This window comes from Pecten maximus, chromosome 16, assembly GCF_902652985.1.
Source record: "Pecten maximus chromosome 16, xPecMax1.1, whole genome shotgun sequence".
Lineage (NCBI taxonomy): Eukaryota > Metazoa > Mollusca > Bivalvia > Pectinida > Pectinidae > Pecten > Pecten maximus.
In genome coordinates this window covers 7,928,183-8,072,361 of record NC_047030.1, presented here as the reverse complement: position 1 = coordinate 8,072,361, position 144,179 = coordinate 7,928,183, and the positions used below count along the sequence as shown (strand labels likewise).

The 144,179-nt window shown below is 35.1% G+C and overlaps 6 protein-coding genes and 4 non-coding genes across 11 annotated transcripts; 6 read left to right on the top strand and 4 right to left on the bottom strand.

The window, feature by feature from the left end:
* Window positions 1–8,523: 8,523 nt before the first annotated feature.
* On the bottom strand, window positions 8,524–13,394 carry LOC117314718 (pre-mRNA-splicing factor SPF27-like). Its single transcript, XM_033868809.1, has 8 exons — window positions 13,282–13,394; window positions 12,597–12,689; window positions 12,260–12,330; window positions 11,994–12,095; window positions 11,758–11,868; window positions 11,440–11,520; window positions 10,997–11,096; window positions 8,524–9,379 (listed from the first exon to the last, which is right to left on the bottom strand). Exons 1-8 carry the CDS (start codon window positions 13,354–13,356, stop codon window positions 9,368–9,370), a joined length of 645 nt encoding a protein of 214 aa, XP_033724700.1. The 5' UTR covers window positions 13,357–13,394; the 3' UTR covers window positions 8,524–9,367.
* A 9,733-nt stretch (window positions 13,395–23,127) lies between these two features.
* Window positions 23,128–37,197, bottom strand: LOC117314717 (tumor protein p63-regulated gene 1-like protein). Of its 2 annotated transcripts, XM_033868807.1 has the most exons (5): window positions 36,869–37,197; window positions 35,267–35,296; window positions 31,376–31,467; window positions 30,189–30,365; window positions 23,128–29,334 (listed from the first exon to the last, which is right to left on the bottom strand). In XM_033868807.1, exons 1-5 carry the CDS (start codon window positions 37,160–37,162, stop codon window positions 28,989–28,991), a joined length of 939 nt encoding a protein of 312 aa, XP_033724698.1. In that variant the 5' UTR covers window positions 37,163–37,197; the 3' UTR covers window positions 23,128–28,988. The 2 variants fall into 2 exon arrangements, with proteins under 2 accessions (XP_033724698.1, XP_033724699.1); XM_033868808.1 differs by lacking the exon at window positions 35,267–35,296.
* A 2,774-nt stretch (window positions 37,198–39,971) lies between these two features.
* Window positions 39,972–48,812, top strand: LOC117314805 (protein phosphatase 1 regulatory subunit 7-like). The gene is given in 11 exon segments (XM_033868909.1): window positions 39,972–40,078; window positions 40,429–40,662; window positions 40,950–40,994; window positions 40,996–41,016; window positions 41,866–41,996; window positions 42,314–42,476; window positions 43,059–43,175; window positions 43,534–43,638; window positions 44,235–44,321; window positions 45,761–45,835; window positions 45,837–48,812. Coding segments are annotated over 10 exon segments (1,065 nt in total). The 5' UTR covers window positions 39,972–40,078; window positions 40,429–40,464; the 3' UTR covers window positions 45,960–48,812.
* Window positions 48,813–57,228: 8,416 nt separating this feature from the next.
* On the bottom strand, window positions 57,229–82,013 carry LOC117345190 (GMP synthase [glutamine-hydrolyzing]-like). The gene is made up of 16 exons (XM_033908195.1): window positions 81,923–82,013; window positions 79,846–79,943; window positions 77,994–78,085; window positions 77,445–77,559; window positions 76,894–76,991; window positions 76,500–76,603; window positions 75,923–76,116; window positions 74,325–74,490; window positions 72,145–72,296; window positions 71,507–71,567; window positions 69,742–69,960; window positions 69,176–69,291; window positions 68,845–68,970; window positions 67,951–68,066; window positions 60,496–60,799; window positions 57,229–58,726 (listed from the first exon to the last, which is right to left on the bottom strand). The coding sequence occupies exons 2-16, from the start codon at window positions 79,933–79,935 to the stop codon at window positions 58,625–58,627; spliced, it is 2,055 nt and encodes a 684-aa protein (XP_033764086.1). The 5' UTR covers window positions 79,936–79,943; window positions 81,923–82,013; the 3' UTR covers window positions 57,229–58,624.
* A 210-nt stretch (window positions 82,014–82,223) lies between these two features.
* Window positions 82,224–92,952, top strand: LOC117345092. Its single transcript, XM_033908040.1, has 6 exons — window positions 82,224–82,323; window positions 83,680–83,785; window positions 85,856–86,081; window positions 86,943–87,095; window positions 88,163–88,367; window positions 90,333–92,952. Exons 2-6 carry the CDS (start codon window positions 83,681–83,683, stop codon window positions 90,370–90,372), a joined length of 729 nt encoding a protein of 242 aa, XP_033763931.1. The 5' UTR covers window positions 82,224–82,323; window position 83,680; the 3' UTR covers window positions 90,373–92,952.
* A 3,690-nt stretch (window positions 92,953–96,642) lies between these two features.
* On the top strand, window positions 96,643–96,723 carry Trnal-uag. The gene has a single exon. It is a non-coding gene; the product is annotated as a tRNA-Leu (tRNA).
* A 1,320-nt stretch (window positions 96,724–98,043) lies between these two features.
* Window positions 98,044–98,124, top strand: Trnal-uag. Its single transcript has one exon. It is a non-coding gene; the product is annotated as a tRNA-Leu (tRNA).
* A 2,084-nt stretch (window positions 98,125–100,208) lies between these two features.
* On the top strand, window positions 100,209–100,289 carry Trnal-uag. The gene has a single exon. It is a non-coding gene; the product is annotated as a tRNA-Leu (tRNA).
* Window positions 100,290–104,224: 3,935 nt separating this feature from the next.
* Window positions 104,225–104,305, top strand: Trnal-uag. Its single transcript has one exon. It is a non-coding gene; the product is annotated as a tRNA-Leu (tRNA).
* Window positions 104,306–108,528: 4,223 nt separating this feature from the next.
* On the bottom strand, window positions 108,529–115,683 carry LOC117345394. The gene is made up of 6 exons (XM_033908467.1): window positions 115,287–115,683; window positions 114,762–114,905; window positions 113,759–113,921; window positions 113,114–113,317; window positions 112,396–112,499; window positions 108,529–112,104 (listed from the first exon to the last, which is right to left on the bottom strand). The coding sequence occupies exons 1-6, from the start codon at window positions 115,672–115,674 to the stop codon at window positions 112,052–112,054; spliced, it is 1,056 nt and encodes a 351-aa protein (XP_033764358.1). The 5' UTR covers window positions 115,675–115,683; the 3' UTR covers window positions 108,529–112,051.
* Between the last annotated feature and the right edge of the window lie 28,496 nt (window positions 115,684–144,179).

The window sequence follows — 144,179 nt, the reverse complement described above, 5'->3', positions numbered from 1 at the left end:
GAACACATGGTCCTATTCTCCTTGTACTTTTTCACCATGTAAATCTACATTTTGTTCATATTACCCTCCTTTTATCGATCTTGAGTTGGAATTAAGCTTTTGTTATTGTGTTGGTATTCTTTGTTGTTTTAATACGTTTTTCCATTATCAAAGATTGTACAATGCCTTCACAAATGAATATAAAACATTTAAATGTAAATTAAGCAATAGAATCGGTAAATGTAAAATAAGGAAAAATGAACATGGCCCGACATTGAATTTTACTGATGTTTCGTGATTCCGTGATTCTGAGATGCTAGGGACCAGATGTGTGAAAATGCAGAAGGGACTTTACGGGACTTAAAATCAGCCTAAGCAAATGAATATACGTGTAAAGGAAGTGGATATACTAAACTCACAAATAAATCTATTTACTATATTGCCTTTATCAGAATATCAGATCGCAATATTAGTCCAACGACAGCCATTCACTGTTTGTTCAGTAGTTGATTTTATGTCTTGTTTTTGTGGCATGTTTTCAGATAAAAGGATGGAAAAAACAAAGACGAATACCGACATTCTCATGAAACCGCAATCCTATCTCAAAATCGACAAACTAGGACAAACTATGTACAATAATGATAGATGTACACAGAAAGCCTTGAAAAAGTACGGAGGGAACAAGACCATGTGAAAGTGCGTATCAATCAACTGGAGGAATCTCATTGCCTTTTTGACAGATTTTTTGTCATTTGATAATAGGGCTTATTTTGCTTCAGCATTACTTTATCACAACTCTTTATAAATCATTTGATTTTTGATGATTTACAGTACATAAACAGTTCAACTTCGATGTGTAAATATAATGTACAACTTATGTTGCTGTCAAGTCTTATCGACAGAGTAGCAGTCATTTGATACAATGTAACATTGATGTTGCTGTCAAGTCTTATCGACAGAATAGCAGTCATTTGTTTATGTATTAATAGCACGAAATGCTTTCGCAGAGGAACTACACAATAAACACATAAATTGTGTACAAACAATCAGCATACGCTACAAAATTATAGCATCTTCCAATTGTTATATCATTTAATATCTAAACAAAATATTTCACCAGCTTCCGTGGCACATGTAAAATCACACCCCTGTCTGATGACAGCTGTCTAAAGAACATGTTTAATCATGCACTTTATGGGTGTTCCTAAAACTGCCATAGCTCAATAAGTTAATTTGTTGGTCGATATAACCGGAAGCTATCCATTTCGATTTAAAAATATAGATAAGGTAATAGATGAACAGTGTTATGACACCTCTCTCCTACTTCCTACAATGTGCTGTTGGCCTGTGACGTCATATGTACCCGTTATTCAAACGTACCTGTACTACGTACGAGGAAGCTAGCCCCGGGCTGTCTCTCCCAAATGTATGCATCATACATTCATAGTCACATACGTACAAAATGTATACATATATACGTCAACGGCGCCACTGCGAATAAAAATGTGAATGAACTCTATATTTATCCCTACTTGATATTTCCAGAGAACAATACCAATCTGTGATAATGGTCTTTGTTTGTACTTGATTTAGTAAATGACTCGTCTCACATATGGCCAAGTACGTTGCATATTAAAATGTACATTATATACAACAATATACAGAGAGATGAATTACCGTGTATATCGAATAATAAATCATATACCAGGTATAAATCATTGTTGGTCCTTCTAGAAGTCGTCAGTGATTCTTGGGTCAAAATTGTGGGAAATCAAAACGGAAAGCAGGAAAAAATAATATTAAAATTAGCAAATTATCAATATGTAACATATTCATGTGTAACGGAGGTATAAAATGCCATCATTCATTTAGTGTGAAAATATCTGATTATTGGACGATATATAAGAGTTCAAATGCGTCCCTAGTTTGTCTTTTTTCTTGATAGGTCATTTGAACCTCCCCATCCCCATTGTTTTATGTTTATTTTGACCATTTTCGAGGTTGGTTGTCTCATATGATTACTCTATGCCTTTATCATCACTAACGAGTCCTATAAGGACGAAACAGCGGTGTGCTGTTCCTAATATCACTGACGAGCCCTATAAGGACGGAACAACTGTGTGATGTCCCTAACATCACTAACGAGTCATATAAGGACGAAACAACGGTGTGATGTCCCTAACATCACTGACGAGTCGTAGAGGGAAAAAACAGCCGTGTGATGTCTCTAACATCACTAACGAGTCCTAGAAGGACAAAACAGGTGTATGGTTTAAATGTAGTTTTATTAATTTTGCCTCCATTGTATCTCATTCTCAGTTTATTTTGAAATGTGCAAATATCTTAGGTGTCTTTTGTAAAATTCTTTTTGTAACGTGAAACGTTGCAAAAATCCAAACTAATTTAGACATGGCATGTACTTCAACAGCAAGCATCCATATTAAAACAATCGGAGTGAACATTATTGCAATATCCACCTTGCAATGTCCCCGAATACATAAGTTGTGGACCATCAAGGATACAGTTGATATATACGTTATAAAACACCTAAACAAGTTGACGAGTCTATTTTGAATAATGACACGTTACGCCACCCTTTCAATTCCTATGATTTTGAAATAAAAGAAGAAAAAGTACGATTCATTTTACACTAGAGTTGTTTGAATCTAATGACACATACATTTTATGCATTTGTTCAATGACAACAAAGAATACCGACATAATAACAAAACCCTAATTCCAAATCAAATTAGATATAGCGAGGCCACAATATTAACAAATTCATAGATTAGAATGGGGATCATTGAAAAAGTACAAGGACAGTAAGACTAGGTGTTTTGGAGAGTAGGCGTCTTGTGTGTCATCGGCGAAATTATCATCTATAATCATCTATAAAATACCATCCCGAGTCATACTTATTAATGTTAATGACTTTGATATGAGCACCGAACTGTAACACCATTTGTAATCTCGTCTATGAATGAAGCCCACCACATAAGTACCTTAGTATTGTGGTTGTTAAATGAATAAACAAGTGTGGGTATGGAATATATATCGCCAGAACAGAATAAGAATAAAAAATCGAGCATTTCTTTTTATTTTGGAGCTGATGTAGTGTTAAAGCATTACAAAGACACAATGTATTAGCACCCTTCTAAACAAAGGAAGAGTTAGATACAGTAGAGTTAAAACTGCACCATACAGCCCTTATCATATGTATTATAAGTCTCCTTCCATTAGAAGACACACACGGCAAATCTTTTTATTTCCTATATAGTTGATAAGTACTCAATCTAATTAAAATCTAGATGGTCATTCTCACTACGTTACATGAACATCTAACAACATACCATTAGGGGTCACGTCAGGGTGACCTTTTGGATTAGCCAATCAAATGACTACTTCTAGAATCTTGGAAGTGAATTTTATATGTCCGAATTAGCATGACTAGAGTGCATAGCTTGTATAATCTGTCAATTTGTCTCAAGTCATTTCGTCACAAAAAGCATTTAGCTATATACTGTGCCGAAATGGTTTACTTCAGATGCATGCTGTGACGAAATGTTTTACTTCGATTACATCGAAAAATTGCCAATTCGCCCTGAAAGTGAAATACACACATCTCAGAGGTCATCAGAACGTGACCCCTAATGGGATGTTGTTAGATGTTCATGTAACGTAGTGAGAATGACCATCTAGATTTTAATTAGATTGATAAGTACTCAATTGTATTATGTGGATGTCGTTATATGAAGTAGTTCAGCAATTGTATATAATGATCTTAATGGTTTAATTTGTGCAATATCAATTTGTGTATTTTGAGTAATCTCGGGGAGTCACACCATTGGGCCCTACGGACTGGACAATGGATGTTTATTCTTGAGAGGAAAAAATCAACTACGGCTTGCCGATTTGGTGTAGTAGATTGTGGGTCCGGGGCCCTGACAAGACAAAATCGACATATCCTGGCTCAGGTTTCATCAAGGTCCCCAAACGCAAGGGAAAAAATCCTTAAAAAAATTCATAGCAGAATATGGTTGAATTTAAAATTAAAACTTATTTAATAAACTTTCCTTAAAATCTGTAATACTTTCTTATGGAAAATTTAAGTTAAGGAATTTCTGCACGTTAAAGAATATTGAAGAAACTGGGGTCTGATATGCACGGTTATGTATAAGGAACGATACAAACAAATATCTAACCTATATACATCCTCTTTTTTGAACGAGGATACCGTAATTCTCAATCGAGTTGAGTTTGATAGAATATCTCAGTACTGAGCTAATGTAACACATTTTCACTCATTCTTTTGAAAATCTTTGGTGTAATCCTATCAAACTTGAACCACACTGCAATGACACGCAATACTACCACATGTAACATCTAATTAATAGTGTCGGCATTTTACACAGGTCTATAAACATAAAGCGTTGACTCCATATTGGAATGAAATATATTGCTGTCAATCAAACGTACCTTCCTCCGAGGCAATCCGAACACATTAATCATGACGGCGAGTTACCAAAGCATACCTATCGAAGGGTATCCGAATGGAATGGGGTATGTTACACAAGTTTCGGCTAGAATGAAAGTGTTTACTGGAATACGCGACTTGGTCAGACAATTACGCTACATTATACGATGTATTTCCCCTAGCCACATTTTTTGAAGGATCAATGGAGAAATAATTAATTCATGGCCCTGTTTGTTGTATTTCCTTTAAACTTTGTCGAAATACAAGACGTTAGCATATATTTATAATGTCTCTAATGTCTTAGTTGTTAATTTCATGGGGCGAATATTTCGCGTAACTAAGTCTTTTACATTTCAGTGGTAATGCAAACATTGGCTTGGTATTTATTTATTTTAGCGTTATATCTAATGAGCGCAAATATAGCAAAATTCAGACCCACTAGCATTACCACCTTACACAGTAGCTCGTTGTTAAAAAAAGTAAGGCCCAATATCAAAGAAATTTTATTTTATATTTAAATTTGATATATGTTGCACTCTGTCAATCTTTTCAACGAGATTCGACATTAAACACTTCCAAATGTACTATTTCTAGAAATCCCCCAAACGTTCTAGAAAACAAAAAAGGAAAATGCTCTTCATTTTGTCAAACAATTGAGTTCTTCCTTCTCTCATAAGTCTAAAATTAATGTCTTGAACAAAAAAAAAGAAATGTAATTGCATCTACATTTTAAGTTCCAAAGGATGTGACAGTGTGCTGGAAAGTGAAGTGTTACGTTTAACTTAAAACAGCTTCCATTAAAGTGATATAAGATTATTGGCAATAACAAGTGTAGCATGCATTATAAATATCGCAAATGTTCCTGCGAATTGTTGCATACACTGTATGCATACAGAAAATCTTAATTTAAATCAGTTTTATTGCTAACAATACACAAAAGGATTGGACGCAAGTTATCACGACTTATCAATGTCCTCTCCGTAATACAATTATACATATAACTTACCAATGTCCTCTCCGTAATACAATTATACATATAACTTATCAATGTCCTATCCGTAATACAATTATACATATAACGCATCAATGTCCTCTCCGTATACAATTATACATATAACTTACCAATGTCCTCTCCGTAATACAATTATACATATAAAAAAATTATCAATGCCCTCTCCGTAATACAATTATACATATAACTTATCAATGTCCTCTCCGTAATACAATTATACATATAAAAAAACTTAACAATGGCCTAATGATAAACAGCATATAATTATATCCATTTAATATCCAATTAAATACGTGTAGACTGTAACTAATTCTCAAGTCACTGTGGTAAAGAGGTTTGAACACAGTGGATCAGTTGCTGATGGAAGGCATACAAACAAGGGAAGGCCTAAATGTGCTCGTTCTAAGGAAAAAATTGAAAGTATGAAACAGTAATTGAGGAAACTCCCCAAAGTCTGTGCGACAAGTTTTTATGGCATATACAGTGATAGCACCAGTATCTCGAGTGTCTACAGGATACTTACACTTGATTTGCACTTGACTTCATATCGCATTTCAACTATGCAGCACCTGAAAGACACTGATATTCATTCTTGGATGTCATTTGCGATGTGGATTATAGAGCAGTCGCAGACATTTCCGGAAACCGTTTGGTTTTCAGATGAGGCTCATTTCTACCTACATAATGAGGTGAACAAACAGAATTTTAGATTCTGGGGGTCTGAAAAACCACAGCTCTATACCGGTACAGAAATCCCTATATAGTGATTAAGTAACCATTTGGGCGGCTCTTAATTCAACTTGAATTATTGGCCCATTTTTCTATGAGAACACATATGGCAACGCCATGAGAGTTAATTCTGATCGCTACCTAAAGCTTCTTAAAAGAAAAGTCTTACCAACCATGAGAAAAAAATCTCATAACATTAGATCAGTGTGTTTTCAACAAGATGGCGTAACACCACATGCAGCAGGAACTGTTCTGGAGTGGTTGGGTCAATTTTTGGAAGGACGATTATATCGCTGAAGACCCATACAGAGTGGCCACCACATTCAGCTGACCTCAACCCTTTAGACTTCTTTTTGTGGGGGTATCTTAAGGATAAAGTGTATACTCCACTTCCTGAGAACACTGTAGACCTGAAGCAGGCTATCCGAGGAGAAATCCGTGCAATTTCTACTGAAACATGTTCATAAAGTAATAAAGAATTTTAGACGTAGAATTGATCTTGTCGCTGACCAAAATGGACGTCATTTGGGGCACTTGGTATGAAAAGGTACCTTTTATTAACCAACAGTTAAATGTTTAATACCCTGTTCAGTATGGTCAGATAGATTGGAGAATACAATTTAAAAAATGTGCTTTCATGTGGTATATATATTATTTTCCTATGATTAAAATGAAATGAATCATCGGGATTTGGAAAGTATCAGATATTTTGAAACACCTTGTCTGGTGATAAAGAGACGTAAATATATATCTTTTTTTAATTTTAATTGAAACATGCATGTCTGTTATAACAGTTATACTATGGAAGACGCGTACTATATATGTAAAACAGCTTGTAAACATATTGTCAACAGTCTCAATCATTTAGGTTCATTCTCATTGATATATATAACGTAACTCTGGTGGAAGTTGATTTTGATTTTGAAGGCACCCATTGATGTTTTATTAAGTTGGATTGTTATCATACATTTATTTTGATATTTAATGTATCTTTTAAATCAATTAGAAGCATCTGATTGTTAAAAAAATATCTAAACTCTCATTATTCACCAAATTTGATAAAAAAAAATCCTGTCCACATGCACAAGTCTTTGGCCATGTCTAACAATGAGGTGGATATGATATACGCCTTTGTTATAATATACTACATATCAAGTTCAAAATTCGTCATTGCCCTTTTCGACAATGAACTTTCGAACTTAAATATCGTTTAGGGATAATAAGGGACACATACAGTATGTTGCTTCAGCAATACAAAATATGAATGTAAATTTTCTTCAAGTTTTGACCTCATTTTATGTGTGGTGTACACGATAGTGACCACATTGGGACGGCAAATTGAACGGAGTCACCTGTAACAATGACGCTCTGCTCGCAAGGTTGTTGGCACCACGTAAGGAACCCATGATTGGACTAAAGAGGTGGTGCTTTTAAGAGCGAAGGTGGACCTACAACTAGGTGGAACAATATATGCCCATCTGATCCCAAAGTGTCATAGGTTGTTGTATCGTCATACAGTACATATGGAAATTAACCAGAAGAACGGTTCCATAAAAATCCTTAAGAAATCTTAACTGGATGACATGGTAGCAACTGCTACAAAATTCCATGAAGTTCGGTTTAACAGTTAAATAATCTCAGAAGATTGAATATTAAATGCGACTCAAGAAAACACATCTACATATCATGATTATTAAATATTTACCGAACCAAATTTCAATGCCGCCCGTCAAACACTGAGAGAGTAGATCTCCAGACAAGATAGCAATACCGAGATAAAGGAAGGGCGATAACTCTTTCAAAACTTCATGTTGAATCAAACAAGGAAAACACGACATATCAAGATTATAAAGACGGTCAGGTTTCAGGCAGATCTCCAGACAAGATAACAATACAGACATAAACACCAGTAACTCGTGGAACTGAACCCTACAACTTCAAAAAGACAGCATGAAGACTACGCAAGACAGTCAGTCAACACCATATAATAATATTCCCTAATCGACAGATTTTATATTGAGTATAAGAATTAGATATATTGAAAAATTTAGGTTGGCCATCCAACATGTGTAAAATACTAGCAGAGGATTAAGGAATGTGATGTCGAGTTGTAACTGGTTTTTATCTGAGCATGTCAACTTTGCAATTTAGTAGATATATATAATGGAATAAAATGTCAAACACAGATTTGTGTTTGACTTTTTATTTTATTCAAGGAGACCTTTGAATTTTCTTTTTGACAGATAACAGCAGATCAAACACCATACAATACGTTCACAAACATTCCACGTCAGATTACTTCAAAATAGTAACAAACATTTTTTAAAAATAACATTTCAATTTTATTTCATAATCAAAATATTGCATTATATACAAATGTAAGGGAGATGAACAACTTTAAATGAATAGATCGAAAAGGGATGCTAAAATGACATTAATTTTCCATTGTTGTGGTGAATTGAAATGAAAAATGTTCTATTTCGTGTCATACGAAATTCAAATACAATTCAATTTCTGAACTGATACAACAGAAAGTTCAAACTATTTACTAATAGGTCTCAGAAGACACCTTTTCAGTACAGTTCTGTGAAGCGATGTGACTGACACAGAAATTCAGTTTTTTCTTACATGTAATCTGTCTGTATGAATAATTAATTTCTATTTTTCAGAGTTTAAATGACATGTCCTATAACAAATTGCCTGTGACTTTCAACAATACAACAAGCCTTATCTAAAGAAAACCTACCAAACTTATTTTTGTAATAAAACATATGGCAAAATTTGTAAAACGATGTTTTCTCTTTTTCTGCCAGAAAATGGCTCTTTTTTATTAATAAGATGTATAAATCGGTATGTACTCTTTCGTTTTTTGAAACCCTTTGCCAGAAAAAAAGGCAAAATATATCAAATACAACGGTTGTTACATTACGGTTTAAAACGAAAATGCACCGACTCAAGGTCACATATCACTACGTTTAAAACGAAAATGCACCGACTCAAGGTCACATGTCATTAATGTAAATACGTTTCACACTATCTCAATGAGACCGGCCTGCGGTAACTGAAGGGGAGATCATTCTTTTTGTCTTTGTTGACAGTAGACAAGAGGGTCCCATAGATAAATCCATCGGTTGTTCCTACATCAAATCCAGCTGTAACTATATATGCATCATTCATCTCTTTGACTGAAAAAAAAGAAGAAAATATATTCTAAATTGTGATTACTAAACTATTAAAAAAATTCTGGTAAAATATTTTGAACAGATAAAAAAACAAGAGCTGTTGGAGAACAGAATAGCTCGTCTCTCAAATGTTTGTCAATAAATAATTAAAATATATTAATTGGAATGTATTCGCAAATTGCATTACCTGGTAATAATATTTATATTGTTTACTTGATCAGATTATGTTTTGTGAATTCATGCAATTTTCAAAACAATACCAATTTATATATATATAAATTATTTATTGACAAACATTTGGGAGACAAGCTATGCTGTTGAAGATTAAATGAATATATTAAATACAAATGTAATTGCTTTTGGACATATTTCTTCAATTTTTGACAAAATATTATCCTAGTGAGTGTTGTCTCCCTTGAAAAATGTGGACCGGTATAAATTGTCTAATGTGAGCATTTTCACATTGTTTTATTTTCAGTTTCACCCCAAGAAGGGATAGTGTGACTCCATAGGGACTCTTTAACCAAATATCAGCACCCTAGTACAATAATAAAGTGATGTGTTAATAGCTTTCAACATTTGCAAAAAAATTTAAATAATGTGTTTTTTCCCCAAAACAATTTTTCAGTTGAACTCCGGCAAGGGATAGTTTAACCCTCACAGGGAACCTAATACCATATTTTACTATGCCTTTCAACACTCACAACATCAACTTAACACAAAGTCCAAAGATTTGAAAACAAAAACAAAAAAACAAAGATTTAAAAAGAAAAAATCCAATTTTTAAAAAGTTTTACTCCAGGAAGGGATTGTCTTACTCAATAGGGACTCTATTGGCAAATATCAGCACCCTAGTACAATTATAAAGTGATGTATTAAAACCTCTTAACACTTGCACCAAAAACTTAACGCAGAAATATTCTAAGTCCAAAATTTGAAAATTCTGTTTTTTTCCCAAAAAATCTTTTAATTTAACTCTAGCAGGGGATAGTTTAACCCCAGAGGGACTCTATTGCCAATTATCAGCACCCTAGTACAATTATAAAGTGATGTATTAATACCTTTCAACACTTGCACCAAAAACTTCCAAAAGTCAAAATTTTTTCAAAAATCTGCTTTTTTTCCAAAAAATCTTTTAGTTTAACTCTGGCAGGGGATAGTTTGACCCCCACAGGGACCATATTACCATAAATTACTATGCCTTTCAACACTTGCACCAAAAATTTAACAATTGAAAAACCAACGCCGATGCCGGAGTGACGACATAAGCTCTCACTCTTCTTTGAAGAGACGAGCTAAAAATTCTTTACTTCATGCTATTTGAACACAATATTCTGAAAAAAAATCACGGGACTGATATCACAATAGTGAATTTCTTTACCTGCTTACATTGTTCTTTTCTGTAATATACTCCTTAATAGATTTCACATCTATATGTTAAAAAGGGTTAAAATGGTGATAAAATAGTGCATATTTTTTACGATTTTTGTCATGTTTAAATTTGAATGTACATGTATATTATATGCATGAGAAAACACTATTTCTTTTTCACATATGAACCACCAACTTTTCAGTGGAAGTAAATAACAAGGCAAAGGCAGAAAAAATCTAATATGTTACCTTTTTGCTTCTGTTTCGCTTCTCCATGTCTGAAATTTCCTTCTCAAGTTCCACACAGGCTCGTTCAATTTCATAGTTCTTACTGACTAACCCTACCCAGCTGTGAACAAAACATTTTAGAAATCATCATCACTTCATTCCTTGCAATACTGTTGCCATGCAATCATTTCATTAAATTGACACATCATTTCTTTAGAGTTTGGTTTAGTATTGTTTGTATTAACATCCTGCCATTTAAGGCCAGATCAATTTACTGGTATCAAAGAAATTGTCAATGTCAATAATATCATTTTTCTGCAAAATAATTACATGTAATTAAAACTTCAGTATCTGAATGTTAATTAAAGAAAGGTGAGAAAATGAGTCGTTCGACAAAGGTTACATTATACTTGGTTTGGTTTGCACAGATGACAAAATAGATTATAATTAGGATATATATGTACCTTGCTTCCAAGTCTTTCAGTTCTTTTCCAGCATTGGACTGTTCAGTTTTCCTCTGCCAATTAATCTCCTGTATCTTTTTTCTGTAAAAATATTTTATTCAATAAATTTTGAAATTCTGTATTTAAACTGAACTGAAATAAGCATCAAAGCTAGAACACGTTATCAAGAAACATCATCTCCACAAAAAGAAATCCATGTAAACAAGCATGGGCGATACATTATAGGTATAACAAATGGAAATTATGAATCAAAATAAGCAAAACATCTCTTATAAACACATAAGTATTATATATCACATACAACCTTAGGATAATTACCTGAGTTCCTGTAGATGTTTCTGAGCCGAGTCTAACATCTGAACTAGGACACTGTTGTAGCTCTTCCATGTATGGGAACCAAATTCAGATATAAGCTCCAAATTCATAATCCTTATGAAAAATAAAAGTTTTTTATTGATTATTCTTGTCTGAATATACAATATGAAATCATTTGTATATAGGCCTGATATAACTAATATTGGGTTCAGAGCATCATGGAAATGTTCAAAACACACCTGAGACTCTGATGTTCCAACTGGGCTTGAGAATTCTCCACACATTCTGTCCAGGCTGACACATCTGTCATCTTTCCAGCTGAAGGCTGTGGTAGTTCATACCTTTGAGAAAACAAATATAAAACTGCATCAAAAATCTATCTTAATCTGTTGGTGATCACAATTCTAAAGAAATTGCTTGCATGATTCCCATACACCATGAACCATTGAAAAAATAATCTAAATTTTTGAAATTTTATAAAAATATCAACCAATTTAATCCTTACCTCTTCATACTTAACATATCCATAGGAAGTCTTGACTGGAGCCTTTCAAACTCATTTTTCATTATTTCAGTCTGAAAAATACAATTTTTTGTACACTTATAATGCATACTTTATTGTGCAAATGGTGGTGAAATATATACCGAATTAATTTTGTATAACTTTAATTCAAATGTATTGTATTGATTCCTGCTCCTGCCCCCCACCCCCATTTTTTATCTACTGTATTTTCAACACTACATTGATTATGTCATTCAACAGAAGAGGAGGTTCCTTAAAATCTTGTCAGATGATGCGAGATGACCACAAAACTTGTCAAAAGTCTTTAGATTATATATACCTCAAAATTAGACATATTTGTAGTCGGCAAATACTCTAAGTAGTTCTTTGTTGGTCTGTATCGTCTAGTTTCTTCTTCCACTAAAGCCATGGCCTGAAAAAGAGAGATTATTTGAAGTGGAAGTCTAAGTCTATAACTGTTATGCTTCTCATTTAGTGGAACTTAGGAAAGCACAGAAGTTTTCACAGATTTCATATACACATTTTTCTGTGTATGACCTCAACTGTAGAAATCTAATCATGCAAAAAAAAGGAGTATGATTTTGAGACCTCAAGTGTATTTTCCAGTTCAAAGGAATGTCTGATTTCGACAAGATTAATAGACAATATCATTTCAATTTCTTCTTTCAAAACAGAAATTTAGAAATTTATAAGAATGTATCATAATGCAATAAATCCATATAAAAATATCCCTTGTATTTTGATTATTATACATATTTTTATAACTTATAGACTTTCATCATAGAACTGATGGAACTTTGTAAAAACATGTCTACGAGACCCTTTGGACGACGTCGAAACTAAAAGAATTAGTAAATCAATGCAGAACATTTTTTTTCAATTGAAACCTAATCGGCTAACGGTGAACAATCAGGGTTTTGATGTTTCATCAAAGAAAATTCAATAGTGATTGTCCAAAAAATTAAAAGAATATTCCAAAATTATTTTTTTCCCTGTTTGCTTACAGCTTCTCGGACACCTGACTCGTCATAGCCTTGATCGTAATATGGTAGAGCATCAACAACAACCTCGCCGGCCATGTTTCTTTGTTTTGCGGAAGTGAATTGTAACGTCTAAACCTCGAAACATTATCGATATTGCAATATCCGGAAACCTTTTCTGTTATAACTCGCATTGTCAAATTTAAGCATTGAATATATACTTTATTATATATACATGTATATTAATTATTTTGAAATTTTCAATAATTTGAATTTAATTACTGTAACAAAAGCAATGGTACTTACGCTTTCCTCAAAAAGAGCTGGAACATTGAATATGTTGCAAAACAATCTTTTAAAATAAAATACCATCTTTCTATGGCAAACCACTATGGAGAGAAGAAGCATTTATTAATATTGATAAGTCATTTATAAATATTGATAAATAATTATTGATAATAAGAAATTAATTATCTTTATAAACACACGCCTCTTTTTCCACAACGTCTTGCCATATCTTTCCGCATACATTTTCTCAGTGAGTCAGCCCCTTTTCAAGTATAGATAATGGCTTTTACACTTTCATCAATTTGATTTGAACGTATTTTATTGTTTAGACACAATTGGATTAGGCACAAGTTTTTAACAACTTTTAAAATCCCTCTCCACGAATATATATTACAAAGATCGTGATAGCGACACAGTATACTTATAATGATTATAAAGAAAGGAAAGCAAAAACGAATGACAAGAAGACAGATCTAGAGATCTAAGAGTAAGATGAATGTTGATACATTAGGATATACTACAAATTATGGTTCATAAACGATCTACACAGTAGATATGTTTAACTAAACTTATTCAAAACTAATTAGAAACCAATGCATGGCACATTCTAGCTACACATCCAATACACGTCACTTACCCATTGTCCACAATATAACAATACCTTAAACCCTTCATCGGGTCACTTCTGAACTTTAATTTTTTTTCATTCATATGCCATGCATTAGAGGTTTATCATAAACTGTAAATGATGTACGTAATATATGAACCAATCACAATATTAATATCAACAAATTGTAGACTTAAGAGTGACATAGGTAGGATAGGAAATATATCATTAACCAGACTATATCCTATGAACCTGTTAATTCTTGCGATATGTTTTTTTTTTAGTAACGGACAGATCTTTATGAATATAAAAACACTCAATTTTTGGTCTCCTTTCTTGGGAAAAGATCATTCACCCTGAACGTTTTTACTCCTATACAACCACTGGGCACGTTCCTGGACACGTACCATTTTCTTAATACCTTTCATGCCAGTGATATGCCATAACAAAATGATGTTATACCAAAATAATGTCACAAAAAAAAAGTGAATAATTGAAGGCAATGAATGAAACACGACACTTCGTCCCTCTCTTAATAAAAAAGCCGATGCTTTTACAAACTTCTATATGCTTTTCTTAAATACCAGAAATTCAAAATGGACATCAAGACGTTTACCTACAATTTCTAGTTTGTAAATGGCTTCAGATATTTAGAGAATTCATAGTTTGAACTGATGTTTCCTAATACCCACCGACTGATTGTTTTCTGGTTCACGTGATTATCCTTAAACTAATTTTTCAATCAATTCCTAAATGTGATTATATGTGAATTGCTAACGATGTTATCTCCATAATTATACAACTTTGACGACCTGACATATATGTCAAGACTCACTGACAGAGACGGTAGAAAGTAACCCCATAATCGAGACTTGTTTGACACCTTTCAACTCTTCCAAATTGTCGGCGCATTTGGACCTGTTTTACCTACTGCTTCCATCCTGTCATCTAACTACATTGTATATACCAGTTCCACAGCACCAGTGCCGAGACCACTGACCTCCAAATTACTGACCAGAAGGTCATAAGGTAAGCAGTCAAACGACTGTTAGACAAATCCCATTAGGTATGTAAGGCCATGTGACAGTCTGAAATAAGTCTACTTACTAGGCCTACCAGGCGTGTAGCTAGGCGTACTTACCAGGCCTACCAGGCGTGTAGCTAGGCGTACTTACTAGGCCTACCAGGCGTGTAGCTAGGCGTACGCAAGGACGCCCGGCTTTCACATAATTTTGTCAAGATAACATTTTTTTTCATTGGATAATTTTCAAACAAATATTGTTTTAATAATATGATATGAAAATGTTGTAATTCCTGTGAATGGTTTCCCATCAAACCTTTACATTAACCTGCAATTAATGTAGGCCTATTCATCGGGGTCTAGATTGTTTGACACTGTATCCGAACGTCTCCAGGTGTCTAGAGATTCTACATGTATATGTCTGTTACGTCTTCAGCATCATGCGTCGGCTAAAGACATACGAGGACTGATTGATATGTTGTGAGCCTCATATTGAAGGAGGCACTCAATGATGTTCTTTTTAAGTCCTACTATTCTCTGACTATATAGGGCCGTGTACGCAAGGACTGGTCTCATTTGGTTAGTTTAAAACAAGACAAGCGGCTTTTGCAAAAGCTCGTGTCTTTTGTAACTTTTAAAAAATAACTTACTCGCGTGAACAATCACTCGATCGTTGTGTAATCTCTCTATATATATAAGATGTGGGCATAGTTGAAATAAATATGACAGTCTATGTATAAAAATAAATAATCTTTTGCAACAAATGCATCATAAATACATTTGTAGCCCCAACTGAGTCAAAGTAACAAAATATGTCGACATTTCTGATTACAATAAAACATGTAGCCAGATGGTGCTAGTTATCCATGACTCACTAACTGAGCATTAAAGGTGCATGGTAAAGATGCTTTATTTATATGTTCTGGAAAAGTGGAGTCCTCATGAAATCACCCCATTCAATTAACAGGACGTTTTAACAATACAAATTAAATCAATCCACAAACAGACAAGGGCTCATAATTTTGTATACATCCCTTAGTTGGCGAAGATGATCCACACGAAGAAATCTGTAAAATGTCTTTGGTAATGTATTAATTGATCCAAAAGGAAGCTTTTGATTTGAAAATGAAATATTCATTGAAATTTGATTTTTCTGACAGAGCAATTGTATATGAATTTGCAAATTACTGTAAATTGTCAAGAAAAGGACATTTTGCCTTTTGTTTCGACTTTCACTCCTACTTGCGTTGGTTTGGTCCATTAATGCTTGTGAGTAACTATACCGTATAGATGCATTCACATTACATAGATGTGCATTAAAAGTATGATATTATAATGTCTTTCGTTTCATTGTCCATTTGATTTAATTTCAATGTTTAGGTCCTAAGTCTTTTTCCTAGTAAACAGCTGGCACCTGTACAATCTATCTAGATTCGTGTTTGTGTCTCGTTGAGGTACAACTTACAAAATATCGATTTTTTTTTTTTTTTTTAATATATAAGTTCTTATTGTTTAAACATGCAGATGCTACTCAAATAACATGTTATCTTAAAGTATATCTACATAAACATTCTGCTGATCCTTTTTCACAATATTAAATATACTATACATCTCCGAGGTTCCGATCAAAACGTGTTAACATGCTGTCCAATATTTCTTATTCTAATCGCAAATGTCATCTTAACATACTCCCCATTGGTATTGTTGTTTGTGGAGCTGAAATGATTCGAATGTGCCGATTGCTGTTTTTTGTGATAATTTTTAATGGGAAACAAGATGCATGGATAGACGTAAAGAACTCCGCTTATCAAGGTGAGATCCTTCTGATATGATACAAGAAGCAGCAACTACAAAACTCACAAAGAAGCAGCAACTACAAAACTCACAACGAAGCATCAACTACAAAACTCACAAAGAAGCATCAACTACAAAACTCACAAAGAAGCAGCAACTACAAAACTCACAAAGAAGCATCTACAAAACTCACAAAGAAGCAGCACCTACAAAACTCACAAAGAAGCATCAACTACAAAACTCACAAAGAAGCATCTACAAAACTCACAAAGAAGCAGCAACTACAAAACTCACAAAGAAGCAGCAACTACAAAACTCACAAAGAAGCATTTACAAAACTCACAAAGAAGCAGCACCTACAAAACTCACAAAGAAGAAGCAACTACGAAACTCACAAAGAAGAAGCAACTACAAAACTAATAAAGAAGCAGCAACTACAAAACTCACAACGAAGCAACAACTACAAAACTCACAAAGCAGCAACTACAAAACTCACAAAGAAGCAGCAACTACAAAACTCACAAAGCAGCAACTACAAAACTCACAAAGAAGCAACTACAAAACTCACAACGAAGCAGTAACTACAAAACTCACAAAGAAGCAACTACAAAACTCACAAAGAAGCAACTACAAAACTCACAAAGAAGCAACTACAAAACTCACAACGAAGCAGCAACTACAAAACTCACAACGAAGCAGCAACTACAAAACTCACAAAGAAGCAACTACAAAACTCACAACGAAGCAGCAACTACAAAACTCACAACGAAGCAGCAACTACAAAACTCACAAAGAAGCAACTACAAAACTCACAACGAAGCAACTACAAAACTCACAAAGAAGCAGCAACTACAAAACTCACAACGAAGCAGCAACTACAAAACTCACAAAGAAGCAACTACAAAACTCACAAAGAAGAAGCAACTAAAAAACTCACATGAAGCATCTACAAAACTCACAAAGAAGCAACTACAAAACTCACAAAGAAGAAGCAACTACAAAACTCACAACGAAGCAACTACAAAACTCACAACGAAGCAGCAACTACAAAACTCACAACGAAGCAGCAACTACAAAACTCACAAAGAAGCAACTACAAAACTCACAAAGAAGAAGCAACTAAAAAACTCACATGAAGCATCTACAAAACTCACAAAGAAGCAACTACAAAACTCACAAAGAAGAAGCAACTACAAAACTCACAACGAAGCAGCAACTACAAAACTCACAACGAAGCAGCAACTACAAAACTCACAAAGAAGCAACTACAAAACTCACAAAGAAGCAGCAACTACAAAACTCACAACGAAGCAGCAACTACAAAACTCACAACGAAGCAGCAACTACAAAACTCACAAAGAAGCAACAACTACAAAACTCACAAAGAAGCAACTACAAAACTCACAACGAAGCAGCAACTACAAAACTCACAATGAAGCAGCAACTACAAAACTCACAAAGAAGCAACTACAAAACTCACAAAGCAGAAACATCTACAAAACTCACAAAGAAGCAACTACAAAACTCACAAAGAAGCAACTACAAAACTCACAAAGACAAAGCAACTACAAAACTCACAAAGAAGCAACTATACAAAACTCACAAAGAAGCAACAACTACAAAACTCACAAAGAAGCAACAACTACAAAACTCACAAAGAAGCATCATCTACAAAACTCACAAAGAAGCAACATCTGTATTAACAAATACGTAATCCCATATCGAAATCAATTCAACGAGGAGGAATCATGAAATGTAGATTTACATGGAAACCATTGACAAAGTACAAGACCAGGTGTAAGATAAACGTCTTCAGCTTCACCAACTATACTCGTCATGAACATCAGATTAATCAAGGTAAGGTGACGTGGGGATGGTGTGTGAAGTATGTTTTGATACATTGTAGACAACAATTTAAGAAATGGAAACCAAGGTATACTAAGAATGTTTTTGTTTATTGTTTGAAAAATACCGATTTACATAAGTTAATAAAAAATCTACATCGAAATTGTAAATATAACTTTTGTGGATGTTTTAAGGACAGACATAAGGAACCAATCCCTTTGTATTGTGAAATTGTGTTTTCTTCTTCGATATTGAAAATTCAGTGTATTTCAAATGAAAGAGTTTCACTTTTCTTTACCTAGAAAATAAAGGAACGTGATATATGGCAACATGACGTGTATAATACCTAATTAACGAACATTTGTCATTATTCTTAATTGAAAAATAAACATTTAAGTACATGCAAACATGTCTACATTTTTGCATTGTTATACTACAGTGTGAACATTTCGTCTGTCCTCTGTTGCTTTTTGCGGGGCCTTGTGCCTTTAAATGTGGTACAGCTGAACCAATGAAGTTAAAAAATGATCCTTTTTGATTTTTGACTTTTTATTCCTTCACACACATTGTTATTTCCAAAAGCCATTTTGAATGGTTTTGTGTGACATCTACATTGTATTTTAATTTAAGAGCTCACGATAATGCGATTATTCCAAGTGACATAAATCTGTTATTGCGTGTGAATGTATGAAAGCAAACCGTCATCTACCAATAGGATGCACGTGCATATATAGTATAACAATAAGTTGTGATACAGCCTAATCAACCATGTGATGTTCACATCTGGCTTCAATGATAAAAGAGTTTTAACTTTGAAATTTGCCTCAATACGCGTATTTGCAATTTTATTTTTATCCGTTTGAGAAAATATATGTTTTTTTCATTCACATCTGCATGTTATAATTTTTTTTCGTTAAATGTAACTTAGGTATAATGTTCGTTAGGCAAACAGCGCGCATTGCACGAGACTATTCGTAAGGATTGGTACCGATGGTAAAACGGAGGCCGATCACCAGACGTTTTATGGATTCGAATCGCTTTAAAGGTGATATTCACGTAGCAAAGATACATTCATGAAGGTAAAGTATTTGTTTGGAAGTATGAACTGTTGTGTGAAAGCGTCATAGAGTCATATAAGGTATCGCATCTAAGGACATATGTCGGGCAGTTTGTACAGGAAATTTACGTCCCACCAACATCCCACGGTAAACAGTTTCACGTTGGGGACATAATTAGCTGAAACGGATTTCGATCAAGCTTCTTCTCCAATGATTAATCCCTTGGTGAGGCAACGCACAACGCACCAGTCTGTACTGTTCACAACACAACGCACCAGTCTGAACTGTTCACAACGCACCAGTTTGTACTGTTCACAACACAACGCACCAGTCTGAACTGTTCACAACACACCAGTCTGTACTGTTCACAACACAACGCACCAGTCTGAACTGTTCACAACACAACGCACCAGTCTGAACTGTTCACAACACAACGCACCAGTCTGAACTGTTCACAACACAACGCACCAGTCTGTACTGTTCACAACGCAACGCACCAGTCTGAACTGTTCACAACGCACCAGTCTGAACTGTTCACAACACAACGCACCAGTCTGAACTGTTCACAACACACCAGTCTGAACTGTTCACAACGCACCAGTCTGTACTGTTCACAACACAACGCACCTGTCTAAACTGTTCACAACGCACCAGTCTGAACTGTTCACAACACAACGCACCAGTCTGAACTGTTCACAACGCACCAGTCTGAACTGTTCACAACACAACGCACCAGTCTGAACTGTTCACAACACAACGCACCAGTCTGAACTGTTCACAACACAACGCACCAGTCTGAACTGTTCCACAACACAACCGCACCAGTCTGAACTGTTCACAACACAACGCCACCAGTCTGAACTGTTTCACAACACAACGCCCACCAGTCTGTACTGTTCACAACGACAACGCACCAGTCTGAAACTGTCACAACCGCACCAGTCTGAACTGTTCACAAGACACAACGCACCAGTCTGAACTTGTTCACAACACAACGCACCAGTCTGAAATGTTCACAACAGAACGACACCCAGTCTGTACTGTTCACAACACAACCGCACCAGTCTGTACTTTCAAACGCACCAGTCTGAACTGTTCACAACACAAACGCACAGTCTGAACTGTTCACAACACACCAGTCTGAACTGTTCACAACACAACGCACCAGTCTGAACTGTTCACAACACAACGCACAGTCTGAACTGTTCACAACACACGCACCAGTCTGACTGTTCACAACCACAACGCACCAGTCTGTACTGTTTCACAACGCACCAGTCTGAACTGTTCACAACACAACGCACCAGTCTGTACTGTTCACAACACAACGCACCAGTCTGTACCTGTTCACCAACGCACCAGTCTGAACTGTTCACAACACAACGCACCAGTCTGAACTGTTTCACAACACAACGCACCAGTCTGTACTGTTCACAACACAACGCACCAGTCTGTAACTGTTCACAACACAACGCACCAGTCTGAAACTGTTCACAACGCACCAGTCTGAACTGTTCACAACACAACGCACCAGTCTGAACTGTTCACAACACAAGCACCAGTCTGAACTGTTCACAAACGCACCAGTCTGACTGTTCACAAGCACCAGTCTGAACTGTTCACAAACCACGCACCAGTCTGAACTGTTCACAACACCAACGCACCAGTCTGAACTGTTACAACACAACGCACCAGTCTGAACTGTTCCACAACACAACGCACCAGTCTGAACTGTTCACACACAACGCACCAGTCTGAACTGTTCACAACACAACGCACCAGTCTGAACTGTTCACAACACAACGCACCAGTCTGTACTGTTCACAACACAACGCACCAGTCTGAACTGTTCACAACGCACCAGTCTGAACTGTTCACAACACAACGCACCAGTCTGAACTGTTCACAACACAACGCACCAGTCTGAACTGTTCACAACACAACGCACCAGTCTGAACTGTTCACAACACAACGCACCAGTCTGACTGTTCACAACACAACGCACCAGTCTGTACTGTTCACAACACAACGCAACCAGTCTGAAACTGTTCACAACACCACGCACCAGTCTGAACTGTTCACAACACAACGCACCAGTCTGAACTGTTCACAACGCACCAGTCTGAACTGTTCACAACACAACGCACCAGTCTGAACTGTTCACAACACAACGCACCAGTCTGAACTGTTCACAACACAACGCACCAGTCTGAACTGTTCACAACACACGCACCAGTCTGAACTGTTCACAACACAACGCACCAGTCTGAACTGTTCACAACACAACGCACCAGTCTGTACTGTCCACAACACAACGCACCAGTCTGTACTGTTCACAACGTAGCGCACCAGTCTGAACTGTTCACAACGCACCAGTCTGAACTGTTCACAACACAACGCACCAGTCTGAACTGTTCACAACACAACGCACCAGTCTGAACTGTTCACAACACAACGCACCAGTCTGAACTGTTCACAACACAACGCACCAGTCTGAACTGTTCACAACGCAACGCACCAGTCTGAACTGTTCACAACGCAACGCACCAGTCTGAACTGTTCACAACACAACGCACCAGTCTGAACTGTTCACAACGTAGCGCACCAGTCTGAACTGTTCACAACGCAACGCACCAGTCTGAACTGTTCACAACACACCAGTCTGAACTGTTCACAACACAACAAAACAGTCTGAACTGTTCACAACACAACGCACCAGTCTGTACTGTCCACAACACAACGCACCAGTCTGTACTGTTCACAACGTAGCGCACCAGTCTGAACTGTTCACAACGCACCAGTCTGAACTGTTCACAACACAACGCACCAGTCTGAACTGTTCACAACACAACGCACCAGTCTGAACTGTTCACAACGAAGTGCACCAGTCTGAACTGTTCACAACGCACCAGTCTGAACTGTTCGCAACGCACCAGTCTGAACTGTTCACAACGCACCAGTCTGAACTGTTCACAACGCACCAGTCTGAACTGTTCACAACACAACGCACCAGTCTGAACTGTTCACAACACACCAGTCTGAACTGTTCACAATGCTAGAGCCTGAACTGTCACAGCCTACGAGCCTGACATACAGTTCTAGCTTTAGCAATAGTGCAATTCAAATTTTCTATTCAGACATTCATAAATTAGCAATCTGATTAAAATCAGCTGTTACATGGCTATGTTTACTAAGTGTACAACTCCTGAACGTTATTTTTGTCATCTTTTTTCCCCAAATAATCAGCAAATTCTCAATATTTGTTATTTATTTTATTTGACAATACGAAAATCATCGAGTACAAAATAACACTGACGGTAGTCCTAGTGCTGCAAATCGCAAAATGAAATTTAAATAAAGTTATACAATTAATATGCTGGAAGCATGCAGTTATTGGCAACAATAAAGTTAAACAAGAAGGAATTTCGATAGTCATTGCAAAAAATCTAAATAGCTGTTTATGATTAGTTTTTAATTCTAGCTAATTCCAAGTTTGTGAAACATCTGGTAAAATCTTATGTTCATACACTCGTGCCCAAAATGTTAAGAATTCTAGCAGAAATGCTTAACAGTTGACATAAACATTTAGATATATTTCTTGAACAATTAAAGAAAATTAAACAGCTAACTATATATTTATCAGAAAAACAAATAATAACCATTTTGGCAGGATCATACCAACAATTTATAAAATTATAATTTCTTTTTATTGAAGATGGTTGCTATAGTGATTAATGTTTACTCATAAGTTTTAATTACAATGAATATACATACTTGTATTTTCATTTACTTAAAAGCTGGTATGTTTACTTATAAAAATTTACAGCAGAGTTCCAGCACATCTTATGAAACTTCTAGACCTAATGCCAGATATGTATACTGTAAAAACCCATGTAATTTGCGCATTTTTTTGTGTTTAAACAGAATTTGATATTGGGTTAAAAAAAATATATCTGCAGATTGTTTAAAGAAAAAGACCTCAATACAATGTCTGCTGATTGGTAAAGACAGGGCTTCTTCTGGATACACATCATGTACATTTTATTGAATAACTTCATTAAGATCAACTTGATAAAGTAGCTCACAACCCAATTTGAGCAAAGGTAATGTATACTGACTGATATGTTATCACCCCTCCTATACAGCCAGGAACGCTTGTTAACTCCAGTTATTTACCCTCTAAAAACGTTTAGGATAATTTTACATTTAGCAGTGTTGAGGCTGAAACACTACTTCGTCATGACTTTTGCCAAAATTAAAGTGTATAACAAAAATATTTCTTTCAAATACCGCATTTTACCTGGTATAATCCCATGCTCAGAAATAAGCCCACCCTCTCTATTTTTGCATTTTTACAGCATAGGCACATATCGGGGGAACTCAATGTTAACCCCTCGTTGAGTTTATCATTAACAGTAACATTATCACCAACTAAGTACATGTATGTCCTAATCGACCAATGATTAACTCTCGTTTTGGAAAGCAGTAGGTATTTCTAAGTGTAATAATGATTAAATATGACTACAACTTTCAACTCTGATGAGTAGTACCTAAAATTGCCATGAGCCTCTCTTTTCTGAAGCAAAACGTTATAAAATCATTAACATCAGCATCATTGGCTACATATGACTGCAACTTTCAAATCTGATGAGAAATACCTCAAATTGCCAGGAGTCTGTCTTTTCTCTAGCGAAACATTATAAAATTACTTATAGACTCTATCCTGAAATCAGTGCAAAACCTGTAAAGCAATTAAGAGCAGCATATCTGACTCTGTATAAAAGTATAGAAATAAAAACATCAACAAATTAAATAAGGATGAGCATACAATACACAAGGTACCTGACATGGTGTATGATAATTTGAAGTATATATTGGTACAAATGTATATGTGTATATGAATAAAAGAAATCATTTACAGATTAGTAAATAGATACTTACAGGGTCCATGCCTATTATTGTGACGAATATATTACCGTGACATAAAACTCCAAAGAAAATTGCGAGCATTTTCATGACGTCTTTTTCAGAGATTGATGTTCTACAACATGGTTAGTATTCAATCACATAAAAAGAAAAGCTTCTGGTCAATATCCCGCAACATTTTACGTCACAGTAATATGTTCGTCACGATAATAGCCATTGACCCCGTATGTATGTCGGATTAAGTATTTTCTATAAGTACAGCCCATATAATCTTAAATACTGTAATCTACTCTCCTTCTTTCATAATATCTATATATCATCACAAATACAAAACAAAGTTCTTATTTTGCAGAAAAGACGGTTATATAAGTATATTATTTTTTGTTGTAGCTTAGGTTCCTGCCAGATATATGTATATAGTATTCTTATTAGTGTTGTCACGCTTAAATACATCAAGACTTGAGACTATACATCCCTGACCAGAAAAATATCACAATATTGATAAGAATACAAATATACGGATACATCGACATTCATCAAATTGTTTAAGAATACAAATACAAATGTATATAGATATATTGACATAGTTGTAGGGATTAAGAGATCTTTCAATACTTAAAGGGTTATAATATGGATTTATAGCTTAAATACTAACACAGTAAAAAGATTTTAGTACGGTTATCATTTTCACCCACACTTTACACATATTTCCCCGTCTTGGGGAACAAACACCTCACATGTATCTTTATTATCAAATCTCAGGATGATGTCACATTCATGTAACATCATCAATTTTGTTAATTTCCATGGAATTTGACCCAGTGTTCTATTGGAAATGACCTGAAGTCAGTGCCAGCTGATTAGGTAGACATGTCAATAATTCGAAGACTACTACATGATGTAAACAACAGCGAGTTTAGGGTGAGTGATTATTCCCATGCGCCATTGATGAGAGCATAATGTAATAAGTTGACTATTACAACTTGTGGTATCTAATGACAGACAGGAAAATGTAGGAGAAAAATAATTATCTCCACCTCCGTCATTTCAAAAGATGTCCAAAGTGCAGGATTATATCTTTTAAGTTCCAATTTGTTCATTAGTCAAACTTTATGCAATTATTAGTAATAGTTTACCTCGATTGATAATATGTATTTTTCTGCAATATGGATATACGTACGAATGCGCTACAACATGATTCCACAAGATTTCTTATCATCACAAGAAATTCCATTCTTGCTAATGTTTAGATCAACACAATGAATTATTGAAATATCTATTTCTGCTTAAATCAAGTTTCAGTTAAAAAGAAAAAAAAAATTCTTGTTTTGAAATATCATGATTAATAACAAATATAACAGTAACAGAAATGAAATGCATAGATTGGAATATCGATACATATTATGCAAAATAAAATAAATGATTGACAAAGAAAAGAAACCAAATTAAGATTGTCAAATAAAAGTCCACATAATAAACGACGAAATACCATCACCCAAAAGTGTATAGCATCTGATTAATGGATTCACCTTTCAGCATTTCACTTGATTTCACTCGTTTAAAAAATTGGCAAAGAGGATAGCACACTGGCCGTTTAAAAAGACAGCGTGGGGTCCAGATGGGACAAGTAAAGTGATGTGGTCACCTGCTCCTATCTGTGTTTTTTCTCTGTGTACCTGTCAGGTACTTGTCTTATTAACATTTAATGTGAAGTATAAATGGTAATATGACAGTGTATATGATAGTGCCATCTGGTGGATACCTTTACTTGGGGTCCCAAAAGGGGTAAATAAATTTAGATGGTTAAAAAGATTGCATTAACGAACAAATGTGAACCAAGGATTTTGTCAGATTTTGACTTTGGGAGTCCCATGGTCCCATCCTGTTACGGTCACTGTAGTTGCTATCTAATATATCAAAGGGAAGATTACAGAAGCAACTCTAGTTATTAGGGTTTTGTAGATGACATCAAACTGACATTTGTGATATCACTTCTGATAAGTATGTGCAAATACAGCTCTACATCAAACAAATATAAACATACAAGTCAGATTAAACAACAAAACATTCTGTACATCGATTAACATCATATAACAAATGGGGACATTTAACATCACAAAACCGCCGTTAATATGGATGGGATTTCAATATCTATAATCTGAATAAATCTCTTTAAACTCTAAAATATCAATAAATAGAAAAACATCACATGTATGGTATTTGACCTAATAAGAACTCTGTGGACTTACCAAAACACAAATGGGTTGCATTTAATTAAACCATGTACTGGGAAAATTTTCTCTGTAAAATCTGGGTGGAAAAAAATTACTTTTTCTTCAATTACATTGCATGTACTTCATGTAGCAAAAACAATCAAGAGTCTTTGGTTAAAAGTTTCAATTATCACACCCATGCTCTTATTCTGAAAAAAGGAGGGGGTGCATTATCGATGCCGGAGTGCTTGTTAGGTCGAATACGCTTATATATATATATCCTAAACAGTATAGGACTTCAAGGACAAGGCATCGTTTCAATTAAATCTAGATAGGGAAAACCAGACTACGTAAAACCACAAACAAAAGTTTGGTACTTTTCGTTTATAAAGTTTTATGCTGAGGCAATGAGTTCATCAAATTTCATACTAAATGATTAAAATTTAAAACAAATTAGGCACGTCCAGGGATTTAAAATTATCTCCCGTACATATGATATACACAAAAATACTTATAGGAATTAAAATATTTTTTTTTTAAGAAAACTTTGAAAATTGCACTTTAATTATGTCTCATGCATCTGGAATATGATTTTTATTGAAATAGATCTCTAGCTCTTATAGTCAAAGAAGATGCTAGTAGTTTGAAAGATGGTAAAATATACTGTACATATATATACAAAGAAACGAAATACAGGGCTTCAATCGTTTAAAAGAAAAAAAAAAAATATTCATAATACTTTAAACAGATACAGTTCTTATTCAATGAAGTTCAACAGTAACTTACAAGACTTTCACAAGCTATGGTACCACTACTTAGGTTCTTCAGGAAAAAGTCTGTCAATAAACGAGGAAAATTTGTGTTCTGTGATATCACTGATAAACGATCATCATGCATGTGAGCTGAAGTTTTTTTTTAGATCATATAATTATCTGGTAATTTTGATTCACCTGGTAATAATCTGTGACAAGTCTTGTCCAGGTAAGTTTTACTTCAAAAGAGGATTATGGATAAAGCTTCTGTACTTCTTGTCAAATTTGTCTGACAAAGGTGGCAAGGTAAAATACAAGTACAGTCCGGCATCATCATGTTAAATCAAGATTTTTACATGAATAATAGAATTTTCATTTGGTACACCTATAGTTTATTAAAGAAATTGGGTCATTTTTTAATTAAAAGTAAATGATAACAAATATTTGTCATGATTATATACCCAGTGCATTATGACAGGTATTATTCTGCCATTACTTTATTTTCAGTGCATTACACAAAATGTTATTCTGACTTACCAGGTAATTCTATTCTCAGTGCCTTACGACAGATATCACTGTCATAATTCTCTATTTTCAGTGAGTTACATGTGTTACATGTATTTTGGTGTTTTCAGTGGGTTATAACGATTTTTGTCCTCATTCAGTTGAATATTGTGTGCTTCTGACATAAAGTTCAATGGCACAATATTGACTAAAACCATACATGCATCAAGTGTGCATCACCTACGAACATCAATGGAATGCTTATTATAATGTACAGTATGTCATAGGTGATATACATTGTACTTGCGAACTCTTTGGGAGTGAACAGTGGCATTCTAAATCAGCATAGAAATTTATACTTGTCAAAATTCCACATTTTCTATGATATCTTAAACCATTTTCACCAAAAATCGAAGAAAATTAGCATTTTAATGATTCGTTCATCTCCTTATAAGTGGATGTTGCACCAGGTTATACACGGTATATTTTCAAGTTTCTTTTCCTTCTTGAATGCCATATCTTAGCATTTGTTTGTGCTGGCTTCACAGTGAAATAAATATAAAACATTAACGACAATTTTTGAACATGTCTACGAAAAAATAATCCTGAAACACACCAAATTAATTTCAAAGATCTAGATAAAAGCACTCTTTCTTAACAGTGCAAGAAACACAGGTTTTTATAAAGGTTGCCTGACTCTGATAGGAAAATTGCATTAATCTTTCAAAAGCAGATTCCATTCCTGTCCATATAGAACCCAAGTCCACTTTGATTGAAGATCATGGATGATACGCTTGCATAGCTGGTTATCATTATAGGACCTTCCAGGATGGTGACCTTTTCTGCGGGTCTCTTAGCTTTGTAGGCATCACTGATGCCCTTGATGAGAGACTCGTAGAACTCATCCACGTTGTAGGTGACTGTCTCCGTCTCTTTGGGGTTGTACAGAAGGGGGTGATGGCAGAAAGTGGCAAAGGGGATGCAGGTACTCCATGGATTCCAACGCTGGGCGAAGGACGGTTCCTCTCCCTTGTTCCAACGGATTTGTATTCCTCCATGTTTCCTTTCACTGGAATAATGAATGGTTAAACATATATATATATATATTAGGGAGCATTTAACATATTCCCATTTTATCAGATGGGAGACACCGGCATCGCCAATAGACTTTGTAAAGAGAAACTGTTGGTCAAACTATTTAAACCAATACTAAACAGTCACTAGGTAGTGACACCTTCAATTATACCGTTACCTCCCCTGCGGTAATAGTCTATGACGTCACAAATAGATGACGTCATAATGTAACTAAGCAAGAATAAACAAATCGCCTGAAGATGGCCAGCAAGGCCTGAAAACGTTAGCGAAAATACCGTGTTGATTTCATTATTTCTACTATATATTATATATATATTCTGTTTTTAATCCATGGTATCTCATGATAAATAATTACTCACATTCATTTATGAACCCTGTGCCTTATTTTCATATAAATTTGGTTTTTAATCCAAATTTTGGCTAACACATAAAGTTCTCATTAAGGAGTACTAGCCTTGAAATGAAGTGTATCTGAATATTAAAATGAAGAGAAAATAATTCAATTCTTCAAACAAATTTTAAATAGAGAATTACCTGTGTAAGTCATTTTAACATGTTAAAAATAAATTATACACTATAAACATTGGACATAATGTTGTTTAAAAGGGGTTATAAGTCTGATTATTAATTCCATCCATTTCCTCAATGATTTCACAGATCGTGGTAACCGGTCTTGCTGGTGTTTATATCTGAACATAGAGTTGTAGTGAAAAGAGAACATTTTGAAGGAATCTCTAAGATGAAAATCAGTATCTCCAATTATACATAATAATACAATTTTAATTGAAATTCAATGCAACAGCCATATCAGACTCATTCTCAACTCACGGCATAATACTCTTCTCCGGATACTTAAAATCACCGATGCAGACAGTGTCAACGACCCAGAGTAGGATGCGCTTGAATTCTTCAACTTTGTTGAGTATGAAGTGGTATTTGTAGGTCATCACAGAGTTCTCAAACAGCAACACGATCTTCTCCCTCTCGTTATCCCAGTGGTCGATTCTGATGTAAGATAATTCAAATACAAAGCGACTCTTAAGGTAGCATGTGTGGATAAAAAGCTCTGTAATTAATTTAGACTATATATACGATAGCGATGCAGTTTGATAAGTTATGCATTGCAGAGTGCCGACAGTGCTATCTTTTTGATTGCACAGCCATTTTGCTGATGAAATGTTGCCTACCACTAGCTACAATTATGACATCATAACAGGCACACGACGAATGTCATTTACAGTCCTTTAAATCACACTTCTTTCTACCCAGTTAATTATATAATTCAAATACCGTATTTGACCTAATAAGGGCACAGGCCGTGGGTAACTGACAGTGGGGGCGCTCCTGTTAAGAAAAGTTATTCTGAAGTTTTATGAAACAGACTATATACTTTATAGCAGAATACCCAAGGCTGTGGAAACGGTAAAATATTCAGTCATAGAAATATTCCAGATGAAGATATCTATTCATTATGACACTCGGTCAAAGATTTATTTCCTTGAAAAAAGGTAGGGGTGCCCTTATTAGGGCAGGCGCCCTTAATCTTATTAGGTCAAATACGGTATGTGATGTAAATGTCTTATTAACTGTATAACTTAAAATGCTATATAAAGATGTTAAATGAATGAGAAATGATGTATACCCATTACCCATGTACTGATATACAAATATATAATTATGATGCATAATTATGTTTTACCAGATACTTAATTCATTTATAGAAAAAATGCTATATATGTGTGTGAGCATACACTAGTCAATATGACAAAAAATTGTTGTAATTAAAGCTTATTTTGTAACTATACTTTAAGTGACCCAGGGGAAGAGAAGGAAGTTTTGGGACACAAAACAGAATCTGTAAAGTGAACACGCTGTAAACTCATTTTAATGACAGACATGACAGAATGAACAGCTGGAAAAAAAATCTTACAGTTTAAAACTTTCCCACTGTTCTTTTCCTAATACTGACGTAGACAAACTTGATTTAAAATCAATAATAAGTAAACAAAACCTACTCTGTCAGCAGCCATGCTCCTACTCGCTTTCCATCAAGTTCTGGTTTAGCTTTCTGCTCACAGATGGACACTGCTTTGTCAAAGTTGGTTTCCTGAAAGTAGACAATAACAATAGAAGTTAACAATAATTCAACAACATCAGAATATTTGTTAATGTCTTTTTTTCAGTATGTTCAACATTCTTATTTCTTATTCAATCAATTGATAAATTACTACTGCACAAATTTCCTCCACTTCCATTTTTTATGTACATATATAATGCAAGTCTATTCTGAAATCAATACTTTCAGAAGAAAAACACTGACATGTCTTTGAATTTAAAGTACCCGGCCAGGTATTTAAACATGAAATAGAGTCACATGATTTTGTTCTAATAATAAGTATCACTTGCTAGAGAACAGGTTTTTCAATAAATGGTTAACATCAATAAACAAACATATATGCCTACATCAGAGAAATTCCCCTTAATATAACCATAGTATGATTTCCAGACTTGGCCGATCTCCATCATGAATCTATTTATATTATTGGAGAAAGCATCTGTAATTCAGAGATAATTTCTCTTTATACAATTAGTATAATAAAACAAAATGCTCCCTGAAAGAGAAATAATTATTAGCCAATGTAATTAAAGTTAGTTCTAAGTTAGAAAGCTTTTGTTAAGATGAGATAAAAGTCAAATAGCAAATTGTAATAAAAAATAATTTGTCAAAAAAAATGAAATTTTCCCTTCAGAGATGCCACTAATTTCCTAAAAATATAAATAATTTTTAGAATAGAGAAAACCCAAATCTAGAATTCAACAATACCAGGTTACAGATGTACCACTGTCATCAATAGTTTCTCAGGTAGGTGCTTTAAATTTGGTAGAAAAATGGTGATATTTTTTGCATGTCATTAAGATTATATTATGTACAATCATAATGACATACACATAGAAAAAAAGTTCAGCAGTAATTAACACCATCGTGAAAAAAAATGGAGATTCAAAATTTCACAATCTTATTGATCAAAAGGTGGAGAAGATGTGAAGTTTTAATCGCGTGACAAATGTCAGTGCCATTTGAAAATTGTATCTACAGCATACATTTCAAATAAACAAATAACAAATAAATATTACTTCTGTTGAGAAACAAACAGATAAACAAATAACAAATAAATATTACTTCTGTTGAGAAACCAAAATGTTATAAAACTGGTAGAGTTATGTCCCTTGAATGTGATAGCTGCACAATTGTAAGCCCTTGAAGATTTGGACATTATTATGATTTGTTTTGTGTCACTCTATTACAAAATACACATCGTCTCAAGCCACATGGTTACCGTATCTATCCTCAAATGAACACCCTCAAAAAGTGTACAAAGTATAGCATCAAAGTTTGGGGAGAGCTTATATTTAAATTATTTGTGAACCATTTTCAGCTTATATATTACTATTTTAAAACTGATGATTCTGCAACAATGATGAAGCAGATTCTTTGTGGACAAGGGCTTATCTAATGATAAACATGGTTACATTTGACTCTGGGTGGAATGCAAGTATTGATGATAATATGACATATAACGACTATCCATGACTTTCACAATCTTCCTGTTCTAGCTGTAATGTGTATTGTTTATAACAGGGTACATACAGATGTCAGAAAACAAACTTAGGACTTTTCACGACTGAATGATGCATCCTAGCGGCAGCAAAGTGTCTGTGATGATTATTAAAAACTTAATTATTGAAAAGTGGTAACAACAGCAAGGAAAGGGAAGGGCCATCCTTGACTTTGTTTACATTTGATAATATTTTAGTATTTATCATGTAACAAAGTTAAGGATAGCTGGAATATATGGATGAGAACCTGATGAGGATATCCTGGGAGGGAAACACAAGAGCCTGAGATGGTGAACTGAAAGACGAGCAGGCAGGAAAACATCATCACACACAATGTCACATAGTGTATTATAAATATTGTACACAATATGTTTATATCAAACCAGGAAATGTCTATCAAAGTCCCTCAATTAATTATAATGCTCCTTGTTATGTTCTCTGACAAGGGTGGATTGAAAAGAACCACTTGTTGTAAAACCAAATAAGTATTTTGACATGTCTTGTTTATATATTTTACATTTATTACATTTTTCCAGTGAAAATGTAAAGAAATAACAAGAGTAAAAGCACTATTTTCTACTTCAGTGAAAATAATAGTACAACTTTGAGGCAAAAGTAAATGACTTAATATCAGTTTTGTTAGTTTTTCCTCAAATTCTTGAAAAATATTGTCTTTGCTGCAGGAGACCACTTGGGCCTGTATTGTTCACCTGTACAACAGCTTATGAAGAGGAGAGTGTTGGAAGACTTAACTCAGATGACTTTTACTTTAAAGACAAATTCAAATAACCAAATGGCCTGTGACCTTGAATGAAGGTCAAGGTAATTCATTTAACAACATTAGCCGAACATCCATTAACCAGTATGCAACTAGTCCCTGTGCATCTTGCTATTGAGAAAAGGTCATTTATATTTTTCAGCAAATTTGATCTATTCACTTTGCATTAAGGTCAAGGTCATTCATTTGAACAACTTTTAAGATCCCAAAATGCTACTAGCCCAAATATGAACTCTGTAAAAAAATAATGCCAGTTGAAGATTTTAACACATCTGACCTGTGACCTTGAAAAATCCCAACATGGTAACAGGTCGTTTTGATTGTTGAGGAAAAGATAAAAATCAGTCGAAGCTGGACAGAACAATGGACAGATGATATGCCTACATAACTCACTTGCCTAAAGGCCATGTAAGCTACCAGTTTAATGTCAGTGTCCAGTGGGCACTTGAGAACGATGCCATATATTAGCCACACTTGTGAAGTACACCTGGTATTTACTGAAGAGACTATTACTAATCAATATATGTATTAAAGTTAACAACAATGGTAAAGACCACACACAATCTGTATTAAAAGTTAAATTTCCTATTTATGACCTTGTTTTCTTGTATACATCCTGAAAAGATTCTATTTATACATGATGCTCAGTTTTTCAAATGAGATTTATGTGTACATACATGTACAGTAGATACTTGAACATGATGAATCCTAATGTATACAAAATCCAGGTTTGTACACTATACATGTACATGTTATTTGCATGCACAACTCTTACATTTTAGAAAACTACATGCAGATTTGATCGCTTCATAATGACCCAAGTGAATTACACACACAGGGCTTTTTTTCACTGGTGTGGGAAGGGGCCTTTTTGTCTCATTTTGGGCAGAAAATTAATAAATTGGGAAAGATTTTTTTAGGAGTAAAGGGCAAATTTTTGGAATTTGGCTTAAATATGAAGTAATTTCAATTGGGAATGGGGCCCATTAATGGCCCCAAAAAGCCCTCTGAAAAAGCCCTGCCACCAGACAAATATACAATTTATTTATTTTAAATAAGACAACCCAGAGACTGCCATATATATCACCTCATACATTCTTAATTTCTTACTCCATCAGGGAGTTCGACTATTTACACATGTGCAGGTTAACAAAATGTCAGTAACAAGCCAAACAGTTTCTATAGTCTCTGCCTTTGTTATAACCAATCAAACAGTAATTTTTTGTTTGTTTTTGTTTTCAGAGGATGAAGATAAGTTCAGTAATTAAATTTCTGTTCAAAATACAAAAAAAAATTTAAAAAAATAAATATATAAATAAATAAAGCTACCGAGTTTGTATTTTTTCAAATTTTATGTACATCAAGTATTTTTTCTCAAATCTACATAATTTATTTTGTATCAATTCAGTTTCTTGAAAACTGATTTATCTAATGGAAAAATGTAATGACCCCACAGTGTTGTAAATCAAATATGCAGCTAGAAATCATAATAAGTATGTTATATACTAACCGCTTGTTGTGTATTGTTTGAATTTTCCCTCTGCAATAAAACAAGAAGCATTATAGTTTTTTCTCTATTATTCTATAAGTTTCTCAAATGTATTTGGAAGCAACAATTAATGGTGGCCAAGGACCTCAAAACTACTAGGGTGGTCAAAGTTTGATCAGTATAATAATAATATTTAAAAAAAAAATGATAATAATATGCATTAATTATAGATCTAGATGCTGCATGCATGTTATAGCAATTTATAAGCAGGCAAGCAGATTGTTTCAAAGGCGATTAAAAAAAAAAGAAATTTAAAAGCAAAACTCTTTAAACAGTATGTCATTAAAAAAAATATCAAAATATTATTTATTATCTACAATGTACATTTTAACACAATAATCTTCAATCGAATACTGCCGGTTATTCTATTGTAAAAGTTCAAGGAGTAGTAGTGTGCAGCCAGCCGGGATCCAACCCGTGACCCTCGGCTTAGTGGTCCGCCGCTCTACCAACTGAGCTAAAGGGAAATTCCCCCTAGCCGGAAGCTAGAAGGCGACCATACAACTATGTACAGTATTTACAATTAAAACCTGGCCTGCTACACTACTCCCTCCTTCAAACGTGTTCGCCCCCGAACACACCAACCCAGGTTCTATCTCCAAGGAAGCCTCTTGCTTTCACTAGGAGTGGTCTGCGGCACCAATGTAAAAGTTCAAGGAGTAGTAGTGTGCAGTCAGCCGGGATCGAACCCGCGACCCTCGGCTTACTGGTCCGCCACTCTACCGACTGAGCTAAAGGGAAATTCCCCCTAGCCGGAAGCTAGAAGGCGACCATACAACTATGTACAGTATTTTAATTTACAATTAAAACCCGGCCTGCTACACTATTATAGCATTAAAATAGCACGTATTGATTTAGCTGTAAACAGAATTTTTTATCTTATACAGGGACTATGTCTAATCATATACCCTGGTCTTATACATGGATGAAAGTGTCAGAATCTTAAAATACTGAAATACCTGTTTCTGCAAAAATATTACATTAATTAGCCTAATATATTTGGGAGAACATATTTCCAAAATACTGAATTCAGTATTTATACTAAAAACTTTCATCCATGCTTATATCAGGAAAATAGTCTTTCATTTATGATTCTTTTTAATATTATTTTTCATTACTTTTAAACATGCTAATATACCAGGTAATTAATGATAGCTATATATAGGCCTAGTACTAGGCTAACTAGATCTGTAACATACTGTACTCATGGTGTACCCATGTATGGTTAATTATTTTAAATATTTAGATCTACAAATTGTGATGTTTGACTGGTATGTAGGCATATTCTTTCCGTAGAAAACAACATCCTTGCTTACAGCATGATTTAATATGCATGATGTTAGCCAATGGTGGTAAAAATTAGCCTACTGCAGGCCTAAATGCGTCAGGACATGATCAGATCCAATGCATGCAAACCATAGATATTCGGGTGCGTTCGTGTTAGTACACTCACATGACATGTTATCGACCCTCGCCATGGCTATAACATAAATAAACATAAGATTCGAACGTTGGGTAGAGGATTGACTACACTAACGATATTTTATATTAATAAACATTCACCTTGTAGCTGAAGTAGCTCTGGGAGAGCTTTTCACTCTTTACCAACCCCGGTCTCACAGACGTTCGGCTGGTTGTTGATTTGACACTCTGACGTCCGTAAACACTACCAGGTCGCTGTTGGCGATTGAATCCCTGGCCGGGTACTCCAGCAAATTTCACATCTGGTTCACCCCCCTCTACCCCGGGACCTCCACCCCCGATCTGCAACGTCGCACCCACAAACTGTCCCTCGACATGAGCCCGATCGTCCTCCAAATGCGAATCCTGGGGAACTCTGGATTGAGTGTCAGCCATTTTGGAAGTTCGATCGATACGTAATAATGAGGTAGAGTTGTCTCCCATTGACCCGTATTATTGAATGAACGGTCATATGATCATGTCGTGTTGCTTTAAATAGCATCGGACCATTTCTTTGGGTGTCAGAATTGATTCCAAGGAAATGTCTACCTCGCGGTTAGATATGGTCTACTAAGATATATTTATATCTAATTCCGTGAGCATATCTACAAAGTGACAAAGTGCTGATAGATGCACCTACTTGGCAGATAAAGTTTTTTCATGATTTAAATACAGTAATATATAATGGTATAATTGATCGCGTTGAAGAGCAGCTGAATTGATCCTAAACTGGAAATATACTTACTTACTTGAAAGAGTTTTGTCAAAATTAACATTTAACTACAGATCTGCGTTCTGGAACATGCATTAAAACGTCAAAGCTTAATTAAAGGGAAAATAAACAAAACCCATTGATTTATTATCTATTGGCATACATGTATAGGAGTTTTTTTCTTTAATTCGTATACTATGAAAGGCCGTTCATGTCAAAAACGAGATAAATCTAACGCGTTAAACATTTAACATGTGTCTGCTGTCCGAACGAATGAATGCAGAAACATGCAAAATTACTCTTGATGAAATCTATGTCCGAACAAGGATTATATGACTGTTTGTGCCTACTAGTAATCAAATTAACGCAGAAATGTACAGAAAAAATGACGAATCGTACAAAAATACCGTCCGTCTTTGCGGTTATTAGAGTTACTTCGGACGAATTAAGAATTTTAGGACAATACTTAAAGAACTTTGGTTTATCTTACGAGTAAAACTGTCGTATGTAAAGATTACTACTTGGGAAAATACATATTTTCCATTAAGTTCCATTTTGACGACCTAAACTTTATTCAAACGAAAGACTCTGTCCCTTTATTTGTCTATAACGTCTGGAGTTAGGGTTGTCTAAGGAACTTCGGACTATCAGGCATCCGTGTGTGATGCCAATCTTATCCGCCTGAAAACACCAGTTTTACACTACATTATTAACCGTCTAAAGGTCCGTTGGCCTTTTTATTTATTTATTTGTTTTGAAAATCGATGTGCACGCAACTGCGTAATTTTTACGTCAGCGGTAGATGAGCTGTACGCCACTAATTAATGCGTATACGTTTATATATTACCAGTATAAACAGTAAACTTGTAATACTAGTACGCTACACACATGAATACATATAGAACACGTGATATACAAATATTATACATTTACACCTTGTCCAGTCGTTTTAAAACTAGTGTTAAAGATATATATACTTTGATAGAGTTAACTTGAAATGACAAAACAATGTAGTAAGTTTACACGTGATAACAACAGAAACATGTATCAGGATCTCCCTAATACATGTTTCTGATAACACTTCTCTTCCCTTCTGACATTTCCAAAAACAATAACAACATGTGCTTTTCATAAATCAAGGTAGAGATGCATATATATATATATAACATAGTAACAGATTTCCGAGTGTTGCCGGAAATTTCCCCGAGATGTTGCGATTGAGTAACACAAATGACGAAGGAAGACAACTTTTCGACTCGTGCCCTGACCGGGCCTCGAACTCACGATCAACGGCACCCAATCGCCTAGCCAGAAATACCCGCAGCTTATACCGCCAAGCTGCGTCACATCGGCGTTCTTAATATGTTTACGGAGTCCGAGAACAAAAATTGAGGGCAAACGCGAGTAAAGCAGTAATAACACCAAGCACTGACCGTACGGCAGGGACGTACATGTATACAAAAAGTAGAGTAAAATTCGGAAAAAAATGACCCCCTCCGGTTTCAAGGCTAATTAAGGTGGTAAGTACTTGCAGAGACATATATACGTCTCTGGTACTTGATGACAAAAAAAATCAATCCCTACGTTTCTCGATGAATTTTTTTTTACATTTTTGTTGAGTATAGAGAAATATGCTTATGATTGTTGAAAGATGGAATATTTTTCTTATCTGTGGTCTGAAGCTAGAATGAAATAACACAATAGAATCATGATAACATGGATGAACTGTATTTCCCGCTGTTTCAAGGCGGGAAAATTAAAGAATCCACCGGGACCCCATAAACTATGACGTCTGCATAAATTGTGTAGCCGAGTTCACGGGCCAAGACGAGAACACGGGTTATTTTTACTCTCCCATGGCCAATACCTAGTAAATATCGTCCCCGGTTAGGATCCAAGAGGCATAAAGGTTCGGGTAATTGTTTTGTGATTGATTTCGTATGTATTTGACAACATTCTGTCCAGTAGATGCTCTCATAGGAGAAAACACTGTTCTATTTTCGCCTCTGTAAATAGAGTCGTGTCCCTTTGTTGGTAAACACAATCGAACCTGTCGGATGCTGGACCGATATAGTTTAACCCAAACCCGCCCTCCTCCGTCGACGGGTAGTAAAGATAATTTGTTACAGCAATGGACATCCGTGTTACCATCTCACACATCAAATTCCAGAATATACGCTTTACTATTTACATACAACTTATATAATACAGTGTCAATTACAACCGTCAAAGCTCGACTATGATCGATCGAGAACAAATATTTATCTGTCTCTTATGCAAATATAAGATCATCTTGCCCAGAGACCTATATACTAGTATATAGGTCTCTGTCTTGCCCGACTGCAATTTAGTTACTGGACTCAATCGTGTCATAAAACACGTGTTCTACAGCAGAAAATCACGTGCAGCAAATGTATATATCACGACGTTTGCACCTGTCTAGACAGTGAGTCACTAGCATGTGACTATAATGTCTAAATATAAGTATTTGTCATGCTTTCAAAGTGCTACATTACAGAACAAATCCAACTTTCAACGTATCCAGACGTGCAACTTGAATTGACAACAGAAAATAACTTAAGATTAGATCCAGATTCCCTGTATGTAAAAGTCGAACAATCTAAATTTGTCTTTAATTTCTGAAACACTACCCATATATACCCACAAAAGAAAAAGGCAATATAAGAATCGCCATGTAAAAATAATTGAGAAAGTAAAAGTCTAGCATATGAATTTACATTAATTTTATTAAAGACAAGTGATAATTCAAACCATTGGAGAAATACGAATATAAATTATAATATCAATAAAATAATGTTTACATATTTTATACAATATAATTACAAGTTTCAATGTTGATGTCTTTGAAGTAACTGGTTAAGAATTCCATGAGTATGAAAAGAATATATTGTTTGAGTATTATCTTAACAATTTTATGTTTAATTAACAGTGCTGGTCCAGAATTTGACCTATAGAAGAATATACCATGTCGGACGGAGGAAAAGAAACGGTACCAGGGGAGAAAGGAGTCGGATCCGATGGAGAAGACCAGGATGCAGTAGCCGCTAATCAAGCGAGACTTACTATGGAGAAGTTCCAAAATGTAGAAGGGGTAGAGGTAGTAAAGATGCCTGCACCAGATGAGGATGTTCGTGAGATTGTCATAGTGGATGCAAGTGCTCTGGTAAATAATAAAATTAAGCAAATATATTTTGATAATTTACAATTGGTAATGGATTTATTTGAATAATTATATTATCTCTGAAAACAAGATAAATTATATTGTCTCGGGTAACAGTTTTAAATCATTTAAATTGTGTAAATTATGTACAGAATCTAGCTGTTTTGTAGTACAGTATTATGATAAACCAAGTCTATAAATCCATCAGTGAATATATACTTGCCAATTAATTAGTAGTAAAAAAATTTATTATTGGATATCAAAATTGATATTAAACAATTTTTTTTCAGGATATAGATCTGAATCAGGGGAAAATTGCAAAGATTGAAAATTTAGGAAGCACTGACACAAGTTGAGGTAAACAGTCAATTTTATTGAAAGAACTCAGTCATTGTTATGAAATTATATTTGTATGTAAATGTATCTATTCCAGTAAAAAAAAGTTATAGGAATATATTCTTTTATCACAATGTTATTGATAATAATTTTATGTAAATCACTTTATTGTGGAGATATATCTATCAAATAAACCAGTTGTAGTAATAATGATAATCAATGGAATTTTTGTGTTGGCCGAACCTTTGTATTTTATTGTTATTCCAGTTAAGTAATGGTGTGAGATTTCGAAGAATTTTCCTTTTGATACTCTGCATTATACATTGTGCCTAAGAATAGATTTTGATAATTATTTTCAGACATTGGGCGTAAGATAAATATATATGTTCAGACATTATAGCTACCGCAACACATACATTGATCTTGATAATTATTTTTTGATTTTTTTAGATTGTGTGATGAAGTGATTTATTTTGGTAACTGTTTTCAGACATTGTGCCTATTAGATTAACCCCTACCCCACCTTTTGTTTTTAATATTTTCAAATATTCTAACTAAAACAGACATTTTATCTGATTTTGATAACTATTGTCAGATATTTTGCCTAAGACATACCTTCAGATAAGTATTGTCAGATATTTTGCCTAAGACATACCTTCAGATAAGTATTGTCAGATATTTTGCCTAAGACATACCTTCAGATAAGTACTGTCAGATATTTTGCCTAAGACATACCTTAAGATAGTTATTGTCGGACATTTGCCTCCGGCATACCTTAGCTTACTTTTAGACATGGTGTCCAACACATACATTCAGATAATTATTGTCAGACATTTTGTTTAAGACATACCTTTTGATAATTATTTTTAGACTTTGTGCCTCAGACAAAATTTGATTAAGAAGATTGAGGGTGTATCTACTCTACATCATCTCAAAGAACTTGACTTGTATGATAATCAGCTGGAAGTGATCGAGAATTTGGAGGAGCTGCAGAATCTGGAGTAAGTATAGGATAATCTTAAAATCAATACATGTACTTGGTATAGCTCATATTATCTATAAGCTTTCATGTCATAAGAATTATGAAAAAAGTCTTTTAGAGGGCTCAATTGAAGAAAAAAAAAATGAAAAAACAAAGGGCAGTAACTCTAGCCCAATGATGCTCCAAGTCTCAAGTGAAACACTTCGATATGACAACTAGTGAAGTGATAACATTTTCCAAAATCAAAAATCTTATAAATATCTGTGTAAGACAAAGATGGATAAGAATTAATTTAGTGAGAAGTATTAACAATATTTTCAAAATTTCTTTTTACAGACAGCTGGACTTGTCATTTAACCGTCTAAAGACTATAGAGGGTCTGGACAATCTGATAGCCCTCCAGAAGCTCTACTTTGTACATAACAAAATAGAAAGGATCCAAAACATCGAACATCTTGTACAGCTTCGTATGCTGGAGCTTGGTGCTAACAGGATCAGGGTAAATTTTTGTACAACTTTTGTCTAATTAGCTACTTCTGTTAAAACACTGTGATTGAGTTAGTGTCAACATAAATCAAAGGTCACTTAATGTAAAAAGAAGTTTTTTTTCTCCTGATTTTTGTCCTGATACAGGTTAGTAATGTATTGAGGCTAATCTACTTCCGAATAATCTAGTTCTGAATCATCACTATCATTGTTCATATCAAAGGGTTCTTTAAAAAAGTGCTATGATAGCTTAGTTTGTTAGAGCACCGGCCATGTTACCTCAGGGTGAAGATCCGAGGTGAGTGGTTGACGATTCCTACCTGAATCGCTTTGTGTTTTTCATGAAGATGAAAATTAGGCCAGTCTGTGTTGTAATGGTTGTGTCCTTGGGCAAGACACTTTATCCCTATTTGCTCTGGAAGGCATGCAACAGGCCTCTCGTATGTTGTTTATTGAGGTAGTCAAATTGACCCTGGTTGTTCACTTGGCGATAAACCCAACAAACAAATCTTTTAACAAAAGATTTTATTTCTTATACTATACAGACAATAGAAAATCCATAGTTTGTTAGTTTTAAAATTTCATGTTGGAACAGGTAATTGAAAACCTTGCGCCGCTGACACAGCTGTCAAGTTTGTTTTTAGGGAAAAATAAACTGACAAAAATTGAAGGCTTGGATTCTTTGGTCAACCTGACCTGCCTCAGTCTACAGGTAAGTCTGACCACCTCATAGAATATGATAGGACTATATTAGCTGGGTATGACTAGAGAGAAGACCAATCTGACATAGAACCAATCAAGATCATTCAATGATGGGAACCAGGTCTCTCTGGGATACCTTATTTTTCATTATTGTGGAGAATAGAATAAAATCGCTAACGCAACCCCTATTATTCAAGGTAGCATTTAAGGTAATGTAAACTTATGTATTTAATGAATTTCTGTACTTCCTTTCAATCAGTTACACAGACTCTTCCAGTTTTCCATCTATTGGACAGAAAAACAAATTGTCATTATTACATGTCAAATTCTTTGTTTGTGGGAATATAAGTGTAATTATACTTCGACAGTCTAACAGATTTGTGAAGATTGAAGGATTGGATGCCTTGGTGAACCTGGAGGAACTCTATCTCAGTGACAATGGCATAGAAAGGATAGAAGGCCTTGATCATAATGTAAGTAGGACAACTTCTTTGTAATTCAATGTATGATCAAATCTAGTGTTTGGAATTCACATCCTCAAAGTCCTCCAACAATCGATGATCAATTATTGATCAATTATGCCCAGAAAAAGGAAATTTCTGCAAATCCCATTCATAGAAATTCATTTAAGGTCACAGGTAAATATGCTAAAAACATTTAACCACTTCTTGATAACCAAGAGACCCAGAGACCTGATATTGGGTTTGTAGCATGCTGGGATGAAGGGCTACCAAGTATGTTTAAATAGATGACCTTGACCTAAATTCAAGGTCACAGGGGTTGAATATTCTCAATATCTAAGTGGTCCAAAAACCTGATTATGACCCTTTTGCATGCTGGGATGAAGGAGTACAAAGTTTGTTCAAATGAATGACCTTGGACTTCACTCAAGGTCACAGGGGTTAAATATGCTAAGATCAAAGTCTTAACATCTCAGGTGACTGTTAAGGCCCATTGGCTTTTTTTTTGTTTGACTTTTAGGATTTTGATTTGATTCTCGGGAACCCAGAGCTGAGAGTCACTGCTCCATAAATGTTTAACCAATTTAACAAAAATATTTTATTTTCAGCTACGGTTGAATACATTGGACTTGGCATCAAACAGAATAAAGAGGATTGGAAATGTTTCACACCTTAAAGAGCTACAGGAATTCTGGGTAAATCATATAAAGAGTCTACTAATATTTCATATCTTTTTAATTAGTAAATATTTTAACTTTTAATGTGGTAAAATTTACATTAATGTAATTGATTTAATTATTCAATTATTCAATAAGCAGGTAGATTTGATGGGATGTTTCAACATTGAAATATTCATGTACTTTAGTATGTTACAGCCAGGTAGACATATTAAGATGACAGTGTAATGATGTAATAGTCTTTATTAGTCCCCTACCGGTGAAACCGGGGGGACTATATGTTTTGCCTGCATCCGTCCCTGCGTCCGTCCGGTTAAAGTTTTGGTTCAAGTTTTATAATGGCACACCATTCACTTAATAATGGTATTAGGATGCTGATTCTTTGCATAGAGGTTCTTTGGGTGTGTGGCATTACTTTTGTATGAGTAAAACTGAAAAAATTATTTTCATTTTTTGAAATTTTTGGCATATTATGAACTTAACTTTTTCCTATGTATTCTTCAGGTTAAAGTTTTGATTAAAGTTTTATAATGGCACACCATTCACTTAATAATGGTATAAGGATGCTGATTCTTTGCATAGAGGTTCTTTTGGTGTGTGGCATTACTTTTGTACAGTTAAAAATGGAAAAAATATTTTCTTTTCTTTTTTTGAAATTTTTGCCATATTATGGACTTAACTGTTATTGCTGTATTCTTGATACACTTAATAATGGTATATTAGGATGCTGATTCTTTGCATAGAGGTTCGTTAGGGTGTGTGGCATTAGTTTTGTACAGTTAAAACTGAAAAAATTATTTTCATTCTTTGAAAATTTAGGCATATTATGAACTTAATTTTTTTCTCTGTATTGAATGCTTCACTGATATGAGATTCTTTTGGAATACAATCAGTGTACTACTATGCTGTGCTATGCAGAATCATGTTTATATTTCAATCTAAGACCGTTATTACACATGTCAATTTAAATTAAAATAATTCACTTTAGATTCTTTTACTCTGTATACAGTAGACTTAATACCTAAGGGCAGGAAACATTGTTTATTTAACCCAATAAAGTTGAATTTACACATTGTTTGGAGTGAACTTATTTTCTTAAAATGATCATGTTTCAGTTTTGACTTTTTTAAAATTTGCCTAAAGGTTTAACTTGGGGGCACCGGTAGGGGACATGTATTGGTTTAGCAATACTCACAGAATGCTAAACTCTCTGTGCTCCCTGGTCAAACTCTTACACTTGTGTCTAGATGTCTCTGTCCATGGAACATATCCATGTTAGATTCTATTAATGACAGAATCAGCTGTAAAATGTCTCATTCTACAAATCATGGTCAATCTAGGTCTTAACGTTTATTTATTTATTGAATAAGATTTGTTATGTACATGTAGATATTGTAAGACATCAAATGTTGACAGTGCGTTGAATGATTTTCTCACTATGGATCACAAATTTTCAGTTCAATGACAACAAGATGGAGGACTGGAAAGACCTTGAGGAACTAGCACCAATCAAAATCCTCGAGACAGTCTATCCTTGAGCGCAATCCTCTGTGGATGGACCCAGAGAATGCTGGACATGCTGATCCCAATTACCGACGCAAGGTGAAACTGGCATTACCACAAGTCAGACAAATAGACGCCACTCTGTGCAAGTGACACTAATGGTGTGTGACCTTCATGGACCTATGGAAACCTACCACAGTTTCATCAACTTTCCTTAACAAGAAAATCCTTTAACCAAAATGTTTCCATAGAAAAGTATTACAGAGTTTTAGGAACTTAACGGCTGTTCAAATATTATTCAGTGGGAGACCCCACCACCCATCAAATATCAAAAAAATATTTAGTATAAGGAATACTAGAAAAATATAGCTTTATCCCACAACCTATCAAATCTTAATACCTACCCCTCCCACACACATAAGTCTGGAACAGCCCCCAAAAAATTGTTATTTAAACAAATAATGCTTTCTAATGCATGAACATTAAACAAATAAGTTAATGAATTTCCAATGTTAAGGGGCTCTGATAAAACTGGGGCTGCGTGTGATGGGACAGCATGCTCCAACAATATAAAAACTACATATAGTGTTCAGTTAGTATTAGAATCTAATGAGATGATGTATTTGGAGCAGGCAGACTAGTTGTACTGGTAGGTCTCACTGAATTGAGTAAAGAAATATAGAATTGATAATTTTTGATGCTCACATTCAAATGTGATATTGATTCCTTGCCATGAAATGGGAAGCATGTTAGTATAGTATGATCCACATCTGTTTTGTCTGTCCGTCCACAATTTGAGGTCCAAGAGGAGTTAGGTGTGTCATGCCTCTTGATTTTTTCAGCAACATATCCTTATTCCATAATTTCATTTTTTCCTTGCCACTCATGTAAGGAATAAATTTAACCACATATCTGTATTCCAATTTAAAAATTCCATTTCCAAAGTTCAAGGTCACTACCGGGTATTTAATTGAGAGCTGAGCAATATACAAGTTGTATACTTAAATATTTTAATACAGTCCCAGGTAACCGTCAAGATAATGCCTATATAACCACCAGCTTAAGTGTATATATTTAAAGTTACATTATTAAGTAAATGTTCCATTCATGAGAATATTTGTGGAATTATTTGTTATATTGAATTAAGAGAGAGTATACTAGAATTGTCTGTCAGTAAACAAAATAGTTTTGGATGGAAGTTTAAAGGCTTGTAAATCCTTTAATATTAGTACAAGGGTGTTCATATTTTGTCTTGAGCTCTTACAAATTTCATTCAACATTGCCGAAATGGATTTGTTCAAGTTTTCATATTATCATGTGAAATTTTTAGGGTTACCTGCTTGGTAAATTTTTAGTGCAAATTTGGACAGTTTTACACTTAAATTTTTATTTATTTATTTGCAATGTGTTGCCCTGAAATATTTGTTGGAATGAAAAGCTGAGAATTTTGTTTCTAATAACTGAAAATTTTCTTTTGATTTTTAATTTTGTTATTTTTTAACATACAAACCAGTTGAGGTAGAGGAGTCAGGATAAGAAGAGAACGGGGCATTATCCATTCCTACAACAATTCTAGTTTAGAAACATTGAGACCTGTTCTTGTTTCATGTTGTTGTTATTGTATCAACATTCAATTTTATGTAATATCTGAATGACAAAATATAAATATGTACTATGAATTATGCCTTTAGAAAATTAATTTCTATTCTATATACATGTACAAGAACATTTTTTGAGGTTGATACTGTGGTGCTTGGTTCAACACTCCCTACACGTGGGGGTTCGTGTTTCTCGTAAAGCTGAGAAACACCATTTTTGCTGTCGTGGTTGTGTCCTTGGACAAGACACTTCATTCTAATTGCTCTGGATGCATGTGATAGGCTTCCTGCATGTTAAGTGATGTAGCCACCATCTACTACAAGGAGACCATGCCTCAAATGGCCCTGGCTATTCGCAGGGTAATAAACCCAACAATCGGTTGATGTCAGGTTTTATGGACTCTGAAAAGATATTCCATGCATGTCCTTGATCAACACTTTAGGTTTGGTAAATCCCGGTATCAACAAAAGCTGATGACTGTAATGATTTATTTTCTTGTATGTAATAAATAATAACAATGAAACCACGTCATTCAGATTTTTTTCCGGAAAAAAAAAATTCTGTAGTATATTTATATAATACTAATGCTTGAATCTGCCATATATTAAACATGTTCAGGAAAAGTGCTTTATATATAAAGATATCCTGGTTTGTATGAACCCCAGTTATACAGCAAGTTTTACTGTTGTCCATGGAATTCTGTTGACATAATGCTATTAACTGTTCATAGAAACATTTCCATTTTGTATTTATTTTGTTCAAAGAATATGTTGCTTAGAACCTGTACTGTAACCTATATATATAAATGTCAGTACCGTTATACAACATCATTCCAATGTTAATTCATCTGCCATCTTATAGCTTATTCAGCTTTTATTAAATATTACTTTTTTGCCACACCACTGTAGCTACGCTGTATGAACATGACAATTGTATACCATATTTATCCACTAATAAGCCTTTAGGCCAAGGCACAAGCTTCAACTTAAATATCAAAGAGAACTTATTACAGAAAGGAAATGGTATTTGTTAGCCATTGGTGGGCCTATTACCAGGCACTTGCTTATTGCTGGATAAATATGGTCCTCAAATTATGTTGTCCATTGATCTCATATTAAATACATGTAAACATATTGTATTTGAAATTGAGTTTTGTTGTACATTGTGTGTATAATAATGGAATCCAATATCGCCTGTAGATGTTAGGTGTGGCCGATACTCTTCTGGCTGTAAAATATATTACTATGTAATAAATAATTAATAGCAACATTTGTGTTCAATTAAGATATGCATGTATTGTACATTAAACAAATGTATGTCAAGTAAACAATTTTGATACAAGTTCATGGACTCGCCTCAAGGAATCATGGCTGCTTGCCAAAAAATAAATTCTGCTGTCATAATTTACACACCAGTATATCAGTTTGAATTTAGCTACCAGTAATCAGTTCTAGTTAGCTACCCAGGTCAGATGGGGCACGTTAGGTTCAGTACCTTGCCAGAACAGCCACATTAGGGCTATTTCAGAAAATCATCTTCCCAACAGGAAGACTCCACTAGGTTTGTCAATACAGGAACCAGCAAAATAAGTGTTTAATTAAAATAACCATGTATATACATAATAGTAAGACATTTCCTCTAACACCCGTCATGTACATATAATATTTCTTTATTTCTACATTTCCTCTAACACCCGTCATGTACATATAATATTTCTTTATTTCTACATTTCCTCTAACACCCGTCATGTACATATAATATTTCTTTATTTCTAGAGTATTACAGTATATATTTATTTTATAATATTCCCGGAATGCATCCTTTGTTTTAATAGTAAGTTTAAGCTTTTGGGCAAGTCTCTTCAAAAGCCTACTGTTCATTCAAAACAATTTATGGATCTAACTTGAAGGACGGTATGAATTCTGGCAAGCTACTTCTACTGAAGATATTAGACACTTGTGACCTTAAATGGATAGTAAATCTTTACACAAGAAACGTCATGTACTAAAATTGATTTTCATCTCGTGGATCAAAAGGGGTCAAAGTCGTGCATTTGAACATGTGGTTCCAGCTCTTAAAAGTATTTTACCCTTGGCCTCTTGATTATACTGGACTTTATTTAACAGGTGAACTTAATGCTGTATAAAAATTGCACCATTACTTAAGCCACTGGGTTAGAGATGTGAATAGAATGACAACAGAGGAGCATTTGAAATTTTCATGATTTTATTGTTTTGACCACAGTAGATGATACAATGTTCATATATGTATAACCGAGTGATCCTCTCCTCAATCCCATAAATTTTGTCGTAAATTCAGTCACAAATTTACCATTGATAGCAATTTCTATTTTCAAGTGAGATAACGTAACTACTAGCTGAACTTTTAGTGATTTATAATAATATAAATATTATAAACATTTGTGTGCAATGCTTGTATCTGTATTCTAATAAGTAATCTTTATATACCTGGCACCAGAAACAGGAAAATAACTTCGGGCTATTTCATTAAATATCTACCTGACCCCAGGACTCCACAAAAATCACTTCTATCCATGGTTGGATTGCCTTCCTATTCTATGTTATTTATTAAGTAAATTCTATGGGTGGTACCCCTAAACCAAACCTGGAGTCCTGGGGTGGGGTAGACATTTTACTGGAAAAACCCTTATGGGGAACATGCCATACTTTCATGAATATTTGTTATAACCCAGTTTAGTTAAAATTAATTCAGTATGATCACTCGAGACCTGGTGCACTGACCTATTTAACTCAATAAGGGAATCCTGGGTGGAATAGGGGTATCATTTGCTTTCCACTCAAGCATCTGGTTAGATTCTCAGATCGGTTGTTTGCCCTGAACGACTAATCATACTGTCAATGGGCCGTTAAACAATATGGTAAAATAGATCAAAAGTGACAAGGTATGGGGGGTCACCTGTCCGACCAGGTACTCCAGACTGGTTTCCTCCTACATTAAAACCCTTTATGTGCTTCCCACCAGGCCATCACGAGTGACCAATGCAAGATTATTGCTCGTTTCACCAATGATGTAAAATGAGTTCACATTTATAAGAAAGCCTAGGTAGATTTTCTGAATAACTGCAAAATTTAAGTTTTTGTTTGGTTAAATGAAATTATATTTGTCTTTTATTATTTTGAAACTATTTAGGTGCTGATGATAATAACCATCCACTTGCATCTTTTCAATCTGTGTACCATAACTGACTTATAATAACTTAAATTCATACCCGACAATTGGCAATTTTTAGCATCTAAACAATGATAGAAAATTGTATTTTTTAAATTGTTTATTTGACCAATGATATGAGATTACCTTTATTGGGAGAGTGAATTTACATGTGAGCTCATTGGTATATAGGTTGTGTGTAATGGTAAAGTGGAGTCAATATGGTACCCTGTTAAAATATTGCAAGATTATGTTAAAACAGCTTTAAAGATTATTATAGATTAAGTTATAATGCTGTAAATTCACAATATATAGAACCAATAAAGGAAGAATTTTAAGACATTTCCCCAGGAAATTCTTCCTGAACTAAGACTAGATTTAATGACTTCAGAACTAGGCGAGACTCGAAAACTGCAGAACTAGACGAGACTCGAGAACTGCAGAACTAGACGAGACTCGAAAACTGCAGAACTAGACGAGACTTCAGAACTGCAGAACTAGACGAGACTCGAAAACTGCAGAACTAGACGAGACTCGAAAACTGCAGAACTAGGCGAGACTCGAAAACTGCAGAACTAGACGAGACTTCAGAACTGCAGAACTAGACGAGACTCGAGATCGGAAGGATTCACCCTGCTATTTAACCAGTGGTCAGTCTTTATTTATATTTATGTTAATTTTATTTTAATATACTTCATAAAGTGTGTCACACCTGGTCATGGCACACATCCCTTCAATACTGGCATGTTAAGTAATTTGCATATTTGTATGGACAAACAAACAAACTGGAGATATTACAGTAAAAGACTAATTAACACAGGAGATTCATTGGCAACTTGGTAAGTACAAATTCTACAATGTAGAATTAACACTTTCTCAATAACATACAACTAAGTACCCTCATTTGCGAACAGCACACAACTTTTACATGTAAAACTACAAAAGCACTGAAAAGCAATCACTTGACTGGTCTTTGATACACAAAATGTTTCAACAGTTTAATATTTACAGTTAAATAGCATAATTCTGACCATGTAGTGATAATTGAACTTTCAAATTATGATTTGAAAGTTAATGTACTTGAAAAAGCAACATTTTATACTTGCAAGTAAAAGCTTCTGTGTACAGAAATTTTATAAAATGGCACCATGTAGCTAATAGTGTATCTCCACTAATTCCCATACAGTGTACAGATGTGTTCTATTAATCTGACCAATCGTATCTCCTAGGTTTATTTGACCTTTCCTCCTGACCTTGGCCTTGTAATCAGGTATCACAATGTGAGATACAATACATACGCAAACTGTGATTAAACATTTCGGTACAAGGTTTATTAAATCTTTGTTAAAAGCCTTGACAAGTATTAATTGGCCATGCAGACTTTCATACAAACCTATATAAAGGATCGGGGGATTAATGAATTATAAGCATATACCTATCATACCATAAAAAGGTTTTTTTATTTGTTCTTGTCTTCATTTCACACCCCAAGGTAATTTTGGACATAACAACAAAATTGAAATCGACACTAGTCTAAGTGTAAATAGCCAAACAGTAAATTTATTCTTTGCATAATATGCTTTTTGAATATTTTTGGACATAAAAATCAACACTACCGTAAATAGCCAAACAGAGTAATGTTATAGTCTTTGCTTGTGCCTTTTGACTTGCCTTCATATTACATCCACACTTCCAAGGTATTTTTGGACATAACAGCAAGAATTGATGTCTTAACACAAGTGTAAATAGCCAAACAAGAGCAATGTGGTAGTCTTTGCTTGCGACTTTGAACTGTCGAAAAAAAAAAAAAAAAAAAAAATTGAACAAAATACAATGGACAATGTTTCTGGGGTAGCTTATATGCGTTGAGTGAAATTTAAATGGAGCTAAAAGCTACCAAACAACATTCTGTAATGTTTTCCAAGAGTTCCACAGCAGCAATAATTAGGTATAACTCTTAACATAAAATAGAAAGTATTGACAGTTGATGAAATAAAGTTATTCCTATCACTGCAGTAGTTCAATAACAACACTTCAGGCCATACAGCCATCTAAAACATTAGCACTTTCTGCAAGCACAGATATAATTGCACCTACTATACTTGTGTCTTTTATATACAATCAAAAACATTAGCACATTTTGCGAGCACAGATAGAATTGCACCAATTACTTGTGTCTTTTATACACAATAAGAGACAATATTGAACTTTTAGCAAAGTTGTATGCTCCAAAACACTTCTATGTACATTGTTAACTATCATTTGGAATAATGATGTACATGTACATACAGTACATATACATTGTATTATAAATCCTTTTAAAGCATTTAAGTTAAAAATTCGTGATAGTGTGCAGAGAAAACATTTATTACATACCATGACTGGTATATATATTGTTTGGTATATATATATTTGATTAAAATAATTTGCCATTGGTATTGGTAAATCAATGAAAAAAAACTTTCAACAGTAAATTAATACAGTGTGTGTACAGTTTAAATTTCCCATTGAAGGCAGTCGATAAATAAGCAGGATGAGATAGACTCCAGCATACATTGTGTAGACTTGATTTTAAATGTGCGTCCTCTAGAAACTTTCCACATATGAGAAGTGTGCAGATATGTTTGTATGGAGTTTTATTTTACTACATATTAGATTATTTTAATTACAACACTCATCTTGTCAACACTAGCATTGCATCATTTTAGATTTTAACTTAAAACCAAATGTGACTGAGAACAGCAATGTCTCTTAGGTCAGTTAGGGCGGGGGTGACTGAGAATGGCAATATCTCTTAGGTCAGTTAGGGCGGGGGTGACTGAGAACGGCAATATCTCTTAGTCAGTTAGGGTGGGGGTGACTGAGAATGGCAATATCTCTTAGGTCAGTTAGGGCGGGGGTGACTGAGAACGGCAATATCTCTTAGTTAGGGAGGGGGTGACTGAGAATGGCAATATCTCTTAGGTCAATTAGGGCGGGGGTGACTGAGAACGGCAATATCTCTTAGGTCAGTTAGGGCGGGGTGACTGAGAATGGCAATATCTCTTAGTTCAGTTAGGGCGGGGGTGACTGAGAACAGCAATATCTCTTAGGTCACTTAGGGCGGGGTGACTGAGAATGGTAATATCTCTTGGGTCAGTTAGGGAGGGGGTGACTGGGAATGGCAATATCTCTTAGGTCAGTTAGGGCGGGGGTGACTGAGAACAGCAATATCTCTTAGTTCAGTTAGGGCGGGGATGACTGAGAACGGCAATATCTCTTAGTTCAGTTAGGGCGGGGGTGACTGAGAATGGCAATATCTCTTAGTTCAGTTAGGGCGGGGGTGACTGAGAACGGCAATATCTCTTGGGCCAGTTAGGGAAGGGGTTAATATGAACAGGTCAATCACAAGCCAGAAGTAGGGTTATTAACATAACTACAAAAATAACAGACCTAAGTTATTAACTCTACCATGTATTGAAAACATTACACTACATGCAAGGTTAAATCAGATTGAAGGAATACTTATTGTATGTCACAGTACCCATTATATTAATGCTTTTATTACTCTAAAGTATCTACCAAAAAAAAACAGTAAATAATCTTTAAACACTGTAAATTAAAGTTCCAAAATATAAATAAAAAAAAAAAAAAAACAACATTCACACTGCAATGTTCAAGACCCAAATATGAGTAAAATTCATTCAGATGTTCGGGCCAGTCGATTAAAAGAAATCAGATGACGAATTGCACAAGCTCACCACTCCGTTTGGACCAGGTTAGATACTAATTATCTACCACTCCGTTTGGACCAGGTAAGATACTAATAATCTACCACTCCGTTTGGACCAGGTAAGATACTAATAATCTACCACTCCGTTTGGACCAGGTTAGATACTAATAATCTACCACTCCGTTTGGACCAGGTTAGATACTAATAATCTACCACTCCGTTTGGACCAGGTTAGATACTAATTATCTACCACTCCGTTTGGACCAGGTAAGATACTAATAATCTACCACTCCGTTTGGACCAGGTTAGATACTAATAATCTACCACTCCGTTTGGACCAGGTTAGATACTAATAATCTACCACTCCGTTTGGACCAGGTAAGATACTAATAATCTACCACTCCGTTTGGACCAGGTTAGATACTAATTATCTACCACTCCGTTTGGACCAGGTTAGATACTAATAATCTACCACTCCGTTTGGACCAGGTTAGATACTAATAATCTACCACTCCGTTTGGACCAGGTTAGATACTAATAATCTACCACTCCGTTTGGACCAGGTTAGATACTAATTATCTACCACTCCGTTGGACCAGGTAGATACTAATAATCTACCACTCCGTTTGGACCAGGTTAGATACTAATTATCTACCACTCCGTTTGGACCAGGTTAAGATACTAATATCTACCACTCCGTTTGGACCAGGTTAGATACTAATTATCTACCACTCCGTTTGGACCAGGTTAGATACTAATTATCTACCACTCCGTTTGGACCAGGTAAGATACTAATAATCTACCACTCCGTTTGGACCAGGTTAGATACTAATAATCTACCCACTCCGTTTGGACCAGGTTAGATACTAATAATCTACCACTCCGTTTGGACCAGGTAAGATACTAATAATCTACCACTCCGTTTGGACCAGGTTAGATACTAATAATCTACCACTCCGTTTGGACCAGGTAAGATACTAATAATCTACCACTCCGTTTGGACCAGGTAAGATACTAATTATCTACCACTCCGTTTGGACCAGGTTAGATACTAATTATCTACCACTCCGTTTGGACCAGGTAAGATACTAATAATCTACCACTCCGTTTGGACCAGGTAAGATACTAATTATCTACCACTCCGTTTGGACCAGGTTAGATACTAATAATCTACCACTCCGTTTGGACCAGGTTAGATACTAATAATCTACCACTCCGTTTGGACCAGGTTAGATACTAATAATCTACCACTCCGTTTGGACCAGGTTAGATATTAATACGCTACCACTCCGTTTGGACCAGGTTAGATACTAATAATCTACAACACCAATGATACATATGGGTATCTGTTACTTATACAGAAATAACATTGGTGATGATGGGAAACTTTAACATACATATTACTGAACAGCTAGGCAATGGTATGTAAAATATCACAAAAGTCAGCTTCAATATAATAAGGTGAAATGGAGGAAAACATTTCTTTACACCATTGTATATACACCCTAGGAAGAGCTTGTCCTGTCAAATTGTCTAGTTTATCCAGCAGAGATATTCAATCATCTAAACTAGACTCAGCAAACCGATCATTTATACAACAAACGGCTATTATGACATATATACGTAATGAATGCAAGAATATGATTATTTACATCCAATATCATAAACACCTTTATAAGTATCAGACATCACATCCCTTAGGTAAGTCACATAAATTAATACACACATCACATAATCATACAACCATATACTTACATTTATACACATTACATTCTATACAAATAAATCAAATATCCACGCACAAATTGTGTTCATACGCGCATAAATCACATATCACAACACACAAATTGCATTCATACACACATAAATCACACATACAAACTTTCATCCTTGTACTCAATACATGCAGTCATACACACAACACATATTCACATGCAACACAAACATCCAAACACAAACCAGAACACTACGTCATAGCAGTAAAAATCCACAAATCACAGACAGCATGTCAAACCCCTAGGAATATATTTAATAAAAGAAGTAGGTTTTCTGTTGGCAAATTGTGTTATTATATGGCTATTTAAACTGAACAAATTGTTTGGACACAAAATTTGAAACTGACATACTTAGCTTACACCCTTGTACCTCGTAAGGGTTTGAATATCATAAACTCTTGTCATGTAAATGGTCTGTTCTGCTACATGACCATCAAAATGTATGGCACGTGTAGTTTTGTGATACGACACAACATCACGGCAGTAGAAAATGCACTCTCCAAGTCAAAGCAAGTCTTTTTTAATAATGGGAAAAAAAAAAAAATCTCATGAATACAAATTATGTGCTACTATGTCAAGTCTTAACTTGAGTTGATGTATTAAATAAAAAAAAATGATTACTGGCTAAATAATTTAATTAATTCCTGAAAGATACTCTATCAATAACATGATTTACAATGGAAATGCATACTGAATTAAGTGCATACAAAACAATTTGTTGGCTTCATGTACCCCACACTTAAAACTTGTGTTATCTAATTGTATGTAAAACTACAGCTGTGAACAAACCCACATACAGCAACTGTGATATCCACATTTTAAAACACTCAAAATATTAAAACTGAAAAAAATGAACACTTTTGACAGGAGAACTATCAACACAGGTCATCAATGAAAATATTACTGAATATATTGAAGTTTTGTCAGTTTACAAAAAACGTTTTGACCACATTTCAAATGAATCAAATATAACCATTATTGCAAGTTAATCTCAAATCTTTCATACATAAATAAGCCATCATACAAAATAATGTCAATCATGAAAATTCAGAAATAGTGAGCCTTGGTATATATACCAATGGTACACTCAAGAGAGGTTCAGGTAAAGTTTATAGTAAACCTTTATAAACTCAAGGTACACTCTAGAGATGTTCAGAGTGAAGTTTAATATTGAGCCTTTATATACCAAAGGTATACTCAAGAGATGTTCAGGTAAAGTTAAATATTGAGCCTTTATATACCCACAGTACATTCTAGAGACTTTCAGAGTGAAGTTTAATAGTGAGCCTTATACACCAAGGTACACTCTAGAGAGGTTCAGAGTGAAGCATAATAGTGAGCCTTATACATACCCAAGGTACACTCAAGAGAGGTTCAGGGTGAAGTTTATTAGTGAGCCTTTACATACCCAAGGTACACTCAAGAGAGGTTCAGAGTGAAGTTTATTAGTGAGCCTTTATATACCCAAGGTACACTCTAGAGAGGTTCAGGGTGAAGTTTATTAGTGAGCCTTTACATACCCAAGGTACACTCAAGAGAGGTTCAGGGTGAAGTTGATTAGTGAGCCTTTATATACCCAAGGTACACTCTAGAGAGGTTCAGAGTGAAGTTTATTAGTGAGCCTTTACATACCCACGGTACACTCAAGAGAGGTTCAGGGTGAAGTTTATTAGTGAGCCTTTACATACCCACGGTACACTCTAGAGAGGTTCAGGGTGAAGTTTATTAGTGAGCCTTTATATACCCAAGGTACACTATAGAGAGGTTCAGGTAAAGTTAAATAGTGAGCCTTTATATACCCAAGGTAAATTCTAGAGAGGTTCAGGTAAAGTTAAATAGTGAGCCTTTATATACCCAAGGTAAATTCTAGAGAGGTTCAGATTGAAGCGTAATAGTGAGCCTTTATACACCCATGGTACACTCTGAAGAGGTTCAGGGTGAAGTTTATTAGTGAGCCTTCATACAAGTCAAGTGAAGCTGATTTCAAGTTATTCTTCATGAAATTTACTATCCATATCAAGAAAATCATATAAAAAGTATCAAAATTTGTACAAAAATCATTAACACACATTCAACAGAACACATGGACACAATAAGCAGTAGCCACACCCTAACATTAACATATAAATTAACAAATCACAGTTGACGTAACTGGCCAGTCACTGGCCAGAAACCATTTTATACTATAATAAAGGTTGTCACATAATGCAATGGTTCATGTTTCACTAAAAACTTTGAAGCCAAAAGGATGTTTCTTTCGCAGAAAATATGAAACAGGTAATAATTTTTCCTGATGAATTTACATGAAACAGATTTTTTTTCAATGGATCTACTTTTAATTTTATTTTTCGACAGAAATAGCGAAAACTAGAAGTTCTTGAAAACATTAACCTTATCTGTATCCAATAAGTGCCTGACACCTGTCATCCATTGATGGAATCCATGTTTAACAACCCATCACAAAACTGTGTCCAGTGGATGTCAACACATGCCATGTCCTTGGATGAAGAGTACACATTACTGCAGTGCTAACGAGGCTATACTCATTCCCACTCGGTAGTTCCAGGGGGTTTAGACGTCATGTCGTACATCACACGAGAAATTCCAGGGACTGTTAAAACACTCTCCACAATCTTATCTATCACCTGGAAAATAGCAAATTCTAACATTACAATACAGTCAAACTTGTAATAGCGGACACCCTTATATAGCGGACACCTGTCCATAACGGACACTTCCAGGAATCCCCAATGAAAATCACTATATAAATATCATGTATATAGCGGACACCTTCCTAATGCGGACAGCGGACACTTATTTTTGTCCGTAAAGTGGTTTAAAATTCCGTATAACGGACACGTGAAACCATAGCTGTGTTGATATTTGTGTGTAAAACGTTTCTAAATAACAAGCAGAACCTTAATTACTCAATTCCCCTGGCAGCAATGCTACCTTGGGAAGCCACTTCATCAGTCAATTGTCCTGTTACCTGTAAGTTGCTGTAACAATGGGCAGTAATTACAAGAGAGTGACCGATCGCCATCGGCAGAGGTGTTTGTTTACTCAACCTCACCGGTGACAGCTAAGCTTAGCCATTCAACCATAGCCTAGACAACAAGAATGGTCGGGTGGTAATTAAATCATTATCAAGACCAACAAAAGAGGGACAAAGCAATAGTTATGTTTGTCATAATTGTTTTACTTACAAAATCAACCGTACGCAAATCTGACAGCACATGGTTGTCAGCCGCCATTTTCTCACACTCGGAACTCCTCGGAATATGACTACGTAACATATGAAGAACAGCTGAAGAGTTCCGAGTGTCTTTGTATACACTATACTAATTGACTGAACCAGAAAACGGTATTTATTAAATTAAATCCCTACATCGATTTCAGAAAATAGGTCTCAAATAAATGCTGAGGGATTATAATTATCAGAGGAAAATGCACTTTCATTTATAAAGAGTTAATTTTGTAATAGAAAAGATATTTCAAGCATATTTATTTTCCAAAATATTGAGGATTAATGAAAATTGTTTTACTATGATAAGAATTATCTTTACTTTTTTTACAATGTTGAGTATTTGTCTGAATAGATATTCAATATAGTATGATATTGGGAAGATCTTTTTAGAAACTATAGGCTTAATAAATTATTAAAAATATCAGCTCTAATTTTTGTGTCAGATGAATGATTGAAAATCAATTAAGCATTTATCTTTAATTATTTGTCTTTTATTCATTTGTTTAAGTGTTTAAATATAATAAATCAGGAGACATATAGTGTACTATGAACAGACTTTGGTTTGTTTCTTCCTTTATAAGGGACATAACTCGTTGAACCTCTATATAAAAGACACCTCTCTATAAAGGACACTTTTGCCTTGTCCCTTAGGTGTCCTTTATAGACAGGTTCGACTGTATAGTGAATCAATAATCAAAATTATCATACATTTAGTTCAATGAGCATGCCCACACTTTGTAACACAGGGTATTATTTTGTAACAATATACAGCCATCCAGTGCCAAAGTAACATGCATTTGTATCAAATTAAAATGCATAAATATGGAAATATTACAAGAAGTTTCAATCAGTCAAAATACTCTTTAAGAGTCCATAATTACTGTACATCATAGAAACAAATTCTTCTATAAAGATTTTGTTTAAAACCAAGTCGGAAGATCTCCAGACAAGATTAAATACAGCAACCAACATATGATGATGACTTCGTTAAATCAATATGCTGCTAAAGAACACATAACTACATATAATTATAGGATGACAAAGCCTGAAACATTGGTTAACTAAGAGAGATTTGAAAAAAATACAAGTTTATGTTTGATGGACGCACCTTTATGAAATAATTTTTACATCATATACAACAAATAAATACCGGCCGTTAACTATTACCTCCTCTGGTATATTTTTCCCAGGGACTGCAGCTACACCAGTCATGAAGTCGTTTGTGATGAATGTCCTTATAACAATTGACCTTTGACACGAGGGCTGGTGAAGCACAGGGTCACGATCGAAGTGTAAGGGAGTGATGACCACAGGCATCTGACTAAGTTTGCTGAAGGAATCCGTGTCCTGTAGGACTTTGGAGGCCATGTAGTCCGCCTGTCGTAGTGTACTGAGTACTCCTGCTGTCAGGAACGTCGGCGTCACATCCTCTAAACTGTACTTCACAGCACCACCAAACACATACACTACCCTAAAAATGAAACAAAAACATTGGAGTAACAGTACCTTAAGCTATATGCGAGTTAATTTTTGGTCACTGAACAATGAAAATTTGGCACAGTTTTTGAACTGGCCGAAAGTTGACTGTTCTGATGATTTGGCAAATGGTGTTACGGTCCTATATCGCATTGCTACTGGCGACACAAAATTGTTGCACCTGGAGCCTTTTGTTTATGTGGACAAACCGGTTTGTCAGTTTCTAAATGCAATATTTCAAACATATATCTGGACGGACCTGCAAATGTTAATTCAAACCTTGAAACAAAATAAAATCACCAGGTCTTTCTTTATTTCATAAACAAACAACACTGGTCCAACAGTTTTGACCACAACAATGAAAACTGCCCTGGTATCATTATTTATCACATAATTATTCAATAATTTATTATTATTTAAACCACTGTTTATATCAGATGGTAAGTTAATGAGGAAAGTAACATAGCATTTCACCATGCTGTCAGGACCGATGAATAACGATACTTGTCTTTCTTCATATAAGTAAACGAGAGTTATTACAAGTTACCTCCCCTTGCATGAAACCATGCAGCCAGTTTAAATAATGCAGAAATAGTTAAGAATACTCAATGATAAAGCAGGTCATTGTCTGTTTTTTTTAATGATTTATCTATCTCGAACAGGCGTCTTCAACCATATAATCAAAGTACTGAAAGTACTGTAGGAGGCGTTAGTCAGATGTAAAAGGAGATACATTTGTATTTGAAATAAAGCAAGAATACAAATTAAACTGATAACAACATGACTAAACCAAACCAACCGGACATAATGGTTTTCACAGTCCTGATGAATGTAATGGTTTAGACTGTTCCGATGTACATAATGGTTTTAACCATCTTAAAGTTTCAAACCTACTTCTAAAAGTAGTTAAACATTTCTTATCTCAATCAAACCTTTACTTAAGAAGTCAAACATTTTCATTTTTTTCAAATCAACTTCTACTTAGGTACATGTCATTAACATTCATACTTTAAACCATCTTTTATACTTAAGTAGTTCAAAATTTGCATTTATGTGTTTAAAACAAACATATTTTATAGGCCTGGGTATTAGAAAGGTCGAAACAATATGATACGCATTTTGATAAGTTATAACAATACACGATATGTATTGAAAATACAGGGAGTGTCTGCTACTTTTTTGTTGAAAGTGTGCAATGTCTTTCAATATCTTGTAAACAAAATTGTTTATTCCTTTCTATTTTGATCTTAGAATAATATCAAAATTAGATTGACGGCTTTTAAAAGTTATTACACTTTTTTTTCAACAATTCTCATTTTTAAGAACAATTATTTCAAAATTAGATATCAATTCCATCTATTTTAATAGATCCAATGTCAATATTAACAAGGGCCCAATGGGCCCAAATCGCTCACCTGCAATGCAGTGATCTTTTCATATATGGATCCTGCAGTTATTTGAAAGCATGCTGCAGGACCAATATAATGTCTCTCTGCACTTTGGCTTTTCACTAAAAGTCATTTAAAGATTTAAGCATACTTGATCGACGTGACCTTGAATGTGAGTCAGGGTCATTCATTTGAACAAAACTTGGTAGCCCTTCACCCCAGCATGCTACAGATCCAATATTAACTCCATGGGACTCTTGGTTATTGAGAAGAAGTCGTTTAAAGATTTTAGCCTTTTTGACTCCTGTGACCTTGAATGAAGGTCAAGATCATTCATTTGAACAAACTTGGTAGCCCTTTACCCCAGCATTTTACAGACCCAATATCAACTCCCTGTGACTCTTGGTTATTGAGAGGAAGTCGTTAAAAAGATTTTAGCCTTTTTGACTCCTGTGACCTTGAATGAAGGTCAAGGTCATTCATTTGAACAAACTTGAGAGCCCTTTACCCCAGCATGCTACAGGCCAAATATTAGGTCTCTGAGACTGTTGGTTATTGAGAAGAAGTCGTTTAAACAATTCAGCCTTTTTGACTCCTGTGACCTTGAATGAAGGTCAAGGTCATTCATTTGAACAAACTTGAGAGCCCTTTACCCCAGCATGCTACAGACCCAATATCAACTCCCTGGGACTCTTGGTTATTGAGAAGTCGTTTAAAGATTTTAGTCTTTTTGGCTCCTGTGACCTTGAATGAAGGTCAAGGTCATTCATTTTAACAAACTTGAGAGCCCTTCACCCCAGCATGCTACAGACCCAATATCAACTCCCTGGGGCTCTTGGTTATTGAGAAGAAGTCGTTTAAAGATTTTAGCCTTTTCGGCTCCTGTGACCTTGAATGAAGGTCAAGGTCATTCATTTGAACAAACTTGAGAGCCCTTTACCCCAGCATGCTACAGACCCAATATCAACTCCCTGGGACTCTTGGTTATTGAGAAGAAGTCGTTTAAAAAATTTAGCCTTTTTGACCCCTGTGACCTTGAATGAAGGTCAACATCATTCATTTGAACAAACTTGGTAGCCCTTCACCCCAGCATGCTACAGGCCCAATATTAGGTCTCTGGACCTTTTGGTTATTGAGAAGAAGTTGTTTGAATGGAAAAGTTGACGCTGGACGGCCGGACGGACGGACGACGCGCCACGGCATAAGCTCACTTGCCCTTCGGGCAGGTGAGCTAACAATAAACTGTGATTTGTAATTTGTTGCTTTTTAATTTACCACCAAGATGTAGATAATAGCCTAGTAGCTATAGGTACTGTATATAAATATACAGCGTTTTACATGCAAAATTTTGAAGAAAACTTTCATGATATAATTTGATATCAATTCAATATGATTGTATAAGTCCCTTGGGGTGGGGAAAGAACCCTGGGCCTATTTTTACATCAGGATTGTGTTCATCTCTTGGTGTCCAGCCAATTTGGAGTTGGGATCTGAATGGTTTCACAGATAAAACAAGAGGCCCAGAGGGCCTGTATCGCTCACCTGGTTTTATGAGATATGAAACAAGAATGATGCTTAAGTTTATTTGTCGCTGGTATTTCTATGTCAATATATCATAAGCATTTTATATGGGTACATGTACATTGGTTTATTGTTATTCTAAAAATGTCAATTTAGCGAAATTAACCTCTTTTGGTCCAATCCTTCAGCCCCCGGAGGTTAACCCCAACATTCGTACAATTTTGAATACCCACCCCATAACCATGCTACCATACAAATGTAGGTTTTATACCAAATTGTGCAATTAATCCATGAAATGAAATTGACTTTGGGTACAATCCCATAGGGATTGCTACCACACCAATGTGAGTTATATCCATGACTTAGTTTCAGAGAAACCAATTGACCCCTTTTGACCCTGCCTCCCTGGGAGTCAACCCCACCATTTTTACAATTTTGAATCCCTACCCAAAATGATGCTACCAGTCAAGTATGAGCTATATCGATTGCTTAGTTTCAGAGAAGAAGTTGTTTATGTCAATTAAGCCAAACTGACCCCTTTTGACCCAACAATTGAATTGCAATTTATGGATAATTTTTAATTTTGGCAAGAAAACATTCTTTAAAGGGCATGTCTGCATCATTTTTAATAATTTGCCCTTGAAACTTTGCACACACCTTCATAAGAGCCGGTTCTTTAAAATGTGAATGAAGGTCAAGGTCAGAGATAAACTCAATATTTGTAGCCAGTCACACATGTTACATGTATCTTTTTGCCAAATATCCAGCCTTCATGTGTATGTGCATGCAGTTTTGGGTCATTTTTTTAATTTTGGTAGGAATTTCTTTTTAAAAGTGCCATATCTGCGTCATTTTGATTATTTGACCTTGATACATTGCACACACCTTTAAAAGGGCTGATTCTTTAAAATGTGACCCAAATTAATAATTTTGAAAGAACTTATAATTTTTTTTCATCATTTGACCCCCGTGACCTTGAATGAAGGTCAAGGTCAAATATCAATATAACATTTGTAGCCAGCCATACGTTATCAATGCGCCAAACATCAAGCCTTCATGTGTATATAGATAAAAGAGCAGAAACCTTTATCCTGCAATTTTGGATTATTTTTTGATTTTGGCTGGAGAAAATAGCTTTATGATTCTTTTCCAAGTGCCATATCTTTCTGCCATATTTTTTATCTGATGATAATAAAATATGCACATTCTGTTTCAGTGGACTATGTTCTTTCATATGAAATGAAAAAAATAATCAATTTGAGATTTTTATTTTTGACATTCGAACCCATAACAAGTCGTTGGCCTTGACATTCTCTGACAATATGTCATTGAGAAAAGTGTGCCCTAACCACGTGCTAACCAATTTCCAATGAAAATGAAACAAATTATGCTAAAATATGTGTGATGAGTTTCCTATATAAACTATAGTAAAATGTCCTCTATCCAGGGAGAATGCGACACATAGGGGGCCATGAAATTAACAGTTTTGATAAAACAGCTTAAGAACCTTTTGTACACCATTCTGCGATATCTTGGTCTTAAGAAGACCGACGCATGACGACAGATCAAATTATAATGGTGTATATTATGAGCTGAATGTCAAAGGATTGTAAACTCTGTACAAATTGTATTATATTATCAGGCAGTCAGCCTAAATGTATGTTTCATATCTACCATATTAGAAGTTTGATGTTTTGTACGACATATATATATACTTAATTTTTACACATACATTAAAGGAGTTAGCTACTTTCATCAATTATTTTTAGTAAGATGTTTATTTTAGAGTTCACTAGGCCGGATGAAATATGATCATGAGCAATCAGTATGGTCAATATGAGATTTGATAAAATGCCTCTCGTAGGTCAACTCAACTTCTTTTTGTAGGAGTCAATATTATATGTACGAGAATTAAACTCTCGCGATGTCTGTTGCACATAAGAACAAAGAAATACATTATCACTTAAGCCGAAAAAATTCACACTTAAGTAGCAATAACACATAATAGTCAAAAACCCTAATATATGTGATCAGTGATTATAAGAAACAGTACTTATAAGCATTTTTGGCAATTTATCCTGAAACAGCCTTCCATATTTGACATCCCACAGATTGTTGCTTGTATATATATATAGTTTTAAAGGTCAACATTGGAAAATACCTAAATGGTTATACATGAATTCATAATAAATAGAATTATTGACAAAAAAAGTTTCATTTATTTTCACACTTTCTGGAGACCGATAAGGAGATTGATGATTATTTTAAGGGATTTGTTCGTGACATGAAAATCAAACATTTTTAATTAAATTTTAAAAGCAAATATAGATTTATTTTGAAAGTTATGAGGAATATTGATATTTGAGAAAGTCTTATATTATATGGATTTGATATCGATTGCCAATAGATATACATGTATTGATCATTTTACATGAAAACAACAAAAAGTTGTACTAATAGGTTAAAATGCAATTGGTATACATTTTGTTAATCTACAATTACTTTGTATTGTTTAAATATTCTATGTAATACAAACATTTCACAGCTTGGTGCATACAAATGTATATATATATATTACATGAAAACATTTGAAAAGGTTGAATCGTGAGCTGAATAATATATAAATAAGACAAGCTGGTTCAATAATAATTTAGTATTTTCATATATATTCCGAGTGCGAGTAGCTACTGCAGTAAATCTTATCACAAAATTCCAGATTCTGTATATTGTCCCTGTCGGGGAAGGTATAGCACAAATGAACACCACGACAGATATGTGCCAGTTTTCTTAGTTTTAAAAAATAAACGATCGAATTCCATCACCACGTGCACGTAGATCTATTGATTCATGGATTTGAAACACAGGGACTTCGATCAGTTATCGCAGTAATCCGAAGGGTTCTGGTGTTGATATCGCCTTAAAAGCTGATTAAAGTCTGCATATAGTATATAGCAAGATCGTCAGAAAATTCGGACTATAATCGCAGTAGATATTGTGATTTTGTGGTCTGGCCAGGCTTGAACAACTTATCGTAAACAGTTTCGTCCTAAATAAACAAACACTTATTTCAGTGGGTCAACAAACAGATTTAAACTTTGTAAGCAACTTGCCTTTAATTCATGTTGATAGATATTAATTTCTAGCGACAAACATCACACTTTGATGCTTCGTGTGAAGCCCGTGTCCACGTGCCTCCATTTTCGCTCACGTAAACAGACAGAACACGTGATCGCAACATATCGGACCAAATCTCATAAAATAAATAAAGAAAAAACTACCAAGTTGTAAACAAAAGAAATGTTGTTAGCCAAAACCTGGTGGGTGATATGAAAATCGGGAATTTGTTTGCGCTTGGTTGTTATGTCATCTTTATTTCTTGTAGTTAAACAAGTGTCCTTTGTAAGGTAACGCCAGAATCTCGCAGTTATCTCCCTTCAAACAGTATTTTCAATATAGATTTGCAAAAATCGATGCAGGTGTAGATATTTACAAGACATTATTCTTAGTGTTTATTCAAAATAGTTCCTGAAATGTTCACAACATTATCAGCATATAGTTAATACATTTCTGTGCACATCTACTTTGAATGACGGACTACAATGACGTACGTGCCTCATACTTGGAACTAATTATAAGCGAATCATTACCCCTAGTTACAGAAATTACCACCAGAGGTCTCAAATTCCAAGCTTCCGCCGAAGAGAAATTTATACTGAATATACCTTTTTTCATGTAATAGCACTTTATTTGTAGTCTTGATAAATTTATATATAGTTCAACTGCATCATATATGAACCGAAAGAAACTACAAAATGAACTGTGAAAGGAAATATAACGAAAACGAAAGTGAGAGATTGTGACGTCACAACTCGTAGGTGATTGTAATATGGCAGGCGTAAACGCCTCCATAAAAACATCAATCTTATTATGAATTTTTCAAACCAATACTCTGTGGGAGGAGATTGATTGAGTTTTTTTTGTTTTGTTTTTGTGAAAAATTATTCTGTCCCATCCTGAACACATCAGGATTTATCCCAGAAATAATCAATACTTGATTCTCCTATGAGTTCCGAATGATTTGGTCCTCACCGAGATGGCAATGACTAATATAGGTGGAACAGCACCAAATAAGCATGTTGCTTGTCCTCTGAAAGGCCAAAAGGCCGTAATAAAGCTAGTGTTTGCTCCTAAAAATGCCACTTCAATCATATCTATATATGAGAAAGGTCACATTTACCTGTTAATATTATGGCAGATCCTTGGGATGACCTTTGCCAGGATCATCAAATTTTTCCAGTTAGGTTTGCCTGGACCAGACAGTGCTGCTACGTAACTGTAACTCCTACAGTCTCCCTGAAAGTAATCATCACAATGTCAGATTTGATTGTCAAAAATATCAGTTATCACAAGTCTCTTTGTGTCTTTCTTAGTAAGATTTGATGGTCACACATTTGTAGCCTCAATATTCCCTCAATATCTCTAAGATAAGTCTGATGTCACCTCAAAACTCCCTCAATCTCAAATAGTTACATTTAGTATTCAAACACATCAGTTAGATCAAGATGCAGATGTGATATTGGTCAGTAATGGCTCATGTTCAGGTGACCTTTCAACCAACCAACCAAAATGCGACTAGCAAAATTTCTCCTCATCAACTTCAATGGTCACCAACAGATCTTTAAAACGTAATGTATAGCAATGTTCTGTATTTTAAACTGATTCACTCAAGTCTTCCTAAATTTCCCTTAGTCAAGCTTGGCAGTGTGGCACTCAGGATTTAACCTGGACCCCAACAGATTTGATTGGCAGCAGTGTGGCAGTCTGGACCTTACCTGGACACAGACAGATTTGATTGACAGCAGTGTGGCAGTCTGGACCTTACCTGGACACAGACAGATTTGATGGGCAGCAGTGTGGCAGTCTGGACCTTACCTGGACACAGACAGATTTGATGGGCAGCAGTGTGGCAGTCTGGACCTTACCTGGACACAGACAGATTTGATGGACAGCAGTATGGCACTCTGGACCTTACCTGGACACCAACATTTTGATTGGCAGCAGTGTGGCAGTCTGGACCTTACCTGGACACAGACAGATTTGATTGACAGCAGTGTGGCACTCTGGACCTTACCTGGACACCAACAGTTTTGATGGGCAGCAGTGTGGCACTAAGGTTATCAGATTTACTAATGGACAATAAATTCTCCTGATCCTCATCGGACATCCCATTCTGTAGCGCCATCAACAGCTTGTGGGGCTGTAAATCATTTACAGGATAGCAAAAAATAAGTAAATCATATTGGGTGTAAATAAAGAAATTATACTAAATGATGAATGTCACTTTTTTTAAACAAGTCAATTTTTCAACTAGGCAATTTCATTTGAGAAACTTTTAATCATAAGATGAACAGGACTATTCTGCAAATCAAAGTCCTCCATCGTACATGAAAAAAATGTCTTACTGTTTTCATGGCATCAACATAGTTTACAATGAATCTCAACTTGACACTCGTCTCGGCAAAGTCTTTACACATGTAAGGTTCCTCTGCACATATCACACGAATCGCAAGGCCCGGTCCTGTAACAAACATTCACGTCTTGACACTGGTTCTAGAAAAATGTTTTCTAGATTTTGTAAACTCATTGGTACCAATCCACATCATCAGTTGTGTTTTTGAGTGGAAAGGCAGTCATTATATACCACCTCGCCAGTAAGAAATGGCCACCTTTCAACCCAAAACACAACCGAGTGATGATGTAGATTGGTAACCCTGTAACTCTAATATTTATATCAAAATTTCAGTAACTTTTAGGATGCTGCACACATATAATTCCATATAAAAGTTTAAACTATGTTTAAAATTCAAAGGATACTCAAAAGTGTATTTTTTTTTCTGAATAAAATAACAAAAATTGGTCATTATTCTGGGTTCAGAAATTTCTTCTCCAGTTTCATGAATATTTTACAAATACGAAAGAAATTGTGGCTAGAATTGGCTGTTATATAAACAACATCCGACGTACTCACCAGGAAAAGGGTGTCTGTTGACTAGTTCTGTGGGTAGACCAAGGTCACGCCCTATCTGACGCACCTCGTCCTTATGGAAGTCTTTGAGGGGTTCTACAACACGCCCCTGTCTCCGTAACTCTCGGACTAGCTCTGTGTCGTTGTGATGGGTTTTTATGGCATCTGCTTTTCCACTGGCTAACTCGGACGCACTCTCTATAAGGTCTGGTCTTAGTGTTCCTTTAACAGGACAAAATCAAATATCTATTTCAAAAGGAAACTAGAGTACTAGAGTTAATAGGTCCTCCTATACGGGTGACCTCTAACCCTTTATCCTTGACCTATGACAACACCAGAATGAGATCTGGTGTAGAACTTGATGATTAATACTTTGGTGTAAATATATATGGAATCTGTGGAGGGGATCTAAAGATAGGCCACGGCTTTGGATCGGGATGGGATGGACATGGGCAATACTTTATGCTCCACAGATGTTAGGGGCAAAAAAAAGGAATAAATGTGGAAGGTAAAACTTCACAAAATGTTCAACTATGATAACTGCACAAGTACACTGATTCACAATTTATTTTTTCCAATGGGTTCCACTTCAGCTTCTACTTTTTATTCATCATCATAAAGCCATCCTTTGGAGGTAGGGCAATCTCCTTAAAACAGACTATTTTATTGGGTAGAAAAGAAATTTGTGAATACATCTGAATGTCATCACCATTTATGGAAATATAGTCCCACCTATAAGGCCTATAACCTAAAAGATAATGTCAGACAGGCACAGATCAGAATGGAAGCTGGTGATAGGAATTTTGGCAGACAAAAGTATGGGTCCAGTCATGACTGTTCAAAGTTTAATGGCAGCAAACAAAACTGCTAATTTTCGACAAACCTGTAAAATGAAGTTTTTGTTTATCGTTTTATATATGACAGTTGACTCTTTAAGTGTGCATTTACAGATAGATCTATATGTTATATTATCCATTTGTGTGGTCTGGACAGTTCAAACCAGGTTAAGTTTTCACGACTGTGTGGTCTGGACAGTTCAAACCAGGTTTAGTTTTCACGGCTATGTGTGGTCTGGACAGTTCAAACCAGGTTAAGTTTTCACGACTGTGTGGTCTGGACAGTTCAAACCTGATTAAGTTTGTACGGCTATGTGTGGTCTGGACAGTTCAAACCTGGTTAAGTTTTCACGACTGTGTGGTCTGGACAGTTCAAACCTGATTAAGTTTGTACGGCTATGTGTGGTCTGGACAGTTCAAACCAGGTTTAGTTTTCACGGCTATGTGTGGTCTGGACAGTTCAAACCAGGTTAAGTTTTCACGACTGTGTGGTCTGGACAGTTCAAACCAGGTTTAGTTTTCACGGCTATGTGTGGTCTGGACAGTTCAAACCAGGTTAAGTTTTCACGACTGTGTGGTCTGGACAGTTCAAACCTGATTAAGTTTGTACGGCTATGTGTGGTCTGGACAGTTCAAACCTGGTTAAGTTTTCATGGCTATGTGTGGTCTGGACAGTTCAAACCTGGTTAAGTTTTCATGGCTATGTGTGGTCTGGACAGTTCAAACCTGGTTTAGTTTTCACGGCTATGTGTGGTCTGGACAGTTCAAACCAGGTTAAGTTTTCACGGCTATGTGTGGTCTGGACAGTTCAAACCAGGTTAAGTTTTCATGGCTATGTGTGGTCTGGACAGCTCAAACCAGGTTGAGTTTTCATGGCTATGTGTGGTCTGAACAGCTCAAACGAAAGCAGACATAACAATTACAATACTTACCTTGACCTAGATAAACATCCTCTGGTTTGAGATTGAGTTCCTCTATCACATCGTTGGCTACCTAAAAAGTGGGACATCATTAATTAATCATATAACTATTAATAAACATACATCATCAAATATTTTATCACTAATGACCACACCCTAACACTAAACATTAACAGACTGTGTGTATATCCAATTGACTTCTTCACAGGATCTTCCATAACCTCATTTACCTCTCATTTAGATACACATATGTATGTGAATCATATATGCTCCTGAATCTGCCTTGATGGAAATGGAATTAAATACAAAATTTTGTCAAAGACCAAAAAAGGAACAATTTGAAGAAAAAATAAAATAAAAAAAAAATGCTGACCAGAATGAACTTTCCTGTAAAACATGAAGATATTTAGAAACTGATGACCCAAAAGAGAGGGAAAAAAAAGGTTTGGCCTCAAAAGAATATCTCAATAGGCTATCATAATTGATGACTGCATAAATAACTCTAAAAAATTAGATAACATTTTATATATCTAACCATTTCATGGCAAGGCAAGATTCTGTAAACTTTTCTACATATGCAGCCTTGCAGGATTTTTTAAAGTTAAAATGCTTCAGTTAGTTATTATTATTAAGAAGTTAATGACTTTTACCCGCATGAATGTGTCACCAATGATTTTACGCTTATCCTCAGGGTGAATGGTGGTGTTCAGAGTGTCCGTCTTTCTCTTTCTAGAGTTAGGGTCAGATTTGTCTATATGTATAGATGTGGATCCATTGTAGAAAGTGTGTGCTGCACGTATCACTGTCAATAAAAAAAGTAAAATATAGGTCAATGTCAATTATTTTCTTATCATGAATGTTATTATTTTAAAGCTGTGTTTGACTTGTTTGTGTTGAACAGCCAATTTAAAGAAATGACGACATTACATCTGTTGAATCTTGTTATCATGATACAATACGTACATATGAATGGCCAACATCACGATACAAACTAAGTAGATAGAAGTGTGATTTAAAGGACCGTAATTGCCATATCGTACATGCCCGTTACGATCATAACTCTAGTCATAGAAATGGTGACAGTTCACCATCAAAAAAACTTCTATCACATTTCCATAGGTAATGAATAATAACTCATTTAACTCTTAGCTGTTAGTCCAACAATGGTGAGGAAGTTGAAAAGACCTAGGGCCTTTTTTATTGGTGAGCCTCTGTTTACCTTTGACTGTTGTAATGACACTTAGTCCCATCCTAGAGAGGGACTGTTGTAATGACAAGCCTCTGTTTACCTTTGACTGTTGTAATGACAAGCCTCTGTTTACCTTTGACTGTTGTAATGACAAGCCTCTGTTTACCTTTGACTGTTGTAATGACAAGTCTCTGTTTACCTTTGACTGTTGTAATGACAAGTCTCTGTTTACCTTTGACTGTTGTAATGACAAGCCTCTGTTTACCTTTGACTGTTGTAATGACAAGTCTCTGTTTACCTTTGACTGTTGTAATGACAAGTCTCTGTTTACCTTTGACTGTTGTAATGACAAGTCTCTGTTTACCTTTGACTGTTGTAATGACAAGCCTCTGTTTACCTTTGACTGTTGTAATGACAAGCCTCTGTTTACCTTTGACTGTTGTAATGACAAGTCTCTGTTTACCTTTGACTGTTGTAATACAAGCCTCTGTTTACCTTTGACTGTTGTAATGACAAGCCTCTGTTTACCTTTGACTGTTGTAATGACAAGCCTCTGTTTACCTTTGACTGTTGAATGACAAGCCTCTGTTTACCTTTGACACTTAGTCCCATCCTAGTGAGGGACTGTTGTAATGACAAGCCTCTGTTTACCTTTGACATTTAGTCCCATCCTAGAGAGGGACTATTGTAATGACAAGCCTCTGTTTACCTTTGACATTTAGTCCCATCCTAGTGAGGGACTGTTGTAATGACAAGCCTCTGTTTACCTTTGACACTTAGTCCCATCCTAGAGAGGGACTGTTGTAATGACAAGCCTCTGTTTACCTTTGACACTTAGTCCCATCCTAGAGAGGGACTGTTGTAATGACAAGCCCCTGTTTACCTTTGACACTTAGTCCCATCCTGGTGAGGGACTGTTGTAATGACAAGTCTCTGTTTACCTTTGACTGTTGTAATGACAAGTCTCTGTTTACCTTTGACTGTTGTAATACAAGCCTCTGTTTACCTTTGACACTTAGTCCCATCCAGTGAGGGACTGTTGTAATGACAAGCCTCTGTTTACCTTTGACATTTAGTCCCATCCTAGAGAGGGACTATTGTAATGACAAGCCTCTGTTTACCTTTGACATTTAGTCCCATCCTAGTGAGGGACTGTTGTAATGACAAGCCTCTGTTTACCTTTGACATTTAGTCCCATCCTAGAGAGGGACTATTGTAATGACAAGCCTCTGTTTACCTTTGACATTTAGTCCCATCCTAGTGAGGGACTATTGTAATGACAAGCCTTTGTTTACCTTTGACACTAAATCCCATCCTATTGAGGGACTATTGTAATGACAAGCCTCTGTTTACCTTTGACACTTAGTCCCATCCTGGTGAGGGACTATTGTAATGACAAGCCTCTGTTTACCTTTGACATTTAGTCCCATCCTAGTGAGGGACTATTGTAATGACAAGCCTCTGTTTACCTTTGACACTAAATACCATCCTAGAGAGGGACTGTTGTAATGACAAGCCTGTTTACCTTTGACACTTAGTCCCATCCTAGTGAGGGACTATTGTAATGACAAGCCTCTGTTTACCTTTGACACTAAATCCCATCCTAGAGAGGGACTATTGTAATGACAAGCCTCTGTTTACCTTTGACACTTAATCCCATCCTAGTGAGGGACTGTTCTACTGAGGAACTCTCATTTTTCCTCATGAAGCCATTGTCTATGTGAACAGCGATGACCTGCTCCTCCTTTAAAGCTTTGTGTAGTAGAGCTGCACAAACCGTGGAATCCACACCACCACTCAGTAACATCTACAAACACAAAACACCAGTTATCTACCTCCAAAACTGAAAATATACACTATATCAGATATCAATTTACAAACACAAAACACCAGTTATCTACCTCAAAAACTGAAAATATACACTATATCAGGTATCAATTTACAAACACAAAACACCAGTTATGTACCTCAAAAACTGAAAATACTCACTATAATATATCAATCTACACACACAAACACCAGTTATCTACCTCAAAAACTGAAAATATATATACACTATATAGCAGATATCAATCAGAGGATGGTTGAATCAATACTGTGGATATACTACTACATTTTAACTAGGTCATTCATGAATGATTCTGTGACAGGTTACCCGTCAGAAAACATGGATTTTCTCAGGGTACTTCAGTTTCCTTACACTGAATTTTTATATAATTACTGCTATTTTTTCTAACTTTCGTATTTTGTGAAAAATTATCCCTATTTCAAGTATTTGTTTTATAAATACATTCATTTGAAATATTTATTTTATACTTGAGAAATTTCTCATATAATTGTACTGTAACCAATCAAATTACTTAATATAACATTACATGCTTTGCAAATCTGCTCCTCTTCAACTATTTCTAGAAACTGTAAACTTTACTGTCAGTGCATTAAGTTCAATTCTACCATGTTTGCTATGTAACGCTAGTTTTTATTGGTTTAAAACCATGTATTATTTTCCAATAACCCACGCTCGTGCCAATAATACACGGTCGTGAGTCATGGCTGTTACAATTTTAAATATCTAATATTCACCCGTTTCATAAAAGGTTACTATAGCCGAGTGGGCTAATGGGTTAGTCTTTCAATATATTTTTATCACGACGCTGAGTTCGAATCCTACGGAGGCCCCCCCCCCCCCTTTTTTTCCTTTTTTTTCTTCCTTTTTTTTTTATATCCTTTTTTTTTTAATTTTCAAAATCAATGCCATATGATAGATGTTCTTGATTATAGTACTGTATTGCCTGTATATTTCATCAACAAATAATGCAATACTCAAGAAATAAATTACAAGGTTTTCCCGGGGTTTCTTTGCCGTTTTTCTATTAGAAAGAGGTAGATCTCAGAACTAAACAGTACATGGTAGAATAGAAATAATCAACTTTGATTCGTGTATTGTTGCAGGATATACAACTCGGACTCGGATATTTTGCAATTTTAATTAATAACTCAGGCCTGCGGCCTTCGTTATTAATTTAATTGCAAAATATCCCGAGTCCTAGTTGTATATCCTGCAACAATACACGAATCGTCGTTAATTATTTCTTAAATATACAAAATAACGATCCAATTAGCAAGTCGAGACATGTGCTCTTAACACTGCCTTGATAACACCATTGCGGTGACAATACCCTATCCTTACCAGGACTTTGTGATCTTTGACCATTGCGGTGACAATACCCTATCCTTACCAGGACTTTGTGATCTTTGACAGTCTCTCTGATGTAGGCTATACAGGCATTCTCTCGACTGGCCATGGTGTAACTCGCCTCACATTTAACCACAGAGAAGAGAAAGTTCTGGAACATGGCCACACCATGTTCTGTAAGGTCAACTTCGGGATGGAACTGGACACCATACAACTTCTGTTTTTCATTGGATATCCCTGCAAAATGAAAAAAAAATAAAAATATTATATTTTCGCTTGAAACTGGAAATTTGAATTGAAATAAAATCAGTATTTTTCATTTAGGTGGTACTTCAAGTTTCTAATAAACAAGAATTTATGTGAAAATAAATACCGAAGGCACAGATAGGTAAACAATATTTTAGGAATCTGCTATCATTTCCCGTTGAGATAAAAAGATCATACATGTATTCCAAAATGAATTATGTGAAATAACAATTATAGCAACACAACTTCCAACAATAGAGTATATATGTTTGGCTTTGGTTTTGAATTGTTCTGCACTCTATCAACAGCTATGGCCATTTAAGGAAGGGAATATATAGGTACCCACACATTGTACGAGTCAAATTATACTCTACCTGCTATTAGACTGCCAGACTTTGCGATGACCTTGAACCCATCAGCGACCTTGTCTATGCTATCTCCATGTGTTAGAAGTACTGTCTGCTCCTTATTCAGTCCTCTGTGACCAAGAGAAAATCACATATATATAATGACATTTTCTAGTGACAAAAAGAAAATGAAGCTTTTAATTTTTACATAATTTTTCACTTAATGTCACAGAATTTCCTGTCCATTAATCAGAAACACAGCAAACTCACTACCATTATGTCCATATTACTACTGTCTCCCAAAAAATTACAAACTTCTCCGTATGCTGTGGTGCTACAATAGGTCTCAAGGAGTGAACACAAATAATCTTTAAAGGAACCATTTGCTTCAATTTTATTCCACCTGAAGCATCCAACTCACTTAAACAATGGAGACTTGTTTTCCACTGTGATATTAAATTGACCATCCTCACGAGCCTCCTTTTGAATGACGCTGCCACTGAATTCCTTGTTCAGCATCTGCGACAGCGAAAAATAATCAACATTGTAGGTATTATGTGGATAATCTGTTTTACGTTCACAAGTGTGATGAAGGTTATATACAAAGCTGCTGTAAACAGCATATAATACCAAACTACAGGAATAATTTGCATTATCAAAATATTCAACAGGTCAGGCTGTCCTGAATGGAAGCCCAGGAGCAGAGAAAATGATAAATGATATTTATTAAAAATAATGCAAGCGTACCAAGAGGAAGAATGATATATCATATGCCTATCCCATGCCAAGTTTAAATTAAATTGACCATTCTTGCATTAAAATGCATAAAGTATGAAAATTAAACGAGAATGAATTGCAGGTAAGTGAAGTAGAATTACATCCAGATAAAGTCTTGTCATGAAGAGATCAGTTAAAATCACAACTGAAATCAATTAGTCAGATAAAAAAATGCTGGAATAGGCAGTATTATACCTGCATGCCATAGCATATTCCCAGAACAGGTAATCCACATCGGAAAATGTCGGGGTCATAGCGTGGAGCATCCTCAGCATATACAGAATTGGGGCCTCCCGATATAATGATAGCCCTGAAGCATCAACAAACAGCATACAATTCTAGGTGACAAAGTGACATAGTCAGTATTCCATATCCAGTGTTACTTGTTTGTCAATGAATTTAAACTGTTTCTTCACTAAATTATTCTACAGGATTTTTTGTGAATTACATATTTTTTTTTTTTAAATTTGATTTTATCTTTAGTGATCCAACAAAGAAAATAGAAAAGTTGATATCCTAACTACTCATCAAAGTATATCCTCATGTTCTTGTTACTAAGTATAAAACCTTTCAAAACAGAAGAACTATGATAACCAATATCTGGTATTTGCAAACATGTGTTTAATTGTGATCATTACACAAGTTACCATAGATTTCCATACAAGAAAATGACAATAGTCTCTATATCAATTTATATATACACTAGTCTAGCTTTCATTTTAATTGTTATGCAATTTTATCCACCTGTATTTACGCTCTTTAATAGTAAATGCAGGAGTATCTAGTGGCAGGATATCTGTCTCCACGTTCAGTTCACGGACACGTCTGTCGATGACCTGTATATAGAAAAGTTTACACATCACAAGTTTATCACAGCAAAACATGAAACAAAGAGATTTTTACATAGATTGATAGCATTCATGTTTTTTATGTTACCATCAGCGCCCAGAGGTGCCATACAATGAATTCATAAAATGTTCAATTTAAAATATCTTGAAAACGATCGCTTTCTGTATAATTTGAGCCCCCGCCCCCCAACTTTAATCTTTCTTCAGGTACAAAAAAAACTGTGCAAATTACATGGGTTTTTATGGTACATACATACAAGGCCATCCATAGCTTTATTAAGTTACTATACACTTTGCAGAAAATGTTTTGAAATTCACTCAATTCACTAAATATCATTTAAATATTGTGTATTGTATCTTTCGTCGGTTAATTTCTTGTGTTAATAGGGTTATTGATTATATACAAATACTCAAAATGTAACATTTTTGCCATGCATGTCTTTTTGAAATGTTGTTTAACTGATGAGAACATACTTTCACAGAACAACATAATTTTTTGAAGGGATAACTCAGAGTGCAATGTTATGGAAATTTTTTTTTGAAAATAGATGGTCCATCCATTGAATACTCTTAAACTTCATTAGGAGGGGTCATTTTCATGAAAATTTGCAATTGTCACTGAGGGAGATTCCATTAAAATATCTACCTGACCCCAGGTCTCCAAAATAAATCACTTCTATCCATGGTTGGATTTCCTTCCTTCTACCTCTATTTAATTTATTAAATAATTCTATAGGTGGTATCCCCTAACAAAACCTGAAGTCCTGGGGTAGGATAGATGTTTTCCTGGAACAGCTCTGACTAATGGATGTCTGCAAGGTATTGCAAAGTTATAGTTTTTTTGATTTGCTTAAGCTTATTATAATTCAAGTCAAAAGAGTATTTGAGTTTTTTAATGGATGGCAGTGTATATAACAAATAAAATTAATCATTACTGCAGTAAGATAAATCATAGTTATTTAAAATATATTTATTGTAGTAACTTAACTCATTTTTCTTTAAATATTTCCAGTCCCAGTGATCATTTCAAAAGATTTATTCAAATTATTCTCACATGTATCAGCTGTCTAATTTAAGTATGATAGATCGATTGTTTATGCTGGTATCCTGCATGGCTTGATACACAACACCTGAATATATACATACTGAATATATTTTGAATAGTTCATATAAAACATATGGTGTGTACACACAATCTGTCATGACTGACTGATTTTTGTTTGTTTGTGAAATCCTAAAAAATTTGATACGACTGACTGATTTTTGCTTGTTTGTGAAATCCTAAAAAAATTGATAAGTTTTTTTTCAATATTAAGGGAAATAGACAAAATTTACAGAATTGCACCAATATAACAAACAGATATTTTTAAGGCGACAAAAACTAGTCTTCAGCTTCACCCTTGACTTTAAACAAGAGAGATTTAAAACGAGATATGTATGTAGACAGAGAATGTTCACTCTTGACATTTGATGGTGATAAAAAAATGTTATTAATAGACAACACAGCTTTTGCAGGTTATTCATATGCATCTAATTTGTGAACTTAGCATGCCAAGTCGAGATTTGGTATCCTACATGGTGAAAATAAGTGTAAATTTTAAGAGTGGTGATGTTTTTTGGCTTGTTCTCCACATTAATACACACCTGCCTGTATACATTTATATATCTGATGTTTCTCGGTCCCTTTCTGGGTCAGATCATCTGATGACCTAAAAACCACTGAACTGTATCCATAACCATATCCTTACCTTTCCGTACTGGGCTCCAGCATCAAGGATGACCACTTTATCCCCGTCCCCAGTCCCGTTTGCCTGCCCCACCGCTGACGACCCATTCATTGCAGATTCTGAAATATGCTGCATGCATTACCCCATATACTGCATAAATAAATACTGCCTGATAATATGTGATAGGTATCATCTAGCAGCAGATGTTACACATGAAAGTTATGACTAATGTATATATATCCAGTCAGCATAATTATGACAACATATAATTATTAGAAAGAAGACGTGAAAAATATCTATGTCTGTCTGGGGTTCAAACTTGTGACTTCCAGGTTCTTGCTTTCATATCTTAAAACATTTCCAGTTAAGAGCGAGACAGCCAGAAAAAAATGCATTGGAGATATAAACTGGATGTTCCAGTCCAAAACTGGAGGCTTGACAAATTAAGTGTTGTAGAAAGAACAGGGTTGAGGTGTCTGATTGTGCACATGACCACATGTACAGTTTTCAATAAAGTCACAATCACTCAGCTGATATATATATATAGGAGTGTAACAATATTCTGAGCCATGATAAATAACATATTGCAATATACCAGTCACATTATGATACATGATATATCTTTATAAATTATTTCAGTGCTGTTTCTGGGTATTTTGTGAAAAATCCAATTGCCAAAATTGGGAAAATTTTACATGTAAATAATGTTAAATATTTGCATTAAAAAATTATTTCATGAGTGACATGCTTTTAATTACCAGTTATAATGCAGTGTCCAATCCATCTTTACACACCTATTTTGACCCTTACAGTCCTTTCTTTGATCTATTGTGTACCTTCATCTCTTTACACAGACCTGTCCATCGGCAATACTTGTGACAGTCAACTTATCAATGTTGTGTTTGTGTTTCGATCGAAATGACATGTTAGTCGTCCATCATTCAATGTGACACATCTCTATATGAGAAAGCCTACACACCATATAATATCTTTCACAACCACCCATTTATTGTGAATCATGTTCACCAGACAGATTTTCAAATTACTTACACAGGGCTTTTTTCTCACTGGTTTGGGAAGGGGCCTTTTGGTCTCATTTTTGGAATAAAATTGGTGAATTAGGAAAGACTTTTTCAGGAGTTAACTCCAAAATTGGGGATATTGGCTTAAATATGAAATGATTTTATTTGGAAATGGGGCCTATTAACGGCCACAAGAAGCCATTAGAAAGATCCCAGTTACATATGTTGATATGCCTAAAATGGTTCTGTTGTAACTCCCATTGAGACTGACTTGACCCAGATATGAACCAGCTTATTAATTTGTATGGCGGGTGTTATAGATGATGCTACGGCTTACTTTAACAGAGCACATGGTCTTATTCTGCCTGTACGTGCACATGTGCGGGAGTTTGAAAATGGTTTTGTTGTCATGTCTGCATTCTTTGTTGTTTATAGACAATGTATTCACATGCATAGTGTTTTTATTCTTAATATAACCACACGTGCAATCTTTCTCATATATCACATCATTTGTAATGAACATCTGTATTATAACGATATTGCAACAAGTTAGTATAGATATAGGGTCAATATTCAATAATTTAGTGTATTACTAAAGTGTACAGCATTTATTCACATGCATGGTGGTTTTTATTTGTTATTACCACAGGAGTTCGTTACAAGAGTTATGATATATGAGATGGGTCACACTGTGTAATAACGATATTGCAACAAGAAGATACATGGTCAATATTCAATAATTTAGTATATATATATTGAGCATCCTTGTTGAAGTCGGCCAATGCCACGATAAGGTAGATCCATTCGATACCACGTTTGCAAAAATGAGAAGTAGTATATGTAACAGATTATTTATAAAACCTAAGCAAGCCCATGACACATTTGCCGATCGTCCGAGTCTAATGTTTTTACGAAACATGAAAGTGGTTGTTTACATTATCGATGTGTTTTTTTGCTGACTTGAGGATCAAAAAGCTGATTTCGTCTTGCGGGGAGACAAGCATATGTTTAATTTACAATTTAATTTTGCACATTCTAATCTTGCAAAGCGCTCGATCAGACATGGTATTACTCACATCAGATTTCAAAGCTGAATCAGATGTTGTGATATCTTCAGGTGTCCTTTCCGCAGTACAAAATGATTTTCGCGGAAGATTCACATGGACGCCTTCTACGCATGTGCGACATTCACTTCACACATTATTTTAAACTAAGAATCTGATTGGACAAAATGATTTACCACAACTGAATTGTTAAATTATTTTTGCTTTTTTTGACACGACATATGATCATTTCTGAAATAGTTTTCTATTCAAATTTAACTAGTGTAAATAGCTTTATTTAATATAACTTTTTAACATGCCGTTGTCAGGTAGACGAAAATGGTTGTAGCAACAACACTTGTAGCTTCCGGTTTAATATAACCGTCTAAAGCACTGATATAGATCTGTTAAACGTTAAGAGTAAACATTGCCAGGTAAGTGATGTCCTTGCATATGTATTCTTGCTGTGACATATAAAAAAAGATCACGTCACGGTCTTGATGTCTTAATTGAGTTACCTTACTAATGGAAACGGGCACCTGCCAAAATTATTGCTAATTGACACGTAACGTTACATGATACATGTAGGTACCATCCAAATGTATCAATAAAAGATGCATATCAAATTTGGTTTACTATTAATTAATCAATTACCACAACTGCTGTAATTTTATCTAATTGATATATATGTCTCGAAAATATATAAATACAATTTTTATTAGAACACTTTTGAAACAATTAAAAACAAATTAAGATACTAATTATAGATATAAAATAATAATTAATGAGAATAAAGCTTATAATTAAGATTATATATGTGTTTCTGATTAATGCTAAATTGTAAAAGTTGCAAGTTCAGGTCACCTCATTTGCATAAATTGCTGGGAAGTTCCCCTTTAGGCTGATGGTAATTAAAGATATCCATGTACTTTTATATAAGAAAAGAATTAAAGCTATAGAGGATATAGCTTTTAAAAGTCAGATTTTGATCATTGCATTTTGGTAATAGAACACATGTGTATTTGCCATAGCAAAAGAAATCAAAAACATCTGATTGACCCATCACCTGGCTTTAATTTTTTATATTCTAATTAATGGTTAACATAAATTTAAGTTACATGCAAACTTGAAAAATATGACATCCTGACTGATCGTAAAATGAAACAATATTATTACCTGCCTTTGAAACCTAATTAAAAACAACTAATAATGGCAATGCAGTAATTTCAAATTCCAATGGCTTTAATACATGATATTTGTTGTCACTGAATCGTTAGATTTTAGCTGTGGTCATGGTATTGCTCCTTCTATTATACAAGATGCTGCTGCATGGTTCACTGATTTGTTATTGGAGTCAGTATGTGTGTGTACAGGATTCATAAGAAAAAAGAACACTATACATCACCACAGACTACTAGTTAGTTTACATTGATGTCGTCTGAGCAAATAATCAGCTAATTATGCCAACTGTGGTGTCTGTGAAAACTACCTATATCTCACTGTGTAAACTTCTCAAAATGTATATTGCCCTTTTTTTCACAAAACTGAAACCAGTAATAAATAGGTCTTTGTTTGTAAAAGATAAAAATGATACATTTAGTAATCAACTTTCACTTAAATCATAACAATTTCATAGTAATTATATATATCAAATAATACTATGTTTATTCAATGTTAGAAAATAACATCTGGAATTTTTTTTTGTACATGTATTATGTTTCCAACTAGAGCCAATGTCTGAATATTTAGAGATACATGTATGTTCATGTTTAAGTTGTCTTATATTTCAGGATGGCTACCCAGGACCTCGGTATGGACATGATTACTAAACGGCCTCGGACACCTAGGGATCCTTACACAACACTCACTGATATCCAGATAAAGAATTTGAAAAAGGTAAGGTATTGTATTTCCTATACACAATGATCTTCCTGTAAAAGCTACTTATGATTATCCTAGATTTTTACTTTCTTTCTCCTCCTGACTTTACCTGACATTGGGTAATTCCGTTTCTTTGTCATTGTCTCATCATTTCTATGTTTCCTATGTTTTCAAGCTCGTCGGCTGAAAGGCCGTAAGGCGGTAATAGCGGACATAAAACCCTTTAAATAAATAAATTTCAGCTCATTGCAAATGTTCCCCACATCATTGATACTATTTCTATTGCTCTCCAACTTCCCTCTCCCTAATCCTCACCTCATTACCACTGCCCCACCCCCCCCCCACCCCCCCACCCCCCACCCTGCGTCCATGCTCTCCCACCTAAATTTCCCTGCTCCCCACCTCATTACAACTGCCCTCCCTCTACTGAACTCAATGTCACTGTTCTCCCATCTCATTGTCTCTGCTACCCCCCTTGCTGTCCCCCCTACTCCCTCACTGTCCTTGCTTCCCAACCTCATTACCCCTGCTCCCCACCTCACTTCTCTTGCCCCCCCCCCCCCCCATTCACTGTCCCTGCTCCCTCCATATTATTGCCCCTGTTCCTCACCTCACTACCTCTACTCCCCACCTCTCTGATCCTGCTCCTCAGCTAACTGTCTCTGCTTCTCCACCTCATCACCCCTGCCCCCCCCCCCCCAACATCACTGTCCCCGCTCCCCCACCTCACTGTCCCCTTCCCACCTCATCCTTATTGTCCCTGCCCCCTACCTCACTGTCCCTGCTTCCCACTTCATAACCCCTGCTCCTCCCACCTCATTGTCCCTGCTCCCCACCTCATAACCCCCACTCCCCCACCTCATTGTCCCCTTCCCACCTCATCCTTATTGTCCCTGCCCCCTACCTCACTGTCCCTGCTCCCCACTTCATAACCCCTGCTCCTCCCACCTCACTGTCCCTGCTCCCCACCTCATAACCCCCGCTTCCTCACCTCACTGTCCCCTTCCAACCTTATCCTTACTGTCCCTGCTCCCCACCTCATTACCCCTGCTGCCAGCTCCCCCACCTCACTGTTTCTGCTCCTCACCTCACTGTACCTCCTTCCAACCTTATTGTCCCTCTCCTCCATCTCTGTCCCTCTTCCCACCTCATTGCCCTTGCTCCCCAACCTCATTGCCCTTCCTCCGCCACCTTACTACCTCTGCTCCCCACCTCTCTGTCCATGCTCCTCAGTTCGCTGTCCCTGCTTCCCCTCCTCATTACCCCTACTTCCCCATATCACTGTCCCCGCTCCCACACCTCACTGTGAGGTCTTCTGACATCTTTATCCTTTCTTCCCACTCCTGATTGCCCCTGCTTTCTCACCTCATTACCCCTGCTTCCCCTCCTTATTATCCATCTCATTACCCCTGCTCCCCCACCTCATTGTCCCTAGTCCTCATTTCATTGCCTCTGCTGCCCCTTATCAATACTCTAGCTCCCAGCCTCATTACTCCCTCTCCCCATTATTTCTTCTCCTCCTCAGAACCTTCTTCTTCTTCTTTGAGGACTCTTGGCGAAACTTTTAGCTCACAAAAAATTACATCTCCTATGTTAAACTTACTGTACCTGTGTTTTCGATCCCCCATTTATTTTTTGGTTTTGGATACTCACTATTGTCTTTGCTCCATCTGTTTAAGATACTACATTGGCAAAAATTTAGACACTGCTTGCTACGAAAATGTATAAAATGGCATTCACGGAATAGAAATTTATCTGATCAACACAACTATACTTCCTAATAATGATCACTTACACAACCAAAAGTTACAAAAAAAAATATTGAGGCATGCAAAATGGGTCTCTCTTTGGGATACAATTTATTATTATCCATGCACTTTAGATTCAAATGAAAAAAAAAATGAAAAAAAAACCTCAAACATTTGGAAGGTAGTAAAAAAGTGAAAAGTTCGTATTTAGCTTAAGATAATCTATTAAATTACCTTTACTACACTTTTAATAAATAATCTTTTCTTGTTTCCAACCAATATAATTACTATTTGTCAGAGATGTAGCCCCTGTGACATGCTGATTCTTGTGTTCCAGGACCCCCAGGCATACTTTATGAACAGCCAGGGTAATAACAAACCCTACCCAATGACAGGCTGGTACCGTGATCGGTACGCCAAGGACATGAACCAACACCTGGTACGGGGGATATCTAAGTCCCAGCCGTACTGTTATATAGACTATCAATGGAACAGGAGTCCCCCGGAACTCCACAACACAGTCCGACACGGAGCTGCTGAACGATGGGGGCCAGACAAAGTTGGTAAGTAGAAAATAGATAACACAATTTTTGGTTAATAAACTCTTTCCGGGAAATAAGCCCCTTTCTTCAATTTTGCAGAATCATCAATTCAAAAATGGTATATTAGCTAAAAGTGGTTCACAAATAAACCCTCCCCAAACTTTAATACAAACTTTTACACTTGGGGAGGGGGCTTATGAGAGTATAAATGCTTTACTAAAGTTTACACTTGGGGATGGGACTTATGAGAGGAAAAATAGGGTACTAAACTTTTACACTCTGTGAGGGAGCTTATAAGAGGATAAATAAGGTACTAAACATTTACACTAGAAGAGGGGCTTATTTGAGGATTAATATGGTACTAAACTTGTAGACTAGAGGAGGGGACTTATGAGAGGATAAATATGGTACGTACTAAACTTTTACACTAGGAGAGGGGCTTATTTGAGGATAAATAAGGTACTAAACTTTTACACTAAGGGAGGAGACGATTTCTGTCAACAAATTCCTTTTTTTCTCTGCATATGTTTTTTCCTATTTGGAGGAAAGGTCAGGAAGACCAGGGGTTCTTCCTCTTATTCAAAATAATTTGACAAACAAAAGTTGATTTGATCAGAATTTAATGCAATGCTGCTGTGTTAATAGAATGAAAGTAATTTTTCCTGTAAAATATTTACAGTCAATAGCAGCAGAAAAAGCATGACAATGTTGAAATTGTTTTGAAATTTTATCAGATTCTTTCTTATGTAAAATCTGTATATTTTATTTAGAAAAATACACTAGTATAAAGACAGTGTGTCTATTTTATTAAATGATATAATAGATTCACATTCATTATTATATTTTTATGCCTATTAATCAAAATCTGTATTTTTTTTTTAGGCATGAGAACTGTACAGCATTTTAATGGCCGAGAGGATAACAACAGATTTGTCAATACAGAATTATACCGGAGACAGCCAACAAACGAACCAGGCTTTGTGAGCACTACCTACGGGCGACCTGGTGATGGCTACTATCTCATGAGAAACCCTAGTAAGTAATAACTAGGGTACAATCGAGACTCCTCAGGTGTGTTTCACTCTTTACCTCTGGTAGATGTAGGACTGATATTGGAGTACCTGCCTAAGTACCATTTCTCTTCACTAGGTTGCGCTCATTAAATAATATTTTTGAAGTGAAGCCAAGACTCTTCCTGGAGGGCTGAAAAACAATGACAGGCAATCTGTTCTGATATATGTATGAATAATGTAAGGAATTCGAATATTTCATTTACTCGAAAAACTTAATCTGAAAGGCACAGAAGAAACAAAAACTTCTATCCTATATCTAAAAGGAAAACAATTATACATATGATTGAAACAATGCCTTTTTAGACTCCTTGTTTTACTGAAGTTCAGGAGAATGCAATGCTACCTCACGTCCAAGGTGATGTGGTGTGAGTTACATTTATGGAGTTTTGAGTGATCTGTGATGTGAGCCACATTTACAAAGTTCCCAGTGATATGGAGTACTTTCTACTAGCTAGCTAGGGTCCTCTAGATCTACACAGGATATCTTCCTCAATGTGGACATTGATGTTGGGGGACCTTATTTATCAAAACTATACCGTAGTTTTCAAAAGTGTTTTTATAATAAATGAAGAGCATACTTTGGCCGATAGTACTGCCTACATGACTATTGCTCGGTTTCATCAAATTTGGTGGGTTATATTTTTCCCTATTTTAAAACTAGAATAAAATCATCAAAAACATGGATACCTTGAAAATGAAATCCATCAGATTATTATGGTTCAATTTAAAATTTTTAAAACTCATCTTTGTATAACTCTAAAGTTAAAAGCATCTATAATTAAGTACCTTTTATGATACCCTTTATGCTTTATGTTCCCAACATAACAAATGCATGATTTGTAAAAATTCTCCAAATGGAAACTTGTCTCAAGAGATCTATTCTGTTTTTAGTTAACAGAATAAATTAAAACCATCAAATTATATTCAAACAATTAAAGAGAATTTAAATTGAAATTGAAAAAAAAAAAAATAAAGATAAAAAAATGGCAATGACATTTATAATAAAGTTGATGAACATTTTAACTTCAGATACAAAAACATGGTTTGGATCTACTGTGCCTCTGAATCGTACTGGGATCTTGGAGTCAATACAACCAAAGACAAAGTCTGAATATCAGTCACTCAGGAATTCAGAACAGGAAGGCATTGCCCAGAGGAAAGGAAGATATCCAGTGTATTCAGAGTATACCGACAGATTCGCTTTACAGACTAAACTAGAACCTATGATGAACACGTAAGTAATACATTATGTAACAAATATAATAAAAAATAGGAGATTCTAGCGATGGACAATTTCTGAAAATATAATGTAGCTTTAATTATAGGTTTAGATTATAGTCAGTTACTCACAACCTTTTTTCTTTTAAACTTACCAAGAGCAATGTAGCTTTAATCTTGAAGAATAACACATTGATATAATGCCCCCTCATTTATATACAGTAAAACCTTGCTATGATGTCTGTTGCTTATCCATTAAACCCTAGATTTAATGCCAATTTTTATATAGAGAAATTTAAAACTTACATATCATGCTAAATAAAACTTTGATATAATGTCCCTTGTTTATTTTAGCAATAGCCTTGTTTTAATGTCATTGATCAATATTCCCCTTAACCTTTATTTCATTGTTAGTCAGTAAAGGAAATTCCATTTTAATCATTTATGATTTATTATTGTAGAAAATATACTCACTGGTGTTTCCTAAACGCCAGCTCGTTAGGGATTACAAGTGTATACAAACAGAAGGCCTATTGAATTACCAAAATATTGAGAAGACATTAATTTTGTACTTAAATTATACAACTGTATAGAAATGACCCTTACAGATATATGGAAATGAGTGTTATACTTGAAAATGTGGATGTTGCATTGATAACGAAATGTTTGCTACTAACAAACAGATGGAAAATGATAAAACTGGAAGACAAAACGGGTATTAATATTAAGGAAAATTCAGATTGATAAATTGGTTAAGAATTAGATATTGGCTATGTATATATTTATTAATCATCGAAACCATATAAAATTGTAAGATAACTCACTAGCGGATCCAGGAAGGGGGGGCCTGGGGGTCAGGACACCCCCCCCCCCCTTTTTCGGACGAGAATTTTTTTTATAGCCTTAAACCCCCCCCCCCCCCCCCCCCTCCCGTTTATCGAAAATCTTATCCCCGAAATATTGCAAAATTTGCTATAATTTTCCGAAATTTTGGCCCCAGACCCCTCTCCAAAAAAAATTCGGCTCGCGCCTATGGCTGCGCGAGCCTTATCACTAAATTTCTGGACCCCCCCCCCCCCCCCCCCCCCCCCCCCCCTTTTCAAATTCCTGGATCCGCGCCTGGAACTGTACTGGTACTAATATTGTTATGATGTGATAATGTGTCCCTGTTTCTACCGTCCATTATATACCTGACCCTGTACTAACATACATGTTATACCTTTTCACCTTCATGTCGGACACAGGGCGTCAAGCAGCTGTTACTAGTACGTACAGCACTATTCAGAGTGTCTTAAAAAGTTGTGTATTGTGTTGTAAATTTTGTGTGGCAAGACACTTCACTGTATATCATTTCGCAATATAACTCAACCGTTGTGTTGCCACATTTTATCATCATCGTTATCAAGATATACACTGTTTAAAGTGTCTTAAGAAATTGTGTGTTGTGTTGTAAATTTTGTGTGGCAAGACACATCACTGTTTATCGTTTCCCAATATAATTGAACCGTTGTGTTGCCAAATTTTATCATCATTGTTATCGATATACATGTATCATTTCGTTATATTATCACTACATATATGTACATATAACTGTACGCTCATCATTCCGTAACATCTGGTCCTATTTTCACATTTACATTTTCAAGTGTCTCCTTGAAAATCTATACTTTGTTTATGTTTTACCTTTGTTTTAACAATTTGAAGTCACTGTTTCGTTTACTAGTATATAATATTTGTATTATCTTAATTTTCTATATGTACATACTATACCTGTATATAAAATAACACAATGTGGTTTTTATCTTCCAATTGATAACCGGATATAAACAGAATTTTCTAAGTGTACATAGTTATTATTGATTTGTTTGTAGGTATTACAGTATTAACTTTATTTTTGACAATGGCGACGAATGCGAACAAATGTTACATAGAAAAATGTCAATTTAAAATTTTAAAGACATGTTTTGTTTTGTTTTTGCAGGCGCCAGAGGGTGAAAACATATATAGAGGACACTGCATAAGGAATAATTAATACACTGACCTTTTAATTGGTACGTTATACTGTGATATTACCCAATGTGCAATGGATGTGAGATCCTAACCAATCAACGGAAACGTAGTATTCACCACTTGGGATTTAACCAATCAGATTTCAAAGGAGATTTTATTGGCCAATGCGAAATCCAGTAATCGGCCAACGGGATTTAAGAATGGAAATTTTTCTGTATGAGAACCATATGTGGAAACGGATGTGGATCTGATGTAATTGTGATTTACATTATTTTACAAACACTTTGTATGTGCAAGGTACGGGCTTAGAATCAGAACATTACGTGGCAGTAACTCCGTATCTGTATGTGACTTTATTTTAATCCATCATTGCGATGTTGCCTTCAAAGTTTCAAATACCAAATAATAACTATTTATGACGAATATTTATGAGATGTATTGAAATGAAGGCCGGTGATATAATAACATCCATTGACATATCAACTCACCCAGACACGTGTTTTATCTAAATAGATATACGTTTGTATATATTATCATATTACTTGATCTATGAACCTGTTTGATAAACCGTTGTTATACTTACACTATTTGACACGTGGACAAGATATGCAAACAACTAAGATGTGCCAAATAGTGAAATTTCGGTTGTTATCCAAGTGTGTGTATATACAGGTATAATGTGTTTTTGTCGTACATATGAATACCTCATTAATATAACCTTGTCGATCTTTCGCCCGTTTGTGATATCGCCGATAGATTATTTACACAGGGATTTGGCATGATTTCCCAACCCATGGTCTAATTATATATATAAGATACTATAATACATAAACAAGGAGAATGGGTTGGAAACTTGTGCCAGGTCCCTGTGTTTTTGTACATGCATTTTTTCTTATAATTTCAATTAGACTGTAGATTCATAGACAAGAGTAATAATCATCTAAGTATAATATTTTGATATAAATGATTTTCTTGTCTAGATAACGATAAATAGGGCAGTGATATTAGATAAAAAGTCATGGACAATATGAATTACAAAGAGGTATAATTTATACAATTGTAGTTTGTAATTTCATAATTGATACATTAACGCCATGAAGCTCTGTCAGAACACAATAAGAGGAATACTCAACACAATGCTGGCTCAGGTACATTTTCAAGTAGAAAACATCATTATAAAATCACCTGATGTCACATATATTCAACACAGGCATTATACCATATTCCTTATATAATATGAAGGAGTAATGAAAATACTCTGCCTAGCGACCTCCCGCTCACTTCTCGCTCTCTATGGAGACATTCTATCAATATGCTAAAGGAAGGTGACCCTTAATACACTTTTTTCAGAGATCAGTTTAAAAACATTTAGAAGGTGCTTATACTAAAATCAAACACTTGCCTTGAGTTTTGTTTCGTAGTATAATATAACAGTTTTATCATCAACTTTCCAAACTAACAAAACCCTCGTATTTGTAATAACTATACCTATCGACGGAAAGGAAGAGATTTAATCCAGAGCTGAGTAAGTCTCTCAGGAGCAGACCTAAAAAACGAGGAATCAACTAAATGTCGTAATGTGTCGATGGTAAGAGGTATTCACTCGATTTATTTGTCTGTGTTCCCCTGAACATCACCATAGACGTTGTTAGAGGAATGTTAGTAGATTTTGTCATACAATGACGACAGTTAACCAGATAGTATAAACATAATATGCAATTCTGTTGTCATTTGATTGTCATAACACTATTGGTTAACAAAAATCATACGTGGGACCCGATTGTTAATGTCTTACAATACTAGCTTTAATAAATAGAGGTTACACAACGAGTGGTTGTTGGATATTGAATTTATTTCACACGAGTAAGTTATTTTTTAAAAGTTACAAAAGACACGAGCTTTATCGAGTGTTTTTTGCAACTTTTAAAAAATAACTTACGAGTGTGAAATAAATTCCATATCCAACAATTTCGAGTCGTGAAACCGTGAATAATTTATGTTCTTAGTTGTAGTTCAATCTTGCCTTCTTGATAGCTTTACTTTGCGCATCTTGCGCTAGCTATTGCTTTTTTAGATTGAATTAAAATTTGAGTAGTCTTAACATATTTTTAATTAATGACATAATGTGATGCTTTGACATCCTATTGTGTAAATGATAACATTGGGGATAAATAGTTTAGGTATATATTGGCGAGAATATAGGTACAGGATAGATCTACTGGTTGTATATTTAATGTATAAGAAATTAACAATTATCAATTATGTAGACCAAAATCAGTTTTCATATTGAAAGCATACCTATTGATTTTCTTACCAATTACATTATACTGGTTTTAACAGGACGTACAATTATGAAATGTTAAATTTGTTATAACAACATGACGTATGGCAAATGTTTAACGGAATATATTGTGTTACTTGTTAGGAAAGACAGATTTGAGGAAATATCGAGATATAATTTTAAAGTTACATTTGTTGTTCAGCATCACGTGTGTATGTTAAGCATTAAAAAAATGAAATTATTTTTATCGTCCTTGAATAAAAAAGCAAGTGCTTGCTATTTACCTTAATAAACCTATTGTTACATCGTATATTTGTCTTTGTCTATATGTAAATTCTGGTCCACAAGCTGTCATAGAATGAAAACACATATTTTATTCTCTCAACTTTCAGGGTAAAATTCTTTAGCTGGCAAGCCTCGTGTAGGGCAACGTGAGAATCTTTGCCCTCGGGTTGAGATCCCTTGTCTTGTCCCGAATGGATGAACGATTCCATCAGTCGTCTTTGTGTTGGTACATAGTACATTATGTATTTTAAACACAAAATTTATTACCCCTTCAGGGTAATATGTTTAAGCTTCCAAACGTACAGCAAGCCTCGTGTTTGGCAACTTGAGAAGCTTGAAGATACTTTGTCCTGCTCCGAAGTGGATGAAAGATTCTATTAGTTATAAAATTATCAGTATTCCTAATAAATGTTCATTCCAGGTCAGATGTAGCTTAATTGATATCAGGACTTTTAGATACTTATTTAGATACTTACCTCGTTGTCAGATATCACAATTTCGTTTAAGAATGAATTTGTTGATCACGTGATATCAATTAGGAAACTTTTTGTTCCACAGGAATTTGAAACGCACATTATGCTGATTCCTTTTCTGTTTTCCCCTGTAAGAGACACATACTTTGAGAGATCCCTCTTTCCTGGTATACTTCGTGTTGACCAGTACACTACTGGACGAGGGATTCGATGAAACACATTTTATCATTTTCAAAATTTTTCACAACTACAGGCTTGACTGAAGGTTTCTGTTTATACCCTGAATGAAAATTACTATTGAAGACTAATATTATAAGACTCTTTCATATGTGTATATGTAGGATAGGGACATTCCACCCGAGGGGTCACAAAATGTGGTGAAACCCGAGGCTTGCCGAGGGTTTTACCACATTTTGTGATCCCGAGGGTGGAATATCCCTATCCTACATACACACATAATGAAAGAGTCTTTTTCTCTCATATCATTACCGAATTTCTGGCGAAAGTGTCCCTCAGCCATCCATTTTCTTCAATTTTTTAATTTCTTTATTTGACGTTTTTACTAAATATACTTATGATATTCTGAAAGATCACACCCTATTTTTGGCAAACGATGTTTGCACACAAATTTCATTCATTTTGTGGTTAAGTTATGAACGAATGAACAATTCGCCGATAAAAATTACCGTAACTTGACCGACTTTTACGTGGCCGTGATCAAATTGTCAACATCCGAGAAAAAGAAGTTCTATCAACAATACTGAAAGCCAACGCTGAAATGAGTTTCCCAACTTCACATATAATTTGATTTTCACCTCGACATATTTAATCATTTCACAGAACACACTGTACTTTTAAATGTCAAGTCAAATTTTTTTTTATAAAATACTACGTCACTGCATGACGTCACGACTGTCATTGGAATTCCATTCATAGTTCAATGAGAGTGATGTCGATCTCGATCGCCATGACGCGGCGATGTTTCGTGGCTGGTAATTTTAAATTCACTGTGATTTTGGCAACTTCGTGTGTGAACCAGCGAACAGTGACTCTATACGAGTATTCGATCTTTTCTGTGACATAGGATTATATGTGTTTAACCGGTTGTCTTGATGGAATGACGAAGGTAGGTCAGTCGATAGGCTAACGATGATCATATTGAAAGGCTAGGATGGCAGTTAGTTTTCATGGTTACTCTACACAAATATAGACTCTGAGTTACAATTGAAATAAATATTTTTTATATGAACATCGAGGGGTGTCATTTTTACCGAATGTTCGTTCATTTAAGAGCCAATTCCCAACTTCCAAATACACAGGTTACTGAGTAGGCCTAACAGTTACTGACAGTACCGTAGAGTAAACAAATTCCAGGGCCCCCTGCTGACGCAAACGGAACCATTTCATAGGTTGTGACGTTTGACATTTTCTTTTTTTATATTTTTTTATGTATGGCTTTTATTTTACTTCCTGTCATTGCCAGGTGATTGTGTGTGTTTACATGTTTTTAATGACAAATGACAAATCTGTCGGGTAGGCAAGTCTGTATTGTACTGTAACTGTTACAACAGGCCTGTAGGCGTAGTCTAACTGTTTGTTACAGTAACGGAGTTATATGTTCGCTCAGATGAAATGTCTAATCGTTTAACCGTGTAGCCCTATTGATTTACTGCTGATATGATATATATTTATCTAAGAATGTATGTATTTTTATAGTTAAGTCCAACGTTTCAAAACCGACACCGACGATAAGGACTGTCGGATGTGAACACAAGCAGACGACGTTGTGAGAGTTGTCCCCCTTGAACGCAGATTAATCCGCGCGCGTGAAATGCTATGTAAGATAGATTTATCTTACATAGCTATCTTACATGGGCAAACTCTATCCAACATGGCGAGATATGAGAGAAACTTTCAAACACCCTCGATACTCTAGGAGTTATGATCACATATGGGTAGAAAGGTATGTGATCGTAACTCGATGAGTATCGATGATGCCTTTTATAAGTTGGACTGTACCTTTTTGGAATTTTTTTTTTTTTTATTTTTTTTTTTTTTTTTTATTTATTTATTTTTTTTTTTAAGATACTCCTACCATGCACTAGCAGAGTGTGGTTGAACAAACAAAAGTAAAGCAAAGTATTATAAACATCCGGGTTATTGGATATCACGCGCTATAGATAAGACAATACAATAGTACGGAAGAACATTGCCGCCATCAATTTACATTTATATATGAAAAACTCGTGATGATATCTGTTCTTAAATACATATAAAGAAATATCATTGGATAAAACCTTTGGTTAAGTACAGATACGCTATCTATATAACGTAATTATAAATGCGTATATAGTGTTATCACAATGGAATATCACACCTGGACAAAGTAACGTAATACCCTACCGAGGGTAACATTTTACTGACAAAGGGTAGCTAGTCTTTGCCACCTACTTTGAAACGACATGTACCGATGTTATAGAGTTTGCTTCAGGACTCACACATTTCGTTACATTGGCGAACGCTGGCGGTCAAGACATTTTCGCTTGTTGTCAGTATGTGATTTTGTAGAGAGCCGAACTTATCATTCGTTCCTTATTGTGTTAAACAATATAAAAACACAGCACCATACCAATAGGAATTTCATGCTTAAAATGTCAAAGTACAAAATTTTCTGTTAATTTTATATTGGATCACGAATCACGAATAGTAGTAGCACGTAATATGACTAAATATGCACGATTGCAATTTCTAAACTAGCCATCTATTTAGCAATGTTGCACATACAGATAATTTTATTTTGTAATTAAAATCCCAAGATATACTATCGATAGTTTACGTAATTATCTGTACATAAATAAACCTACATTTTTCTGTATTTATCCGATGATACATTTATCTATTGTCGTTTTGGCGAAGTAGTTTTTCTTCCGCTCACCTTTGCTTATATATTCACACAAAGAATTCTGCGAAATGTAATTATTATTTGAAATTTTTCATTTATCATAATCAGCATAAAGAATGTAAATTAGATTAAAGAACTGCGGCCAATTCTAAAAAAAGTGTATTTAAGAACATATATCATACTGTAGTTTTTGTCCAGATATTAGTGTATCATGGCGATAATGCTCTTCCGTATATCTTGGTTATTTGTATTATATTGACACAGTGAGTAGTGTGTAACTTTTAGATATTGCGTCAGTCGATATAACTATACTTGGAGTAGCTGACTTTACGTGTACACAGGTAGCGTGGCCGAGCGGTCTAAGGCGCTGGTTTTAGGCACCAGTCTCATTGAGGCGTGGGTTCGAATCCCACCGCTGCCATATTAATTTTGCTCATTTTTAAAACACCACAGAAACGCTAAAAAAAACTCCCTAATCCTCTGCGAGTTCAAGTGTGTTCGAAAGAGCGTTCTATGCACTCTCTAATTACAAAATAAAATTATCTGTACCGTTGCTGAGAGATGGCTGTTTAAAATTCGCAATCAGGCATATTTTGTCAAACAAAAACGTTACGTTTATGTGATTTTTATGATCAATATCAAGCTTTCATCTTGATTAACACAATAAGGTCGTTTATGAACGAATAGGTGTTACTCCCTACCCAGTCACATACTGACAAAACGCGACAATGTCTAAATCGCTAACCTTTAAGTTGAACGTCGAGCAGAACCAAAGGCGCTTGCATAGAAAATGAGAATTAAAAAAAAATGATATCAGTGGTATGTGTACTGTGTAATATAGCTTAACAGATTACACATACCACTGTCAAATAAAAAAATTTTGAAAATCACATTTTCTATGCAAGCGCCTGTGAGCAGAGCAGCATGTACCGATTTATATATATATATATATATATTATACGGATATTATTAGCACGTACCGTTTCATTTTGGTTTGAGTGCACGATTACAATTCCTAGACTAGTCATCTCGCGATGTCAGCAATATTACACTTTCAGAATTTGTTATCAAATATGGATAATGGGGAAAAGGCACAAATGTTTGTAGAAAGCAGTACCCTAACAGAGGTGCCAAAACGTTATCAAGCTTTTTAAAAATTAGCATAAGCTATTTAATAAAATTAGCCAGATGAAAATGGCACCAGTCACATTGAGGCATGAGTTCGAATCCCAGATATCAGTTATCTATAGCATGCATTTAGTGTTAAATTGACGCTCTCCCGACTTTTCATTTTTGGATGAACTTTGATAATATCTTCCAAATATTCCAAAGACATATAAATGCAATGTATATCTTTTTATAATAACAAATGTTACATGATATCTTATGTGGGTACAAAAGTAGTTATGGATTTTCTATATGATAATATGTACGAGGGCACAACATATTAATCATCCCTCGTATATTATTACAAGTTCTATGTATTAAGTCAAATAACTCTTACTTTAGAGAATATATTAAACTTGTTGAACTACAATACCGACATTCCTCTTTGAGTAACACACCTGATCCGCCTACTTTGAAACGACATGTACCGATTTTATAGATTTTACTTCAGGACTCATATCTTTCGTCGTATTTCGTCATTATTCTATAGACACAGTGAGTAGTGTGCAACTTTTAGATATTGCGTCAGTTGATAAAACTATATTTGGAGTAGCTGACAACACGTGTATACACAGGTAGCGTGGCCGAGCGGTCTAAGGCGCTGGTTTTAGGCACCAGTCTCATTGAGGCGTGGGTTCGAATCCCACCGCTGCCATATTAATTTTTTATTTTTTAAAGCACCACGGAAGCGCTAGCTTCATAATAGCTTTGCGATTTCTAATGTCAAAAAAGGGCACTCTCTAATTATTACAAAATAGAATGATCTGTGTCATTGCTGAGAGATAGCTAGTCTAGAAATCGCAATCAGGCATATTTAGTCAAACCAAAATGTTGCGTGCTTCTGTATGTTATTTTTATAACCAATATCAAAACAGAAACCTTTGTTGCACATTGACATTTAAAGCATGAAAATCCTATTGGAATGGTAATGTTCTATTGTAAATAGATTAACACAATTAGGTCGTTTAACTTTTCATTTGAACTTCGAGTAGGAAAGTAAGTACCGATTTTTATAGACTTGACAAGAAAAAGGAATCTGTAAAATCCGAATAACAATAGTATCTGTTATAATCTAGATATTATATTACAGTATACGGTTATAATTAGCACGTGGTTTGAGTGCACGGTTCTAGACTAGTCATGTCGCCGTTTCAGCAATATTGCACATACATACATTGTTACCAAATATTGATAATGGGGAAAAGACACAAATGTATGGAGAAAGCAACACCTTAACAGAGATACCAAAACGTTATCATGCTATTTCAAAAATTAGCAAAATCAGAGTGGCAGCGGTGGGATTTGAACCTATGCCTCAATGAGACTTGTGCCTAAAGCCGGCGACTTAGATGGCACAGCCACGCTACCTGTGTAACGCTAACTCTTGATATCTGATTTTAATAAAATGCTTAGGATGCATTTACTGTTAAATGTATAATAAGTCATGATGACTTTGTATTTTTGGATTAATTTTGATATTATATCTCCTAAATATGACATGACATATAAATACAATGCATATCTTGTATAATAACAAGAGTTACATGATATCTTATGGGAACAGAAGAAGTTATTGATGTTCTATATGATAATACGTATATTATATCAAGTGTAAAATAACTCATATTTTAGAGTACATGTATATATCATGTTTGATACATTAACCTTTGAGCAACACTCCTGATCTGACTTGGAAACCAACCTATCTAAGTGGAAATTGATGAGACGACAGCAAACACTGAAAAATGAGTTATATAGTGTCATCACACTGAAATATCACCCATGGACATGGTAACGTAACACCCTACTCGGTCACATGATATAGTGTTATCACACTGAAATAACACTCATGGACACGGTAACTTTACACGCTACTCGTAATATTATAAAATGTCATCACATTGAAATACCACCCATGGACAGGGCAATGTTAACTCTATCCGGTCTCTTCACAACTATAGTGTCCTCACACTGAAATTCCACACGTGGACAGGGTAACATTACACCCCACCCGGTCACATTACAAAGTGTCATCACTCTGAAATACCACACATTGATACAGTTACGTAACACCCTACTCATGGTCATATTATATATATTTTACTGACCAAGGGTGAGCTAGTCTGTACCGCGTACTTTGAAACGACATGTGCCGATTTTATAGATTTTACTTCAGGACTGATATCCTTCGTCATAGCGAACGCTGGCGGCCAAGACATGTTCGCTAGTTGTCAGTATGTGACGGGGTAGAGAGCAAAACTGATTATTCGTTCTTATACCAACTTATTGTGTTAATCTTTATAAAAAAAGAACAGCACCGTACCAGGAATTTCATGCTTAAAAATGTCAATGTACAAAGTTTTCTGTTTTTATATTGGATATAAAATCACTAATAGAAGCACGGTTTCTAGACTAGTCATTTATTCAGCAATGTTGCACATACAGATAATGTTATTTTGTAATAAAAAGTACCAAGATATATCATCTATAGTTATTAACGTATTTATCAATACATAAGTAAACCCATTAATCCGATGATATTTGTTTATATGTATTTAAGAACACATATCATCACCGTAGTGTTTGTCAAGATATCAGTGTATAATAGATGACGATACTGCTCATCCATATATCTTACTTATTTGTATTATATTGACACGGTGAGTAGTGTGTAACTTTTAGATATTGCGTCAGTTGATATAACTATATTTGGAGTAGCTGACAGTACGTGTATACACAGGTAGCGTGGCCGAGCGGTCTAAGGCGCTGGTTTTAGGCACCAGTCTCATTGAGGCGTGGGTTCGAATCCCACCGCTGCCATATTGATTTTGTTGATTTTTATAACACCTCGAAAACGCTAGCTTCATATACCTCTACGATTTCCAATGTCGAAAAAGAGCACTCCCTTATTACAAAATAAAATTATTTTTGCCATTGCTGAGAGATAGATAGTCTAGAAATCGCAATCAGGCATATTTAGTCAAACCAAAATGTTATGTTGTTTTAAGCATGAAAGCCTATATTGGGATGGTAATGTTTTATTTTATATAGGTTAACACAATTAGGTCGTTTAAGAATGAATAAATTTGGTTCCCTACCCAGTCACACACCGACAAAAGCGAAAATGTCTTAACCGCGCCAACTTTTAAGTTGAACTTCGAGGAGGACAGCACGTACCGATTTTTATAGACTTGACAAGAAGAAGGAATATGTAAAATCCGAATAACAATAGTATCTGTTATAATCTAGATATTATATTACAGTATACGGTTATAATTAACACGTAGTCTGAGTGCACGGTTCTAGACTAGTCATGTCGCGATTTCAGCAATATTGCACATACATAATTTGTTACAAAATATTGATAATGGGAAAAAGGCACAAATGTATGGAGAAAGCAACACCTTAACAGAGGTACCAAAACGTTATCATGCTATTTCAAAAATTAGCAAAATTGGAATGGGATGGAATCTCATATTGATTAACACAATTAGGTCGTTTAAGAATGAATAAGTGTGGTTCCCTACCCAGTCACACACCGACAAAAGCGAAAATGTCTTAACCGCGCCAACTTTTAAGTTGAACTTCGAGTAGGGCAGTAAGTACCGATTTTTATAGACTATCCGAATAACAATAGTATCTGTTATAATCTAGATATTATATTACAGTATACGGTTATAATTAGCACGTGGTGTTAGTGCACGGTTACAAGATCTAGACTAGTCATGTCGCGATATCAGCAATATTACACATACATAAATTGTTACCAAATACTGATAATGGGAAAAAGGCACAAATATTTGGAGAAAGCAAGACCTTAACAGAGGTACCAAAACGTTATCATGCTATTTCAAAAATTAGCAAAATTGGAATGGGATGGAATCTCATATTGATTAACACAATTAGGTCGTTTAAGAATGAATAAGTGTGGTTCCCTACCCAGTCACACACCGACAAAAGCGAAAATGTCTTAACCGCGCCAACTTTTAAGTTGAACTTCGAGTAGGGCAGTAAGTACCGATTTTTATAGACTATCCGAATAACAATAGTATCTGTTATAATCTAGATATTATATTACAGTAAACGGTTATAATTAGCACGTGGTGTTAGTGCACGGTTACAAGATCTAGACTAGTCATGTCGCGATATCAGCAATATTACACATACATAAATTGTTACCAAATACTGATAATGGGAAAAAGGCACAAATATTTGGAGAAAGCAAGACCTTAACAGAGGTACCAAAACGTTCTCATGTTATTTCAAAAATTAGTAAAATTGGAGTGGCAGAGGTGGGATTTGAACCCACGACTCAATGAGACATGTGCCTAAAACCAGCGACTTCAAAAACGGGAAACATGTACAAATGTATGGAGAAAGCAACACAAAGATACCAAAACGACACCAACCGTCATACCACAGGCATATTAAAGTGAATCACACATCTTAACAAAGGTACCAAAACGACACCAACCGTCATACCACAGGCATATTAAAGTGAATCACACATCTTAAACATGTCGCATTTGTTTATATTCAAATGAGATCATAACGGCGATCACATTTTCTCATGTTCTTAATCAAAATGCTTTTCATAAAAACATATTTGGTTGTTTCCCTCGTTAGCAGTCGATATGTTTTACTCTCTGCTTGATGCTCACCTTCAAATTCGACATTAAAGGATCTTCTGTTGTCTGTGTAATATGAGTGGGTAGAATGTTACGTTACCGTTCTTAGAGGCCACATTTAAGGGTATTGTCCTCAAGTGACTTTACTGTGTTAATAGGACTTAGAACAATACCATAACGAACAAATCGATAATTTCATAAGAAATATCGAAATTGAAACATTTAAAGATCTTGCTAATCTTATATATCTACATATCAAGTCATATCATGGTGTTTCAACTATCAGGCTTTTATTCTAATCGACATCAGCAGTTTAACTTACACAATCTTATTTTGTGATGAAAGCATATAGAAAACAGGTAGATGTAGCAAAACGTTTTAATGTGTTGTTTTCAAAATATAACAAAATTGAATTAGCAGCAATGGAGTTCGTTGGACAGGCCACAGGGGCTAGTAACGATATAAATGGGGAAAAAATGAAAAATAAGAAAAAAACGTACGCAATACATATAACATAATAGTTATGTTATATGTATTGCGTACGTTTTTTCTTATTTTTCATTTTTTCCCCAAAAAAATGAAAAATAAGAAAAAAACGTACGCAATACATATAACATAATAGTTATGTTATATGTATTGCGTACGTTTTTTTCTTATTTTTCATTTTTTCCCCATTTATATCGTTACTAGCCCCTGTGGACAGGCCTCAATGATACTGGTTTCTACCACAAGCGGATATTATAGGAAATCTGTCTGTGTATTGATCTGTCTAAGTGAACTAACCTGATATCCCTGTATAAAAGTTACACAAGTACACATCTTACTTATTATATAAATTTCGTATTTAATTAATATTTAAACACAAATAGTGAGGCCAATGGTCGGCGTTTTAATGCCAATACGTAGAAACTCCACATTTCGACACGGTAGCATGACACACCCATCAGTTCTTAGCTGTCAGTTTGAATGTCATTATCTCGTAAAGAAATTCACAGCGCGGCTCTTTTTCAGCTGGATATCCTCACGCTCAGCGCACCAGCAGATTAAATATGTTTGATTCTATTTATTTTGTCTGTTTTATCAACCGTGTTGCACATCTTGTCTACCTACTGATCTTCAGTTAAAATTACAGGTTCGGCAAGCCTCGTGTTTGGCAACTTAACAATTCAGGAATCTATATTCTTTTCAAAGAGGAATGTTGATATTTCATTTTCATCACATTCAGTATGCAATTCAGTATGCAAGCTTTTTACCTATTTAACTTAGATTTTTGAAAATATTTCTATTTTAAATACAGTTATCTCTATCTTACTGTAAACGTATATAAATCGAGACAAAACAAAGAGAGATATCATCTCCAGGCTTGTAATACCATATCATGTAATACACAAATACACTGTTTAACTTCAGTTATAACATATCAGACACTGTATGCTATGGTGATCTTAGCTGGTAGGCGAAGTAAGATCATCAACCATTCGATGGAAGATGATATACGATATATTACTTATTATATTATATTAAACTGTATCATATTATAATATATTATATTATATCTTACCTTTCCTCTAATGATTGATGATCTTACTGTCTGCCAGCTAAGATCATCATAATACACGGTGACTGATATATTATAACTGAAGTTAATACTGTATGTGTGTATTATATGATAACTATAATTGTATACTGTATATAACGCATACATGGTCATTAATGTATTTGATGATTGATAGATAATGTATGCATGTGTGAATTACTAATAATTACTTTTGTAGGAACTCATATGATGATTGATAACGTAAGGTATGTGTGTGATGATGTCTGAAATAAGTAATATAAGCGAATCGTTATCCTCTTGCGTGACGACAGTTTATATATCATGAGTTTTATGCTATTCTAAATGAAAAATTATAATTACAAAATAAAACTGCATCACACAGCTTAACATGACAAAAACAATATATGTATATACATATATCTTTATATAAGATACCTGGTATAGATTAATTATATAATCTATATGAAATGTGATGATGTGTTCACATTAAATATATATACTGAATTGTGCAAGATTTAAATAGTCACGTAATGATACCAGATACAATTAGTGTTGTCGCTTACTATATCGGTAGCGTGGCCGAGCGGTCTAAGGCGCTGGTTTTAGGCACCAGTCTCATTGAGGCGTGGGTTCGAATCCCACCGCTGCCAGTTTATTTTCTTAATTTTTAAAGTAGAAAAAGAGTAAAAGTTTCCTGTGTAGACATGCTGATTTTCGGCGCCCCATTGGATAAAGCGGCAAAAATATAAATGATCTTTACATTACGTGTACCCTTTTTGATGTCAAATGGTTAACAGATTGGTTTGTGATATGTTTGATCGTTAAAAAATCACACAGTTGAATATTAGTTAAATAAGCTGAATATGATTTGGTATTTTTTACCTGCATTCAATTACATTTCTAAAGGATCCAGAGGCAGTAGAAAATATATTTTTATACAAAGCATGCAGGTGGCCATATTGCAGGTTTTACGGGCAATATGCTTCGTACCACGATTTTGTCTTCCATTTCCTTAATGTTAGTTGATTTAAATATACAAACGAATACCCCAAACGTGTATCTTAGTAGATCATAGTTATATTTTTTATACATTTGTGCAGGAAGCGTGACAGAGCCACAATATAGGCGATCAGGCAAAGCAACATCTATTTAATTCGTGGAGTATTTATCGTAAATACGATCTATATCGGCATATGGTTGGTGGTTTTACCTAACAAAAACTTAACCAAAACAACGCAGAATTGTTATCTTAAAAACTTTGTCCGCGTATAGTCTAACATTAGAAACTGTTGGGTATAAATGATTGACAGGAATAACGGCATTTTTAATAACTGTGACCTTTTAGAAGTAGAAAACAAATTCCGCTTTCTTTTTACATGACAACAAGAACTTAGAAGGAAATCTATTAAAAATATATATTGGTATAAGTCACTGTTTTTAAGGTTATATAATTATTAAATGCACATAATTTGAACGAGTTGACTTTGCTGGGCAAATACATTCCTAGAACATTTCATTTTGTATTATTACTAGATTACTATATAACTAGGGTTTGAATCCCATTGCTGTCAAATGTGATAGCTTGCTTAATTATTAAACCGAATTTGGAATTCATGTAGAGAGCAGCCAGATTTAACTATCTATCCTGACTTAGCCGTTGCAGGTACATTTGTATGTAATATTTAAAAAATAGATATGATAAACAGTATCAATGCTAGAGATATGATTTGTTTTCCTCAATATGCTATACAAACCTTGGCAAATTGTTAGGCTTGAGTAGCGATAATTTTCAGAAATGTCACGTAAACTGTTGGGGAGATGACATTTAAATAAAACTGTCGTGAATAAATACAGGTCATATGACACTTTGCGGATCACTCCAGCTCACTGTAGGTCTAACTTGACGGGTTCCACAACATGATATGAAAACCAGATTTTAATAAGGCTTCAAAATATTTTCATTTTAATTTTCTTTTGGTAGAACATAGATCAAAATTAAGACTACATTAACCTAGTCTAGCGATTGGCTAAGTTTTCTGGTCTAGATCCTATCAAATATCAAATTATGAGACTTCAATTTTGTCATGACATATTTTAAAGAAATATAGAGCATCGAAAGTGGTGGCATTGAATCGCGAAGATGACCATCTTGTTAAATCGCAAAGATATTCATACTGTTGAATTGCAAAGATGGTCATCCTTTTGAATAGAAAAGATGGCCATCTTGTTGAATGGTGAAAATGATCATCTTGTTGAATCGCTAAGATAATAATCCTGTTGAATCGCGATGATGGGCATCCTGTTGAATCGCGAAGAGAGTCATCTTGTGGAATCGCGAAGATAGTCATCCTGTTGAATAGCAAAGATGACCATCTTGTTGAATAATGAAGATAGTCATCTTGTTGAATCGCGAAGATACTAATCCGAAGGTGGTCATCCTGTGGAATCGCGGAGATGGTCATCCTGTTAAATCGCGAATATGATCATCTTGTTGAATCGCTAAGATAATAATCCTGTTGAATCGCGAATATGATCATCTTTTTGAATAGCGAAGATAGTCATCCTGTTGAATCACGATGATTGCCATCTTGTTGGAGCGCAAAGGTGGTCATCCTGTGGAAGCGCAAGGAATGTCTAATTGTTGAATCGTGAAGATAGTCATCCTTTTGAATCGCGAAGACAGTCACCTTGTTGAATCGCGAAGACAGTCATCCTTTTGAATCCCGAAAGTGACCATCCTATTTAATCACGAAGATGGTCATTATTTTGAACCACGAATATAGTCATCCTGTTGAATCGTGAAGAAGGCCATCTTGGTTGCCATGCGAGTAAGCTGACAAACTATTGGGGGCCCATACCTATCAGTGTCCTAGGTTCCTACCATATGATTGTATTATTGTACTGTTTGCTGACATATTGATGTACACAACAGTGTGACTGAGTGATTGATATAATCTTTCACCCCCTTGGGGGTGGGACAGGGGAATCTCAACCCGAACAAGATTCTTAAGTTGCCAAACACGAGGCTTGTCGAGTGTTTGGTAGCTTAATTATCTTACCCCGAGGGTTGAGATTCCCGTCTCACTTCCATGAGGGTGAATGATTATTTTTCTCTTACCCTGTTTACCCTCTTATGTATCTAATATTGACGTTACAAAGAAATGTTGACGTTACGTGATTGAATTGTCGACGTGACGTCATTGTACTGTTGCCGTGACGTCATGGTATTGTTGACGTGACGAAATACAATTGCTGAGAACGTGGAAAGAGCACATGTAGCTTGTCTTTTCCCTAGGGTGAGGTATAGAGAATACATGGTCAGTGTCTTTAAATATAAGCTGTATTTTGGCGAGGGTAAAGAAAGACAAAAGTTTTGTCTTTCTGTCCCGAGCCAAAAATACAGCTTATATTTAAAGACACTGACCATGTATTCTATTTATCCTGCAACAGTCATAAAAATAATCATTTTGAAGTGAAACGGTGTCAAAAATGATAGAAATATGTTCGCCTTTTAAACGTAGTTTCACTTTGAAGTAGGTCAGTCGAACTGACGCACGTGCAAAGATTCCAAAATACAGCTGTTTTCCGTCACTGCCGTATACAGCAAAAATATATACGGTGGGTGTATTCCGACAATGCGGTGGCAGTTGCAGGATAAAAGAAAATATCAACCCGGTAAAACTGCGGATATCCCTGTCCAGGGTAAGAGAATAAAAGAATCAATCACGGGTCTGTTCCGTGGACAGGGATATCTCAACCCGAGTGTAAGAGTTTGGCCAGTCAGCACGAGGCTTGCCGAGTGCTGGCCAGCCAAACTCTTACACGAGGGTTGAGATATCCTTGCTCGCGGAACAGACCCGGGATTGATTATTTTTCTCACATACTGGCAACCAAACATAAGTTTTTATGAAAGTTTTTCATCGCGCCATCTTCAATGCTCCTTGGAATGTGCGTCAGAATTGATGACGTCATCATCTACGACTTGGTTACTCAATGTAAAATGATGACGTTACGTTATTGTGAGCAGCGTCATATAGCGCGTGCCGGCTGTCTTTACCCACCCTGTGTAAGATCGATTTTTATTACATTTTTACTAGTGAAATATCAAAATTATTTATTCTATAAAAGTGATATTTTTCACTAGTGAAGAATATCATATTTTTCATTAGTGAAAAATATCACTTTTGCTAATTTGACCAATCAAATTCAAGATTAGAAAATACCAAAATAATTGACCAATCAGAAAGCCTGACATATATGTCAGCACCTGGACAGGGGAAACTACTGTTTTTGTTTACAAATTATCGCTGTAGTCTTAGTTAGCATACGGGGTAGGGTTTTCGTTGATAAAAAATGTAATAAACAGAATATCTAACAGTGTCTTCAGTAATACCACTTATATTTCACTCGTGTGGCTAATATTTTGATATTTTTTACTCGTGCTCCGCACTCGTGAAAAATATCAAAATATTAGCCCCACTCGTGAAATATATTTGGTATTACTGAAGACACTTAGATATCCTCTATATCTTTTCCCTAGCAACCGCCGGATAACCCTGTGAAGTATGGGAGAAAAGAATATCTCTGTGAATCTCTAACATGTTAACAGCAGGCTTTCCGTCCCATATGCAATATATCTGTTCCTATCTTGCATAATTCCTTGATGTAATAATAACCACGCACAAATACTGAAATATAGATACATGTATACCTATAAATCTATATCAAACACATTCTAAATTCCATTTAGTTGTGTAGTTTATCCGTGAATTCTGTATAAGAATTGATATAGGTTAAGAATTTAAATGTCGCCAAAATATTGTAGACTTTGTCATGTTTCAACATCACTGTATCAATAAGAACAATAAAACAATGGGTTTCAATTGTTTATTCACAATTTTATGTCTTACATAAAAAAGTAATAAATAAGCTACGATAACTACATTCTTCCGATATCAAGGACGATGGAGGGTGTGGGGGAGTGTGATAAACACATCCGCCATCTTGAATTCCTTGCTTTGCAGTGGAATCATCATGGGCGCCTTAGCAAACCCCTAAACCCTAGTGTTCGTGGGTAGTCACCAATTTGTTTTACGATTGTGACGTCATAAATATGAGTGTAATTAACGGATTATCCCTATTTTAATTAGTTTAACAAATTAGGGCTATCATTTCCACAATATTCCTTAGCATTGTAAATAACATATCTACGATAATTACAATATGTTTTACTTATATGATAATGAAGGATTGATTCCGTACATCGTCATGCCTTAAGTGTATACACCGTCATTAAAGACATTACTGATATTTGTAAGAAGAACGAGGAAAGGTTGTCATGTGGATGAAATCTTATATTATTAGTTTAGTTTAAAAAAAATACTTAAAATTTAAAAAATACAAGATAAAACGCTTGAAGTTATTGAATATATGTTATAAAAATGCTGAGAAATTTTGTAGAATTGCAACAAAAAGCTTGAAATTACTGCACATACCAAAATATTTTGAAATTTTGCTAACATGTTATGCTTATAATAGAATATAGAGATTCGAAATTATGTTAAAATCAAAATGCCCCCCAAAAAACAACAAAAAACAACAAATATGCTTAAATCGATGTATGGGAGATAATATGTTAGTTACACCCATATTGATTATGTCACATACAGAATATGATTGATGATGAAATGACGAAGACGGTGGGGGAGTGGAGCCATCTTGAATCCGCTGCATAGCAACTGATTCAAGATGGCGGACACCTTTAGCCCCCTCCCCCAGCCCACCCCTCTATCGTCCCAATTTCATCAAGTATTGTTTAACGTCCTACAAAAAAAACCCCAAAAACCCCCAGGTAGATGAGGACGGTGCCTTCGTCTATTGGGCGAGCCCAAGGATCGCTTTATAGTGCGATTCTCAATGAAATGCCATATCGTCGGCACATCGACATGACATATTTTTAGTCCAATCTTAACATCAGAGAATAAGCATCCCGTTCTATGAACCATGTACTTGTGGCTAATTGAGGGGAAGCCAAACAAGAAATGTTGAACGAATCATGCTCAATTTATGCACATTCTATCCACAGGTACTTGTGGACATGATTAGTCTATGATGTTTTTAATTAAAATGTTATATTATAGACGAGTACATTATTGTATTACAATCACATGCTTAATTTGTAAAAGAAAATATAAGGGCAAGGTACGATATATCTTTTACAAATTAAGCATGCGATTGTAATACAACAACAGGCACTCGTCTGTAATGTAACATTTTAATTAAAAACATAATACCATGTCCACAAGTACCAGTGATTCTAACAAAGCTCTGCAAAGTATCACGTGCAGTTATATTCGTTGTTAATAAATCAAATTATCACAGTCCATTCTCTTTTGTATAAAATATTACATGTTTTTATAGCATTGCAGCATACCAACCAAATGTTTATCTGCAAATATTGCTATACAACCTTTTGGGTTTTTATTATTTCCGATAATACAGGAACAACTCTGTGTCATCATATATAATGGACCAAAATATCTGATTTGATCTTTCCTAGACTACATATGTGGGTTCCACATGTTAATATGTAAACGGATGATCCGCAGTGTAAGAGCGTCAGCCAAGTTTTGATATCACTTATTTTTTATTTTTTTATTATCATTTTTTGGCAGCAGACGACGCAATGATTATTTTCCGCCGGAAGCAGATGATGGGGCGCTGAATTTCCGAACGGAGCCGAAGTTAAAAAATGTTGTTGTGAAACGTAACAAAAAGTTTCACAGCATATATATTGTACCTGTGTATTGAAATTGATAGTTTAGAAACAATTCATGCACAATATATGCGAAATTCAATACATGTATATCATTGCAAACAATACTCTGAAAGTATCATATAAGTTATTCATTGTTAATAAACAAAACTTTTTTTAATCAATCATGCCTTGGTCTTCGTTCCCGTTCCGTTAAGGACACTCCGCTACGTAGCGGAGTGTAGTTTACGGAACGGGAGCGTAGGTCAAGCCATGATTTTAATCAGATTTGTTTTAATTGCAGTGTAGCAAAGAAAGCAATATTGCTATTCAACATTCCGGGATTCGATTGATCCCGAAATTTAGGAACATTTGGGAAGAACTTCCTTGGTATCTGTAGACTATAAGGGCTTGACACGTTTCTGTGACCAATAATGAATAATTGACTCAAGTGTCCGATTAGTAGATCACTTGTTATTTGCAGTGAGGAAGGGGTCGAACCCAATCGCAACATATCGGGAAAATTTCCGGCAACACTCGGAAATATAGATTTCCGAGTGTTGCCGGAAATTTCCCCGAGATGTTGCGATTGGGGTCGAACCCCGGGTTTATTTTTTCATTCTAAGTCATAGAAACGTCCTGGTGCTGTAGACTAGACTAGGAGCGTTCGATCATTAACCATTCCCTATAAATTACAGTGCTCCATATATTACGACTCTATATGTCCTAAATCAACATTCAATCACTACCGCACTTCCGAATCATTACGCATGCGCAGATGCATCTTCGCTAACCAAGGGTTACTCTACCTATAATGGAGCTTAGCGTAGAGTAACCCTTGGTTAGCGAAGATGGCGCAGATGATGCCTAAGATTTTCATCAGTCTTGTTTATCTTCACATCTGTATTGTATGTAACCAAAATAATTTCAGATATTCTACTGTAAGTCCATACAAGAGACACTTTCGTCGCTGATCGAACTCGCTCAACACCAGAATGGACTAGATCACAGGAAGCTAAAAAAATGTTTAAATTATAATTCACCACAAAATACCAATATGTTATTACAAACAAGCTCATTGAGCTCGAATCAAATGAAAGCACGCACATACACAAGTGCCACATTTTTCAGCTAATTAAGGAATACATAAACTAAAAGTCATCAACTATATATATATTTTCTCGACAATGATATTATCAGGTACCTGTTCACTAGTGAAAAATACCACTTTTCTGATATGACCAATCAAAACGCTGCTTACAAACGACAATAGGGAAAATGTAAAAGCTGACCCGGTATATTTTGCTATAATAATGTAATGACAAAATATCTAACAGTATTTTCAGTAATACCAAATTTAGTTCACTAGTGTGGCTAATATCTTGATATTTAGAAAAAAAATTAAATATCAAAATATCAAATATAATTTATGTAAAATAATTAAAAATAAATAAATATGTTTCTGTAATATATCCCATTTACATACGCGGTGGTCCATTGTTTGTGAGTATGTTACATATACAATGGGTGGGAACTGGAATGTTCAGGCTTCCATATACTTTGGTTGTAATAAGCTGTATCTCTGTGGTGTTGATATGTTGATCTTGTCAGGAATACAATCCGATTATTCCCAGTTTCTGGATCATTTATTTTGATCTATAGCAGTGTCTAATTGTGATGAAAATGGCTGGTTTTCTGAAGAAAAAAAACCCAACTAATGAGAGCAAATAACATGTTGAATTGTGACATAACAGTTTTGTAGTGTATTTTGTATATATATGGTATATACCTGTATATAGTATATTTGTTTCTTTAAAATTGATACTAGGTAAATATTATACATTTTCTTGCTATATATACCCTATCAGAACCTAACTATCGTAATTAGGACAGTCAATTCTTTTGAAAAGTATAACTGTGCTTTTTCTATGCACATTTTCTGATTGTCTGATGTGTGAGGTAAAAAAGGGTGGAAAATATACCTACCAAATGGTTGCGTTCGGCGACGACATCGGTATATAACAAATACACATATCAGGGCAATGATAAGGATCCCGATGACTATACCAACTGCCGTTCCTACGGATCGCCTGTAAGAAAAATGTAGAATATATATATTTGAGGGACATCTATCAATTATTTTCACTCATTTTTCTTTCGAATAGTTTAAAACTGCAGTAAAATCGACATAACTCAGGCCAACATTAAAACAATCAACTGGGATGACAAAAAAGAGTATGAAGATTGAACTAATGTGAAGCACAAACAGTTGAAGATTTTCATTAGTGCTCTTTGGTTGGTGACTCCGAAATGACCTCAATACCTAAATAGATCTGTTTTCATCGGAATATTTGGATTATTAAGATTTATGTAGAGTTCCTATTACTTTCCCATTCGTTATGCTTGCATTGGCAATAATCAAAAATATTAAGTTTACCTAGTCCCTAAGTTTACAAAATCTGTGTTTGCTGCAATCTGATTGACGTTCAGCATAAACAGTAAGGATTGATAAGACTGTTGTCAGTATCATTTGACCTGACAAAAAGCCATGTTACCGTGTGCAGGCGTGGAATTTCAGTCTGATCACACTATAAAGACCATTCAGTCAGTGCTGTTTTCATGGGTACCGTCTAAAAGTTGTATATATAAAAAAAATAATGATCATATAAACATGTCAATGTTTTTACAGCACAAACATACTAACCAGTTGATGCCCCCATCAGCATTTTTCATCCTAGGGTCGGTCAACAACGTTTGTATTGTGGACGTTATTGCTATCGGTGGTGTATCTGTATCAGCGTTCGTTGTAGGGGGAAGTCCAGGTCCAGGGCTCGGTGGTACAGCAGGGACAGTTTCGTGACCAAGTGATGTAGTCCTGGTCGTCTTAACTGTAGTTACTGGGCTACTTCTGTTAAACAAGTCAGTTTGGAAAATCACAATATAGATAATAAGAAATATTGTTATACAGTTGAAAGATAGAAAATGTTGAACAAGAGAAATACAAAGGAATAACATCCTTAACAACGCTTTTTCTTCATTTTATGACTTGTTAGTGGCTAGAGGCTGAAACGATGGAAATCCGGATAAGAAGTAAATCTAATCAAACTGGCACTAAACATTAAAAAAAAAAAAAAAAAAAATATTGACAAGACAAGGCTTTGTATTAAGACTATAATTTGATTAATTTTGCGTAATTGAATTTTGTAAAAAAATAACCAAATATACTTTAAAACGGCAGAATAAAGAATTATTGTCATCAAAATTCATTGTCTACACTGAAACCACCACAATATGAACTATAGCGAAGACCATCAAACTAAACTGAATCGTTGATTTAGTATGTACTTACTCTGCCAAACAGGTGCAGTTTTGAAGAAGAGTTTCTCCAAGACGACACCTCATTTTTTTGCAATTACAAGGGTCCGATCCACATATGTTGTCCTCGGTGTTGCATCGACAGAACATCTTGTAGTCGCCAGCGCAAACATAAAATTCGTTCGCATGAACAGTGCCTAAAAGGAACATGCTGATTATGAGATAAATATTGTTACTTTCGGGGATTCTGCTTTCGTTATTATCGAAAATATGTCAAAAATGTAAAAAAAAAAATAAAATAAAAATAATAATAATAAAAATGATGTAGATAGACATTTTCAGAATAGCATTGTTTATCTCATACTTGAAATATAAACGTATTTGTTATAACGTTTTGTACAACTGCAAAATATTTAACATTTTTACTATCAAGTGGAAATTACATCAATCAACTATACATAGAAACATAGATATTTACTGAAAATGTTCCAGTGATAATCAGTTAACGTCGCAAAACTAAAAAAGTGGCAAAAGTGTGTGATCTGGAAGTGCTGCCCTTCCTGTGTGTATGTTGAGGGAGGGTTGAGTCTACTAACAAGCATGGAAAATATTTTATCAATGTTAGTTACTGCTTGTATGTTGAGGGAGGGTTGAGTCAACGAACAAGCATGGAAAATATTTTATCAATGTTAGATGCTGCTTGTATGTTGAGGGAGGGTTGAGTCTACTAACAAGGATGGAAAATATTTTATCAATGTTAGATACAGCTTGTATGTTGAGAGAGGGTTGAGTCTACTAACAAGCATGGAAAATATTTTATCAATGTTAGATACTGAATGTAATTATGTGCGGCAGTCAGCCACATCCCACAATATAAGACGATCAAAACCATATAAAACAATTACATACCTTGCCAGTAATGTTTAGAAAGAGGTTGTCTACTAACAAGTCTGGAATCTTAGATACCGTGTCTGTACTTGTGGTAGAAAGTGATTTCACAGTGTAAGATCATATAAATATATGAAGCAGTTACATACCTGGCCAGTGATGACATGGATGTTTTGGTATGCACTTCAGCACTGTCTCCATAGACCTTGTAATATCATACATGTACGTGCCTGGTGGACAAGGTTCACAAATGTCAGCCGTGAAGTTGACCTCACAAGGTTTAATCTGTGTACCTATAACAGAGAATACCGACATGATAATGTAATTCTAACCAAAAATCTATAATACAAAAGTAAGAGACTATTGAAAAAGTGGTGTTGGGATGGGGTTGGGGGTGGATGTGTGGTATATGTGTGAGAGTGTGTTTGTTGGATGAACTCGCCCTCCTGAATTTCATTATACTTATATTTGACATTGATGATGACAGGTGATCTGTCATGTTTTAATTTTCATGCAATTAATTTAATTTGATTTAATTTTGCATCATCCTAGTATCTTGGATATAAGATTATTGTGTCTGTTCAAATTAAGATAATTCTTTGTTAGAGTCCTAGCTCAGCTTATCCCTATTTATAACTTTGTTCTAGGACGGTAGTCCTGGACCCAGCACTTACCATTATAACAAGTAGTCCGCGCGCATGTTGTCGATTGGTCGTCAATGATCCGTTTTACATATTTCGTATGACTATAAGCTGCCGCCCTTTCAGTTCGTGACGTTCCATGGTATGCTTTCTTACTCGGAATGTGTTTTTGCCTGGGACCATTTGATATGCTTCTCTCCATGTCATTCCAAGCTCCACGACGTCTAGTGTAATTAAATTCTCCGGGAAGCATGCTCCGGATCAATTTGAGTAATATTTGATTTTTTTGTGACCTTGTTGTCACATTAACGGTGGGAGACGGCTTCATATCCAAAATCTCTCCAGTATCATTCAATGCATTACAATGAATTACACACAAAATACCCAGCAAAATCGCAGTCACTATTCCGTATGTCTTCATATTTGATATTGTCTGAAATCAATAAAGAATTCATTTGAAATTTTATGTCTATGTTAGGCAAAATCACTGAATCTATTTCTTGAAGATAAAGATTCAGGCCTCAGGTTTATCAACGTTGTTTAACTTCAGGAACTTCCTTAATTTAGAATTTGAAGTATTATTTGATCCGAGAGAAGGATTTTTTCTTACTTGAATGCTTTACTATGGAAAATTTCAGTTAAGGAACATAGGGGAAATTAGGACCTACAACGATTACCTTTAATTTAAAAGTACTACTTATAATAGCAGAGTCATTATGCAGTGAGTGTAATGCATTTTAACTTTTTGGGTTGTTTATTTTAAACTTTTCTTCATGAAGAGCGAATATATCTGCTCTGCTTTACTTTGATATTCAAGAACTCTTTTTATTGTATGACACCCGTGCAAACCTGTGTGTCAAGGGTTAAAGGTCAATCAATCTTTTGTTATGTGAGATTGACCATGCACACCCACACTTTTGGAGGCTTTGTCACTCCCGTTCACGTTTTTGACAGCGTTTGGCGTGTTTTAGCTCATGGCCTAATGTTTGCTATTGAACTTTGGAATTCCAAATCCTACTATAATCAGATCTTGGTGATTGTATAATTATTTTATAATTTGTGATCATCATTTTGATATACAGAAATGTAGTTTATATGTAAATTTTATACCTCATTTAAACTAAATTAAATGAAATTCTTCGTTTAATCAGTTCGGTTATTGACTCCTACCCATTCTATGCTATTCGTTACTTTCTTGCACAATGGTTTCGGTAATCTTGATAAGTGTTTTACATCATGTCTAGTATATTGATAATTCAGGTGAAGGTCCGAGGCCGATACACCGTTACTAAATGTCATTATTTTATTATTTGTAGCATTATTTGTGTACTAAGTCCGGGTTGTATTCCTAAATTTAGGCCCTCTTTGTCTATGGATGCTTGTTGTCGGGTTTTGATACAGAAAATGAACGAGAAAGAATGGAAACCATATCGGTGTTGTAGTGATCTTTACCAAGAGACCCACTAGCTGCATGTTTTGAATTAAATAATTTTTAGTGGTGATTTTTCTCAATCGTAAATAGTGAACAGAACCATATCTTGAACTCCAGTTGGTGTTCCTAACTGTTTGTAAAGAGTTGTAAGCTTCATTATCCCCTAGTCTGAATATCTAAGACATCAAAATCCTATGTGGCATTTGTATTTATATTTTTAACATTTCAGATATTAGGACCAGCCCATTATCATGACTGTCCTCTGGAACGAGTTGAGACCGATTAACAGTTCTGGTATCGTGATTTGGTACGGCTAGCTTAAAATACGTATTAACCATACCATACCGACATTTATTTCTTAATACCAGACACTGGAGTATACATATAGAACAAGGGGACTTAGTTTCGCACAGTACGTAAACTTGCACACTTGTTTTGCGTTTTCCTCCAAGTGGCTGAGGACTGTGCTTTTTTGAAATAATGACAAATGCCAGACGCAACAAAAGGCAATTCAAATCATGTCAAAAAAAATGTTCTGTTCAAACTTTTATTTCTTTTATATCATTTCTCTTAAGAAAACAATAACAATTATTATATAAATTTTGATTGTATTTTGACTGGATTGTAAGTTGATTTTGAATATAAAAGTATGATATTCAAACACCAAAAGTTGTTCTTATAAGTTTCGCTGGTTTTATTTTTTTCTGTGTGAAAATGTACTAGTAGTTAATCGATTATAAACATTTACATTGGAGAGAAATTGAGAAATAAAAATTTACTTTACCTTGGGTCTCATGATCACGTTTGCCCTGGAGAGGGATAACATTTACATGTACTATAGTTTATAAAGGGAAATCACATTTTTGATTATCATTTGTTTGATTTCTATTGGAATTCATTCTAACTTTGATAACATTATCATCATGGGAAGACATCTAGATAGTATACACACGTTGGCCATGTCTTACTCCCAAAGGCTGACGGGGATGATATTTAAAAAAGAATATTACATTGAAAATATAAAACACAACAAGTTATGAAAATACTGTTTGATGCTACACTACTAGCAATAAAATCTTTAAATATATACATTTGGAATGATATTTAACTTGCAGCTTTCTCGGGGGCAAATTTAAAAAAAAAATCATAATTGTGTGGTTTTGTGCTTTTCACAGAAGCAAGAGACTTTGTTTACATCATTTAAAGAGATCATATTTCAGACTCCATAGCGGTAACAATTATTTTTGTTACAAAAAAAATCGGACTCAAACTATTTTTTTCTCAAAAAAATCCCCGCCATCCTGAAGATAAATGGTTGGTTATCTTACCTCCGTAGGGAGCAGTCATTATTAGAACAAAGTGGAGATAAATTGACGCTTTCCTATTTTATATTTACATTGTTTTGTAAAGATTATTTCAATCGTAGCATTCCATTTCTTAGTTAATTATATTTCTAGTCTACAAAATCGTTGAAAACTATCTTTATTAACAAAATTTAAAAAGTTTGATGTGTGAACGAAATTACGTTCCCGATCGTCTAAACCACAACTACCATGCTCAGTGATACGAGTGCGGATATCTTGTATGTTACGGAGCATTGGTATTTATTACAATGTAAAGTATTCGATTTGAAATTAATCTTATAGAAATGTATTTGAATACATACTAAAGCTATGCGAAATTACGGTCTCTCTCCACTTATAAACAGCACGAACGCAAATATCGAATTTGCCGCTAGCACGCCGAAAGGACATAGTGGCGGTAGGCATTTAATCAACATAATATTATATCTTATACAAAACACACATATAAATGCACATGAAACAAAAGACAAAACTTTGCAAGACTTGACAAAAACTTTGTACAGAATTTAGCCGATCACCGAAATCAACTTGCACGCCCAGGAAAAACCGGGTCCTTGACTCGGAAACCTGTGTCCAAAGGCAGGGACTAATATCTAGACCCAAGCAAGCCCGACTTCTCCCGGCTGACAGATTGGACCACTGTCGTACTACGTACTGTGCTCGACAAAAGAAAAATTCAAAAGACACCATGTAAAACATGTCCCTATCCACGAAAAACCCGGTTCAAATTACCGAAAAATTATACGTGTCCACACCAAACACGTTGCTACCTAGATATATATGAATCAATTAAATTTTGTACAAAAAAGAAATGTAAAAAAAAAGACACGCTAGTGCCCCACGCGGCTATCGCCGGCCCAACACACGTGACAAAATACACGGCCGCACGTGCGGCGAGTGCTATAATGCCATACGAGACAAATTATCCCCGCTTCTACTGCGAACCGCGGGAATATTTGATACCTCACTCTACATTGGTCCGTTTGTTTAGCCTATTTATAGTTTATTATTTTAGGTCAAGGGTATCGCCGTGGTATTATATTTAGCCTATTTATAGTTTATTATTTTTGGACAAGGGTATCTCCGTGGTACTATATGTAGTACACTCTATTTGTTATTACTCAGTTCATTTGAAAACTAATTTGCTACTAATTATAGAGTCCATTACAAATGGGATAGGAAAGGATTGTATGATCTAAGGGTCTTAATAAGGTTTTATTTTAACGATCCTTGGCGAGGACAGTATTCGTATCCTAAAATGTCAACAGAGAGGGTGTCAATTTTAACGAATCTTACAATAGATCATTATTAAAAAAATTATTATTAAAATGATTTATATACAAGGATAGGCTCAAACACACATAGACTGTAGCCTGTAAATGATTTTCAGTTCCCTTACCAGGGTCAGAGAGGTGCAGACATCAACGTACGTAAATTTCAACAAAATATTTATTTCTGTAACATATATACGTACACAGATTCATTTATCAAAATATTTTCGAACATATTTTCTACTGCCTATAGTACATGTAGATTGCTTTGATATTTTTAATAAATTAGTTTTCTCAATTATTAATATGATTCTGAGGTCAATACAGTAGAGCAACCAATACATGAAACAGCAACATACAGCTGTTTCTTTTTTCTCAGTCCCGTCAGTGACGCCAAAAGATTATAAAATGTTAATGATGTTAATGAGGTGACTGCGGACCCTAAAAGGTCGATATTGCTATATACTCATTATATATTTAAATCATTCTGTTTCTGTATTGATTAGATGACGTATGAATAACACGCATATATAATTAGGATAATGAGTAAATGAAAACCTTACCTGCGTGCTTCCTGATTCGACCTATATGAATGGAAACACCCATGGGGAATAACCTAATATGTCTAATATTTTACAAGGTGACGAAGTGCTAAAAATAGATCTATAAACAGTGTTCACAGTGACGCATTTTAAAGTAGTAGTAGCAGTACATATTGAATGTTCATCATATTTGTTTATTATGTGTAATTTATATATACCACAAAACCTGAGAATTATTTGTTATTTGGGTATTTGATGTAACAGGGTTAAATTAATTACTTTGTTTTGCTATCATTACTAATTTGTGACAAATTATTGAATTATTGAAAATGGATTCGGTCCTCAACAAAATTATTGTTACGTTTGGTGCACAAATCTCGCTGAGATTGGTAAACATTTGGTAATGACTCGCTTCTGTCACGAGTTAAATGTGCTGAAATACGAAATTTGGTAATACCCAAACTAGGTATATCATTGGTGTATTCTCGAGTCTTTTTATAGATTACAGTTGTATACTTAGCCAAGGGTATTTCCATGTTGCAATGCGACGAGTATTAAGGTCAATATAAAACACTTTAAGTAAATGGGTAACGTACGTATAATTAATGAACAGGATTAAACTGATTGACATTTAATTATATACCAACCTGGCTGGTTTATAGATGTCTTAGTGTGTATATAGTATTTAAGTTTCTGGGCTTTAGATTAAAATCGTTGAATTAGGCTCCTACGTGCATCTTCAATTATGGAAATGATATACCCAAGCCCATGTATGTTTTATTGACTGTACTGACACTGTGATTCACGAAATCATGCTGAACAAATACATGTTTAAAGTAATGTCATGAAACGAAATAAATAATTATGATAATGAGTAAATGAAACCTACCTCTGTGTTGGTTCGAGGCTATACGCAATAAATAGATGGAAAATCCAGTTGGGATTACCCTTATATACTGAAACGAAAAAGAAACGCAACTTCAAATTGTAGGTTTAATAAAATAATACTTGTGAGCATTATGTTTAAATTTCATATGTAATAGTTAATATTGAATATTGATGTAACATCCTTTAAATGTTTAGAGATTTTTAAGAACAGGTCACTTTGCTAGAAGGTCATGATTGGTAGTACCCTACGTGAATCCAAGTTGAAATGGCAGCAGTTTTGAAACCGTGCCCTAATATCGTGTGTGTCCTCCTCGAACAGTTATCACATCTCTAATTCTTTGTTGCATTGAGTTCATCAGGGCATTGACTTTCCGTATTGGAATGTTATTCCATTCTTGGACGAGTGCATTTGCTAACTGAGGGAGGGTATTTGGGGGGTTACGGCGATTTCGAATTCTTCTGTCTAATTCATCCCACCAATGCTCGATTGGGGACAGGTCGGGGCTATATGGAGGCCAATCTATAGGAACAATGTTCTGTGTCGCAAGAAAGTCTCTACAGACTCTTGCAACGTGTGGTCTCGCGTTATCTTGCTGAAAGGTTAGATGATGCTGCCTAACAAACGGCACAACATGGGGCCTAAGGATCTCATCCCGATAGCGTACGGCCGTTAAATTCCCATTGACTATCACCAAAGGCGTCTTCAAACCATGGGAGATTCCCGCCCAAACCATAACTGATCCACCCCCAAATCGGTCGTGTTCCAAAACACAGGCGTCAGCAAAACGTTCGCCTCGACGCCGGTACACACGTTGACGGCCATCTGCTCGAAATAACGTGAATCGAGATTCATCGGTGAAGAGCATAGACCTCCAACGTCTCATAGGAAAACGTCTGGGCATATGTGCCGTTGCCCATTGCATACGACGTGCTCGACGTTGCGGTGTTAGTGGTAAACCAACGTACTGTCGCCTTGCACGCAAATTAGCCTCACGCAGTCTGTTGATCACTGTTTGGGGATGAATTCGACGGTTATGATTACCAATCGTATTCCTTGCCGTTTCAGCGGCCGTTAATCTCCTGTTACGCAGGTGTGCCAACCTAAGAACCCGGTCTTGACGTCGCGACGTTACGCGTGGACGTCCTGATCTCGGCTGGTCATCGACTCTTCCTGTTGCGTTAAGACGTGAAACTAATCGACTAATAGTCGATTTGTGAACTCTGAATTGTCGAGCGACGTGAAGTTGCGTGTTCCCTGCCAGAAGCATCGCTATAGCACGTCCTCTATCAACCTTTGATAACCGTGGCATAATTGTAAAAGGAATTATTGTTTGCAAAAGTATTGGCGATGATGTGGCTCAATGTTAGTGATGAATTGATACTGGTTTGAATGAAAAAAGAACGCATATGTTTGTACAGGCACGGTTTTTGATGTTTTTACCGCGCCGGAAGTGCATAGGTCTCTAGTCACACTTGGGTGATTTTGAAGATTGGTATGGGTGTTAGGCAGGGTGCATGTTTATTTCCGCGATTTTTATACAGATATGTATATTTAATACAAAATTAATCACAATTTTCCATGTTGCGTTTCTTTTTCGTTTCAGTATATAATAACCTTGATAAACAATGAAACGAACAACAATACATAATACAAACATGAGACAGAAACGAATATTAAAATGTTAAAGACAATCACATAATTTTGATTAGATTTAGGTACGTTTAGAATCTTACCTCTTTCGTCGATATATTATTGTGGATGACGAAATACCCTTTACATCATGTGAGGTTGACTGTACACGTATGCCGCTTTTTCAGAAGTTTTGTTAAAACAAACATATCAATAATAACATAAAAAAAGAAAGTTTTATAATGTTAAAAAACAAAATTCAAAATGGGCATAGCATGTTTTTCAGTATAAATAAAAAGAAAATCATATATGTGTATCTTTATATAGATTTTTGATAGGGTCTAGTAAGTAATAACGACGGTATAAACCAATATAGGTACTGGATCCTAACAAACAAATGTTGGATGCGTATTACTAGAAATAGATATATGTCAAGTAGTAATAACGACAGTACAGACAAGTAAGTTGTCGAATTTTCGGGCAATCTGCCCCTTTATCAAGACACAGGTAAATTACATACGATCACATATAGACATAGAACATGGAACAGTTACACAAATATAGTGAGTATAAACAACAAAAAATCTCGTAATGTTGTAAAAACGATCCCCCTCGACCGATACTTAATTCGCCGAGGGCCTATTATGATTAATTAGGAAACATCTTAGTTGGTGTACAGATGGTAAAGTAAGTAAATAAATAAATAAATAAATCATATAACTTAAAGGTTTAACCTTATTATTGATAGCTATAACCCCATGTGCAGGTTTGAGAAGAAGTAAAGATGATATCAAAGTGGGAGTATAGAAGGTTATTTTGGTCAGATCTGTATTCCACTGGTGATTTTCATCCCCATCGTTACCCATTCTAAGGAGGATCATTAGTTTAATTATGCTTTTTTCTTATCTGTTGATATTGATCACGTAGAAATAAGTTAATCAATTTATTTATTTCTGATCACATAGCAGGTTTCCATGGATTATAACTCATATAGATATGGCAGTATTCATTAACTTAAATATATGTTCACTCACCTATTTGTTTAGTTATGTATTTATCATATCTTATAAGGACATAGTATTTGTTTATTAACCTTTTTATACATTTTATCCGTTAATCTGAACACCTCTAAGTTTATCTGCTTCGATTTCCATTGCTAACCAAACAAAATTGGCCACCGACAGCAGATTTGTGTCTTTGTCTAAAAACGAAATAGGGAAACTAATGGTTGGGATAGACTCTGCTACTACAAAAAGATCGACTATGACGGCGTTATTATAGTATGGACATTACCTAACTTCCAGAGTTCAGTGCAGGCTTATGAAATTTTCCAGAATTGGAATTATGAGATGAAAAACTATTTCTTTTCAAAATAAGTTTTGCAATTAAAACTTTAAAGTTTTCTTCACATTTTAAATTTTAAATAATGAAACATGTCTTGCGTTTTTGTCCGCAGAACGTTCGAATATAAATGTGCTGCTGGCAACACTTATTTCATACCAAATGGACTGCAGAGACACTGGGAAAAACATAGAGAAAAAGTTCTTGTAGACATAAGGTAAGGAGATGTCGTCGTCGTTCACCATCCTGTCATTGAGGGACTGGGGCATGAAAACACTTTATCATTAGCTTTAGTATAACTTGGTGGATCCACAACTTTTAGAATAAAAAATGAGTTTAAAAACCGTATTACTCCCTGGCTAACAGAGTCGAAATGGCCTCGTCCATTATACCTGCCTGCTCACTAATATAAAATAACATGTAAAGGGAAGTGACTCGTGATATTTGTTTGACCACTTTGAACATGTAAGCTCCACACTGGTAAGCTCCACACTGGTAAGCTCCATACTAGTAAGCTCCATATTAGTAAGCTCCACACTGGTACACTAATAAGCTCCATACGAGTAAGCTCCACGCTGGTAAGCTCCATACTAGTAAGTTCCACACTGGCAAGCTCCATACAAGTAAGCTCCACACTGGTAAGCTCCATACTAGTAAGCTCCACACTGGTACACTAATAAGCTCCACACGAGTAAGCTTCACGCTGGTAAGCTCTATACTAGTAAGTTCCCCACTGGCAAGCTCCATACTAGTAAGCTCCACACTAGTAAGCTCCATACTGGTAAGCTCCATACTAGTAAGCTCCACACTAGTAAGCTCCACACCAGTAGTCTTCACACTAGTAAGCTCCACATTAGTAAGCTCCATATTGGTACGCTCCACTATTAAGCTCCACACTAGAAAGCTTCAAACTGATAAGCTCGTACACAGGTAAGCTCCACACCGGTGAACTCGACACTAATAAGCTCCTCACTTGAAAGCTTCACCTTGGTAATCTTAACTAAAAGGTTAATACTGATAAACTGCAATTATACAATAAAAATAAAACAAATGAAAATATTTAAATACTTTATAGTACAAATTTTCACCATGCAAAAGCCCACACGAAAATGCGTGAATTTGGTTTTGAATTATGTTTATTTCCGTTTGGCCTGCAATGCCACGTTAAAACCTTTCTAAACAAAGTAGAAAATGTCAAATCACGATTATCACATGTTTCCGATTGGTGTAGTGATATGAAGATCATGTTCATGATTTGATTAAAAAAACATTATTCGGAATAACGTCACGTTAATAAGTGTGTTATTGACGTCAAGAACATATATATATTCTGATGGATATGTAAATATATATACATTCCTCGTTTATACTTATATACTTATGTTTTATAAAAGGTAAATATTCTCATGGTGGAATATATTGATTTAATTTTTTAAATCAAATTGATTTCCGCAAATTATAATGTTCGCCTGGAACGGTCATGTGTATTCCTGACGTCACAAAAACAGGACTACAGAAAAAATGTATCATAACGCGAGTCAATACTTTAATATGAAAACATGAGACAGACGGCTACTACAGTAATCTAATTATATCATAGCTGCTGAAAATAACATAAAAAACGTACACAGTTATTTAACAATCACATAATTCTGGTTTTTATTGATCTCTGAAATATCGTTGGTAGAATGCATGAAACATGAGTTTTCGATCAGGGTTCTTTATCAAGAGGTCCAGTCGAATAGACAATGTACTGACAAAACTGTTACACAATCTACGGTTTGCTGAAGTAATGACTTCCTTTATGTGTATGACCTTGACCTTCGGTGATACTATGGAACTTTAGCCCGTGACCTTGACAAACATTTGTCTTGTGTTCTGTAATCCTGGTGACACAGAACATTGAATATGTTGATAACACTCAATAATGGACTTAAACGGGAAAAAATCCAAATACAACATATTTAAATCTCAGACATCCGTTTGCAACATCAATCCTTAAAATTCGTACATGTCTTCATATAGCTCTATACAATCATTTGAAAGCCAGCCATACTTAAGAATTTTTTACAAAACTTCAATAATTTTAAAAAACCAGAACAGATTATACAATGTTACGACGTAGAAAGCTAGCAATACATGTATTTCTACCAGTCTAACTGAAATAATCAGGGAAATAGCCTGAAGATGTACAATTATGTATTGTTCCGTATGTGAGATACTTACGTTCACTTGGTATCTTCCATTCACCCGAGGCACCGTATCCTGTCGTGATTCCAACATATCGTATTTGGTTTGGGTGTTGATCTGTGAAGGACAATAACGTGCCAACATTGACCGAGTTGTCACCCCATGTCGCTATAACATTGTTCCGCCAGGATACCCAGAAACTCTTGTAAACGTTAAAATCCATCATTTCTTTTTCTAAATTAAAAATTTGGGAGGACTGAATCCACAATCTCGACCTGAAATTATTCCAACCACCTAAAGTAATTTCGTATGTGAAGGAATTTGCAGAAGCCGGGGTAGTGTTGAAAAGTCCCACATGTACATCACTGCAAGCTTTCACCTGGAACGTAAAATGTGCGAGGCAGTCAGGCACCGGCTGATAAACATATCCATATTCGGTCAAACTGTTGTGATTCCTTACCCCTGATGTATAAATTTTGATGTCGGCGGCTGCTGCAAATAGTAAAATAAACAGGAACTAATTTGGAATAACGATTAAAAGGGGACTATTCTTTAAAGACATCATGAATTCGCCGGAATGTATGGTTACAAGGTAATTGCGAAAACAATATTGAAAATGAATCGTGAAAAAAAAAAAAAAAAAAACCCACATAAAAGATGTTGAAAATTCACGTTTGGCTTTTAAGTTGTCTGTAAATAATTGATTTGATCTCTTACGATCCATTTCATCCGTGTAACAGCGTTTATTTGTTTCTCTTCCTATACCGACTTCGGTATTAAAATCATTTAAGAGTTTCAAAATCGAAGCAACAACATAAACACTTGCTCTATAGATCTTCCCTGTGCACTTAATTACTCAAAATCAATGCTGATCAAATACATGTTTATAGGGAGATTTGTAAATGAAATAAAGATAAATGATATCCAACCATGTAAAAACATGTCAATTTAATGCCAGTTTGACTTTAGGGACCTCTTTGTACGCCACAGAACAGATATACGCGTAGCTTATACCGCTGCACTACACCCAAAAGCCGTTTCAATGGCGCAATGATGTTCGGCCTGATACCCCGACATGATCACAGTGACAAATAGTTTATCAGATGATATACATACATGAATGTATGAATTGTACACATATTACATGTTTTCAACACGGTAAAACTACGACAGGAAATTCAAACCGTCAACCTTCGGAACAGAAAAACCTATAGTGAATATAATACATATATGTGCTAATAATTAGAGATATAACATAGTAACACAAATGACGAAGGAAGGTGATTTTATATCTCGTGCCTTATATCTATCTACGGGCCTGTGTGACACCTAATTGTCCAGAAGATTATACCGCTGTACCACATCCTTCTTCGCCCTTAAAATGAGCGTTCAGTGGCGCAGTGATAGACGGTCCGATACCCCGACGTCTATAAAAGGGGCAGACCGTCCATCAAATGATATAAATACCTGGATCGCACTGGATATATTTTATTGATTTATCAGTGTAGCATATTGCGTGAGTAGATATCATAAAACATTCGTTGAGTAGAGTTCTCTCTGTAGAATGGCAAGGTATAGTTTATTAAGTATATACATTCCAAATGGAACGATGGCTATATCTATATGTTGCAAAGTATAATTGCCAAGTAGTTATAACGACAGTACAGTCAATTGTCAAATTTTCGAGGCAATCTGCGCCTTTATCAAGACACAGGTAAATTACAAACGATCACACACATATATAGACATGGAACATGGAACAGTTACACAAATATAAAGTACGGTGATTTTGGGACAATACGGGTACACAGACAGACAACAAAATATATAAACGGATTTGATACACCGGATCACAATATAGGCAGCCTAGATTAGGATGCGTATTACTTCGTGTGGTAGAAAGGGTCTAGCAAGTAATAAGTATAATCCAATATAGGTACTAGATTATAACAAACAAACGTTCGTTGGATGCGTATTACAAGAAATAGAAAATTGTTGAGTAGTAATAACGACAGTACAGACAAGTAAATTGTCGAATTTTCGAGGCAATCTGCCCCTTTTTATTGCAAAGTATATATATATATATATATATATATAAACACAGCATTTCTTGCCGAAACGCTCGTCAGAATATAGTTTAGATATTTTCATATTATTCAAAATTATATTTACCTTTCACATTCAAAAATGTAGAAAGAATTAAAACAGTTGACAACATCATATGATTGTCTCTTTGTTGTATCCTGTTGCTAAGGTTCTCTGCCTTGTGACCAGAATTCGTGTAGTACCTATAGCGATAATATAAAGTTCAGATGGAAACAAAATGGCTTTCAATGATATCACGATATTACTCCAAAAAATCTATACTTTAGTATTATCTTTTGATAGAAATACGTTTCCTGGCACAGGAAACATGCATGTCTGCTACGCGCTAGTGCTATGGATACCGCTGTCGTCATGGTTCCTGATATTACAGATATAATAGGATGACGTGTCAATGGTACTTTGATGGTGTTGTGGCACCAGAGCTAATCAGTGTTAATCATGTGTTTTGAGACATGCGAATTGTTAAATTATTATATCGTAACCAAAGAGAAATTATCATGGAATGGAAACAAGAATAGGTATATTCTATACAATACCTGTCGTTACATACTTTACGTTATTACCACTCTCAGTTAAGCGTTGTGTATCTTTTAAAATTGAAATATACAAATTATATATTGTATGCCAGGGCAATTGTGCCAAGCCTCTATATTTTTGCTTTAAGATACGAACACGTTCATAATTAATACATAATGTGCTGGTGCTATTTAAGAATAATGCTATACCAAGTGTGTTTTATGCTTATTTGTGAGAAGCAGTGTCAAATGTCAAAAGTGTACGTGATGACCAGGGGCATTGAAAGTGCTTGTTGGTAACTGTAATCGATTGAATTAAAAAAACCTTTACACAAATAATTGATTCTGCTATGTCCTATTGACGAAGAAAATATAATCTATTGATGAAGAGGTAGCTGATGATGCAGGTGAAGCACATCATTTGAACTAGTTCGAATGATAAATAGACAGAACCATATCTTCCGCCTACAAAAGGTCACAGGAGATTTACAAACGGAATTGGTCCGTCCGTCAACAATTTAACTAAAACGACCCTTTTTCGCAATTACTTTTTGGAATTGAACTAGAATCAGTGGGAATTCTTCACAAAAATACAAATTGTGAGGTTGACTTCACAGAGGGCTGAGGGGCGAGGCCAAAAAGCAACAATTGTGCTATATTGCTATAAAATACTTCCTTTCTGGAATTAAGCATTGGATACCACCATGGGATTTAGGGGCGGGGCCACAATTTGTCTCTATTGTTATCAAAGACTTCTTGCATTTTTGAAACCATTGAAATTTCTACCCAACAACAATATATAGCATTGCTTGCCACCAAAAGATAACATAATCCTGTTAGAATAAGCCTCGGGGTCTTTCCACACCTTTAGGAACTTTTTGGTTATATTTTTGAAACCAGTAAGATCCCTATCCGATAACCATATATAGCATTGCTGGGCATCAAGAGATAAATACAATCATTTTGTGAAAATAGCCCCTGGGTTCTTTCTCAACCTTAAGAACTTAATTTCTTGGTTGAGGTTTTGAAACCGTTGTGATCCCCACCCAATAACCATTGTAAAAATAGGCCCTCGGATCCGTCCCTACCCATGGAAATTTATTTCCTTTCATATATCTTTGAAACCGTTGAGACATGGACCCAATAACCGCATGTAGAATTGTTGGACATCAAGAGGTTAACCAAATCATGATGTTGAAATAAGCCCTGGGGTCATTCCCCATCTCTAGGGACTTTTTAGTTTCTTTGTTATGTTTTTAAAACATCCTTAAAGAATAAGTTTCTTTGTTATATACCTATCACCATATAAAGCATTGCTGGACATAAGATATACCGATGTAAATATAGGCTAAGGGGTCTTTTCACTTAACACCCCTAGGAAATCTGGACTTCAAATATTGGTTATATCTTTAAATGAGTTGAGATCCCCACCCTTAAACCATATAAAGCATTGTTCGACATCAACAGTTTTGTCAAACACAACCAGGCGACCGATACAGGCCATGTGGGCCTCTTGTGAGCATATAACTAATTCGATATATCAAAAGCCAATTAAATATGTTGATATAAAATTGACAAGAAATTCTACTTCATTCTTATTGGAATGTTCGGCATATTGAACTATCAAAACTGAAAACTTTAAACCCTACACCCAACATTACACCTTTTTATATTAATGTCTTTTTTTATCTTTCACTTTGTCCTGTCTGCTTCTCATTTCTGTACTTTATTTTTCTTTCCTCTGTTCTTGTCATCCGTCTCATATGACATTGACTGCTGCGAGGGCGCTGAATCCCATACAATGATAACAAGTCTATGATACCTACCTTTCTGCACTTACCATATGTGTGTTTCCTCAGATGTTTTAATCAATACAGATTTACTGCTCGCACTCATGTGCTGTTAATCGCTGGTAACATTGTATGTGTAAAGTGTATATAACAATGTTTCATCACGTGTTCTCTTCCGTTTAGTTTAAGTATTTCAATATTTCATCATTGTAACATTTGAGTGCCTACTTTGTTGTTAAGATCATTCTGAATACTTACCACACTTTATAACAACTAATTAACTTTTATATATCAACTCATGACAGTACATGCTCTGGAATAGCAGATCAATTCAAATATATCAACTCATGACATTTAGTACATGCTCTGGATTAGCGTATCAACAATGACATATTAGTTCCTGAAAAGGAGCCCATGAAATGCACGTGTAAGCGGGAGGCCTATATCAAACTACATGTCGTAAGACGTGACCAATCTAGAATCGGTCTGGTTTCTCCCACGTTTTCTGTTGACAGTAGAAAGTGACTCAACGTCGGCTGCGGCATCTAGCATTTTGTTTTTGTCTGCTATTTAGGAATATTAAAGAGATGTTGATCACACAACTGATGCCGGTGTTTATTAGGACATAATAGTGCATATACATTAACTTATTTATCATATAAAACTGATATCGAGCCTTATGTACGACATGATCTATTTGTTCATATATTTACCATACAACTGATTTCGATTTCGAAAATTTTAATTTCACACAGAAAAAGGATTGAACAACATGTTTAAATTGATATGAGATTTAAGTTTGAAAGTAAGGACAATACTTAAAAAATGTTATGATATCCAAATAATGCAACTTTTTTAACTTCTCTTTTAAACTCTTATGCTGTATGTAAAACGATTTACAAACTGAGGTTTTGGACTTGTCCACTATCATAAGATTGTCCTCACTGACAAAGTATTCAATAAAAGACAACACTATGTAATAATTATAATGAATCTTACATAGCAAACAAAACAACACTATGTAAAGATTATAATGATAGGTACAAAGCATACAAAACAACACTATGTACTGATTATAATGAATGTAAAATAGCATACGGAACATATGCCTATCATATCAAGTGGGGAAAGGCGACCATGTGAAAACGAAATGGTGATAATGACACACAATGTGTATCATTTTTTAACTGACATCTTGGCTTACACAGGACACGCTAATATTGATTTCTCCAAAGATATATTTATGCAGAATAATGTATACAACACACTACAATTAGACATTATAAATATCGTACTTGCACACCTTCCACACAAGTATCTGTAGAGTTCGAAAATGACAAACTATAGAATACAAATAATATCTTATAATACCAATAAATCAGTTATAGAAAGAGGTTATGGGATATTCGACATAAATCAAAAGTTTTACAATATAGCAAAAAATATTGAAATATTAACATAAAATTATTGATAATGCAGTTGACATTCCAAATGTAGCATGAAAAATAGGTTCAAATTACCCGCAATTGAGCAGTTTCAAAGACGATTTGTCACGGTGTCTTACAATGCTCTTCAAAGTTAACCATAAATAAATTGCTTTCATTTTTCAACACCTTGTTGTCATCCTAAGAGCTCCTAGACACATTCCATACTAATGGATAATGTTCACTGCACGTTCTTATTGAATATCATCGATAATTGATACCAAAGGTCTTCCTTCCAATATCCTCTTTCACATTGATACTCAGATTATAGTTCCATATAATTCCCATTGGGGTAGTGATAAGAAGAACAATGTCGTTTTTGCGGACTTTCCTATATCATATACAAGTCACCACATCAATAACAATACGCATTCCTCGTGGTAATCTATTCGTGCCATAAACACTCAACTGATCCATGTAACTCACAGCAATTTATATACATATATGTTGTATAAAATATGAATATCGTCACGATCGAATTAAGTGACAAATCGCATTGATGTCCAGGGACTATATAATTCGTCGGGAACGGTCACGTGTACCCATCAGTCACATAAGGTAACATTGACAGTCAGCGGATAATATGATATTGCAATGCGATAACAATGTCTTGAAGTTAAAATTATAGGACAACCTTAAATTAGGAACAGGAAATATAAGTATTTGATTACTTTCTTTGGAATGTCATTGTCCTATATATACCTCAGGACTGCAAACAAATCACAGCACGCGTTAACTTTTAGATGTAAAATTAGAGATAGGCGTCTATCACTGTTAATTTTTGTAGGGCGTCTTCTTTTTCTCAAGGAGAAAGAGAAAACTGTTACAAAATCTACGGCTTTGTGAAGTAGCAACTTCCTTTTTGTGTGTGACCTTGACCTTCAGCGAGGTCATGGAACTTTAGCCCGTGACCTTGACACACATTTGTTTCGTTGTTATATACACGCATTACTCCGTTTACAGACCACTGCACACTGTCCGAGGTTATCAGATGTCGCAGATCACGTGATGTTGGCTGTCATATTTATGTTCTGATGTCCTGGTTTTACAGACCATTGAACATGTTGATAGCAATGCAATGGTGGACCTGAAATAGGAAAACAAAGATTGAAAAAACAATTCCTGATGTCTTATTCCCAGTTGAGACAGGTATTTGCAACATCACTCTTAGTACCGTTACATGTAAAATTGTCTTCGTGTAGCTTATAAAAACACCCTGATATACAATATGTAAAGAGTAAATCACGAACATATAATATCAATATGGTATAAGCTTTCGATGCCTGTATTTTGTCAATCTCATTAGAGAATTATCTATAAGCAGTATCATTTAAAATAAGAGAATTTTACTGAAGATGTACAGAAATGTATTGTTACGTATGTGAGATACTTACGTTCACTTGGTATTTTCCATTCACCCGAGGTACCTTTTCCTGTCGTGATTCCAACATATCGTATTTGGATTGGGAGTTGATCTGTAAATGTCATTAAAGTATCAACATTGACAGAGTTGCCACGCCCTGTCGATATAACATTGTTCCGCCAGGAAACCCAGAAACTCTTGTAGACGTTACAATCCACGATATCTTTCACGAAATTATAAACGTATGACGACCACCGAGTTGTTAATCTCGACTTGGCATTTTTCCAACCACCTAGAGCAATTTCGTATGTGACAGATTCTCCAGAAGTGTTGAAAAGTCCCAAATTTACGTCACGACAAGCTTTCACCTGGAACTTAAACTGTGCGAGGCAGTCCGGCACCGGCTGATAAACATATCCATATTGGGTCAAATTGGTGTAAATGTATGCATCTGTAGTGGAGATTTGGATATCAGAGCTTGCTGTCAATGGTAAAATAAATTTTACTGCATTTTTCATAGTTAAATGATGAAAATATACACTTGGGATTGCGAAATTGCTGTTAATAGTTAACTAAAAAGTCATCAATTTAGTATAAAGATTAACAGGACTAGGGATTATACACACCATGGATAAAACCGCATCACACGGTCAAGCGGTTATGACAGAAAAGAAACTATAAAAAAAACCCAAATGATACAAACACAGCCAGAATACGGAATCAGAGGACAACAGCGCAAACAATAGAATTCAGTTAAAAGACAACAGCAGAAATAAAAAAGAATCAATAAATAAAAGTCCCAACCGGAATTCAGAGCAAAAAAATACCCTAAAAACAATTTGAAAATCACTACACAGAATAGAAAAAAACTGAATGCAAAGTTAAAAGACAACAGAAGAAGCCGCAAAATATATAGACAAAATATACAGACTCAATCAGAATTCAGGTAAACAGCATCAACCAGAAATAATAAAAACACAAACCGCACATAATTAAACTTGAATTCAGACTCAAAAGTGACAACAGAAACCCACACAATGTAGAAATACGTAGACCTCGCAGAAAATCACACTGAAAAAACGACAACAGAAAAGCATAAATTACACAAAAATATAAACAGATTTAACAAGAATTCATAATTAAAAGATAACAGAAAAATCCAACAAAATGTGGAAGGAATTCAAAATAAACAGCAGAAAAATATAGAAAATAGGAATGAATTGTAATGACTCGACCATTTATCCAAATAAAAGAACGATTAATTAAAATATATTAATAATGAGCTTAATTAACATCAATGTACCTTTCACATTCCACAATGTAACAAGAATTAAAACAGTTGGCAACATCATATCTGTTGTCTCAATGGTGTATTCGGTTGCTAATGTTCTCCGTCTTGTGATGAGAATTTGCGTACGTTTATTAACTTAAGCGATAATAAAAAGTTCAAACAAAAACAAAATGGCATCCACTGATAACACGTTTCCACTCCAAAGCGACTATACTTCAGTTTTACCTTTTGATTGAAATATTTTGTCTGGCATATAAAAAATGTATGTCCGCTGACGCCCAGGTACCATTGATACCGCTGACGTCAAATACCGCGACGGCGGATACATAATGCTTTAATGGCATGGTGGCACCAGAGCTAATGTTGATACATAATGTGTGTTTTGGAAATTATAAATGTACAATATCACCGCCAGGAATAATTATCATCTATTAAAAACAAGAATATGTTGGTGTATATTTTAAACAATACAAAATGCTTCATAGTTTAATCCATAACCACACTCATAAAGTATGTGCTTTTCCTTTCATCTTTTAAGATTGAAATAAACAAATCATTTATTGCATCCCCAGGAAATTGTGCCGCTATATTTTCGGTTTTAAAAGCGTTCATTCATTAATTTCATGCCATTTATCGGTGCTAATTAGAAAGAATAATATATCACGGACGCCTTTTAATGATTGTTAATGTGAAGCAATGTATACGGTGTCGGAGATGTAGCCCGTTAAAGGCATTAGATACTATCAAATATATATATTTAAGCATTGAACTGTTACCAAATGGTAGTATACAGTCGATATGAAGTAAGAGTCTGTCACTCAATGTATCCAGAAGCGATGTTAGACGTGCGGCATGGTTATAGTGTCAATATTATAAATAAAATATGGATTTGATATGTGGTCAATGTTCAGATGTTTACCTTGGTCAGACTGACATTAAACGGATGAATTTTCACCTCCAACGAACCCGAAAACACTCCAAAAACTGATCACTTGCAGTATTTAGAGGTGAATGAACACTACCATACGTGTACAGTTGACCACTTTTTACCCCGTTTTACCAATCTACCAAATGCTGAATTCGGATATATTGCAAAGAGATAATTTTGTTTTACTTAATCTGTTGAAACCATTGTCGAACTCTGAACGTGAAAAGACCACTTAAAACGTATTTGAGACGAGTGGTGTTCCAACTATTTTCTGAAGTATCCTTGACTTCACTTGTCTTCATTACTAGTGTTCTGTAGTATTGCTAATTCGTAACGTTTCCCATTGCATCGTATTTTATTCAAAGAATACGTTAATAGTTAACTACATGCTTGTTACTCTGCTACCGAATAAGTCGGTAGGCTAGTTCTTAACTCAGATGAGTGGTTTCTACTTTACATTGATAATTTTGCGTTGTTTTAATGGACAATTAATGTAAACCGGATTTTGTTTCAGTATTCAATTCTAAGTTACTGTATCAAAATATTATTTAACACTATGCACGATGTAAAAGCTGATGGGAATGTTTATCTCCAAAAGTTAACTCGTCTTTAGTTTGTTATCGTTATAATGATGTAACATAATATGTTTTACGTAATAACAATTCAGTTAACCTGAAGTGCAGTATTTGAAGAGATGCAAAAACGTTCGGTAGATCTCAACGCAAAATCATAACAAGGGAAATGTATTATAACATTATTTAGAATACTTTAATTGGCAGATTGAACAATGTTTAAGGCCAAGACTTCGTTTATTTTTTTTATATATATAATCATATCATCTTTTGGGATTTGGAAACTCATACTGCATATCGGTCATACGGATTTCTTGAAATTCTAAGGCGCTGTGTGGAGTTTCTTTTGAATTTCTAATTTCGGATATTGACGAGACTAAAATCGATCTGCTGCCCTCCTTGTTACATTTAGAAGTGACTGTTGGATATTTGCTGAAGTATTTACTGTTTGAACTGTCGTTGTTCTTAATCAGACACCATCTTTACTATTATGAGTGACATATTTTATGACACACAGGCAATATTTCAGTGATTGTTTGTCAATCAAATCAAGGTTTAATCATAAATAAACCGCAATACGCAATGCTTCTATTTTTTGTTTTTGTTTTATATGTTCTGAACAAAGCTCAGTAATTAATAGCTGGATTTGTCGTCTGTCTATAGCTTGCCGTAATTTTACCCTTCATTGGGTAGTGATACAGTTACAATATATCTAACTTTGTGCATTTCATGGTCCCTAAGTGGTCCTTTGGTACGTTTTCAGGTTATCTTCATGACCGAGTGTTATTCTTTATAAACTCCCTCCTACGTCACTCGTCGCGACAGGTCACACGCCATGACGCGCAGTGATTGGACACGATAACGCGTCTGCTATACACAGTAGTTTGCCATGATAACCGTGATAAAACGGGACAAAACGTGCAGCGACGGCGGAGGAATTAACAGCAACAAACAGCATGATTTATTTGACCATACAATGCTGTATGTTATTATTGTTGATGCCAATCTTCAAATCGTCGGATGGACATGTACATGTAATACATATACATCAAAGTTTCACCGAATATTCGATTTAATGTTATTGAATTTAATTCAGTACAGTTCCTTTGGAATGCTTTTTGTTATAGTCACGTAATAAAGCAGAGGAAAGTATTAAATTTCACTGAAAAACAGTCTTTGCCTCCGAACGTCCATTCCTATATTCACTGATTGTTTTTGGACAGCCTTCTCTCTGTCTGGATGAATACAGTGTGTACGCTGGAACCGGGTCAGGTGACAGTACCCGGACTTTAGACGTTATTTTCATCATGAGCCGTCATTGAGATAACAAAATAAAAAACAAGTTGCTAGTGCGGATATAGGAAACGGTCCGATTTCGGACACGGCGTAAAAAGCAGACTTCCCCTTAAATGTACCAATGTACCAAATACGTACGGTTTCAAGTAAGTTATCAGAGATTTTGCGTTTCTTTGATGACTTTCTAAAATGATCTCAGAGATGTCGTTTTTTGCCGGAAGTACTCGATACGGCTCTGTGATGTTAAATGTTGTCATGGTTGTGAACATGTTTTTCAGATGGTGTTTGATTCATGACGAATGACGGAAATGTTCGTCTTTCAGCAGCTTCAAAACGGGTAATACATTATGTTTCTTATTCAATGTAAAAGATGGTAGCTATAGCGATGATTCCGTCGATTTTCTGCTAAATAGGAAATGTGATGAAAAGCGATTGAAAGTCGATATTGTAAGTAAAGTGATGGTACTTGGTACCTATTAAAGATCTTACGCTATTCAAATATACGCTGATAAAGTATCCTATACAATAGTATGATGCCACACACGGGAGGGTAATACATGCTAAAACAAACATATAGACGTTTGATAACATTTTAAGTAGAACATGTAATAATAACGATAATTTGATATCATTCCACAAGTTATCAAGCAGATAAATAATATCTTGAAAGAGAGTGGGAACAACTAGTGTGATAGCGAAAATTTAGCGAATCAACATAGCTGTGTATTTTACAGTAGACATTTAAAATCAAAAACCCTACATTCCCATGTTAATTCGTTCTATAAAGTTTCAACAATTTTTTTATGAATTATTATGATTATGTTAATACAGTAAAGGACATACATTTATTACTGTCATTTGTATAAAATAAGCTTTAAATTAGCAGTGATAAAAAAATGTTTGTAGCGTTTACAGCAGAGCGTTTTTGTTAAATGGCCTTCATTTTCCTAACACACAAACACTAGAGTGTGAAGAAGATACACAGTCGAACCCCGATTTCTGCAAGTCAGTGGACCATGCAAACAAACAATACAAAACTTCGAAATGACCATAGTATTCAAAGAGAATCAGTATATTTTACATAAACTTTTCATTGCCAGAACGCAATGCTTAAACTGAGGTATTTGAGTAATCAGAGCTCGATATAACGAAGTTTAACTCCCCGTTGTTTAGATACCCAGTCAACATTTATTGAAAACGCTGCAAATCTACATCATGCTAAAGTGACTGCCTTTATTTTTTTCGACCTTGACCTCGGTGATATTATAGAACTTCAGCCCATGTCCTTGTATGAGGACAACGGTTGTATCAATAACAAATTAATTTAAACTACCATGTCTTGTATAATGACATCAGTTGCCATATCAGTTGTGAATCAAGCGTAGTTATTGGATAAACTCAATAAATAGACAATATAAGTTGAAGGATAAATTCATTAAATGGACACCTAAAAGCAAAATATGGGGAATTTGATACTTCCCAAATATATTTCATTATTTGGGCGATGACAGCATTTAAAAATGTTACATGGCATGTGGTAAAACTTATAATCTTTAGATTGCACCGACGGGCTTCCAGTCACTTCAGTTTCTTAAAATGAAAAACAAAAAAATTTAAATATATAGATACATGTACCATAACAACAGTCTCGGTCCCAGTCGGATGTTAAGCTTATTGCTATACCATCTCTGAGGCTAACGAAAAGAAGTAACTCTGATCAAGATACTTTAAAACAAACGTTTAGTTATTTCAGCAGGTACACATACGACGCCGACAACGACAACGAAAACGACGACGCTGCTGCTAATGATTTATGTTAGTCAGCCACAATCAGATGGTGGGCTGTTCAAATCGCTCATCGAATTTTTGTTATTGCTATTTCTTGAGAAGAACTGAAAGGTTTTTTCAAACTCCATTTGCAGGTTCCCCTTGACCCATAAGTCTGATCGGGAAACAAAATGGCCGCTAGCTATCTTATATTCCAAAAGATGATATCTATTTTCGATATTACTCAGAAAGTTGTTCTTCAATCTTTCCAAGACTCCATTTACAGGTTTCCATATCAAAGGATAATGAGGAAGAGGGGGACTAAGCGAATAGTTAAGAAACCATTAAAATAGAACTAATAAAGATAAGTAAATGACGGACGCCAACATGTTTTGTGTGTCAGTATTCATACAATATCTATGTATAATGTATGTACTTTTATTGTGTGTGCTTATGTTTTAGAATAATTTGTGCGTGAGGTTATAGAGTTGATAAAGAACAAATATACTGGGCAACGTTATCAAACACGGAATGAGTTTGTCGAAAGTTACTTAAATTTAGGATAAATTCTTCATATTCTTTCACTCAACACCACTGTTTGAAAAAAAAATCAATGTATTCAGCTTAGGCCTATCTCTTAATTTCGACTTTATACCTAGGTCAACAATCATGTGTAACTTGCAGTTGCGATCAAACCTGACTCTTGGATAATTACATGGTTGCTATATCTCCAAAACATTTCCTAATTATAATGTTTGATTTTCTTATATCTATTGAAAAATAGATACTAAAGGAATAATTACTATGGTTACGGCACTTATAAACAATAAATAAGAGCATCATTTTCCTTTTTTCTGGTTTTTATTTCTGCTTTAAGTTATATCCATCTCTCAATTTACATGAACGAAATCAGCGTATCCTGAATAAACGTTCCCTGATGTTCTTTTTCACAAATACTTACAACCAGTTTTATAGGTCGTGAACTGAATTAAACACACGCACAGTGTCATACTGAAATACTGCCTTAAATGACCACAGCATTACATCAACATAATTATTCAGGTACAGAGGAAATTTAGATGACAGTTTATTCTTGTGGGGGATAACGTAGCTGCTTTTAATCGAATGATATTTAATTTTTCACCTTTCTGCATTATATGTTAGGTAACAGCTACGAGTGATCCGTTATGCAGATATATATTATTTGAATCGAAAAGATCGTAATTTTCCTATGTTTCGTGGAAATTATTTTCGATTATTACAGTTGATAAAAAACTGATATAATAATACATGATTGTGGTGTATGTGGCACAGGTTTCTGTCTTTTGTATGTTCAGAACGTTGACAGATCTGTGTCATTAAGGTAGCCACGTAATCAAATCAAGTATCTGTCAAATTTCACACATGAATCATTTTACATTTAGACGTCAATTCATCCATTCATTGACGGTGTCTTGGCCAATTTGACAACGGAAACACTTTAATTCTAGCGAGTGATGCGGAAATATAAAAAAGCTTCTATGTCTTTACAAAGATATGTTAGGGTCTTTACATAGTAACCTAGGACCCTAGTATAGCTATCTTTGGACCCAAACTTAGCAAGCTAGGATCCAAACATAGCTATCTTAGGGCCCTAATGTAGTATCTTCGGGCCCTAACACAGCTATCATTTTGTACTCTATCTAACTTTGCCACATAAGGCCATTGAATAGCTATCTTTGGAGACTAACTCAGTAACCTAGAGTCCTAACATAGCTATCTTCCGACCCTAACTTAGCAACATAGGGCCCTAACACAGCTATTGTAGAACCCAAACTTAGTAACTTAAGGTCCTAACATGGCTATCTTAGGGTCCTTACTATGTAACCTAGGGCCCTAACATAGTCATCTTTGGACCCTAACTTATACACCTAGGGCTTCTTTGGACCCTAATGGTCCTTACATGGCTAGCTATATTCCATTGATTCGACTCCTTGAGTATACACTATCCAAATAGAATGTAAACGTTCTTGATTAGGAATTAATCATAAATAAAGTAGGTCTGCATCTTTCTCAATATCAGAGGTTTTGACACTAAAGAATGGTTGAACAGTATTTCATTAGTATCTTTTGTGTGGTTTTTCACATTCGGATTAAGATACACAAACATTTGCCTTGTTTTTCTTCTCTTTGAAACTCGTTTGGAATAATACGAAGATCGCTAGTTATGACGTATTCGACTGTCATTCGATTCTGTCATGGTTTTGTTTAAACATTTAGACAGCTGGTTAAATGCCTTGCCACCAAATCAATCTTGGGCGAGATTTGACGTTGCTGCGACTCTCTATCCTGATCTGATGAGTTCAGTCTTTTCTGTAGAAGACAAAATCCGAGGTATAAAGATAAAGTGATTACCAGTAGATTAATGTGAAAAAGTCTAATGGATCAAAGAGAAAGGTGTTAATTTAGTTTAAGTCGGATTTCCCTAAATATTATTATATTCAACAAACCTTTTAAAGTTTAAATACGGACTATCACACTTGCCTTCATCCTCACATCTCTGTACAGCGTATAAGAGAGTGTCGAGGTGGCAACAATACATATTAAAGCATTGTTCGAATGTCACAAAACACATATTGCGTGTTGCATTTGCTCTGTTGCCAACATACCATACAAACCCTATATTTCATAGTCCTCCGTAGCTTATCTCTGTTATCGATTTAACAGCAGATACTGCATCCCGTCAGTGATACATTAAATTAATACCCACAGCAACAGCGCCTGCGCAGATATACATGATTAATTTTCCAGATAAAATATACAAAGTTAATGCTAAAGTATAGCCAATTGAGAGTGGGAGTATTTATCTCTTAACACAATTTTGTTTTGGTCGGCAATTTGTAAGAATTTTGCACTATCGCTATATGTAGTACCAGGATTCTGATCCAGTAAAGAGCGGAGAATACTAGCAACAAGACACACCATAGAGACAACAGAGATGATGTTGCTAACTGTTTTGATTCTTGTTACATTGTGGAATGTGAAAGGTAAATATAATTTTGAGTAAATTGAAAATATCTACATTCTATTTTATATGACCATTTCATCAGAAGTTTTGTTATTAAAAGTTGTTTTATTACTGGCATGCATTGACAATAATCATTATCAATACATTTTAATTTATTTTTACTTTATTCCGATACATGGTCGAGCCATCACAATTTTATCCATGTTTTCAATATTTTGTGTTGGGTCTGCTGTTGATTTGACTCGGAGTTATTAATTAAGTCTGTATTTTTTCTATATTTTGAGGAGTTTTTCTGTTGTCGTATGACACTGATTCTTTTTAAAGCCCCATTCCGGGAAGCAATGTTCATAAATAAACTTTTCTGTGTGCATATAATGCTTATTTACATGTTGTTTCGTCGTATTTTTAGAGTTGAATACTAATTAATTAGTTAATTAATCGCGGGAAATTCCGAGCGTACATATATATTTATAAACCCCCCAAATAGTATGGTAATGAAGAAAAATCGAAAACGAGGCTGTATGATACCCAAAACAAACGTGTGCAGCGTGGCCAGTTCTGACAGCAACGTCTCGGTCAGTAAAACGTACTTTTTCTCACTGAATCATGCACTTCTTTTCTTGCAGACAATTAGATATTCGATGATAGCTATTACATACAAATGTTTGACAACAATAAAACGATCACTGCGGCTGAAATGGTCTTTTTTCCTTCTACGCTACCAATAAATAAATAAATAAATAGTATCGCCAGCACTAGATATATGTCGCGCTTCTGATCAATCGAAACATTTCCCCTATGTTTGTTTCAATGATATCTTGGTGAGCTCTCCAATGGGTATGCTCCTTTCCAAGTGTTATTTGCTTATGCTCCGTTGCATACCGCTGTTTCCTGCGTTTTTTTTTCAGAGTCAGGTTTTTTTTTTCGAACGAGCTTTGGCGTTCTTGTTTTGGACGCCATATTGCTTCTCGATAATAGGTCTCCGGTAGGTGGCGCTTTATCTCATTAACATATGAAATTACCATATCTCATTCACCACTGGAAATTTTAGCGTTTCGATGGAATTCCGTTAATAACTCCATAAATACGACGAATTTTAATTTTTATTAACTTTTTCCTGTGTTAGGGATGTTTTCTGTAGAAAATAATAAATATTAAACAAACTTTCCCGGAATGGGGCTTTAAATCTATATTTTGCTCTAAATTATATACTTTTCCGTCGCGGATTTTCAGTGTGAACTCTGGTTGAGTCTTTATATTTTCTATATTCTGTGGGCTTCTGCTATCGCTATTGACTTTGAATTCAATTATCCGTATTGTGTGTTTTTTTTATTATTATTTATTGCTTATGTTGTTGTCCTCTGACTGTAGATTCTGACTGAGTCTGTATTATTTTTATCCATATATTCTTGGGCTTTGTCTGTTTTCTGTTAATCCTGCGAAAGGTCATGATGACCTGTAGCCATCTTGAATCGTCCGCTAATCGTGGCTGATGTGACCCAAGGGGCCTGAAGAGAGGAACCCCAAAAGGGGAACTTTGCTATAGTTTTGATTTAGAACCATATTCTCCCTAAACCTTTATGTGGATTATACCGAATTGGTGTGAAACCTGAATGTGGCTGGCCAGACACCTGGGGACAGAGGGACAGGGCCTCAAAAAGGAAACTTTGGTGAAATTTTGTTTTAAACTGTACCCCTCCTGCACCCTTGGTTGGATACCAACCAAATTTTGTTTGAAACATCATTGCGGGGGGCAATCATATTTAACATTCATGATGCAAGTCTGAACTCTCTCGAGAGAGGGACAGGGTCCTAAAAGGGGAACTTTGCTATAACTTTCAAATAAAAAATCATCGACCCGTGGCTTAAAATTTCATACATAAGGTCTGAATAAGATTGCTTACAAGACAAGCAGTACATTGATATTTCAATGTCTCAATGTGACGATGTGTTTAGGAAGTGTTTTTGAGATTATGTTATTGTTTTTTGCTGTTGTCTTTTCATTTAATTCTTTTGTTGTTGTCCTTTGATTCTCGATTCTAGTTCAGTCTGCAGACTGGTTTTGATAATGTTTTTGTCAACTCCTTCTGACGTTTTATATTTCGGTTCATTGATGGTGTCTATAACGCCTAGTCCCGTTAATCGTTAA

What these genes read in the sequence shown, in the direction of transcription:
- LOC117314718 (XM_033868809.1), bottom strand. Translation starts at nt 13,356, where the DNA reads ATGGCCGGCGAGGTTGTTGTTGATGCTCTACCATATTACGATCAAGGC. An exon ending in CAAATATGTCTAATTTTGAG is followed by an intron (nt 12,331 to 12,596) that starts GTATATATAATC and finishes TGTATTTTTCAG; the next exon opens with ACTGAAATAATGAAAAATGA. An exon ending in GATATGTTAAGTATGAAGAG is followed by an intron (nt 12,096 to 12,259) that starts GTAAGGATTAAA and finishes GTTTTCTCAAAG; the next exon opens with GTATGAACTACCACAGCCTT.
- LOC117314717 (XM_033868807.1), bottom strand. Translation starts at nt 37,162, where the DNA reads ATGGCTGACACTCAATCCAGAGTTCCCCAGGATTCGCATTTGGAGGAC. An exon ending in AGAGCTACTTCAGCTACAAG is followed by an intron (nt 35,297 to 36,868) that starts GTGAATGTTTAT and finishes GTTTTATTGCAG; the next exon opens with AGGGAAAATTCAAACAATAC. An exon ending in CCGGAGAAGAGTATTATGCC is followed by an intron (nt 29,335 to 30,188) that starts GTGAGTTGAGAA and finishes TCATTATTCCAG; the next exon opens with TGAAAGGAAACATGGAGGAA.
- LOC117345190 (XM_033908195.1), bottom strand. Translation starts at nt 79,935, where the DNA reads ATGAATGGGTCGTCAGCGGTGGGGCAGGCAAACGGGACTGGGGACGGG. An exon ending in TCAAAACTGTTGGTGTCCAG is followed by an intron (nt 68,067 to 68,844) that starts GTAAGGTCCAGA and finishes GATTACTTTCAG; the next exon opens with GGAGACTGTAGGAGTTACAG. An exon ending in GGAAAAATATACCAGAGGAG is followed by an intron (nt 58,727 to 60,495) that starts GTAATAGTTAAC and finishes GCTATTTTCCAG; the next exon opens with GTGATAGATAAGATTGTGGA.
- LOC117345092 (XM_033908040.1), top strand. Translation starts at nt 83,681, where the DNA reads ATGGCTACCCAGGACCTCGGTATGGACATGATTACTAAACGGCCTCGG. An exon ending in AGATAAAGAATTTGAAAAAG is followed by an intron (nt 83,786 to 85,855) that starts GTAAGGTATTGT and finishes CTTGTGTTCCAG; the next exon opens with GACCCCCAGGCATACTTTAT. An exon ending in ATGGGGGCCAGACAAAGTTG is followed by an intron (nt 86,082 to 86,942) that starts GTAAGTAGAAAA and finishes TTTTTTTTTTAG; the next exon opens with GCATGAGAACTGTACAGCAT.
- LOC117345394 (XM_033908467.1), bottom strand. Translation starts at nt 115,674, where the DNA reads ATGAAGACATACGGAATAGTGACTGCGATTTTGCTGGGTATTTTGTGT. An exon ending in GCTGATGGGGGCATCAACTG is followed by an intron (nt 112,500 to 113,113) that starts GTTAGTATGTTT and finishes TTTTTCTTACAG; the next exon opens with GCGATCCGTAGGAACGGCAG. An exon ending in TCGCCGAACGCAACCATTTG is followed by an intron (nt 112,105 to 112,395) that starts GTAGGTATATTT and finishes TTTTTTCTTCAG; the next exon opens with AAAACCAGCCATTTTCATCA.